The sequence below is a fragment of the Phyllobates terribilis genome, unplaced genomic scaffold, assembly GCF_046119375.1.
Source record: "Phyllobates terribilis strain yellow unplaced genomic scaffold, ASM4611937v1 Scaffold_11__3_contigs__length_659146591, whole genome shotgun sequence".
In the NCBI taxonomy this organism is placed as follows: domain Eukaryota; kingdom Metazoa; phylum Chordata; class Amphibia; order Anura; family Dendrobatidae; genus Phyllobates; species Phyllobates terribilis.
In genome coordinates this window covers 647,203,983-647,348,161 of record NW_027362771.1, presented here as the reverse complement: position 1 = coordinate 647,348,161, position 144,179 = coordinate 647,203,983, and the positions used below count along the sequence as shown (strand labels likewise).

At 47.9% G+C, this 144,179-nt stretch overlaps 1 protein-coding gene across 2 annotated transcripts; it reads left to right on the top strand.

Moving 5' to 3' along the window:
* Positions 1-39,898: 39,898 nt before the first annotated feature.
* Positions 39,899-121,117, top strand: LOC141165472 (erythropoietin-like). Of its 2 annotated transcripts, none has more exons than XM_073651073.1 (5): positions 39,899-40,228; positions 98,471-98,592; positions 108,568-108,642; positions 114,521-114,685; positions 120,898-121,117. In XM_073651073.1, the coding sequence occupies exons 1-5, from the start codon at positions 40,216-40,218 to the stop codon at positions 121,039-121,041; spliced, it is 519 nt and encodes a 172-aa protein (XP_073507174.1). In that variant the 5' UTR covers positions 39,899-40,215; the 3' UTR covers positions 121,042-121,117. The 2 variants fall into 2 exon arrangements, with proteins under 2 accessions (XP_073507174.1, XP_073507175.1); XM_073651074.1 differs by lacking the exon at positions 39,899-40,228 and adding an exon at positions 82,709-82,814.
* The last annotated feature ends 23,062 nt before the right edge of the window (positions 121,118-144,179 follow it).

Below are 144,179 nucleotides of genomic sequence, written 5' to 3'. Positions count from 1 at the left end.
CCACAACACATACCAGCCCTCACCACCTTCAAAACACAAACCAGCCCTCATCACCTCCACAACACATACCAGCCCTCATCACCTCCACAACACATACCAGCCCTCACCACCTCCACAACACATACCAGCCCTCACCAGCTTCACAACACATACCAACCCTCACCACCTTCACAACACATACCAGCCCTCACCACCTTCACATCACAGCCCTCACCACCTTCACAACACATATCAGCCCTCACCACCTCCACAACACATACCAGCCCTCACCACCTTCACAACACATACCAGCCCTCACCACCTTCACATCACATACCAGCCCTCACCACCTTCACAACACATACCAGCCCTCACCACCTTCACAACACATACCAGCCCTCACCACCTTCACAACACATATCAGCCCTCACCACCTCCACAACACAGACCATCCTCACCACCTTCACAACACATACCAGCCCTCACCACCTTCACAACACATACAAGCCCTCACAACCTTCACAACACATACCAGCCCTCACAACCTTCACAACACATACCAGCCCTCACCACCTTCACATCACATAACAGCCCTCACCACCTTCACAACACATACCAGCCCTCACCACCTCCACAACACATACCAGCCCTCATCACCTGCACAACACATACCAGTCCTCACCACCTCCACAACACATACCAGTCCTCACAAGCTTCACAACACATACCAGTCCTCACCACCTCCACAACACATACCAGTCCTCACCACCTCCACAACACATACCAGCCCTCACCACCTCCACAACACATACCAGCCCTCGGCACCTTCACAACACATACCAGCCCTCATCACCTCCACAACACATACCAGCCCTCATCACCTCCACAACACATACCAGCCCTCATCACCTCCACAACACAGACCATCCTTACCACCTTCACATCACATACCAGCCCTCACCACCTCCACAACACATACCAGCCCTCACCAGCTTCACAACACATACCAACCCTTACCAACTTTACAACACAGACCATCCTTACCACCTTCACATCACATACCAGCCCTCACCACCTCCACAACACACAGCCCTCACCACCTTCAAAACACCAGCCCTCACCACTCCACAACACATACCAGCCCTCATCACCTCCACAACACAAACCAGCCCTCATCACCTTCACAACACATTCCAGTCCTCACCACCTTCACAACACATACCAGCCCTCACCACCTCCACAACACATTCCAGTCCTCACCACCTTCACAACACATTCCAGTCCTCACCACCTTCACAACACAGACCAGCCCTCACCACCTCCACAACACTTACCAGCCCTCACCCCCTCCACAACACTTACCAGCCCTCACCACCTCCACAACACTTACCAGCCCTCACCACCTCCACACCACTTACCAGCCCTCATCACTTCCACATCACATACCAGCCCTCACAACACATACCAGCCCTCAACACTTTCACAACACATTCCAGTCCTCACCACCTCCACACCACTTACCAGCCCTCACCACCTCCAGAACACTTACCAGCCCTCATCACCTTCACAACACATACCAGCCCTCATCACCTTCACAACACATACCATCCTCACCACCTTCAAAACACAAACCAGCCCTCACCACCTTCAAAACACAAACCAGCCCTCACCACCTTCACAACACATACCAGCCCTCATCACCTTCACAACACATACCATCCTCACCACCTTCAGAACCCATACCAGCCCTCACCACCTTCACAACACATACCATCCTCACTACCTTCAGAACCCATACCAGCCCTCACCACCTCCACAACACAAACCAGCCCTCACCACCTTCACAACACAGACCATCCTCACCACCTCCACAACACATACCAGCCCTCACCACCTTCACAACACATACCAGCCCTCACCAGTTTCACAACACATACCAGCCCTCACCACCTCCACACCACTTACCAGCCCTCATCAACTTCACAACACATACCAGCCCTCACGACCTTCACAACACATACCAGCCTTCATCACCTTCACACTACTTACCAGCCCTCATCAACTTCACAACACAGACCATCCTCACCACCTTCAAAACACATACCAGCCCTCATCACCTTCACAACACAGACCAGCCCTCACCACCTTCAGAACCCATACCAGCCCTCACCACCTTCACAACACATACCATCCTCACCACCTTCAGAACCCATACCAGCCCTCACCACCTCCACAACACAAACCAGCCCTCACCACCTTCACAACACAGACCATCCTCACCACCTCCACAACACATACCAGCCCTCATCAACTTCACAACACAGACCATCCTCACCACCTTCAGAACCCATACCAGCCCTCACCACCTTCACAACACTTACCAGCCCTCACCACCTTCACAACACATACCAGCCCTCACCACCTCCACAACACATACCAGCCCTCACCACCTTCACAACACTTACCAGCCCTCACCACCTTCACAACACATACCAGCCCTCACCACCTCCACACCACTTACCAGCCCTCATCAACTTCTCAACACAGACCATCCTCACCACCTTCACAACACATACCAGCCCTCATCACTTTCACACCACTTACCAGCCCTCATCAACTTCACAACACAGACCATCCTCACCACCTTCACAACACTTACCAGCCCTCACCACCTCCACAACACTTACCAGACCTCACCACCTCCACACCACTTACCAGCCCTCATCACTTCCACATCACATACCAGCCCTCACAACACATACCAGCCCTCACCACCTCCACACCACTTACCAGCCCTCATCACTTCCACATCACATACCAGACCTCACAACACATACCAGCCCTCAACACATTAACAACACATTCCAGCCTTCATCACCTCCACACCACTTACCAGCCCTCACCACCTCCACAACACTTACCAGCCCTCATCACCTTCACAACACATACCAGCCCTCATCACCTTCACAACACATACCATCCTCACCACCTTCAAAACACAAACCAGCCCTCACCACCTTCAAAACACAAACCAGCCCTCACCACCTTCACAACACATACCAGCCCTCATCACCTTCACAACACATACCATCCTCACCACCTTCAGAACCCATACCAGCCCTCACCACCTTCACAACACATACCATCCTCACCACCTTCAGAACCCATACCAGCCCTCACCACCTCCACAACACAAACCAGCCCTCACCACCTTCACAACACAGACCATCCTCACCACCTACAAAACACATACCAGCCCTCATCAACTTCACAACACAGACCATCCTCACCACCATCAGAACCCATACCAGCCCTCACCACCTTCACAACACTTACCAGCCCTCACCACCTTCACAACACATACCAGCCCTGACCACCTCCACAACACTTACCAGCCCTCACCACCTTCACAACACATACCAGCCCTCACCACCTTCACAACACTTACCAGCCCTCACCACCTTCACAACACATACCAGCCCTCACCAGCTCCCCACCGCTTACCAGCCCTCATCACCTGCACAACACATACCAGCCCTCACCACCTTCACAACACATACCAGCCCTCACAACCTTCACAACACATACCAGTCCTCATCACCTTCACAACACATACCATCCTCACCACCTTCAAAACACAAACCAGCCCTCACCACCTTCAAAACACAAACCAGCCCTCACCACCTTCACAACACATACCAGCCCTCATCACCTTCACAACACATACCATCCTCACCACCTTCAGAACCCATACCAGCCCTCACCACCTTCACAACACATACCATCCTCACCACCTTCAGAACCCATACCAGCCCTCACCACCTCCACAACACAAACCAGCCCTCACCACCTTCACAACACAGACCATCCTCATCACCTCCAAAACACATACCAGCCCTCATCAACTTCACAACACAGACCATCCTCACCACCTTCAGAACCCATACCAGCCCTCACCACCTTCACAACACTTACCAGCCCTCACCACCTTCACAACACATACCAGCCCTCACCACCTCCACAACACATTCCAGTCCTCACCACCTTCACAACACATTCCAGTCCTCACCACCTTCACAACACAGACCAGCCCTCACCACCTCCACAACACTTACCAGCCCTCACCCCCTCCACAACCCTTACCAGCCCTCACCCCCTCCACAACCCTTACCAGCCCTCACCACCTCCACAACACTTACCAGCCCTCACCACCTCCACACCACTTACCAGCCCTCATCACTTCCACATCACATACCAGCCCTCACAACACATACTAGCCCTCACCACTTCCACACCACGTACCAGCTCTCATCACTTCCACATCACACACCAGCCCTCACAACACATACCAGCCCTCAACACTTTCACAACACATACCAGCCCTCATCGCCTCCACAACACAAACCAGCCCTCATCACCTTCACAACACATTCCAGTCCTCACCACCTTCACAACACATACCAGCCCTCACCACCTCCACAACACATTCCAGTCCTCACCACCTTCACAACACATTCCAGTCCTCACCACCTTCACAACACAGACCAGCCCTCACCATCTCCACAACACTTACCAGCCCTCACCACCTCCACAACACTTACCAGCCCTCACCACCTCCACACCACTTACCAGCCCTCATCACTTCCACATCACATACCAGCCCTCACAACACATACCAGCCCTCAACACTTTCACAACACATTCCAGCCCTCATCACCTTCACAACATTTACCAGCCCTCACCACCTTCACTACACATACCAGCCCTCATCACATTCACAACACATACCAGCCCTCACCACCTTCACAACACATACCAGCCCTCACCACCTCCACACCACTTACCAGCCCTCATCAACTTCACAACACATACCAGCCCTCACCACCTTCACAACACATACCAGCCCTCATCACCTTCACACCACTTACCAGCCCTCATCAACTTCACAACACAGACCATCCTCACCACCTTCACAACACATACCAGCCCTCATCACCTTCACAACACAGACCAGCCCTCACCACCTTCAGAACCCATACCAGCCCTCACCACCTTCACAACACATACCATCCTCACCACCTTCAGAACCCATACCAGTCCTCACCACCTCCACAACACAAACCAGCCCTCACCACCTTCACAACACAGACCATCCTCACCACCTCCACAACACATACCAGCCCTCATCAACTTCACAACACAGACCATCCCCACCACCTTCAGAACCCATACGAGCCCTCACCACCTTCACAACACTTACCAGCCCTCACCACCTTCACAACACATACCAGCCCTCACCACCTCCACAACACTTACCAGCCCTCACCACCTTCACAACACATACCAGCCCTCACCACCTTCACAACACATACCAGCCCTCACCACCTTCACAACACTTACCAGCCCTCACCACTCCACAACACATACCAGCCCTCATCACCTCCACAACACAAACCAGCCCTCACCACCTTCACAACATATTCCAGTCCTCACCACCTTCACAACACATACCAGCCCTCACCACCTCCACAACACATTCCAGTCCTCACCACCTTCACAACACATTCCAGTCCTCACCACCTTCACAACACAGACCAACCCTCACCACCTCCACAACACTTACCAGCCCTCACCACCTCCACAACACTTACCAGCCCTCACCACCTCCACAACACTTACCAGCCCTCACCACCTCCACAACACTTACCAGCCCTCACCACCTCCACACCACTTACCAGCCCTCATCACTTCCACATCACATACCAGCCCTCACAACACATACCAGCCCTCACCACCTCCACACCACTTACCAGCCCTCATCACTTCCACATCACATACCAGCCCTCACAACACATACCAGCCCTCAACACTTTCACAACACATTCCAGTCCTCACCACCTCCACACCACTTACCAGCCCTCACCACCACCAGAACACTTACCAGCCCTCATCACCTTCACAACACATACCAGCCCTCATCACCTTCACAACACATACCATCCTCACCACCTTCAAAACACAAACCAGCCCTCACCACCTTCAAAACACAAACCAGCCCTCACCACCTTCACAACACATACCAGCCCTCATCACCTTCACAACACATACCATCCTCACCACCTTCAGAACCCATACCAGCCCTCACCACCTTCACAACACATACCATCCTCACCACCTTCAGAACCCATACCAGCCCTCACCACCTCCACAACACAAACCAGCCCTCACCACCTTCACAACACTTACCAGCCCTCACCACCTTCACAACACATACCAGCCCTCACCACCTCCACACCACTTACCAGCCCTCATCAACTTCTCAACACAGACCATCCTCACCACCTTCACAACACATACCAGCCCTCATCACCTTCACACCACTTACCAGCCCTCATCAACTTCACAACACAGACCATCCTCACCACCTTCACAACACTTACCAGCCCTCACCACCTTCACAACACATATCAGCCCTCACCATCTCCACAACACATACCTGCCCTCACCACCTCCACAACACATACCAGCCCTCACCACCTTCACAACACATACCAGCCCTCACCACCTTCACATCACATACCAGCCCTCACCACCTTCACAAAACATACCAGTCCTCACCACCTCCACAACACATACCAGCCCTCACCACCTTCACAACACATACCAGCCCTCACCACCTCCACAACACATACCAGCCCTTATCACCTCCACAACACATACCAGCCCTCACCAGCTTCACAACACATACCAGCCCTTACCAACTTTACAACACAGACCATCCTTACCACCTTCACATCACACACCAGCCCTCACCAACTCCACAACACTTACCAGCCCTCACCACCTTCACATCACATACCAGCCCTCATCACGTCCACAACACATACCAGCCCTCACCAGCTTCACAACACATACCAACCCTTACCAACTTTACAACACAGACCATCCTTACCACCTTCACATCACATACCAGCCCTCACCACTCCACAACACATACCAGCCCTCATCACCTCCACAACACAAACCAGCCCTCATCACCTTCACAACACATTCCAGTCCTCACCACCTTCACAACACATACCAGCCCTCACCACCTCCACAACACATTCCAGTCCTCACCACCTTCACAACACATTCCAGTCCTCACCACCTTCACAACACAGACCAGCCCTCACCACCTCCACAACACATACCAGCCCTCACCACCTTCACAACACATACCAGCCCTCACAACCTTCACAACACATACCAGCCCTCACCACCTTCACAAAACATACCAGCCCTCACCACCTTCACAACACATACCAGCCCTCACAACCTTCACAACACATACCAGCCCTCACCACCTTCACAAAACATACCAGTCCTCACCACCTCCACAACACATACCAGCCCTCACCACCTTCACAACACATACCAGCCCTCACCACCTTCACATCACATAACAGCCCTCACCACCTTCACAACACATACCAGCCCTCATCACCTGCACAACACATACCAGCCCTCATCACCTCCACAACACATACCAGTCCTCACCACCTCCACAACACATACCAGTCCTCACAAGCTTCACAACACATACCAGTCCTCACCACCTCCACAACACATACCAGTCCTCACCACCTCCACAACACATACCAGCCCTCACCACCTCCACAACACATACCAGCCCTCACCACCTTCAAAACACAAACCAGCCCTCACCACCTCCACAACACATACCAGCCTTCAGCACCTTCACAACACATACCAGCCCTCACCACCTTCACAACACATACCAGTCCTCATCACCTTCACAACACATACCAGCCCTCACCACCTTCACAACACATACCAGCCCTCATCACCTTCACAACACATACCAGACCTCACCACCTTCCAGCCCTCACCACCTTCACATCGCATAACAGTCCTCACCACTTTAACAACATTTACCAGCCCTCACCACCTTCACAACACATACCAGCCCTCACCACCTTCACAACACATACCAGCCCTCACCACCTCCACAACACATACCAGCCCTCACCACCTCCACAACACATACCAGCCCCCATCACCTCCACAACACATACCAGCCCTCACCAGCTTCACAACACATACCAGCCCTTACCAACTTTACAACACAGACCATCCTTACCACCTTCACATCACATACCAGCCCTCACCACCTCCACAACACTTACCAGCCCTCACCACCTTCACATCACATACCAGCCCTCATCACGTCCCCAACACATACCAGCCCTCACCAGCTTCACAACACATACCAACCCTTACCAACTTTACAACACAGACCATCCTTACCACCTTCACATCACATACCAGCCCTCACCACCTTCACAACACACAGCCCTCACCACCTTCAAAACACCAGCCCTCACCACTCCACAACACATACCAGCCCTCATCACCTCCACAACACAAACCAGCCCTCATCACCTTCACAACACATTCCAGTCCTCACCACCTTCACAACACATACCAGCCCTCACCACCTCCACAACACATTCCAGTCCTCACCACCTTCACAACACATTCCAGTCCTCACCACCTTCACAACACAGACCAACCCTCACCACCTCCACAACACTTACCAGCCCTCACCACCTCCACAACACTTACCAGCCCTCACCACCTCCACAACACTTACGAGCCCTCACCACCTGCACAACACTTACCAGCCCTCACCACCTCCACACCACTTACCAGCCCTCATCACTTCCACATCACATACCAGCCCTCACAACACATACCAGCCCTCACCACCTCCACACCACTTACCAGCCCTCATCACTTCCACATCACATACCAGCCCTCACAACACATACCAGCCCTCAACACTTTCACAACACATTCCAGTCCTCACCACCTCCACACCACTTACCAGCCCTCACCACCTCCAGAACACTTACCAGCCCTCATCACCTTCACAACACATACCAGCCCTCATCACCTTCACAACACATACCATCCTCACCACCTTGAAAACACAAACCAGCCCTCACCACCTTCAAAACACAAACCAGCCCTCACCACCTTCACAACACATACCAGCCCTCATCACCTTCACAACACATACCATCCTCACCACCTTCAGAACCCATACCAGCCCTCACCACCTTCACAACACATACCATCCTCACCACCTTCAGAACCCATACCAGCCCTCACCACCTCCACAACACAAACCAGCCCTCACCACCTTCACAACACAGGCCATCCTCACCACCTCCACAACACATACCAGCCCTCACCACCTTCACAACACATACCAGCCCTCACCAGTTTCACAACACATACCAGCCCTCACCACCTCCACACCACTTACCAGCCCTCATCAACTTCACAACACATACCAGCCCTCACCACCTTCACAACACATACCAGCCCTCATCACCTTCACACCACTTACCAGCCCTCATCAACTTCACAACACAGACCATCCTCACCACCTTCACAACACATACCAGCCCTCATCACCTTCACAACACAGACCAGCCCTCACCACCGTCAGAACCCATACCAGCCCTCACCACCTTCACAACACATACCATCCTCACCACCTTCAGAACCCATACCAGCCCTCACCACCTCCACAACACAAACCAGCCCTCACCACCTTCACAACACAGACCATCCTCACCACCTCCACAACACATACCAGCCCTCATCAACTTCACAACACAGACCATCCTCACCACCTTCAGAACCCATACCAGCCCTCACCACCTTCACAACACTTACCAGCCCTCACCACCTTCACAACACATACCAGCCCTCACCACCTCCACAACACTTACCAGCCCTCACCACCTTCACAACACTTACCAGCCCTCACCACCTTCACAACACTTACCAGCCCTCACCACCTTCACAACACATACCAGCCCTCACCACCTCCACAACACATACCAGCCCTCACCACCTTCACATCACATAACAGCCCTCACCACCTTCACAACACTTACCAGCCCTCACCACCTTCACAACACATACCAGCCCTCACCACCTTCACAACACATATCAGCCCTCACCACCTCCACAACACAGACCATCCTCACCACCTTCACAACACATACCAGCCCTCACCACCTTCACAACACATACCAGCCCTCACAACCTTCACAACACATACCAGCCCTCACCACCTTCACATCACATAACAGCCCTCACCACCTTCACAACACATACCAGTCCTCACCACCTCCACAACACATACCAGTCCTCACCACCTCCACAACACATACCAGCCCTCACCACCTCCACAACACATACCAGCCCTCATCACCTGCACAACACATACCAGTCCTCACCACCTCCACAACACATACCAGTCCTCACAAGCTTCACAACACATACCAGTCCTCACCACCTCCACAACACATACCAGCCCTCACCACCTCCACAACACAGACCATCCTCACCACCTTCACAACACATATCAGCCCTCACCACCTCCACAACACAGACCATCCTCACCACCTTCACAACACATACCAGCCCTCACCACCTCCACAACACATACCAGCCCTCATCACCTCCACAACACAGACCATCCTTACCACCTTCACATCACATACCAGCCCTCACCACCTCCACAACACATACCAGCCCTCACCACCTTCACAACACATACCATCCCTCACCACCTTCACAACACATAACAGCCCTCACCACCTTCACAACACATACCAGCCCTCACCACCTTCACAACACATACCAGCCCTCACCACCTTCACAACACATATCAGCCCTCACCACCTCCACAACACAGACCATCCTCACCACCTTCACAACACATACTAGCCCTCACCACCTTCACAACACATACCAGCCCTCACAACCTTCACAACACATACCAGCCCTCACAACCTTCACAACACATACCAGCCCTCACCACCTTCACATCACATAACAGCCCTCACCACCTTCACAACACATACCAGCCCTCACCACCTCCACAACACATACCAGCCCACATCACCTGCACAACACATACCAGTCCTCACCACCTCCACAACACATACCAGTCCTCACAAGCTTCACAACACATACCAGTCCTCACCACCTCCACAACACATACCAGTCCTCACCACCTCCACAACACATACCAGCCCTCATCACCTCCACAACACATACCAGCCCTCGGCACTTTCACAACACATACCAGCCCTCACCACCTTCAAAACACATACCAGCCCTCACCAGCTTCACAACACGTACCAACCCTTACCAACTTTACAACACAGACCATCCTTACCACCTTCACATCACATACCAGCCCTCACCACCTCCACAACACACAGCCCTCACCACCTTCAAAACACCAGCCCTCACCACTCCACAACACATACCAGCCCTCATCACCTCCACAACACAAACCAGCCCTCATCACCTTCACAACACATTCCAGTCCTCACCACCTTCACAACACATACCAGCCCTCACCACCTCCACAACACATTCCAGTCCTCACCACCTTCACAACACATTCCAGTCCTCACCACCTTCACAACACAGACCAGCCCTCACCACCTCCACAACACTTACCAGCCCTCACCACCTTCACAACACTTACCAGTCCTCACCACCTCCACAACACTTACCAGCCCTCACCACCTCCACACCACTTACCAGCCCTCACCACCTCCACAACACTTACCAGCCCTCATCACTTCCACATCACATACCAGCCCTCACAACACATACCAGCCCTCACCACTTCCACACCACTTACCAGCCCTCATCACTTCCACATCACATACCAGCCCTCACAACACATATCAGCCCTCAACACTTTCACAACACATTCCAGCCCTCATCACCTTCACAACATTTACCAGCCCTCACCACCTTCACTACACATACCAGCCCTCATCACCTTGACAACACAGACCAGCCCTCACCACCTTCACAACATATACCAGCCCTCATCACCTTCACAACACATACCAGCTCTCACCACCTCCACAACACATACCAGACCTCACCACCTTCACATCGTATAACAGTCCTCACCACTTTAACAACATTTACCAGCCCTCATCACCTTCACATCACATACCGATGCGCCCACTGGGCCGTGGGGTACCCGGTGCCGTGCCGGTGGATGCTGGGGGATGTCACAGTGGCGGTGACCCAGGGCGGTCAATAAAAGGGGGTTATGGATAGGGGATTTATAGTGTTTTTATAGAGTTTGTGATGCCACCTGTGGAATGCGGCTAAAGGGAGCCGCCGCTGAGGAGCAGTCCTCTGAGCTGATGTTACTGCAGCAGGGATGGTGTGGCTCTCCACAGGAAGAGCTTAGCTCCAGGGCAGTGTGGATATTGCAGGTTGTGCTGGGCGTTGTAGTGCAGGGGTTGATGGCGCAGCAAGAAACACAGAGACAAGGAAGTGCAGTCCCAGGGTCTTTACTCACAGTTGTTGCAGTCCAGATTACAGGGATCCATGTAACTGCCCTCGTCGTCCTGTGTTTACTCAGGGAGGGGTTCGGTCTACCCCCAGGTAACTCCGGAGTACTTAGCAAGACCCACTTCTGTATGTCCTCGCTCTCTGGCCTTCTTCCTGCACCTCACACCTAGTATCTCCAATCCGATACCTGCGGGCCTTGGCGGGCGACGTCTGTTCCGTCCCCTGGGTCCTATATGGCTACCTTCTCGGTGAGACTGGCGTGGACTTGTGGCTACAGGACATAAAGTACTGCAGCCTCCGGTTTCTAGTTGGGCATAAAGTCCTCCGCTAGTTGAGGGACCGGTTCCCTTTAGATGGCCTGACCCCTCCACCGCCTGGCAGATGCTGGCGTATGGGTGGCCTTCTGCACGGCCAGTACCCCTGGGGTCCTTTCCTGATTCCTGGAGCCTTTCTCCTGCTCCCTCTCCTCTCTTCTCTCCTTCTCTTCAGACTTGGGCCTCACTGGCTAGGCCCGCCTCTGGAGCAGAGTTGCTGCAGAGCCTCTGCTCCCCTCACTTTCCTCCTGTGACTGAACTGTCTTACTAAGATGGGTTCCCAATTTATACCTCCCTTTCTTGTGCTCCCCTAAGCTACTTCCTCCACCCACACCCACTACATAGTTCCTGCCCCCCCAGCTAGGGACCCGGGACTGTGCTCTCCCTTAGGAGCAATCTCGCCCTACCCCCACTGCGGGTATGTGTTGGATGCAGGTGTTAGGGTCCTGAGCTGTACTCCTTCCTTACCTGAGAGTGAGATGCCACATCTCTGGCTGAGATGCAGCACCTCTGTGGCGACCGAATCCTCAAGGGCGCCACAATACCAGCCCTCACCACTTTCACAACACATACCAGCCCTCACCATCTTCACAACACTTACCAGCCCTCACCATCTTCACAACACTTACCAGCCCTCACCAACTTCACAACACAGACCATCCTCACCACCTTCACAACCCATACCAGCTCTCATCACTTTCACAACACATACCAACCCTCAACACCTGAACAACATATACCAGCAGTCACCTCCTCCACAACACTTACCAGCCCTCACCACCTTTACAACACAGACCAGCCCTCACCAGCTTCACAACACATACCAGCCCTCACAACCTCCACATCACATACCAGCCCTCACCACCTCCACATCACATACCAGCCCTCACCACCTCCACAACACATACCAGCCCTCACCACCTCCACAACACATACCAGCCCTCATCACCTCCACAACACATACCAGCCCTCACCACCTCCACAACACAGACCATCCTCCCCACCTTCACAAAACATACCAGCCCTCACCACCTTCACAAAACATACCAGCCCTCACCACCTTCACAACACATACCAGCCTTCATCACCTTCACAACACATACCAGCTTTCATCACCTTCACAACACATACCAGCCTTCATCACCTCCACAACACATACCAGCCTTCAGCACCTTCACTATACATACTCAACACCTTCGCAATGCATACCAACCTTCACCACACTTACTAGTTCTCACCACCTTCACAACACATACCAGCCCTCACAACCTCCACAACACATACCAGCCCTCACAACCTCCACAACACATACCAGCCCTCACCACCTTCACAACACATACCAGCCCTCACCACCTTCACAACACATACCAGCCCTCACCACCTTCACAACACAAACCAGCCCTCATCACCTTCACAACACATTCCAGTCCTCACCACCTTCACAAGACATACCAGCCCTCACCACCTCCACAACACATTCCAGTCCTCACCACCTTCACAACACATTCCAGTCCTCACCACCTTCACAACACAGACCAGCCCTCACCACCTCCACAACACTTACCAGCCCTCACCACCTCCACAACACTTACCAGCCCTCACCACCTCCACAACACTTACCAGCCCTCACCACCTCCACACCACTTACCAGCCCTCATCACTTCCACATCACATACCAGCCCTTACAACACATACCAGCCCTCACCACTTCCACACCACTTACCAGCTCTCATCACTTCCACATCACATACCAGCCCTCACAACACATACCAGCCCTCAACACTTTCACAACACATACCAGCCCTCATCACCTCCACAACACAAACCAGCCCTCATCACCTTCACAACACATTCCAGTCCTCACCACCTTCACAACACATACCAGCCCTCACCACCTCCACAACACATTCCAGTCCTCACCACCTTCACAACACATTCCAGTCCTCACCACCTTCACAACACAGACCAGCCCTCACCACCTCCACAACACTTACCAGCCCTCACCACCTCCACAACACTTACCAGCCCTCACCACCTCCACACCACTTACCAGCCCTCATCACTTCCACATCACATACCAGCCCTCACAACACATACCAGCCCTCACCACTTCCACACCACTTACCAGCCCTCATCACTTCCACATCACATACCAGCCCTCACAACACATACCAGCCCTCAACACTTTCACAACACATTCCAGCCCTCATCACCTTCACAACATTTACCAGCCCTCACCACCTTCACTACACATACCAGCCCTCATCACATTCACAACACATACCAGCCCTCACCACCTTCACAACACATACCAGCCCTCACCACCTCCACACCACTTACCAGCCCTCATCAACTTCACAACACATACCAGCCCTCACCACGTTCACAACAAATACCAGCCCTCATCACCTTCACACCACTTACCAGCCCTCATCAACTTCACAACACAGACCATCCTCACCACCTTCACAACACATACCAGCCCTCATCACCTTCACAACACAGACCAGCCCTCACCACCTTCAGAACCCATACCAGCCCTCACCACCTTCACAACACATACCATCCTCACCACCTTCAGAACCCATACCAGCCCTCACCACCTCCACAACACAAACCAGCCCTCACCACCTTCACAACACAGACCATCCTCACCACCTCCACAACACATACCAGCCCTCATCAACTTCACAACACAGACCATCCTCACCACCTTCAGAACCCATACCAGCCCTCACCACCTTCACAACACTTACCAGCCCTCACCACCTTCACAACACATACCAGCCCTCACCACCTATACAACACTTACCAGCCCTCACCACCTTCACAACACATACCAGCGCTCACCACCTTCACAACACTTACCAGCCCTCACCACCTTCACAACACATACCAGCCCTCACCACCTCCACACCACTTACCAGCCCTCATCAACTTCTCAACACAGACCATCCTCACCACCTTCACAACACATACCAGCCCTCATCACCTTCACACCACTTACCAGCCCTCATCAACTTCACAACACAGACCATCCTCACCACCTTCACAACACTTACCAGCCCTCACCACCTTCACAACACATATCAGCCCTCACCATCTCCACAACACATACCAGCCCTCACCACCTCCACAACACATACCAGCCCTCACCACCTTCACATCACATACCAGCCCTCACCACCTTCACAAAACATACCAGTCCTCACCACCTCCACAACACATACCAGCCCTCACCACCTTCACAACACATACCAGCCCTCACCACCTCCACAACACATACCAGCCCTCATCACCTCCACAACACATACCAGCTCTCACCAGCTTCACAACACATACCAGCCCTTACCAACTTTACAACACAGACCATCCTTACCACCTTCACATCACATACCAGCCCTCACCAACTCCACAACACTTACCAGCCCTCACCACCTTCACATCACATACCAGCCCTCATCACGTCCACAACACATACCAGCCCTCACCAGCTTCACAACACATACCAACCCTTACCAACTTTACAACACAGACCATCCTTACCACCTTCACATCACATACCAGCCCTCACCACCTCCACAACACACAGCCCTCACCACCTTCAAAACACCAGCCCTCACTACTCCACAACACATACCAGCCCTCATCACCTCCACAACACAAACCAGCCCTCATCACCTTCACAACACATTCCAGTCCTCACCACCTTCACAACACATACCAGCCCTCACCACCTCCACAACACATTCCAGTCCTCACCACATTCACAACACATTCCAGTCCTCACCACCTTCACAACACAGACCAGCCCTCACCACCTCCACAACACATACCAGCCCTCACCACCTTCACAACACATACCAGCCCTCACAACCTTCACAACACATACCAGCCCTCACCACCTTCACAAAACATACCAGCCCTCACCACCTTCACAACACATACCAGCCCTCACAACCTTCACAACACATACCAGCCCTCACCACCTTCACAAAACATACCAGTCCTCACCACCTCCACAACACATACCAGCCCTCACCACCTTCACAACACATACCAGCCCTCACCACCTTCACATCACATAACAGCCCTCACCACCTTCACAACACATACCAGCCCTCATCACCTCCACAACACATACCAGTCCTCACCACCTCCACAACACATACCAGTCCTCACAAGCTTCACAACACATACCAGTCCTCACCACCTCCACAACACATACCAGTCCTCACCACCTCCACAACACATACCAGCCCTCACCACCTCCACAACACATACCAGCCCTCACCACCTTCAAAACACAAACCAGCCCTCATCACCTACACAACACATACCAGCCCTCATCACCTCCACAACACATACCAGCCCTCACCACCTCCACAACACATACCAGCCTTCAGCACCTTCACAACACATACCAGCCCTCACCACCTTCACAACACATACCAGTCCTCATCACCTTCACAACACATACCAGCCCTCACCACCTTCACAACACATACCAGCCCTCATCACCTTCACAACACATACCAGACCTCACCACCTTCCAGCCCTCACCACCTTCACATCGCATAACAGTCCTCACCACTTTAACAACATTTACCAGCCCTCACCACCTTCACAACACATACCAGCCCTCACCACCTTCACAACACATACCAGCCCTCACCACCTCCACAACACATACCAGCCCTCACCACCTCCACAACACATACCAGCCCTCATCACCTCCACAACACATACCAGCCCTCACCAGCTTCACAACACATACCAGCCCTTACCAACTTTACAACACAGACCATCCTTACCACCTTCACATCACATACCAGCCCTCACCACCTCCACAACACTTACCAGCCCTCACCACCTTCACATCACATACCAGCCCTCATCACGTCCCCAACACATACCAGCCCTCACCAGCTTCACAACACATACCAACCCTTACCAACTTTACAACACAGACCATCCTTACCACCTTCACATCACATACCAGCCCTCACCACCTTCACAACACACAGCCCTCACCACCTTCAAAACACCAGCCCTCACCACTCCACAACACATACCAGCCCGCATCACCTCCACAACACAAACCAGCCCTCATCACCTTCACAACACATTCCAGTCCTCACCACCTTCACAACACATACCAGCCCTCACCACCTCCACAACACATTCCAGTCCTCACCACCTTCACAACACATTCCAGTCCTCACCACCTTCACAACACAGACCAACCCTCACCACCTCCACAACACTTACCAGCCCTCACCACCTCCACAACACTTACCAGCCCTCACCACCTCCACAACACTTACCAGCCCTCACCACCTCCACACCACTTACCAGCCCTCATCACTTCCACATCACATACCAGCCCTCACAACACATACCAGCCCTGACCACCTCCACACCACTTACCAGCCCTCATCACTTCCACATCACATACCAGCCCTCACAACACATACCAGCCCTCAACACTTTCACAACACATTCCAGTCCTCACCACCTCCACACCACTTACCAGCCCTCATCACCTTCACAACACATACCATCCTCACCACCTTCAAAACACAAACCAGCCCTCACCACCTTCAAAACACAAACCAGCCCTCACCACCTTCAAAACACAAACCAGCCCTCATCACCTTCACAACACATACCATCCTCACCACCTTCAGAACCCATACCAGCCCTCACCACCTTCACAACACATACCATCCTCACCACCTTCAGAACCCATACCAGCCCTCACCACCTCCACAACACAAACCAGCCCTCACCACCTTCACAACACAGACCATCCTCACCACCTCCACAACACATACCAGCCCTCACTACCTTCACAACACATACCAGCCCTCACCAGTTTCACAACACATACCAGCCCTCACCACCTCCACACCACTTACCAGCCCTCATCAACTTCACAACACATACCAGCCCTCACCACCTTCACAACACATACCAGCCCTCATCACCTTCACACCACTTACCAGCCCTCATCAACTTCACAACACAGACCATCCTCACCACCTTCACAACACATACCAGCCCTCATCACCTTCACAACACAGACCAGCCCTCACCACCGTCAGAACCCATACCAGCCCTCACCACCTTCATAACACATACCATCCTCACCACCTTCAGAACCCATACCAGCCCTCACCACCTCCACAACACAAACCAGCCCTCACCACCTTCACAACACAGACCATCCTCACCACCTCCACAACACATACCAGCCCTCATCAACTTCACAACACAGACCATCCTCACCACCTTCAGAACCCATACCAGCCCTCACCACCTTCACAACACTTACCAGCCCTCACCACCTTCACAACACATACCAGCCCTCACCACCTCCACAACACTTACCAGCCCTCACCACCTTCACAACACTTACCAGCCCTCACCACCTTCACAACACATACCAGCCCTCACCACCTCCACACCACTTACCAGCCCTCATCAACTTCACAACACAGACCATCCTCACCACCCTCACAACACATACCAGCCCTCACAACCTTCACAACACATATCAGCCCTCACCACCTCCACAACACATAACAGCCCTCACCACCTTCACAACACATACCAGCCCTCACCACCTTCACAACACATACCAGCCCTCACCACCTTCACAACACATACCAGCCCTCACCACTTCCACAACACAGACCATCCTCACCACCTTCACAACACATACCAGCCCTCACCACCTTCACAACACATACCAGCCCTCACAACCTTCACAACACATACCAGCCCTCACCACCTTCACAACACATATCAGCCCTCACCACCTCCACAACACAGACCATCCTCACCACCTTCACAACACATACCAGCCCTCACCACCTTCACAACACATACCAGCCCTCACAACCTTCACAACACATACCAGCCCTCACAACCTTCACAACACATACCAGCCCTCACCACCTTCACATCACATAACAGCCCTCACCACCTTCACAACACATACCAGCCCTCACCACCTCCACAACACATACCAGCCCTCATCACCTGCACAACACATACCAGTCCTCACCACCTCCACAACACATACCAGTCCTCACAAGCTTCACAACACATACCAGTCCTCACCACCTCCACAACACATACCAGTCCTCACCACCTCCACAACACATACCAGCCCTCACCACCTCCACAACACATACCAGCCCTCGGCACCTTCACAACACATACCAGCCCTCACCACCTTCAAAACACAAACCAGCCCTCATCACCTCCACAACACATACCAGCCCTCATCACCTCCACAACACATACCAGCCCTCATCACCTCCACAACACATACCAGCCCTCATCACCTCCACAACACAGACCATCCTTACCACCTTCACATCACATACCAGCCCTCACCACCTCCACAACACATACCAGCCCTCACCAGCTTCACAACACATACCAACCCTTACCAACTTTACAACACAGACCATCCTTACCACCTTCACATCACATACCAGCCCTCACCACCTCCACAACACACAGCCCTCACCACCTTCAAAACACCAGCCCTCACCACTCCACAACACATACCAGCCCTCATCACCTCCACAACACAAACCAGCCCTCATCACCTTCACAACACATTCCAGTCCTCACCACCTTCACAACACATACCAGCCCTCACCACCTCCACAACACATTCCAGTCCTCACCACCTTCACAACACATTCCAGTCCTCACCACCTTCACAACACAGACCAGCCCTCACCACCTCCACAACACTTACCAGCCCTCACCACCTCCACAACACTTACCAGCCCTCACCACCTCCACAACACTTACCAGCCCTCACCACCTCCACACCACTTACCAGCCCTCACCACCTCCACAACACTTACCAGCCCTCATCACTTCCACATCACATACCAGCCCTCACAACACATACCAGCCCTCAACACTTTCACAACACATTCCAGCCCTCATCACCTTCACAACATTTACCAGCCCTCACCACCTTCACAACACATACCAGCCCTCATCACCTTCACAACACATACCAGACCTCACCACCTTCCAGCCCTCACCACCTTCACATCGCATAACAGTCCTCACCACTTTAACAACATTTACCAGCCCTCATCACCTTCACATCACATACCGATGCGCCCACTGGGCCGTGGGGTACCCGGTGCCGTGCCGGTGGATGCTGGGGGATGTCACAGTGGCGGTGACCCAGGGCGGTCAATAAAAGGGGGTTATGGATAGGGGATTTATAGTGTTTTTATAGAGTTTGTGATGCCACCTGTGGAATGCGGCTAAAGGGAGCCGCCGCTGAGGAGCAGTCCTCTGAGCTGATGTTACTGCAGCAGGGATGGTGTGGCTCTCCACAGGAAGAGCTTAGCTCCAGGGCAGTGTGGATATTGCAGGTTATGCTGGGCGTTGTAGTGCAGGGGTTGATGGCGCAGCAAGAAACACAGAGACAAGGAAGTGCAGTCCCAGGGTCTTTACTCACAGTTGTTGCAGTTCAGATTACAGGGATCCATGTAACTGCCCTCGTCGTCCTGTGTTTACTCAGGGAGGGGTTCGGTCTACCCCCAGGTAACTCCGGAGTACTTAGCAAGACCCACTTCTGTATGTCCTCGCTCTCTGGCCTTCTTCCTGCACCTCACACCTAGTATCTCCAATCCGATACCTGCGGGCCTTGGCGGGCGACGTCTGTTCCGTCCCCTGGGTCCTATATGGCTACCTTCTCGGTGAGACTGGCGTGGACTTGTGGCTACAGGACATAAAGTACTGCAGCCTCCGGTTTCTAGTTGGGCATAAAGTCCTCCGCTAGTTGAGGGACCGGTTCCCTTTAGATGGCCTGACCCCTCCACCGCCTGGCAGATGCTGGCGTATGGGTGGCCTTCTGCACGGCCAGTACCCCTGGGGTCCTTTCCTGATTCCTGGAGCCTTTCTCCTGCTCCCTCTCCTCTCTTCTCTCCTTCTCTTCAGACTTGGGCCTCACTGGCTAGGCCCGCCTCTGGAGCAGAGTTGCTGCAGAGCCTCTGCTCCCCTCACTTTCCTCCTGTGACTGAACTGTCTTACTAAGATGGGTTCCCAATTTATACCTCCCTTTCTTGTGCTCCCCTAAGCTACTTCCTCCACCCACACCCACTACATAGTTCCTGCCCCCCCAGCTAGGGACCCGGGACTGTGCTCTCCCTTAGGAGCAATCTCGCCCTACCCCCACTGCGGGTATGTGTTGGATGCAGGTGTTAGGGTCCTGAGCTGTACTCCTTCCTTACCTGAGAGTGAGATGCCACATCTCTGGCTGAGATGCAGCACCTCTGTGGCGACCGAATCCTCAAGGGCGCCACAATACCAGCCCTCACCACTTTCACAACACATACCAGCCCTCACCATCTTCACAACACTTACCAGCCCTCACCATCTTCACAACACTTACCAGCCCTCACCAACTTCACAACACAGACCATCCTCACCACCTTCACAACCCATACCAGCTCTCATCACTTTCACAACACATACCAACCCTCAACACCTGAACAACATATACCAGCCGTCACCTCCTCCACAACACTTACCAGCCCTCACCACCTTTACAACACAGACCAGCCCTCACCAGCTTCACAACACATACCAGCCCTCACCAGCTTCACAACACATACCAGCCCTCACAACCTCCACATTACATACCAGCCCTCACCACCTCCACAACACATACCAGCCCTCACCATCTCCACAACACATACCAGCCCTCACCACCTCCACAACACATACCAGCCCTCATCACCTCCACAACACATACCAGCCCTCACCACCTCCACAACACAGACCATCCTCCCCACCTTCACAAAACATACCAGCCCTCACCACCTTCACAAAACATACCAGCCCTCACCACCTTCACAACACATACCAGCCTTCATCACCTTCACAACACATACCAGCCTTCATCACCTTCACAACACATACCAGCCTTCATCACCTCCACAACACATACCAGCCTTCAGCACCTTCACTATACATACTCAACACCTTCGCAATGCATACCAACCTTCACCACACTTACTAGTTCTCACCACCTTCACAACACATACCAGCCCTCACAACCTCCACAACACATACCAGCCCTCACAACCTCCACAACACATACCAGCCCTCACCACCTTCACAACACATACCAGCCCTCACCACCTTCACAACACAGACCAGCCCTCACCACCTTCACAACACAGACCAGCCCTCACCACCTTCACAACACAGACCAGCCCTCACAACCTTCACAACACATACCAGCCCTCACCACCTTCACAACACATACCAGCCATCACCACCTCCACAACACATACCAGCCGTCACCTCCTTCACAACCCATACCAGCTCTCATTACTTTCACAACACATACCAACCCTCAACACCTTCACAACATATACCAGCCGTCACCTCCTTCACAACACTTACCAGCCCTCACCAGCTTCATAACACAGACCATCCTCACCACCTTCACAGCACATGGCAGTCCTCACCACTTTCACAGCACTTACCAGCGCTCACCACCTCCACAACACTTACCAGCCCTCACAACCTCCACAACACATACCAGCCCTCACCACCTTCACAACACATACCAGCCCTCACCACCTTCACAACACATACCAGCCCTCACCACCTTCACAACACATACCAGCCCTCACCACCTTCACATCACATAACAGCCCTCACCACCTCCACAACACATACCAGCCCTCATCACTTTCACAACACTTACCAGCCCTCATCACCTCCACAACACATACCAGCCCTCACCACCTTCACAGCACATACGAGCCCTCACCACCTCCACAACACATACCAGCCCTCACCACCTCCACAACACATACCTGCCCTCACCACCTCCACGTCACATAATAGCCGCCACCACTTTCACATCACTTACCAGCCCTCACCACCTTCACAACACTTACCAGCCCTCATCACCTCCACAACACATATCAGCCCTCACCACCTCCACAACACATACCAGCCCTCACTACCTCCACGTCACATAATAGCCGCCACCACTTTCACATCACTTACCAGCCCTCACCACCTTCACAACACTTACCAGCCCTCACCACCTTCACAACACTTACCAGCCCTCATCACCTCCACAACACATATCAGCCCTCACCACCTCCACAACACATACCAGCCCTCACTACCTCCACGTCACATAATAGCCGCCACCACTTTCACATCACTTACCAGCCCTCACCACCTTCACAACACTTACCAGCCCTCACCACCTTCACAACACTTACCAGCCCTCATCACCTCCACAACACATATCAGCCCTCACCACCTTCACAACACTTACCAGCCCTCATCACCTCCACAACACATACCAGCCATCATCACCTCCACAACACTTACCAGCCCTCACCACCTTCACAAAACATACCAGCCCTCACCACCTTCACAACACGTACCAGCCCTCACCACCTTCACGTCACATAATAGCCGCCACCACTTTCACAACACTTACCAGCCCTCACCACCTTCACAAAACATACCAGCCCTCACCACCTCCACAACACATACCAGCCCTCACCACCTTCACAACACATACCAGCCCTCACCACCTTCACAACACATACCAGCCCTCACCACCTTCACAACACATACCAGCCCTCACCACCTTCACAACACATACCAACCCTCACCACCTTCACAACACATACCAACCCTCACCACCTCCACACCACATACCAGCCCTCACCACCTCCACAACACATATCAGCCCTCACCACCTTCACAACACTTACCAGCCCTCATCACCTCCACAACACATACCAGCCCTCATCACCTCCACAACACATACCAGCCCTCACCACCTTCACAACACATACCAGCCCTCACCACCTCCACAACACATACCAGCCCTCACCACCTTCACAACACATACCAGCCCTCACCACCTTCACAACACATACCAGCCCTCACCACCTTCACAACACATACCAGCCCTCACCACCTTCACAACACATACCAGCCCTCACCACCTTCACGTCACATAATAGCCGCCACCACTTTCACAACACATACCAGCCCTCACCACCTTCACAACACATACCAGCCCTCACCACCTTCACAACACATAACAGCCCTCACCACCTTCACGTCACATAATAGCCGCCACCACTTTCACAACACAGACCAGCCCTCACCACCTTCACAACACTTACCAGCCCTCATCACCTCCACAACACTTACCAGCCCTCACCACCTTTACAACACAGACCAGCCCTCACCAGCTTCACAACACATACCAGCCCTCACCAGCTTCACAACACATACCAGCCCTCACAACCTCCACATTACATACCAGCCCTCACCACCTCCACAACACATACCAGCCCTCACCATCTCCACAACACATACCAGCCCTCACCACCTCCACAACACATACCAGCCCTCATCACCTCCACAACACATACCAGCCCTCACCACCTCCACAACACAGACCATCCTCCCCACCTTCACAAAACATACCAGCCCTCACCACCTTCACAAAACATACCAGCCCTCACCACCTTCACAACACATACCAGCCTTCATCACCTTCACAACACATACCAGCCTTCATCACCTTCACAACACATACCAGCCTTCATCACCTCCACAACACATACCAGCCTTCAGCACCTTCACTATACATACTCAACACCTTCGCAATGCATACCAACCTTCACCACACTTACTAGTTCTCACCACCTTCACAACACATACCAGCCCTCACAACCTCCACAACACATACCAGCCCTCACAACCTCCACAACACATACCAGCCCTCACCACCTTCACAACACATACCAGCCCTCACCACCTTCACAACACATACCAGCCCTCACCACCTTCACAACACATACCAGCCCTCACCACCTTCACGTCACATAATAGCCGCCACCACTTTCACAACACATACCAGCCCTCACCACCTTCACAACACATACCAGCCCTCACCACCTTCACAACACATAACAGCCCTCACCACCTTCACGTCACATAATAGCCGCCACCACTTTCACAACACAGACCAGCCCTCACCACCTTCACAACACTTACCAGCCCTCATCACCTCCACAACACTTACCAGCCCTCACCACCTTTACAACACAGACCAGCCCTCACCAGCTTCACAACACATACCAGCCCTCACCAGCTTCACAACACATACCAGCCCTCACAACCTCCACATTACATACCAGCCCTCACCACCTCCACAACACATACCAGCCCTCACCATCTCCACAACACATACCAGCCCTCACCACCTCCACAACACATACCAGCCCTCATCACCTCCACAACACATACCAGCCCTCACCACCTCCACAACACAGACCATCCTCCCCACCTTCACAAAACATACCAGCCCTCACCACCTTCACAAAACATACCAGCCCTCACCACCTTCACAACACATACCAGCCTTCATCACCTTCACAACACATACCAGCCTTCATCACCTTCACAACACATACCAGCCTTCATCACCTCCACAACACATACCAGCCTTCAGCACCTTCACTATACATACTCAACACCTTCGCAATGCATACCAACCTTCACCACACTTACTAGTTCTCACCACCTTCACAACACATACCAGCCCTCACAACCTCCACAACACATACCAGCCCTCACAACCTCCACAACACATACCAGCCCTCACCACCTTCACAACACATACCAGCCCTCACCACCTTCACAACACAGACCAGCCCTCACCACCTTCACAACACAGACCAGCCCTCACCACCTTCACAACACAGACCAGCCCTCACAACCTTCACAACACATACCAGCCCTCACCACCTTCACAACACATACCAGCCCTCACCACCTCCACAACACATACCAGCCGTCACCTCCTTCACAACCCATACCAGCTCTCATTACTTTCACAACACATACCAACCCTCAACACCTTCACAACATATACCAGCCGTCACCTCCTTCACAACACTTACCAGCCCTCACCAGCTTCATAACACAGACCATCCTCACCACCTTCACAGCACATGGCAGTCCTCACCACTTTCACAGCACTTACCAGCGCTCACCACCTCCACAACACTTACCAGCCCTCACAACCTCCACAACACATACCAGCCCTCACCACCTTCACAACACATACCAGCCCTCACCACCTTCACAACACATACCAGCCCTCACCACCTTCACAACACATACCAGCCCTCACCACCTTCACATCACATAACAGCCCTCACCACCTCCACAACACATACCAGCCCTCATCACTTTCACAACACTTACCAGCCCTCATCACCTCCACAACACATACCAGCCCTCACCACCTTCACAGCACATACGAGCCCTCACCACCTCCACAACACATACCAGCCCTCACCACCTCCACAACACATACCTGCCCTCACCACCTCCACGTCACATAATAGCCGCCACCACTTTCACATCACTTACCAGCCCTCACCACCTTCACAACACTTACCAGCCCTCATCACCTCCACAACACATATCAGCCCTCACCACCTCCACAACACATACCAGCCCTCACTACCTCCACGTCACATAATAGCCGCCACCACTTTCACATCACTTACCAGCCCTCACCACCTTCACAACACTTACCAGCCCTCACCACCTTCACAACACTTACCAGCCCTCATCACCTCCACAACACATATCAGCCCTCACCACCTCCACAACACATACCAGCCCTCACTACCTCCACGTCACATAATAGCCGCCACCACTTTCACATCACTTACCAGCCCTCACCACCTTCACAACACTTACCAGCCCTCACCACCTTCACAACACTTACCAGCCCTCATCACCTCCACAACACATATCAGCCCTCACCACCTTCACAACACTTACCAGCCCTCATCACCTCCACAACACATACCAGCCATCATCACCTCCACAACACTTACCAGCCCTCACCACCTTCACAAAACATACCAGCCCTCACCACCTTCACAACACGTACCAGCCCTCACCACCTTCACGTCACATAATAGCCGCCACCACTTTCACAACACTTACCAGCCCTCACCACCTTCACAAAACATACCAGCCCTCACCACCTCCACAACACATACCAGCCCTCACCACCTTCACAACACATACCAGCCCTCACCACCTTCACAACACATACCAGCCCTCACCACCTTCACAACACATACCAGCCCTCACCACCTTCACAACACATACCAACCCTCACCACCTTCACAACACATACCAACCCTCACCACCTCCACACCACATACCAGCCCTCACCACCTCCACAACACATATCAGCCCTCACCACCTTCACAACACTTACCAGCCCTCATCACCTCCACAACACATACCAGCCCTCATCACCTCCACAACACATACCAGCCCTCACCACCTTCACAACACATACCAGCCCTCACCACCTCCACAACACATACCAGCCTTCACCACCTTCACAACACATACCAGCCCTCACCACCTTCACAACACATACCAGCCCTCACCACCTTCACAACACATACCAGCCCTCACCACCTTCACGTCACATAATAGCCGCCACCACTTTCACAACACATACCAGCCCTCACCACCTTCACAACACATACCAGCCCTCACCACCTTCACAACACATAACAGCCCTCACCACCTTCACGTCACATAATAGCCGCCACCACTTTCACAACACAGACCAGCCCTCACCACCTTCACAACACTTACCAGCCCTCATCACCTCCACAACACATACCAGCCGTCATCACCTCCACAACACTTACCAGCCCTCACCACTTTCACAACACATACCAGCCCTCACCACCTCCACAACACATACCAGCCCTCACCACCTTCACAACACATACCAGCCCTCACCACCTTCACAAAACATACCAGCCCTCACCACCTTCACAACACATACCAGCCCTCACCACCTTCACGTCACATAGTAGCCGCCACCACTTTCACAACACTTACCAGCCCTCACCACCTTCACAAAACATACCAGCTCTCACCACCTCCACAACACATACCAGCCCTCACCACCTTCACAACACATACCAGCCCTCACCACCTTCACAACACATACCAGCCCTCACCACCTTCACAACACATACCAGCCCTCACCACCTTCACAACACATACCAACCCTCACCACCTTCACAACACATACCAACCCTCACCACCTCCACACCACATACCAGCCCTCACCACCTCCACAACACATATCAGCCCTCACCACCTTCACAACACTTACCAGCCCTCATCACCTCCACAACACATACCAGCCCTCATCACCTCCACAACACATACCAGCCCTCACCACCTCCACAACACATACCAGCCCTCATCACCTCCACAACACATACCAGCCCTCACCACCTTCACAACACATACCAGCCCTCACCACCTTCACAACACATACCAGCCCTCACCACCTTCACAACACATACCAGCCCTCACCACCTTCACGTCACATAATAGCCGCCACCACTTTCACAACACAGACCAGCCCTCACCACCTTCACAACATATACCAGCCCTCACCACCTTCACAACACATACCAGCCCTCACCACCTCCACAACACATACCAGCCCTCATCACCTCCACAACACATACCAGCCCTCACCACCTTCAGAACACATACCAGCCCTCACCACCTTCACATCACATAACAGCCCTCACCACCTCCACAACACATACCAGCCCTCATCACTTTCACAACACTTACCAGCCCTCATCACCTCCACAACACATACCAGCCCTCACCACCTTCACAGCACATACGAGCCCTCACCACCTCCACAACACATACCAGCCCTCACCACCTCCACAACACATACCTGCCCTCACCACCTCCACGTCACATAATAGCCGCCACCACTTTCACATCACTTACCAGCCCTCACCACCTTCACAACACTTACCAGCCCTCATCACCTCCACAACACATATCAGCCCTCACCACCTCCACAACACATACCAGCCCTCACTACCTCCACGTCACATAATAGCCGCCACCACTTTCACATCACTTACCAGCCCTCACCACCTTCACAACACTTACCAGCCCTCACCACCTTCACAACACTTACCAGCCCTCATCACCTCCACAACACATATCAGCCCTCACCACCTCCACAACACATACCAGCCCTCACTACCTCCACGTCACATAATAGCCGCCACCACTTTCACATCACTTACCAGCCCTCACCACCTTCACAACACTTACCAGCCCTCACCACCTTCACAACACTTACCAGCCCTCATCACCTCCACAACACATATCAGCCCTCACCACCTTCACAACACTTACCAGCCCTCATCACCTCCACAACACATACCAGCCATCATCACCTCCACAACACTTACCAGCCCTCACCACCTTCACAAAACATACCAGCCCTCACCACCTTCACAACACATACCAGCCCTCACCACCTTCACGTCACATAATAGCCGCCACCACTTTCACAACACTTACCAGCCCTCACCACCTTCACAAAACATACCAGCCCTCACCACCTCCACAACACATACCAGCCCTCACCACCTTCACAACACATACCAGCCCTCACCACCTTCACAACACATACCAGCCCTCACCACCTTCACAACACATACCAGCCCTCACCACCTTCACAACACATACCAACCCTCACCACCTTCACAACACATACCAACCCTCACCACCTCCACACCACATACCAGCCCTCACCACCTCCACAACACATATCAGCCCTCACCACCTTCACAACACTTACCAGCCCTCATCACCTCCACAACACATACCAGCCCTCATCACCTCCACAACACATACCAGCCCTCACCACCTTCACAACACATACCAGCCCTCACCACCTCCACAACACATACCAGCCCTCACCACCTTCACAACACATACCAGCCCTCACCACCTTCACAACATATACCAGCCCTCACCACCTTCACAACACATACCAGCCCTCACCACCTCCACAACACATACCAGCCCTCATCACCTCCACAACACATACCAGCCCTCACCACCTTCACAACACATACCAGCCCTCACCACCTTCACATCACATAACAGCCCTCACCACCTCCACAACACATACCAGCCCTCATCACTTTCACAACACTTACCAGCCCTCATCACCTCCACAACACATACCAGCCCTCACCACCTTCACAGCACATACGAGCCCTCACCACCTCCACAACACATACCAGCCCTCACCACCACCACAACACATACCTGCCCTCACCACCTCCACGTCACATAATAGCCGCCACCACTTTCACATCACTTACCAGCCCTCACCACCTTCACAACACTTACCAGCCCTCATCACCTCCACAACACATATCAGCCCTCACCACCTCCACAACACATACCAGCCCTCACTACCTCCACGTCACATAATAGCCGCCACCACTTTCACATCACTTACCAGCCCTCACCACCTTCACAACACTTACCAGCCCTCACCACCTTCACAACACTTACCAGCCCTCATCACCTCCACAACACATATCAGCCCTCACCACCTCCACAACACATACCAGCCCTCACTACCTCCACGTCACATAATAGCCGCCACCACTTTCACATCACTTACCAGCCCTCACCACCTTCACAACACTTACCAGCCCTCACCACCTTCACAACACTTACCAGCCCTCATCACCTCCACAACACATATCAGCCCTCACCACCTTCACAACACTTACCAGCCCTCATCACCTCCACAACACATACCAGCCATCATCACCTCCACAACACTTACCAGCCCTCACCACCTTCACAAAACATACCAGCCCTCACCACCTTCACAACACATACCAGCCCTCACCACCTTCACGTCACATAATAGCCGCCACCACTTTCACAACACTTACCAGCCCTCACCACCTTCACAAAACATACCAGCCCTCACCACCTCCACAACACATACCAGCCCTCACCACCTTCACAACACATACCAGCCCTCACCACCTTCACAACACATACCAGCCCTCACCACCTTCACAACACATACCAGCCCTCACCACCTTCACAACACATACCAACCCTCACCACCTTCACAACACATACCAACCCTCACCACCTCCACACCACATACCAGCCCTCACCACCTCCACAACACATATCAGCCCTCACCACCTTCACAACACTTACCAGCCCTCATCACCTCCACAACACATACCAGCCCTCATCACCTCCACAACATATACCAGCCCTCACCACCTTCACAACACATACCAGCCCTCACCACCTCCACAACACATACCAGCCCTCACCACCTTCACAACACATACCAGCCCTCACCACCTTCACAACACATACCAGCCCTCACCACCTTCACAACACATACCAGCCCTCACCACCTTCACAACACATACCAGCCCTCACCACCTTCACGTCACATAATAGCCGCCACCACTTTCACAACACATACCAGCCCTCACCACCTTCACAACACATACCAGCCCTCACCACCTTCACAACACATAACAGCCCTCACCACCTTCACGTCACATAATAGCCGCCACCACTTTCACAACACATACCAGCCCTCATCACCTCCACAACACATACCAGCCGTCATCACCTCCACAACACTTACCAGCCCTCACCACTTTCACAACACATACCAGCCCTCACCACCTCCACAACACATACCAGCCCTCACCACCTTCACAACACATACCAGCCCTCACCACCTTCACGTCACATAATAGCCGCCACCACTTTCACAACACTTACCAGCCCTCACCACCTTCACAAAACATACCAGCTCTCACCACCTCCACAACACATACTAGCCCTCACCACCTTCACAACACATACCAGCCCTCACCACCTTCACAACACATACCAGCCCTCACCACCTTCACAACACATACCAGCCCTCACCACCTTCACAACACATACCAACCCTCACCACCTTCACAACACATACCAACCCTCACCACCTCCACACCACATACCAGCCCTCACCACCTCCACAACACATATCAGCCCTCACCACCTTCACAACACTTACCAGCCCTCATCACCTCCACAACACTTACCAGCCCTCATCACCTCCACAACACATACCAGCCCTCATCACCTCCACAACACATACCAGCCCTCACCACCTCCACAACACATACCAGCCCTCATCACCTCCACAACACATACCAGCCCTCACCACCTTCACAACACATACCAGCCCTCACCACCTTCACAACACATACCAGCCCTCACCACCTTCACGTCACATAATAGCCGCCACCACTTTCACAACACAGACCAGCCCTCACCACCTTCACAACATATACCAGCCCTCACCACCTTCACAACACATACCAGCCCTCACCACCTCCACAACACATACCAGCCCTCATCACCTCCACAACACATACCAGCCCTCACCACCTTCACAACACATACCAGCCCTCACCACCTTCACAACACATACCAGCCCTCACCACCTTCACAACACATACCAGCCCTCACCACCTTCACGTCACATAATAGCCGCCACCACTTTCACAACACATATCAGCCCTCACCACCTTCACAACACATACCAGCCCTCACCACCTTCACAACACATACCAGCCCTCACCACCTTCACGTCACATAATAGCCGCCACCACTTTCACAACACATACCAGCCCTCACCACCTCCACAACACATACCAGCCCTCACCATCTTCACAAAACATACCAGTCCTCACCACCTCCACAACACATACCAGCCCTCACCACCTTCACAACACATACCAGCCCTCACCACCTTCACATCACATAACAGCCCTCACCACCTTCACAACACATACCAGCCCTCACCACCTTCACAACACATACCAGCCCTCACCACCTTCACATCACATACCAGCCCTCACCACCTTCACATCACATACCAGCCCTCACCACCTTCACAACACATACCAACCCTCACCACCTTCACAACACATACCAACCCTCACCACCTCCACACCACATACCAGCCCTCACCACCTTCACAACACATACCAGCCCTCACCACCTTCACAACACATACCAGCCCTCACCACCTTCACACCACTTACCAGCCCTCACCACCTTCACAACACATACCAACCCTCACCACCTCCACACCACATACCAACCCTCACCACCTTCACAACACATACCAGCCCTCACCACCTTCACAACACATACCAGCCCTCACCACCTTCACAACACATACCAACCCTCACCACCTTCACAACATATACCAGCCCTCACCACCTTCACAACACATACCAACCCTCACCACCTCCACACCACATACCAACCCTCACCACCTTCACAACACATACCAGCCCTCACCACCTTCACAACACATACCAGCCCTCACCACCTTCACAACACATACCAACCCTCACCACCTTCACAACACATACCAGCCCTCACCACCTTCACAACACATACCAGCCCTCACCACCTTCACAACACATACCAGCCCTCACCACCTTCACAACACATACCAGCCCTCACCACCTCCACAACACATACCAGCCCTCACCACCTTCACAACACATACCAGCCCTCACAACCTTCACAACACATACCAGCCCTCACCACTTTCACAACACAGACCAGCCCTCACCACCTTCACAACATATACCAGCCCTCACCACCTCCACAACACATACCAGCCCTCACCACCTTCACAACACATACCAGCCCTCACCACCTTCACAACACATACCAGCCCTCACCACCTTCACAACACATACCAGCCCTCACCACCTCCACAACACAGACCAGCCCTCACCACCTTCACAACACATACCAGCCCTCACCACCTTCACAACACATACCAGCCCTCACCACCTTCACAACACATACCAGCCCTCACCACCTTCACAACACATACCAGCCCTCACCACCTTCACAACACATACCAGCCCTCACCACCTTCACAACACATACCAGCCCTCACCACCTCCACAACACAGACCAGCCCTCACCACCTTCACAACACATACCAGCCCTCACCACCTTCACAACACAGACCAGCCCTCACCACCTTCACAACACATACCAGCCCTCACCACTTTCACAACACAGACCAGCCCTCACCACCTTCACAACATATACCAGCCCTCACCACCTCCACAACACATACCAGCCCTCACCACCTTCACAACACATACCAGCCCTCACCACCTTCACAACACATACCAGCCCTCACCACCTTCACAACACATACCAGCCCTCACCACCTCCACAACACAGACCAGCCCTCACCACCTTCACAACACATACCAGCCCTCACCACCTCCACAACACATACCAGCTCTCACGATCACAACACATACCAGTCCTCATCTTCCAGGACCAAAAAGAATATTTCCCACATTTGCCATAAATTAACACACTCATAATTTATTGACTATCACCTAAGACTTCTGTTCCAACCTCCTCTATGGCCAATCCTGAAACAGATTTGCACCTCTCCAATGCATCTTCAGTTCTGACTTCTAAATAACATCTCGTCTACCATCTCTCTCTGCACTGACAGTTCCTCCACTCCACCACCCAGCAGATTCAATGTGATGCTCAACCTGGACCCCCATACCGGTCTTTAGTCATATTCACCCAACACATAACCCCCTTTTCTCACTTTAGCTGCTCCTGACGTACCTTCCTGAGGACTTATCCTATGACTCGCCTGTTTTCTTGAAATCAACACCTCAAGATATTAAGCTTCTCCTACCCTGTAAAAACTAAAATCCAACTCTTCTGACAAGCTTGCAACCAACGATAACCTGCTTCCCCCTGTGAATCCTACCTCAAACTTGTGACTCTTTCTATCCTTTCTTGCTAGTGCATTGGTAATTAATCTGACCTGGTGTTAATAACACTGTTTCTTTTTAGGTGATTATTTTCTATCCTTTCTAGTACAACATTGTTGATTGTAAACTCTTCTGTATCATCCTCCTCTTTTTCATACACTTCTTGTCTACTGTGCATTATGTTAGGTTCATTATGATCAGAATAACTGTTTTGCTCCATGGGAAGAATAATAGTTAACCTAAACTTTTGTTCCTTACATGACAATTTGATCTGTTAAAGTTCAGCAGATCAATACTTTGGCTTTACCCTGTGCATGACTGCAGTAACTTATAATTTGCTTTTACACAATTGTACAATCTTACAGCATCTGCAAGTAAACATCGCTATCTGCTGATCAAAAGCTATAAAGAAAGTGAAAGCAAAAAGGATCACAGTAGTAGGAACCCTAGAGTGGAAGACCTGCTCCCCCAGGGAAGAGATTAAAGATGACACCAGGTCAGGTGACAGTTGTATTGCAGTTATTAAATATAAAAGGCCTGACCAGGCAGAGAAGGGGGCAGTTGGCGCCAGAGCCTATACCAGGCAGGTCGTGTGGTCGCGAAGTGGGCTTACAGCCACCATTGCCACCGAAGGGTCTGAGAGTGATCAGATCCTGGAGAAGGCCTGAGAAAGAGGAAGATTGGTGACCTGAGCTAAGAGGAAGCCCATTACCCGCACCAGTAGAAGACTGTGACTAGAACCGAAAAAGGCTCGAGAAACAATCCAGCTGTAGCGGAGGACCGTTCCTGTGGTCCATTCCTTCCAGTGTAGCAGTATGGTACAGGGTGTGGACCGGGGTAGTGCTTCAGGGAACGGAGACGGCCAGTGTGACAAGCACATTGTATACCCGGTGACTCACGTATCTAGGACTTGGACCTAGTGGGAAATACCGGTGGCCCCTGTTAGTGTCAGTGCAACGATAAAAGTCGCTTAAAGAGAATAAGATGGTGACGGGCCTAGTAGTGAGAGTGACGCCTGTTAAGCCGAGACATAAAGGCTAAGCATTATTCATCAACCGTCATATAATTGATAATGAGGACAATGTATACAATAGAAGTTTGAATAGATATCGTATTTAGCCTCATCATTGTATTCTGGTAGTGTCCTAACATACTGTATTAACCTTGCTACTGTTACCCACAATATAGTTCTGACTTGAATATATATATATATATATATATATATATATATATACAGTACAGACCAAAAGTTTGGACACACCTTCTCATTTAAAGATTTTTCTGTATTTTCATGACTATGAAAATTATACATTCACACTGAAGGCATCAAAACTATGAATTACCACATGTGGAATTATATACTTAACAAAAAAGTGTGAAACAACTGAAAATATGTCTTATATTCTAGGTTCTTCAGAGTAGCCACCTTTTGCTTTGATGACTGCTTTACACACTCTTGGCATTCTCTTGACGAGCTTCAAGAGGTAGTCACCGGAAAAGGTCTTCCAACAATCTTGAAGGAGTTCCCAGAGATGCTTAGCACTTGTTGGCCCTTTTGCCTTCACTCTGCGGTCCACTCACCTCAAACCATCTCGATTGGGTTCAGGTCTGGTGACTGTGGAGGCCAGGTCATCTGGCGTAGCACCCCATCACTCTCCTTCTTGGTCAAATAGCCCTTACACAGCCTGGAGGTGTGTTTGGGGTCACTGTCCTGTTGAAAAATAAATGATGGTCCAACTAAACGCAAACCAGATGGAATAGCATGCCGCTGCAAGATGCTGTGGTAGCCATGCTGGTCCAGTATGCCTTCAATTTTGAATAAATCCCCAACAGTGTCACCAGCAAAGCACCCCCACACCATCACACCTCCTCCTCCATGCTTCACGGTGGGAACCAGGCATGTAGAGTCCATCCGTTCACCTTTTCTGCGTCGCACAAAGACACGGTGGTTGGAACCAAAGATCTCAAATTTGGATTCATCAGACCAAAGCACAGATTTCCACTGGTCTAATGTCCATTCCTTGTGTTCTTTAGCCCAAACAAGTCTCTTCTGCTTCTTGCCTGTCCTTAGCAGTGGTTTCCTAGCAGCTATTTTACCATGAAGGCCTGCTGCACAAAGTCTCCTCTTAACAGTTGTTGAAGAGATGTGTCTACTGCTAGAACTCTGTGTGGCATTGACCTGGTCTCTAATCTGAGCTGCTGTTAACCTGCGATTTCTGAGGCTGGTGACTCGGATAAACTTATCCTCAGAAGCAGAGGTGACTCTTGGTCTTCCTTTCCTGGGGCGGTCCTCATGTGAGCCAGTTTCTTTGTAGCGCTTGATGGTTTTTGCAACTGCACTTGGAGACACTTTCAAAGTTTGCCCAATTTTTCGGACTGACTAACCTTCATTTCTTAAAGTAATGATGGCCACTCATTTTTCTTTACTTTGAATTTGTATTATGGCAAGAAAAAAGCAGCTAACAGTCTATTCAGTAGGACTATCAGCTGTGTATCCACCAGACGTCTGCACTACACAACTGATGGTCCCAACCCCATTTATAAGGCAAGAAATCCCACTTATTAAACCTGACAGGGCACACCTGTGAAGTGAAAACCATTTCCGGTGACTACCTCTTGAAGCTCATCAAGAGAATGCCAAGAGTGTGCAAAGCAGTCATCAAAGCAAAAGGTGGCTACTTTGAAGACCCTAGAATATAAGACATATTTTCAATTGTCTCACACTTTTTTGTTAAGTATATAATTCCACATGTGTTAATTCATAGTTTTTATGCCTTCAGTGTGAATGTACAATTTTCATAGTCATGAAAATACAGAAAAATCTTTAAATGAGAAGGTGTGTCCAAACTTTTGGTCTGTACTGTGTGTGTGTATATATATATACATATACACAGTGACGCGCAAAAGGGTAACAATGACTTTTGACTTTCAGGCTCCATATCTCACCATCCACTGCTGCTTTGAACGTGAGACGACCATCATTTTATAGACAATCATCTTGGCTTCTCATACATAAATCTGACTTGTTACTATTTTGCATATGATTAGTTATGTAGATTCTTGTCATGTCGCTGCATTATTACTGTTTTGCTCCTAAAAATCTAAATTGTTATTTTTATTATTTTGTTAGTATTTTGTAAATCCAACGTTGGCTTTCAACAATGTATGAATCCTTCTGGGCATGCTCTCGATCAGATTCAAACATGTCTCCACTGAAATCTGATCTCAGATCTCTTCTACATGTTCCCAAAGTTGGTGCATACTGGTCGCCTCACTTGGGTCATGTTCCCAAAGTTGGTGCATACTGGTCGCCTCACTTGGGTCATGTTCCCAAAGTTGGTGCATACTGGTCGCCTCACTTGGGTCATGTTCCCAAAGTTGGTGCATACTGGTCGCCTCACTTGGGTCATGTTCCCAAAGTTGGTGCATACTGGTCGCCTCACTTGGGTCATGTTCCCAAAGTTGGCTGAAGGACTTCATTTCATATTCTTCCAGCTGTCATGGCGCTCACATGATGCAGTTTGGCAATTTTCTTGGCCGAGACAACGCTATCGATGAACTGGATATGTTGTTTCTCTTTTCTTGGCAAATCTTCTTCATTGCTTCTCCTACCTAATAACACACTGAGCTATTAGGGAATGTGAGAACAGGTTGTATTTTTGTTATATATACTAAGAAAAATATTTTTCCACCATCAGGAGCAAAACAGTAACAATGCCGAGACATGACGAGAATCTGCAGAACTAATCATATGATAAATAGTAACAAGTCAGGTTTATGTATGAGATAGCCAAGATGATTGTCTACGAAATGATGGTTACCAGCAGCAGTGGACGGTGAGATATGGAGCCTGAAAGTCAAAAGTTCTAAACATTGTTACTCTGTTACTTTCATCCGTCATATATATATATATATATATATATATATATATACATACATATACTGATAGTTTTTATTTCAGTGTTAGTCAAATAAACAGTGTTGGTTTCTTACCACGGTCTCCTCATTGTCTGCGCTGTTGCATCTAAGTGACCCGCTCACATAATTAGTATAAGACACGGGACCACAGACTTTTGTTAGTAATGTTTCTGCTAAAAAAAAAAAAGGTAAATTTCTCTATAAAATGCACTTTATAATGAGCTCAGATTTGTAACATGTGAACTAGTTAAGGTTTGATCTTGCAATGTGTCTGCCTGTAGGTACAATCCTATAATGCCTGCATATGTGCGTGTATATATAGAGCAATAAGTCTCACGGGGGAGCTGACGTGATGACTTCTGCATTGCCTACTTCCTTCTGGATAGTGAGTTTTTTTTCTTCGTTCAGGAAATCCTCCCTTACAGACACATATATGAATTGGGGAAGGATCACATCCCCTCAGCACCTTTCTCCCAGTTCCAACTGCTGGTGAAATATTAACCGCGACTGTCCGTCCTGCAGATACATTTCCCCCTTCAAAGCCAGAAACTTCCAACTTCAGAAGAAAACTCTTCAAGCAAAATCACAACCCATTTACTGGAATTAAAAAAATTCTTGTATCTCAAGATTTGGCGGCGTCAGGATACTCGCCCGCTGTGGATTTAAATCATAAGGATCGGCTTGACTTCTTTTTTTTGTCTTGAAAGTTAATCACCATCTATTGAGATGGAAAATGCGGGCATTGTGAAGATTTGGATATGGGTGTGACTGGTAGGTAATTATTACAATGTGATTGTGCAAAGCTTTGGCATTGGTATCGAAACAGCCTGCGTGAACGATCCAAACACTGGAGGACGTGATTGACAGCAGGGGTCTGGCTGCAGCCATACTATGCACAGCAGGCAATGAAATGGGAAAGATGACGAGATGAGAGTGTATTCTCCCCGAACATAGAATATGAGCCCTGATAATGCATACTATCCCTATTATATATATAGTCTCTACTAGAAGTGTATATAGCGTTATTGGAGTCGCAGTGTGGATTATTAGACTTGTGCCATTATGTTCACTGTTATTAACCACAGTCGTGGCATCGCTATCGAGTGATAATAGTTGTGCGGCTCAGGACTAATGAGATTCAAATACATTCTTATGTGAAAAGTACAACGATTACTAAAGTCCCTTTCTCAGCCCAGATGTCACCAGATGAGTCTCCAGAACACCTGAATGACTCTTCCACAGAGACTGGAAGGTCGCTGTCAGGTGATGGTCGCACTCAGGTGATGGTCGCACTCAGGTGATGGTCGCACTCAGGTGATGGTCGCACTCAGGTGATGGTCGCACTCAGGTGATGGTCGCACTCAGGTGATGGTTGCAGTCAGGTGACGGTTGCAATCAGGTGATGGTCGCAGTTAGGTGATGGTCGCAGTCAGGAGATGGTCGCAGTCAGGTGATGGTCGCAGTCAGGTGATGGTCGCAGTCAGGAGATGGTCGCAGTCAGGTGACGGTCGCAGTCAGGTGACGGTCGCAGTCAGGTGACGGTTGCAATCAGGTGATGGACTCATGAGGGTTTCTGCAGTAGTGTACAGCTACGACAACCAAGAGAAATGGAAAGTGCATGGTCCATCTGCGGATCTGTGTGGAGTGTGATCCTCTAACCCAGTGATCCCCCAGCAGATCCTGTTTTCTGGATGTCCTCGGTATCGCACAGGTGAGAACCTGATGACTGATACTAATTCCATCCTGAATACAGGATCTGTTGGGGCCGTGAGGACTGGAGTTTGGGAAAAGTTGCTCTAAACTAAGTGACCAGAGGGAAAAAAACTAAACTTCACCCATCGTTATTAAATGCTGGTATGGAAGAAGTGTTTCTAAAGTGAAGCCGCCGTTGAGCAATATGCTGAGGAGCTGTATACTGCAGGTATACTGGCAGTACAGAGCAGCGTCTGATATTACCAGTGATATCCTCATCGTGTGTGATACTCGTTGTAGTGGATGCCACCCGGCTGCGCAGAGGAGATGTAGGTCCCTGGTTACAAGTCTGCGTCGCTCAGTGGTTATAGGTGTAGCGCAGAACATTATGTCATCATTACACCTAAATAATTAGGAAGTATGCAAACCCTCTGATAGAAGGGAGAATACATGAGATCCTATATAATAAATCCGTATACAGTACATCCCGTGTAATAAGGCACAACAGAGCTCGTTTAATAAAGCCGCACACATCACTGACATGTAAACAGGCAGTATATATAGACACTCATTAAGAGTATACAATGTATGCATGCAATCCTACATAATAAGGCATCATATACTAGATCCTATATGATAAAGCAGTATATACTGGGTCCCATGTAATAAAGACAGTACACAATAAATCCCGTATATACTAGATCCCATATAATATGGCAGTATATAATAGATCTCATATAATAAAGCAGTATATACTGGATCCCATGTAATAAGACAGTATTAAATTTCATATAATAGGACAGTATATACTATATCCATAAGGCAGCACATAGTGGATCCCATGTAATAAGGCAGTTCACGTAAAATCACATATAATAGGGCAGTATATACTGGATCCCATATAATAAAGCAGTATATACTAGATACCATATAATAAGGCAGTATATACTGGATCTCATGTAATAAGGTGGTATACATTAGATCCCATATAATAAAGCATTATATACTACATCCCATACAATAAGGCAGTATTCATTAGATCCCATATAAGGCAGTATATAATAATAATAATAATAATAATAATAATCTTTATTTATATAGCGTCAACATATTCCGCAGCGCTTAACAATTCACAGGTTCATATACAACAGTCATAAGTAACATAGCTAAAGATAATACAATAATTACAGCAAAAATAATGACACCCCTGCTCGTAAGAGCTTACAATCTACAATGAGGTGGGGGTGACACAAAGGACAGGGGCTTATTTACAAGGATGGTCCGGCCATCTTGAGGGGATGAGGGATAGATAATATATAGTATATAGTAGATCCCATATAATAAGGCAGTATTCATTAGATCCCATATAAGGCAGTATATAGTAGATCCCATATAATAAGGCAGTATTCATTAGATCCCATATAATAAGGCAGTGGCATCTATGTTTGACTTTGAAACATCACTCAGGTGTCAATCAATCTGAACTGGGCAGAGAAAATCCATCAAGGACCTCCAGGATGATTCCTTCCCACTATGAAAAAGTTGACAAGTTCCATGTAATGACACAGACAACCATAGGCCGTAATGTTTTCCAGACGTCAGGATGAGGGATCGCGTTGGTAGTTTGGTAGAGAATCCGATGTCAGAGAAACGTTATTGAGGAAGACATTATGTAGACATCTAGTTCCATGGGTGAAGAGATCAGCCGTGAGGCGGTCCGGCAGCAGATAGACATGTGTCCAGTGCTAATGACTTCACACCACTGGTGACCTGGAGGTGTCCACATGGCGTCTCTACTTCATAAACCACAGAAGCAGTATGGCACATTCACACAGGCCAGCTCTGGGTGCTCTTTGCTGCAGGATGGAGAACTCTATATTAGTGGAGAAGCATCATAGTTTCCTCAAGGCAACTTTCACAAAAGTTCAGGAGACCCCTGGAAACTGCCGATTTGACTGTGTTAAAGTCATGGAAAGACTAGAAGCAATGGGATGAAACTGAATGGGAGGAGACACAGATTAGATATTAGAAGACACTCTATGACAGTGAGGAGATCAATGAGTGGAACAGGCTGCCACGAGAGGTGGTGAGTTCCCCTTCAATGGACATCTTCAAACAGAGGCTGGACAGACATCTGTCTGAGATGATTTAGTGAATCCTGCATTGAGCCGGGGGTTGGACACGATGACCCTGTAGGTCCCCTCCCAACTCTACCATTCTATGATTCTGTGTCTGAGCAGGAAAAAAAAAGATTTATCACATGGTGGTGATTCAGATGTATAATTGTCCACCCAATACATGGATGCTTCGAGTCTGCCAGATCGCTCTTACAAAGTGGCCCTCAATCAATGGCCATGAAGGGTGATCCTGAGCGCGGCCCCCGACAACCATAAAATAAGTGATATGGCTGACAGAGATCAATCCTTTAACCCCACCGATAGTGGTGTCCACATGAATTCGTTTTCCGGTCTTGGTAGAACGACCTATCCTCCGTTATTCTGTGAGTTTCACAGCCTTTGTCTTCCATCACAGATATTGCTTCATAGTAACAAGACGTGCCGAATAAACCAACGCTGGGCATATTCTTCTAAGAGCGGTCAGCATTATATGCCCACGTGCTCGTGGTACTGGGAATGTGACTGAGCATTTCTTGTAGGGGAAGACAATGCTTCCTCGTCATTTTTCAGATTGAATGTAAGGAAGTTGCGAGACTTAAAGGAAACCTGACCACTGATGCATGCTGTCCGATCCACAGGGAGCATGTACCAGGCTTGTAGCAAAGGTAACGCTGCAGGGAAAAACAGTGCGAGAGCTGGGACCGCCTGTCCGACCAGTCTCTTCTGCGGCTCAGTCCTCCAGGGGGTTCTTCCCGCTCGCTGCCCGTGGATAGGTGACAACAGGTTTTGATGGACAACCCACGTAAGGTCCTTTTACACACGATCATAAATTTACAGCTCTATTATCTCTGCGATAATTTAGGCGTGGTGCTCGAGTATCATTATGGCATAGTGGATGGTTGTCACTGTATGACAGTGTAATTTATGAACACTACGATACTTCTAAGGGCTGACGTTTTATCAGATAATAATAATAATAATAATCAGATAGCACTCAGACCAGTTTTATACTTTGGGCCAGTGCAGATCTGTATTTTTTTTTCCATACCGATTTGACATGAGAATAATATAGCAGCATGCTGTGATTTACAGTGCAAATCGGATGGCGCACACCCATTCAAGTCTGTATGTGTGGAAATCATCGGACAGCACTCGATGACGGCTGAGTACAGTCTGATTTCCGCGGACTCACACAATGGAAGATGGAGAAATTTTGATTTCCATCTCTCCGCACCTGTGATAGGATTCTCTCTTCTATAAGAGTTGGATCACAATAAACGTGCACTCGGAGTTTGATAAGATTGTACCATAATCAATAGGATTCTGTCTTCTGTAAGAGTTGGATCACACTAAGCGTGCACTCGGAGTTTGATCAGATTGTACCATAATCAATAGGATTCTGTCTTCGGTAAGAGTTGGATCACACTAAGCGTGCACTTGGACTTTGATAAGATTGTACCATAATCAATAGGATTCTCTCTCCTGTAAGAGTTGGATCACACTAAGCGTGCACTTGGAGTGTAATAAGATTGTACCATAATCAATAGGATTCTGTCTTCTGTAAGAGTTGGATCACACTAAGTGTGCACTTGGAGTTTGATAAGATTGTACCATAATCAATAGGATTCTCTCTTCTGTAAGAGTTGGATCACACCAAGCGTGCACTTGGAGTTTGATAAGATTGTACCATAATCAATAGGATTCTCTCTTCTGTAAGAGTTGGATCACACCAAGTGTGCACTTGGAGTTTGATAAGATTGTACCATAATCAATAGGATTCTCTCTTCTGTAAGAGTTGGATCACACCAAGCGTGCACTTGGAGTTTGATAAGATTGTACCATAATCAATAGGATTCTGTCTTCTGTAAGAGTTGGATCACACTAAGCGTGCACTTGGAGTTTGATAAGATTGTACCATAATCAATAGGATTCTGTCTTCTGTAAGAGTTGGATCACACTAAGCGTGCACTTGGAGTTTGATAAGATTGTACCATAATCAATAGGATTCTCTCTTCTGTAAGAGTTGGATCACACCAAGTGTGCACTTGGAGTTTGATCAGATTGTACCATAATCAATAGGATTCTGTCTTCTGTAAGAGTTGGATCACACTAAGCGTGCACTCGGAGTGTAATAAGATTGTACCATAATCAATAGGATTCTCTCTTCTGTAAGAGTTGGATCACAATAAGCGTGCACTTGGAGTTTGATAAGATTGTACCATAATCAATAGGATTCTGTCTTCTGTAAGAGTTGGATGACACTAAGTGTGCACTTGGAGTTTGATAAGATTGTACCATAATCAATAGGATTCTGTCTTCTGTAAGAGTTGGATCACACTAAGCGTGCACTTGGAGTTTGATAAGATTGTACCATAATCAATAGGATTCTCTCTTCTGTAAGAGTTGGATCACACCAAGTGTGCACTTGGAGTTTGATCAGATTGTACCATAATCAATAGGATTCTCTCTTCTGTAAGAGTTGGATCACAATAAGCGTGCACTTGGAGTTTGATAAGATTGTACCATAATCAATAGGATTCTGTCTTCGGTAAGAGTTGGATCACACTAAGCGTGCACTTGGAGTTTGATAAGATTGTACCATAATCAATAGGATTCTCTCTTCTGTAAGAGTTGGATGACACTAAGCGCGCACTTGGAGTTTGATAAGATTGTACCATAATCAACAGGATTCTCTCTTCTGTAAGAGTTGGATCACACTAAGCGTGCACTTGGAGTTTGATAAGATTGTACCATAATCAATAGGATTCTCTCTTCTGTAAGAGTTGGATCACAATAAGCGTGCACTCGGAGTTTGATCAGATTGTACCATAATCAATAGGATTCTCTCTTCTGTAAGAGTTAGATGACACTAAGCGTGCACTTGGAGTTTGATAAGATTGTACCATAATCAATAGTATTCTGTCTTCTGTAAGAGTTGGATCACACTAAGCGTGCACTTGGAGTTTGATAAGATTGTACCATAATCAATAGGATTCTCTCTTCTGTAAGAGTTGGATCACACTAAGCGTGCACTTGGAGTTTGATAAGATTGTACCATAATCAATAGGATTCTGTCTTCGGTAAGAGTTGGATCACACTAAGCGTGCACTTGGAGTTTGATCAGATTGTACCATAATCAATAGGATTCTGTCTTCTGTAAGAGTTGGATCACACTAAGCGTGCACTCGGAGTGTAATAAGATTGTACCATAATCAATAGGATTCTCTCTTCTGTAAGAGTTGGATCACAATAAGCGTGCACTTGGAGTTTGATAAGATTGTACCATAATAAATAGGATTCTGTCTTCTGTAAGAGTTGGATCACACTAAGCGTGCACTTGGAGTTTGATAAGATTGTACCATAATCAATAGGATTCTCTCTCCTGTAAGAGTTGGATCACACTAAGCGTGCACTTGGAGTTTGATAAGATTGTACCATAATCAATAGGATTCTGTCTTCTGTAAGAGTTGGATGACACTAAGTGTGCACTTGGAGTTTGATAAGATTGTACCATAATCAATAGGATTCTGTCTTCTGTAAGAGTTGGATCACACTAAGCGTGCACTTGGAGTTTGATAAGATTGTACCATAATCAATAGGATTCTCTCTTCTGTAAGAGTTGGATCACACCAAGTGTGCACTTGGAGTTTGATCAGATTGTACCATAATCAATAGGATTCTCTCTTCTGTAAGAGTTGGATCACAATAAGCGTGCACTTGGAGTTTGATAAGATTGTACCATAATCAATAGGATTCTGTCTTCGGTAAGAGTTGGATCACACTAAGCGTGCACTTGGAGTTTGATAAGATTGTACCATAATCAATAGGATTCTCTCTTCTGTAAGAGTTGGATGACACTAAGCGCGCACTTGGAGTTTGATAAGATTGTACCATAATCAACAGGATTCTCTCTTCTGTAAGAGTTGGATCACACTAAGCGTGCACTTGGAGTTTGATAAGATTGTACCATAATCAATAGGATTCTCTCTTCTGTAAGAGTTGGATCACAATAAGCGTGCACTCGGAGTTTGATCAGATTGTACCATAATCAATAGGATTCTCTCTTCTGTAAGAGTTAGATGACACTAAGCGTGCACTTGGAGTTTGATAAGATTGTACCATAATCAATAGTATTCTGTCTTCTGTAAGAGTTGGATCACACTAAGCGTGCACTTGGAGTTTGATAAGATTGTACCATAATCAATAGGATTCTCTCTTCTGTAAGAGTTGGATCACACTAAGCGTGCACTTGGAGTTTGATAAGATTGTACCATAATCAATAGGATTCTCTCTTCTGTAAGAGTTGGATCACACTAAGCGTGCACTTGGAGTTTGATAAGATTGTACCATAATCAATAGGATTCTGTCTTCGGTAAGAGTTGGATCACACTAAGCGTGCACTTGGAGTTTGATAAGATTGTACCATAATCAATAGGATTCAGTCTTCTGTAAGAGTTGGATCACACTAAGCGTGCACTTGGAGTTTGATAAGATTGTACCATAATCAATAGGATTCTCTCTTCTGTAAGAGTTGGATCACACTAAGCGCGCAGTCGGAGTTTGATCAGATTGTACCATAATCAATAGGATTCTGTCTTCTGTAAGAGTTGGATCACACTAAGCGTGCACTTGGAGTGTGATAAGATTGTACCATAATCAACAGGATTCTCTCTTCTGTAAGAGTTGGATCACACTAAGCGCGCAGTCGGAGTTTGATAAGATTGTACCATAATCAATAGGATTCTGTCTTCTGTAAGAGTTGGATCACACTAAGCGTGCACTTGGAGTTTGATAAGATTGTACCATAATCAATAGGATTCTGTCTTCTGTAAGAGTTGGATCACACTAAGCGTGCACTCGGAGTTTGATAAGATTGTACCATAATCAATAGGATTCTCTCTTCTGTAAGAGTTGGATCACACTAAGCGTGCACTTGGAGTTTGATAAGATTGTTCCTTAAAGAATAGAATTCTGTCTTCTGTAAGAGTTGGATCACACTAAGCGTGCACTTGGAGTTTGATAAGATTGTACCATAATCAACAGGATTCTCTCTTCTGTAAGAGTTGGATCACACTAAGCGCGCAGTCGGAGTTTGATCAGATTGTACCATAATCGATAGGATTCTGTCTTCTGTAAGAGTTGGATCACACTAAGCGTGAACTCGGAGTTTGATCAAATTGTACCATAATCGATAGGATTCTCTCTTCTGTAAGAGTTGGATCACACTAAGCGTGCACTTGGAGTTTGATAAGATTGTACCATAATCAATAGGATTCTCTCTTCTGTAAGAGTTGGATCACACTAAGCGTGCACTTGGAGTTTGATAAGATTGTACCATAATCAATAGGATTCTGTCTTCTGTAAGAGTTGGATCACACTAAGCGTGCACTTGGAGTTTGATAAGATTGTACCATAATAAATAGGATTCTGTCTTCTGTAAGAGTTGGATCACACTAAGCGTGCACTTGGAGTTTGATAAGATTGTACCATAATCAATAGGATTCTCTCTCCTGTAAGAGTTGGATCACACTAAGCGTGCACTTGGAGTTTGATAAGATTGTACCATAATCAATAGGATTCTGTCTTCTGTAAGAGTTGGATGACACTAAGTGTGCACTTGGAGTTTGATAAGATTGTACCATAATCAATAGGATTCTGTCTTCTGTAAGAGTTGGATCACACTAAGCGTGCACTTGGAGTTTGATAAGATTGTACCATAATCAATAGGATTCTCTCTTCTGTAAGAGTTGGATCACACCAAGTGTGCACTTGGAGTTTGATCAGATTGTACCATAATCAATAGGATTCTCTCTTCTGTAAGAGTTGGATCACAATAAGCGTGCACTTGGAGTTTGATAAGATTGTACCATAATCAATAGGATTCTGTCTTCGGTAAGAGTTGGATCACACTAAGCGTGCACTTGGAGTTTGATAAGATTGTACCATAATCAATAGGATTCTCTCTTCTGTAAGAGTTGGATGACACTAAGCGCGCACTTGGAGTTTGATAAGATTGTACCATAATCAACAGGATTCTCTCTTCTGTAAGAGTTGGATCACACTAAGCGTGCACTTGGAGTTTGATAAGATTGTACCATAATCAATAGGATTCTCTCTTCTGTAAGAGTTGGATCACAATAAGCGTGCACTCGGAGTTTGATCAGATTGTACCATAATCAATAGGATTCTCTCTTCTGTAAGAGTTAGATGACACTAAGCGTGCACTTGGAGTTTGATAAGATTGTACCATAATCAATAGTATTCTGTCTTCTGTAAGAGTTGGATCACACTAAGCGTGCACTTGGAGTTTGATAAGATTGTACCATAATCAATAGGATTCTCTCTTCTGTAAGAGTTGGATCACACTAAGCGTGCACTTGGAGTTTGATAAGATTGTACCATAATCAATAGGATTCTCTCTTCTGTAAGAGTTGGATCACACTAAGCGTGCACTTGGAGTTTGATAAGATTGTACCATAATCAATAGGATTCTGTCTTCGGTAAGAGTTGGATCACACTAAGCGTGCACTTGGAGTTTGATAAGATTGTACCATAATCAATAGGATTCAGTCTTCTGTAAGAGTTGGATCACACTAAGCGTGCACTTGGAGTTTGATAAGATTGTACCATAATCAATAGGATTCTCTCTTCTGTAAGAGTTGGATCACACTAAGCGCGCAGTCGGAGTTTGATCAGATTGTACCATAATCAATAGGATTCTGTCTTCTGTAAGAGTTGGATCACACTAAGCGTGCACTTGGAGTGTGATAAGATTGTACCATAATCAACAGGATTCTCTCTTCTGTAAGAGTTGGATCACACTAAGCGCGCAGTCGGAGTTTGATAAGATTGTACCATAATCAATAGGATTCTGTCTTCTGTAAGAGTTGGATCACACTAAGCGTGCACTTGGAGTTTGATAAGATTGTACCATAATCAATAGGATTCTGTCTTCTGTAAGAGTTGGATCACACTAAGCGTGCACTCGGAGTTTGATAAGATTGTACCATAATCAATAGGATTCTCTCTTCTGTAAGAGTTGGATCACACTAAGCGTGCACTTGGAGTTTGATAAGATTGTTCCTTAAAGAATAGAATTCTGTCTTCTGTAAGAGTTGGATCACACTAAGCGTGCACTTGGAGTTTGATAAGATTGTACCATAATCAACAGGATTCTCTCTTCTGTAAGAGTTGGATCACACTAAGCGCGCAGTCGGAGTTTGATCAGATTGTACCATAATCGATAGGATTCTGTCTTCTGTAAGAGTTGGATCACACTAAGCGTGAACTCGGAGTTTGATCAAATTGTACCATAATCGATAGGATTCTCTCTTCTGTAAGAGTTGGATCACACTAAGCGTGCACTTGGAGTTTGATAAGATTGTACCATAATCAATAGGATTCTCTCTTCTGTAAGAGTTGGATCACACTAAGCGTGCACTTGGAGTTTGATAAGATTGTACCATAATCAATAGGATTCTGTCTTCTGTAAGAGTTGGATGACACTAAGCGCGCACTCGGAGTTTGATCAGATTGTACCATAATCAATAGGATTCTGTCTTCTGTAAGAGTTGGATCACACTAAGCGTGCACTTGGAGTGTGATAAGATTGTACCATAATCAACAGGATTCTCTCTTCTGTAAGAGTTGGATCACACTAAGCGCGCAGTCGGAGTTTGATCAGATTGTACCATAATCAATAGGATTCTGTCTTCTGTAAGAGTTGGATCACACTAAGCGTGCACTCGGAGTTTGATAAGATTGTACCATAATCAATAGGATTCTCTCTTCTGTAAGAGTTGGATGACACTAAGCGCGCACTCGGAGTTTGATCAGATTGTACCATAATCAATAGGATTCTCTCTTCTGTAAGAGTTGGATCACAATAAGCGTGCACTCGGAGTTTGATCAGATTGTACCATAATCAATAGGATTCTCTCTTCTGTAAGAGTTGGATCACACTAAGCGTGCACTTGGAGTTTGATAAGATTGTACCATAATAAATAGGATTCTGTCTTCTGTAAGAGTTGGATCACACTAAGCGTGCACTTGGAGTTTGATAAGACTGTACCATAATCAACAGGATTCTCTCTTCTGTAAGAGTTGGATCACACTAAGCGTGCACTTGGAGTTTGATAAGATTGTACCATAATCAATAGGATTCTCTCTTCTGTAAGAGTTGGATCACACTAAGCGTGCACTTGGAGTTTGATAAGATTGTACCATAATCAATAGGATTCTGTCTTCTGTAAGAGTTGGATCACAATATGCGTGCACTTGGAGTTTGATAAGATTGTACCATAATCAATAGGATTCTCTCTTCTGTAAGAGTTGGATCACACTAAGCGCGCACTCGGAGTTTGATCAGATTGTACCATAATCAATAGGATTCTCTCTTCTGTAAGAGTTGGATCACAATAAGCGTGCACTCGGAGTTTGATCACATTGTACCATAATCAATAGGATTCTCTCTTCTGTAAGAGTTAGATGACACTAAGCGTGCACTTGGAGTTTGATAAGATTGTACCATAATCAATAGGATTCTGTCTTCTGTAAGAGTTAGATCACACTAAGCGTGCACTTGAAGTTTGATAAGATTGTACCATAATCAATAGGATTCTGTCTTCTGTAAGAGTTGGATCACACTAAGCGTGCACTTGGAGTTTGATCAGATTGTACCATAATCAATAGGATTCTGTCTTCTGTAAGAGTTGGATCACATTAAGCGTGCACTTTGAGTTTGATAAGATTGTTCCTTAAAGAATAGGATTCTGTCTTCGGTAAGAGTTGGATCACACTAAGCGTGCACTTGGAGTTTGATAAGATTGTACCATAATCAATAGGATTCTCTCTTCTGTAAGAGTTGGATGACACTAAGCGCGCACTTGGAGTTTGATAAGATTGTACCATAATCAATAGGATTCTCTCTTCTGTAAGAGTTGGATGACACTAAGCGCGCACTCGGAGTTTGATCAGATTGTACCATAATCAATAGGATTCTCTCTTCTGTAAGAGTTGGATCACAATAAGCGTGCACTCGGAGTTTGATCAGATTGTACCATAATCAATAGGATTCTCTCTTCTGTAAGAGTTAGATGACACTAAGCGTGCACTTGGAGTTTGATAAGATTGTACCATAATCAATAGTATTCTGTCTTCTGTAAGAGTTGGATCACACTAAGCGTGCACTTGGAGTTTGATAAGATTGTACCATAATCAATAGGATTCTGTCTTCTGTAAGAGTTGGATCACACTAAGCGTGCACTTGGAGTTTGATAAGATTGTACCATAATCAATAGGATTCTGTCTTCTGTAAGAGTTGGATCACACTAAGCGTGCACTTGGAGTTTGATAAGATTGTTCCTTAAAGAATAGGATTCTGTCTTCGGTAAGAGTTGGATCACACTAAGCGTGCACTTGGAGATTGATAAGATTGTACCATAATCAATAGGATTCAGTCTTCTGTAAGAGTTGGATCACACTAAGCGTGCACTTGGAGTTTGATAAGATTGTACCATAATCAATAGGATTCTCTCTTCTGTAAGAGTTGGATCACACTAAGCGCGCAGTCGGAGTTTGATCAGATTGTACCATAATCAATAGGATTCTGTCTTCTGTAAGAGTTGGATCACACTAAGCGTGCACTCGGAGTTTGATAAGATTGTACCATAATCAATAGGATTCTGTCTTCTGTAAGAGTTGGATCACACTAAGCGTGCACTTGGAGTTTGATAAGATTGTACCATAATCAATAGGATTCTGTCTTCTGTAAGAGTTGGATCACACTAAGCGTGCACTTGGAGTTTGATAAGATTGTTCCTTAAAGAATAGGATTCTGTCTTCTGTAAGAGTTGGATCACACTAAGCGTGCACTTGGAGTTTGATAAGATTGTACCATAATCAATAGGATTCTCTCTTCTGTAAGAGTTGGATGACACTAAGCACGCACTCGGAGTTTGATCAGATTGTACCATAATCAATAGGATTGTCTCTTCTGTAAGAGTTGGATCACACTAAGCGTGCACTTGGAGTTTGATAAGATTGTACCATAATCAATAGTATTCTGTCTTCTGTAAGAGTTGGATCACACTAAGCGTGCACTTGGAGTTTGATAAGATTGTACCATAATCAATAGGATTCTCTCTTCTGTAAGAGTTGGATCACACTAAGCGCGCACTCGGAGTTTGATCAGATTGTACCATAATCAATAGGATTCTCTCTTCTGTAAGAGTTAGATGACACTAAGCGTGCACTTGGAGTTTGATCAGATTGTACCATAATCAATAGGATTCTGTCTTCTGTAAGAGTTGGATCACACTAAGCGTGCACTTGGAGTTTGATAAGATTGTACCATAATCAATAGTATTCTGTCTTCTGTAAGAGTTGGATCACACTAAGCGTGCACTTGGAGTTTGATAAGATTGTACCATAATCAATAGGATTCTCTCTTCTGTAAGAGTTGGATCACACTAAGCGCGCACTTGGAGTTTGATCAGATTGTACCATAATCAATAGGATTCTCTCTTCTGTAAGAGTTGGATCACAATAAGCGTGCACTCGGAGTTTGATCAGATTGTACCATAATCGATAGGATTCTCTCTTCTGTAAGAGTTGGATCACACTAAGCGTGCACTTGGAGTTTGATAAGATTGTACCATAATCAATAGGATTCTGTCTTCTGTAAGAGTTGGATCACACTAAGCGTGCACTTGGAGTTTGATAAGATTGTTCCTTAAAGAATAGGATTCTGTCTTCGGTAAGAGTTGGATCACACTAAGCGTGCACTTGGAGTTTGATAAGATTGTACCATAATCAATAGGATTCTCTCTTCTGTAAGAATTGGATGACACTAAGCGCGCACTTGGAGTTTGATAAGATTGTACCATAATCAATAGGATTCTCTCTTCTGTAAGAGTTGGATGACACTAAGCGCGCACTCGGAGTTTGATAAGATTGTATCATAATCAATAGGATTCTGTCTTCTGTAAGAGTTGGATCACACTAAGCGTGCACTTGGAGTTTGATAAGATTGTACCATAATCAATAGGATTCTGTCTTCTGTAAGAGTTGGATCACACTAAGCGTGCACTTGGAGTTTGATAAGATTGTACCATAATCAATAGGATTCTCTCTTCTGTAAGAGTTGGATCACACTAAGCGTGCACTTGGAGTTTGATAAGATTGTACCATAATCAATAGGATTCTGTCTTCTGTAAGAGTTGGATCACACTAAGCGTGCACTTGGAGTTTGATAAGATTGTTCCTTAAAGAATAGGATTCTGTCTTCGGTAAGAGTTGGATCACACTAAGCGTGCACTTGGAGTTTGATAAGATTGTACCATAATCAATAGGATTCAGTCTTCTGTAAGAGTTGGATCACACTAAGCGTGCACTTGGAGTTTGATAAGATTGTACCATAATCAATAGGATTCTCTCTTCTGTAAGAGTTGGATCACACTAAGCGCGCAGTCGGAGTTTGATCAGATTGTACCATAATCAATAGGATTCTGTCTTCTGTAAGAGTTGGATCACACTAAGCGTGCACTTGGAGTGTGATAAGATTGTACCATAATCAACAGGATTCTCTCTTCTGTAAGAGTTGGATCACACTAAGCGCGCAGTCGGAGTTTGATCAGATTGTACCATAATCAATAGGATTCTGTCTTCTGTAAGAGTTGGATCACACTAAGCGTGCACTCGGAGTTTGATAAGATTGTACCATAATCAATAGGATTCTGTCTTCTGTAAGAGTTGGATCACACTAAGCGTGCACTTGGAGTTTGATAAGATTGTACCATAATCAATAGGATTCTGTCTTCTGTAAGAGTTGGATCACACTAAGCGTGCACTTGGAGTTTGATAAGATTGTTCCTTAAAGAATAGGATTCTGTCTTCTGTAAGAGTTGGATCACACTAAGCGTGCACTTGGAGTTTGATAAGATTGTTCCTTAAAGAATAGGATTCTGTCTTCGGTAAGAGTTGGATCACACTAAGCGTGCACTTGGAGTTTGATAAGATTGTACCATAATCAATAGGATTCTCTCTTCTGTAAGAGTTGGATGACACTAAGCGCGCACTTGGAGTTTGATAAGATTGTACCATAATCAATAGGATTCTCTCTTCTGTAAGAGTTGGATGACACTAAGCGCGCACTCGGAGTTTGATAAGATTGTATCATAATCAATAGGATTCTGTCTTCTGTAAGAGTTGGATCACACTAAGCGTGCACTCGGAGTTTGATAAGATTGTACCATAATCAATAGGATTCTGTCTTCTGTAAGAGTTGGATCACACTAAGCGTGCACTTGGAGTTTGATAAGATTGTACCATAATCAATAGGATTCTCTCTTCTGTAAGAGTTGGATCACACTAAGCGTGCACTTGGAGTTTGATAAGATTGTACCATAATCAATAGGATTCTCTCTTCTGTAAGAGTTGGATCACACTAAGCGTGCACTTGGAGTTTGATAAGATTGTACCATAATCAATAGGATTCTGTCTTCTGTAAGAGTTGGATCACAATATGCGTGCACTTGGAGTTTGATAAGATTGTACCATAATCAATAGGATTCTCTCTTCTGTAAGAGTTGGATCACACTAAGCGCGCACTCGGAGTTTGATCAGATTGTACCATAATCAATAGGATTCTCTCTTCTGTAAGAGTTGGATCACAATAAGCGTGCACTCGGAGTTTGATCACATTGTACCATAATCAATAGGATTCTCTCTTCTGTAAGAGTTAGATGACACTAAGCGTGCACTTGGAGTTTGATAAGATTGTACCATAATCAATAGGATTCTGTCTTCTGTAAGAGTTAGATCACACTAAGCGTGCACTTGAAGTTTGATAAGATTGTACCATAATCAATAGGATTCTGTCTTCTGTAAGAGTTGGATCACACTAAGCGTGCACTTGGAGTTTGATCAGATTGTACCATAATCAATAGGATTCTGTCTTCTGTAAGAGTTGGATCACATTAAGCGTGCACTTTGAGTTTGATAAGATTGTTCCTTAAAGAATAGGATTCTGTCTTCGGTAAGAGTTGGATCACACTAAGCGTGCACTTGGAGTTTGATAAGATTGTACCATAATCAATAGGATTCTCTCTTCTGTAAGAGTTGGATGACACTAAGCGCGCACTTGGAGTTTGATAAGATTGTACCATAATCAATAGGATTCTCTCTTCTGTAAGAGTTGGATGACACTAAGCGCGCACTCGGAGTTTGATCAGATTGTACCATAATCAATAGGATTCTCTCTTCTGTAAGAGTTGGATCACAATAAGCGTGCACTCGGAGTTTGATCAGATTGTACCATAATCAATAGGATTCTCTCTTCTGTAAGAGTTAGATGACACTAAGCGTGCACTTGGAGTTTGATAAGATTGTACCATAATCGATAGTATTCTGTCTTCTGTAAGAGTTGGATCACACTAAGCGTGCACTTGGAGTTTGATAAGATTGTACCATAATCAATAGGATTCTGTCTTCTGTAAGAGTTGGATCACACTAAGCGTGCACTTGGAGTTTGATAAGATTGTACCATAATCAATAGGATTCTGTCTTCTGTAAGAGTTGGATCACACTAAGCGTGCACTTGGAGTTTGATAAGATTGTTCCTTAAAGAATAGGATTCTGTCTTCGGTAAGAGTTGGATCACACTAAGCGTGCACTTGGAGATTGATTAGATTGTACCATAATCAATAGGATTCAGTCTTCTGTAAGAGTTGGATCACACTAAGCGTGCACTTGGAGTTTGATAAGATTGTACCATAATCAATAGGATTCTCTCTTCTGTAAGAGTTGGATCACACTAAGCGCGCAGTCGGAGTTTGATCAGATTGTACCATAATCAATAGGATTCTGTCTTCTGTAAGAGTTGGATCACACTAAGCGTGCACTCGGAGTTTGATAAGATTGTACCATAATCAATAGGATTCTGTCTTCTGTAAGAGTTGGATCACACTAAGCGTGCACTTGGAGTTTGATAAGATTGTACCATAATCAATAGGATTCTGTCTTCTGTAAGAGTTGGATCACACTAAGCGTGCACTTGGAGTTTGATAAGATTGTTCCTTAAAGAATAGGATTCTGTCTTCTGTAAGAGTTGGATCACACTAAGCGTGCACTTGGAGTTTGATAAGATTGTACCATAATCAATAGGATTCTCTCTTCTGTAAGAGTTGGATGACACTAAGCACGCACTCGGAGTTTGATCAGATTGTACCATAATCAATAGGATTGTCTCTTCTGTAAGAGTTGGATCACACTAAGCGTGCACTTGGAGTTTGATAAGATTGTACCATAATCAATAGTATTCTGTCTTCTGTAAGAGTTGGATCACACTAAGCGTGCACTTGGAGTTTGATAAGATTGTACCATAATCAATAGGATTCTCTCTTCTGTAAGAGTTGGATCACACTAAGCGCGCACTCCGAGTTTGATCAGATTGTACCATAATCAATAGGATTCTCTCTTCTGTAAGAGTTAGATGACACTAAGCGTGCACTTGGAGTTTGATCAGATTGTACCATAATCAATAGGATTCTGTCTTCTGTAAGAGTTGGATCACACTAAGCGTGCACTTGGAGTTTGATAAGATTGTACCATAATCAATAGTATTCTGTCTTCTGTAAGAGTTGGATCACACTAAGCGTGCACTTGGAGTTTGATAAGATTGTACCATAATCAATAGGATTCTCTCTTCTGTAAGAGTTGGATCACACTAAGCGCGCACTCGGAGTTTGATCAGATTGTACCATAATCAATAGGATTCTCTCTTCTGTAAGAGTTGGATCACAATAAGCGTGCACTCGGAGTTTGATCAGATTGTACCATAATCGATAGGATTCTCTCTTCTGTAAGAGTTGGATCACACTAAGCGTGCACTTGGAGTTTGATAAGATTGTACCATAATCAATAGGATTCTGTCTTCTGTAAGAGTTGGATCACACTAAGCGTGCACTTGGAGTTTGATAAGATTGTTCCTTAAAGAATAGGATTCTGTCTTCGGTAAGAGTTGGATCACACTAAGCGTGCACTTGGAGTTTGATAAGATTGTACCATAATCAATAGGATTCTCTCTTCTGTAAGAATTGGATGACACTAAGCGCGCACTTGGAGTTTGATAAGATTGTACCATAATCAATAGGATTCTCTCTTCTGTAAGAGTTGGATGACACTAAGCGCGCACTCGGAGTTTGATAAGATTGTATCATAATCAATAGGATTCTGTCTTCTGTAAGAGTTGGATCACACTAAGCGTGCACTTGGAGTTTGATAAGATTGTACCATAATCAATAGGATTCTGTCTTCTGTAAGAGTTGGATCACACTAAGCGTGCACTTGGAGTTTGATAAGATTGTTCCTTAAAGAATAGGATTCTCTCTTCTGTAAGAGTTGGATCACACTAAGCGCGCAGTCGGAATTTGATCAGATTGTACCATAATCAATAGGATTCTGTCTTCTGTAAGAGTTGGATCACACTAAGCGTGCACTTGGAGTGTGATAAGATTGTACCATAATCAACAGGATTCTCTCTTCTGTAAGAGTTGGATCACACTAAGCGCGCAGTCGGAGTTTGATCAGATTGTACCATAATCAATAGGATTCTGTCTTCTGTAAGAGTTGGATCACACTAAGCGTGCACTCGGAGTTTGATAAGATTGTACCATAATCAATAGGATTCTGTCTTCTGTAAGAGTTGGATCACACTAAGCGTGCACTTGGAGTTTGATAAGATTGTACCATAATCAATAGGATTCTGTCTTCTGTAAGAGTTGGATCACACTAAGCGTGCACTTGGAGTTTGATAAGATTGTTCCTTAAAGAATAGGATTCTGTCTTCGGTAAGAGTTGGATCACACTAAGCGTGCACTTGGAGTTTGATAAGATTGTACCATAATCAATAGGATTCTCTCTTCTGTAAGAGTTGGATGACACTAAGCGCGCACTTGGAGTTTGATAAGATTGTACCATAATCAATAGGATTCTCTCTTCTGTAAGAGTTGGATGACACTAAGCGCGCACTCGGAGTTTGATAAGATTGTATCATAATCAATAGGATTCTGTCTTCTGTAAGAGTTGGATCACACTAAGCGTGCACTTGGAGTTTGATAAGATTGTACCATAATCAATAGGATTCTGTCTTCTGTAAGAGTTGGATCACACTAAGCGTGCACTTGGAGTTTGATAAGATTGTACCATAATCAATAGGATTCTCTCTTCTGTAAGAGTTGGATCACACTAAGCGTGCACTTGGAGTTTGATAAGATTGTACCATAATCAATAGGATTCTGTCTTCTGTAAGAGTTGGATCACACTAAGCGTGCACTTGGAGTTTGATAAGATTGTTCCTTAAAGAATAGGATTCTGTCTTCGGTAAGAGTTGGATCACACTAAGCGTGCACTTGGAGTTTGATAAGATTGTACCATAATCAATAGGATTCAGTCTTCTGTAAGAGTTGGATCACACTAAGCGTGCACTTGGAGTTTGATAAGATTGTACCATAATCAATAGGATTCTCTCTTCTGTAAGAGTTGGATCACACTAAGCGCGCAGTCGGAGTTTGATCAGATTGTACCATAATCAATAGGATTTTGTCTTCTGTAAGAGTTGGATCACACTAAGCGTGCACTTGGAGTGTGATAAGATTGTACCATAATCAATAGGATTCTGTCTTCTGTAAGAGTTGGATCACACTAAGCGTGCACTTGGAGTTTGATAAGATTGTACCATAATCAATAGGATTCTGTCTTCTGTAAGAGTTGGATCACACTAAGCGTGCACTTGGAGTTTGATAAGATTGTTCCTTAAAGAATAGGATTCTGTCTTCTGTAAGAGTTGGATCACACTAAGCGTGCACTTGGAGTTTGATAAGATTGTACCATAATCAATAGGATTCTCTCTTCTGTAAGAGTTGGATGACACTAAGCGCGCACTCGGAGTTTGATCAGATTGTACCATAATCAATAGGATTGTCTCTTCTGTAAGAGTTAGATGACACTAAGCGTGCACTTGGAGTTTGATCAGATTGTACCATAATCAATAGGATTCTGTCTTCTGTAAGAGTTGGATCACGCTAAGCGTGCACTTGGAGTTTGATAAGATTGTACCATAATCAATAGTATTCTGATTTCTGTAAGAGTTGGATCACACTAAGCGTGCACTTGGAGTTTGATAAGATTGTACCATAATCAATAGGATTCTCTCTTCTGTAAGAGTTGGATGACACTAAGCGCGCACTCGGAGTTTGATCAGATTGTACCATAATCAATAGGATTGTCTCTTCTGTAAGAGTTAGATGACACTAAGCGTGCACTTGGAGTTTGATCAGATTGTACCATAATCAATAGGATTCTGTCTTCTGTAAGAGTTGGATCACACTAAGCGTGCACTTGGAGTTTGATAAGATTGTACCATAATCAATAGTATTCTGTCTTCTGTAAGAGTTGGATCACACTAAGCGTGCACTCGGAGTTTGATCAGATTGTACCATAATCAATAGGATTCTCTCTTCTGTAAGAGTTGGATCACAATAAGCGTGCACTCGGAGTTTGATCAGATTGTACCATAATCGATAGGATTCTCTCTTCTGTAAGAGTTGGATCACACTAAGCGTGCACTTGGAGTTTGATAAGATTGTACCATAATCAATAGGATTCTGTCTTCTGTAAGAGTTGGATCACACTAAGCGTGCACTTGGAGTTTGATAAGATTGTACCATAATCAATAGGATTCTGTCTTCTGTAAGAGTTGGATCACACTAAGCGTGCACTTGGAGTTTGATAAGATTGTTCCTTAAAGAATAGGATTCTCTCTTCTGTAAGAGTTGGATCACACTAAGCGTGCACTTGGAGTTTGATAAGATTGTACCATAATCAACAGGATTCTCTCTTCTGTAAGAGTTGGATCACACTAAGCGCGCAGTCGGAGTTTGATCAGATTGTACCATAATCGATGGGATTCTGTCTTCTGTAAGAGTTGGATCACACTAAGCGCGCACTCGGAGTTTGATCAGATTGTACCATAATCAATAGGATTCTCTCTTCTGTAAGAGTTGGATCACAATAAGCGTGCACTCGGAGTTTGATAAGATTGTACCATAATCAACAGGATTCTCTCTTCTGTAAGAGTTGGATCACACTAAGCGCGCAGTCGGAGTTTGATCAGATTGTACCATAATCGATGGGATTCTGTCTTCTGTAAGAGTTGGATCACACTAAGCGCGCACTCGGAGTTTGATAAGATTGTACCATAATCAATAGTATTCTGTCTTCTGTAAGAGTTGGATCACAATAAGCGTGCACTCGGAGTTTGATCAGATTGTACCATAATCAATAGGATTCTCTCTTCTGTAAGAGTTGGATCACAATAAGCGTGCACTCGGAGTTTGATCAGATTGTACCATAATCGATAGGATTCTCTCTTCTGTAAGAGTTGGATCACACTAAGCGTGCACTTGGAGTTTGATAAGATTGTACCATAATCAATAGGATTCTGTCTTCTGTAAGAGTTGGATCACACTAAGCGTGCACTTGGAGTTTGATAAGATTGTACCATAATCGATGGGATTCTGTCTTCTGTAAGAGTTGGATCACACTAAGCGCGCACTCGGAGTTTGATCAGATTGTACCATAATCAATAGGATTCTCTCTTCTGTAAGGGCCCCGTCACACTAAGCGATGCAGCAGCGATCCCGACAACGATACGACCTGTCAGGGATCGTTGCTGCATCGCTAATACATCGCTGGTGAGCTGTCAAACAGGCAGGATCACCAGCGATCAGGGGAGCAGCGATATCGTGGAAAGAATCGTTCCACGATGTCCTGCTCCCGTTACCAGCCTGCTGCAAGCAGGAGCAGGCTGGTAACTATGGTAAACATCGGGTTACTAAGTGCGCGTGTGCCCCTAGTAACCCGCTGTTTACCATGGATACCACTCTGCTACGGTGCGCGGGAGCCTCCGCGCACCGTAGCAGAGTGGTATCCATGGTAAACAGCGGGTTACTAAGTGCGCGCGTGCCCCTAGTAACCCGATGTTTACCATAGTTACCAGCCAGATCGTTGGTCCCGCTGGTCACACACAGCGATGTGTGCTGGCCAGCGGGAGGCCAACGACCAAAAAATGGTCCAGGACACTTTGCAACGATCAGCGACCTCACAGCAGGGGCCTGATCATTGCAAAGTGTCACACACAGCGACGTCGCTGGTGAGGTCGCTGTTGCGTCACCAAAACCGTGACTCAGCAGCGATATCGCTATGTGAGACGGGGGCTTAAGAGTTGGATCACACTAAGCGTGCACTCGGAGTTTGATCAGATTGTACCATAATCGATTGGATTCTGTCTTCTGTAAGAGTTGGATCACACTAAGCGTGCACTTGGAGTTTGATCAGATTGTACCATAATGGATAGGATTCTCTCGGAGGACAGAATGTACATTCTTGTTACACTCCCCTAAGTAACAGTATGTCTGTCAGGGAAAACACTTGGTCATACCTTGCAGCCCTCTGGCGCCCCCTTATCCTGCTGGTCAAACACGGTATTGACCGAGGATAAGCACGGGCGCAGCTGCTCTAATTTTTGTCGACTATTGCGGCACGTGATGTTACAGGACGTATATATACCACCAGTTCCTTTCAGGAACGTATATATACACCTCCGACCAGCCACCCTCAAACCACAATATCACATAAATACTGGTATACTGCCACCACCGATCGCTTAATAGGTGGATCGGATACCCGTTAGGTACCGTGAATTAGCGGGTGAGGAACGTGTTTGCTCGATATAGGACAAGAAGAACGAAGCTGGTAAATAATAATGATTTACTCCAGATAGTGGGCAGTGTTTACAAAAGATATAATAAAAGAGACAATGTACATATATGCATAAAACAGTTATTAAAATAAAAGAGGTAAATAATAGCAAAACCTGCGCCACGAGGTGATGGTCTCAGATTCTGTGGGGGGTGACGGCTCCCCGGAAATTAGATGTGATTCTTCCACGCAGCGAGTAGTGCATGCGTCTGACGTCCCGGGTTAAGAATGAATTAAAATGGCCGTTCTGGTTTTTAGTAAGGGGCCAAAACATAAGGAGACACCCATGTTGTTTACCTCACATGGGGGCTCGGTTTTGTGAACCCACCCAGCTGCATAAGACATAAAAATCCTTCAGATTTCATATCTTGGTATGGGGGGGTCCCACATCCAAGATGGAGACATCATGTTTGCCGTCACCACTATTCATGAAGATGGATATCAAATATGATATCTCTATGACGCTCAGAAGTCCAGAATCCATTTCCCAGGTTCCTGGTGGTCTCCCAGCCATGAAAACCACACCATCACAATTGGAAAAAGGTGAACATCTCAAAAATGTGGTCCCTGTGTTTGTAACAGTCATGTGCATTATTAAAATAGACATTAAAAGTTTGTACAGTTAGACAATAGGATCTTGGAGGGAATTTCCCGTTTAGACCAGAATGCTTGCTCTGGGCTGAGGCTTTATGGCGGTCATAAAAATTCCTGGTTTGGGGAAAGCAGAGAAGTTCTATGTAGCCTCTTCCAAATGAGCAGGAGGTGGAGATTTAAGACATCTCTCATTTTTAAAACTAGGACAAAAATACATTTTGCCTGACAATGGCAATAGTAAGGCAGATACAGCGTGGCAGGGCTGCAGTATGTCTCTAATATGTGGTGCTATTATGTATGCAGGGTATGACGGCATTATTTATGCATAACATGGTGGTGATTTCACACACAGTATGAGGCCAGCCTTCTGGGATAGAGGGGCACTGTAGAGCACCAGCTGATATTCTGGTGCTTTATGCCATTGATTCCAGTGATGTAGGCACTGTTAAGAGTTATATGGTAGAATTGTTGGCCATAAGATAGCGACATTATAAATTCTATCACAGCTGGAATCAGGTGATATTTATAAGAAGCTTATGAATTGAGCTTTTCTGTATTGCCTTTTCTCCATTGTTATCTATGTGGGTTTTGTAGAAGACATTTGGAGCACAGGATAAGCATTAAGGACAATTCTGGCGATATAAGGGCCGCGTTCTTCATACTGGTTGTTCCCACATTTGGTCTCACGTGCTGGATGTACTTCATGCTGATTCACGCTGATGCTTCTCGAAGTTCTGAGTGACGGGAAACTTCTCTAAATGATTTCTAAATGAAGTTCAGTCGCATTGACCTCTGGCAATTGTCCAAACCACGGAGACAAAGGGTTTTCCCACCACAAATGTCCATATATGCTATAAATGTTTGACTGGTGGGAATCCAACCACGAGGACCCCCTGGCAAACGAGGCAATACTCCATTATGTCTTGTGATTGATATGGATCCTCTCTGATCACATCCTATTAATGTGGCAGAAGGTTTTTGGTGGGAAAATCTCTGCTGTCCTTAGGACTTCACCCCCCTGACGTCCTTCTCCGTGTCCTGTGCTTCTGCCCTTCCACCTTGTTAAGTAGATCTCCAGATGCTTTTCCCAGTTCCTCAGACAAGAATGCAGCGATCTTACACATCCAAGGGCGACACGTGGGGATCTTTCCTTATTGCTGAGTAATTGTTTCTGAACATGTTCATTTCACTTCCTCACTTTGACCCTTTCACCCTGTTCCGGATCACAGCCGATGAACGTTTCCACAGATCCTACAGCCATGTACAAACGCCACACAAAACACTAATAATCAGCCACAAAACCACAGAAGGTACTGCACACCCTCCCTGCGCTGATCACCTCCGAGATCTATATGGACAGAACATAATACTTCACATTCACATCCTGATAGAGGAAAGTCAAGACTATGCGATATATATATATATAATGCTCCGTACATGACTGAACGATCTATCGAAAGTCAATGACCTAATGTAGAACACGGTCCCAGACGAGGACAAGCATTGCACAGGGGAGCATGATCACTGGGGTCCCCAACTATGCCTACAACCCACCCACAACCAGCAAATCACTGGAGTGAGTGCAGCTCTGGGGTATAATACAGGATGTAACTCAGGATCAGTAATGTAATGTATGTACACAGTGACTGCACCAGCAGAATAGTGAGTGCAGCTCTGGAGTATAATACAGGATATAACTCAGGATCAGTAATGTAATGTATGTACACAGTGACTGCACCAGCAGAATAGTGAGTGCAGCTCTGGAGTATAATACAGGATGTAACTCAGGATCAGTAATGTAATGTATGTACACAGTGACAGCACCAGCAGAATAGTGAGTGCAGCTCTGGAGGATAATACAGGAGGCAACTCAGGATCAGTAATGTAATGTATGTACACAGTGACTGCACCAGGAGAATAGTGAGTGCAGCTCTGGAGTATAATACAGGAGGTAACTCAGGATCAGTAATGTAATGTATGTATACAGTGACTGCACCAGCAGAATAGTGAGCGCAGCTCTGGCGTATAATACAGGATGTAACTCAGTATCAGTAATGTAATGTAAGTACACAGTGACTCCACCAGCAGAATAGTGAGTGCAGCTCTGGAGTATAATACAGGATGTAACTCAGGATCAGTAATGTAATGTATGTACACAGTGAGTGCACCAGCAGAATAGTGAGCGCAGCTCTGGCGTATAATACAGGATGTAACTCAGGATCAGTAATGTAATGTATGTACACAGTGAGTGCACCAGCAGAATAGTGAGTGCAGCTCTGGGGTATAATACAGGGTGTAACTCAGGATCAGTAATGTAATGTATGTACACAGTGACTGCTCCAGCAGAATAGTGAGCGCAGCTCTGGAGTATAATACAGGAGGTAACTCAGGATCAGTAATGTAATGTATGTACACAGTGACTGCACCAGCAGAATAGTGAGTGCAGCTCTGGAGTATAATACAGGATGTAACTCAGGATCAGTAATGTAATGTATGTACACAGTGAGTGCACCAGCAGAATAGTGAGTGCAGCTCTGGAGTATAATACAGGATGTAACTCAGGGTCAGTAATGTAATGTATGTACACAGTGACTGCACCAGCAGAATAGTGAGTGCAGCTCTGGAGTATAATACAGGATGTTACTCAGGATCAGTAATATAATGTATGTACACAGTGACTGCACCAGCAGAATAGTGAGTGCAGCTCTGGAGGATAATACAGGATGTAACTCAGGATCAGTAATGTAATGTATGTACACAGTGACTGCACCAGCAGAATAGTGAGTGCAGCTCTGGAGTATAATACAGGATGTATCTCAGGATCAGTAATGTAATGTATGTACACAGTGACTGCACCAGCAGAATAGTGAGTGCAGCTCTGGAGTATAATACAGGATGTTACTCAGGATCAGTAATATAATGTATGTACACAGTGACTGCACCAGCAGAATAGTGAGTGCAGCTCTGGAGGATAATACAGGATGTAACTCAGGATCAGTAATGTAATGTATGTACACAGTGACTGCACCAGCAGAATAGTGAGTGCAGCTCTGGAGTATAATACAGGATGTAACTCAGGATCAGTAATGTAATGTACACAGTGACTGTACCATCAGAATAGTGAGTGCAGCTCTGGGTTATAGTACAGGATGTAACTCAGGATCAGTAATGTAATGTATGTACACAGTGACTGCACCAGCAGAATAGTGAGTGCAGCTCTGGAGTATAATACAGGATGTAACTCAGGATCAGTAATGTAAGGTAATGTACACAGTGACTGCACCAGCAGAATAGTGAGTGCTGCTCTGGAGTATAATACAGGAGGTAACTCAGGATCAGTAATGTAATGTATGTACACAGTGACTGCACCAGCAGAATAGTGAGCGCAGCTCTGGAGTATAATACAGGAAGTAACTCAGGATCAGTAATGTAATGTATGTACACAGTGACTCCACCAGCAGAATAGTGAGTGCAGCTCTGCAGTATAATACAGGAGGTAACTCAGGATCAGTAATGTAATGTATGTACACAGTGACTGCACCAGCAGAATAGTGAGTGCAGCTCTGGAGTATAATACAGGATGTAACTCAGGATCAGTAATGTAATGTAAGTATACAGTGACTGCACCAGCAGAATAGTGAGTGCAGCTCTGGAGTATAATACAGGAGGTAACTCAGGATCAGTAATGTAATGTATGTACACAGTGACTGCACCAGCAGAATAGTGACTGCAGCTCTGGAGTATAATACAGGAGGTAACTCAGGATCAGTAATGTAATGTATGTACACAATGACTGCACCAGCAGAACAGTGAGTGCAGCTCTGGAGTATAATACAGGATGTAACTCAGGATCAGTAATGTAATGTATGTACACAGAGTCTGCACCAGCAGAATAGTGAGCGCAGCTCTGGAGTATAATACAGGAGGTAACTCAGGATCAGTAATGTAATGTATGTACACAATGACTGCACCAGCAGAACAGTGAGTGCAGCTCTGGAGTATAATACAGGATGTAACTCAGGATCAGTAATGTAATGTATGTACACAGAGTCTGCACCAGCAGAATAGTGAGTGCAGCTCTGGAGTATAATACAAGAGGTAACTCAGGATCAATAATGTAATGTATGTACACAGTGACTGCACCAGCAGAATAGTGAGTGCAGCTCTGGAGTATAATACAGGATGTAACTCAGGATCAGTAAATGTAATGTATGTACACAGTGACTGCAAAAGCAGAATGGTGAGTGCAGCTCTGGGGTATAATGCAGGATGTAACTCAGGATCAGTAATGTAATGTATGTATACAGTGACTGCACCAGCAGAATAGTGAGTGCAGCTCTGGAGTATAATACAGGAGGTAACTCAGGATTAGTAATGTAATGTATATACAGTGACTGCACCAGCAGAATAGTGAGTGCAGCTCTGGAGGATAATACAGGAGGTAACTCAGGATCAGTAATGTAATGTATGCACACAGTGACTGCACCAGCAGAATAGTGAGTGCAGCTCTGATCAGCTGCTGCTCAGTGTGCTGATTACGGGTGTGGTGGCTGCAGATCCTGCTGTGAGCTCCTGAGAACCAACACCTTTCCACCTGGGGATCTGCTCACTCTCCTACCCAGGGAGGGAGTGGGTTTCCTGGGATGAGTGATGGAGCCAAGTCCCAGGCTTTTGCTTCCCGAACCAGGCCATCGGGGGGGGCAGAAGAAACCAGCAACCAGCCTGCACATCGGAGGACTCGGGGGTGAGACGCTCCACCAGGAGTCGCAGCAATGTGGCTCCTACTCCCCCCGGGACTGTGGAGACTCCCACAAGCCGCAAGGCTTCCAGCATGGAGGAAAAGCCTGACAGCGGCGTGCACGATGGCGCTCCTTCCGGAGGAAAGCTGAGTGCTCACAGAGGTGAGGCCGACCTCACTGAGGGGGGTTGGGGGCTGCAGGGACCCCGGGAGTCTGTGTCCACCTATGCCTCCCGGGTCATGATCCACCTCCGTGAGTATGAAGATGCAAGTAAGCTGGTCAGGAGGCTTCGGGAGGAGCTGCTCTGCACAAGCGCCAAAGCTGTGGGGGCCTCGAAACAGAGGAAGGCTAAACTCCAGGCCGAGGTAAAGAGGCTAACATCTGAAATTAATGTGCTGGAACTTAGGAAAGCCACCATCAGGGAGCAGAGTGGTCCTTTTAAGGAAAAACTAATTAATGAAGACCGCTTCAGAGAAATGGCTGATAACAGAGAGCAGAGGCAGATGGGGCTGCAGCCTTAGAGCCAGGTGGATGATGAGAGTGATGATGACCAGCAGGAAGCCCCACCTGGCAGCCTGCAAGGTCAACCGCAGGCCACGTGCAGCGAGCTCCCTGCAGGACAGGCGACAATGACATCCGGTTGCAGTTCTGCCGACTCTGGGGAGGACAGTGACAGCAGCGGCCAGGGAGGGGCGCTAATGGCGGAAATAAGGCTCCTGGAGTCCCCAGTGTGCCTCCAAAACTTCCATCTTGGTGATGATTTACCAGAAGAGGACATGGGGGCCACAAAAAGGCTAAGAAGACCAAGCCAGAGCTGCAGGAAGCGGTAAGATACGTATATGCCCCCCTCCCTGTACCCCCTGAGTCGGCGGCAGGCTCAGCTCACTGTATAAGCCCCGTTGCCCAGCCCAGCCCGGGTTCTGCTGTGGATCCGGTGTAAAGGCGCGGGGAGATTGCACAGCGCGGTAGTGAGGCACAGAGCTCCGTCTCTGCTTGTAGTAGCGGGGACGCAGCAGGAAGTGCATCAGCCGAGAGGCTGGACAGTGAGGGCGGCCCGGCGGCGGGCGTTCCGTCAGGCCACGATGCTGTGGTGCGGTCCTCAGTCGGAGGGGGGAGCGGCCCGATGTCGGGGGCAGGTCCGGTAGCCTAGGCGCCTCTGAATGCTGTTGACGCTGATCACTTAGTTGAGGAGTGGCAGCAGTGTGAGGGGGCTGTTGGGGCTGAGCGTTCCAGTCCTCCCACCAAAGTGCTATTCTGTGTTGGCGTCGCTGGTCAGGAAGATCCTGATGCTAGAGATCAGCGGCGCCTCACAGCAGCTAAAGATCTGCGGCGCATTATACCGAATGCCAAACAGAAATTACCGACTGATGATGTGGAGGGCACGCACAAGCCCAGGGGTGAGGTCGCCTCCAGTTCTATGGAGGTGACTGAGCCCCTTGTGCCTGATGCGGAGGTCAAAAGGTCATCCACCATTGTCACTGGTCCAGCAGGAATGAATGTGGTGGTGGATGTGAATGAGGCCAATTCATTGTCTAGTGGTGTTGTTGCTGGTTTGGTGGAGGGTGAGATGGAGGTGGGTAATAGTGATGCTGTTGGGGCTGATGTAGTCACTGGTCCGGTTGCCCCCCTGGGGGTGGCAACGCCTGTCCAGAGTTATGCCAGTGTCACCTCCGGGGCAAATAGGGCATCCTCCTCGTCTCCGGGCTTTGGGGACGGCATGTTGCAACGGCGCCTTCTGGAGGCTCTAAAGAAGGGGGAGAGATCACTAAAGGTAGAGGGTCGAGAGGTTGATCTATCCTTCTGGATAGAGAGGCATGGCCTCGGGGCCTTCCGAGAGCAAAAAGGGGGGGATACAGTGTGGTCCCTCCCAACAGCCGGGCCAGGCAGTGTGCGTAGGAATGTGGTCCGTCTTTGGTGGAGGGGCAATGATGCATGTCCTCCAAGGTCTAAAGTTGTGGAGCTCCTGCTGAGGATGGGCTTCAAGGCGATTGACATCTACGCCTTGATACATCCCTATTCCACGCCTGAGTTTGATATCAGCTTTGTTCGGCCGGAGGGGCTTGAGCTCTTCTGGGCGAATTATGAGCTGGCAAAAAATGAGCCCGGCTGGCGAGACTTTGCCATTCAGGCAGTGTCTCGCCAAAACCAGATCAAGAAAGTGACCGTGATGACTCGTAACGAGTCGCTTTCTTGCTATGACATCATGACGTGGCTTGGTCGGTATGGAGAGGTGGTGGAGATGCCAAAGAAAAACCACGAGTTTGGTATCTATTCAGGAGCCTGGACGTATATGGTAAAACATAAACATTCAGGTGGTACGGTTGCCCACATTCCATCATCTGCCTTCCTGGGTAGGGATCGTATCCTGGTCTTCTACCAGGGGCAACCGAAGCTCTGTCACTGTGCGGCGACCCCACACCCTTCAGTGCAAACTGCACTGTGCAGAAATGTGCGTTGTGTGGGGGTGTCGGCCATTTTGCTGCCTCTTGTGTGGAGATTAGGTGCCACCTGTGTGGTGAGTTAGGTCACCCATTCAGCCGTTGTCCTCGCTCTTTCGCTAATGCAGTCGAGACCCCGGTGGGAGAAAGCCGTGAGGCCGATTCTGCTGGGGAGGGGACTAGCACGGGTGGGGGAGCTGAGGGGCCAGGGAAGAAAAGCAATAAAAAGACGCCGGCCCAGCTGAGGCGTCTAGACAAACGCAGACAGGAGAGGGAGCGGGGCGAGCCACTGGATACTGGGGTGGCCTCTGTCCTGGATGCCAGTGTTGCTGCTGAGGCGCCGAGGGATGATGAGTTGGATGAGGAGGTCAGGAGGATCCACAGGGAGGAAACCGCCTCTGCCTCAGAATCCTCCCATTATGAAAGCATGGATGAGGATAATAAGCGGTGGCTAGAGAACAAGCGTAAGCTCGGCACCAAAAAGAAGAGAAAGAAGGGAGATAAAACATCTTCTCCCGCTCTGACCAAGGTACCTAAGTAAGGTAAAACTGACTCCCCTCTAGTTGGTCTTTCTAACCGGTTCCAAGCCCTTGATAACATCTCTTCCTCAGAAGAGGAGGCTGAGGGTGAGGTTCCGGCTTCGACGGAGCTTACAGGGGGCGCCGAGTCTTCTTCTCCTGCGGATGCAATGTCCTTGGGGGGAGGGACTGGCCCAGAGTCCGGAGACGAGGACGAAAAAAGAAGGAAAAATGTGGGAATGGACACCTCTGTGTCATTAAAGAGGGGGGAGGATTCCTCCTCTGAGGCAGAGGATAAGGGGAGTGGGAAGAAGAAAGCCATCTAACTCAATCACCAATGATGGCGGTACCCACTCCATTGACGCTGGCGTCCATTACTGTCGCCAGCATTAAGTCAAATATGGCTAGATTTGTGGCCTTTGATTTTCTCAGCCGGGTTGAAGCTGACATTTTCTTTTTGCAAGAGACCAGGCTGCCAAATATGGCAGAGGTGTTTATAGCTAAGAGGGAGTGGAGACTCGGGCCCTCCTATTGGTCTCTTGCGGCCGAGCCGTATAGCGGAGTGGCGGTCCTTTTTACCGCACCGGTAGAATGCCGACGGGTTATTGAGTTAGAAATGGGGAGGTGCCTGATATTAGATGTCCTCATGAAGGGACAGGAGCTTCGGCTCATTAACATCTATGGTCCCCAATCTAAGTGGGACCGGAAGTGTCTCTTTATGAGTATCAAGCCCTACCTTTTTACGAGTCGGCAGGTCGTTTTTGGAGGGGACTTCAACACTGTCACGAGGCCCCGGGATAGAGGAGGTTCCAGAGACAAGCTGACTTATGATAGCGTCGCCCTTAATAGTATAGCTAGTGAGGCTCGCCTGGTGGATGTCCACATCCGGCACACCCCAGGCCACTAGGGGTTCACCTATCATAGAGGTAACTGTAGGTCCAGGATAGACAGGTTTTATTTAAAGGAGGAAGCCGTCTCTTCAGCAGTATCTGTTGTTGAGGTGGAGTTCTCCTATCACTGTATGATTTTGTTTTCCCTGAATTACAGAGACCCCCCGGATGGGAAGAGGCTTTTGGAGGCTCAATTCGTCTCTCTTGGAAGAAGCGGAGATAAGACAGTCCTTTGAGGATTTTCTTCAGAGCCAGGTACCCTTACTGGATCTTTGTAGTAGTAAGTCAGAGTGGTGGGAGATGTTTAAGAAAAGGGTAGCGAGATTCTTCCGCCAGCTCTCGAGCCTCAGGAGCCTGGACAGGTATTGCCTGTATCAGGGCCTGAGGAGGAAACTCGAGCATCTTGTCTCAACTGGAGGTAGCCGCGAGGAGATCTCCAGAGTGAAATCTTTGCTAATGAGGTGTCAGTATGATAGACACGCATCTTTGGTTTTTGAGAGGGATTACGGGAAGTACAGCTCGCCCAACCCTTACAGAAACTGCAAGATGTCAGTGAATAGTAAAGTTGTTACAGGACTGGTTGACACTGCGGGGTCCCTGAAAAGATCCTGGAGGTCGTCAGATCCTTCTACTCGCACCTCTTGGGGAAGAGGGATCTGGATTGGGATGAGATGTCGGCTTTTCTGGCTGAAGCCGTCGCCGAACCAGGGGTCAACCCCTCTCTTCTCGTTTTGACAGAGATGATCAGGGAAGAGGAAGTTAAGTTGGCGGTTGAAGGGCTTGCCCTAAAGAAATCTCCTGGCCCAGATGGCTTAACATCTGAATTCTATAAGACCTTTAAGGACGCCTTGGTTCCCCTCTTGACTGAGGTATTCAATGAGTGTCTTTCCTCGGGCACTCTGCCAAAGTCAATGAGGAGGTCTGCCCTGATCATCTTGTCAAAGGGTAAGGACCAATCTTGCATTGAGAATTGGCGTCCCATAGCGCTTCTCAATGCAGACAGGAAGGTTTTGGCAAAGGTGCTGTTTAATCGGCTGGTGAAATTTGCACCCCAGCTCCTTTCGGGGGCCCAGCATTGCTCTGTTCCAGTCCACAGTGCAATTAGTGCTGTACTCTGTGTCCGAGAGGCGGTGGAGCAGGGTAGGGCTGGCCACTGGAAGGGGTACACGCTGTCATTGGACCAGGCAAAAGTTTTTGATCGGGTTAATCATAAGTACCTCTGGTCTGTCCTTCTGAGGTATGGCCTGCTGGGGCGGCGTTCGTTGATTAGCTTAAGACCTTGTACGCTGGGGCAGAGAGTTTCCCGCTTGTGAACGGTTGAATTGGCAGCTCTTTTGAGGTTGGGTGTGGTGTTCGCCAGGGTTGCCCCTTGAGCCCGCTACTGTACGTGTTTGCGATTGACCCACTTCTTAGGAGGGTGGAGCGTGGACCGTTGGCTGGGATCGGGATGGACCAGGCAGCACCGGAAGCCACTCAGAGTGGTGGCGTATGCCGATGACGTCACCGTTTTTGTTTCCTCTGATGGGGAGGCAGAATGGCTGATGTCAGAGGTAAATCGCTACTCGGAGGCATCCGGGTCTAAGATCAGCCGGGATAAGTGTGAGAGTCTCTGGCTGGGAGTTGGAGATCCTTGTTTTGATCTCCCGGACACCCTTCCAGAACCCAAAGTCTCTGCAAAAGTTCTTGGCATCGAATTTGGCCAGGGGGATTACCCCAAACAAAATTGGGACAGCAGGCTAGAGATCGCCACTCAGAAGGTGAACCAATGGAAGGGTTGGTCCTTGACCCTAAGGGAAAGGGTAAACCTGATCAAAACTTACCTGCTCCCTTTGCTGATCTATCTGGGCAGTGTGTGCATCTTGCCAGAGCCTCTCTGGACTCGGGTCTACAGTTTGTTCTTCCAACTGTTATGGGGGAATAGACTGAACCTGGTCAAGAGGGAGGTTACTTACCGTACGAGGAGACTAGGAGGGTTGGGTATGGTCAACCCTGTGGTATTCCTTGTGAATACCTTCATTAAGATCAATATTGCAAACCTCTGGAAAGAGAGGGCTCCTCCGTGGGTATTCTCCTGTAAGGGATGGTTTCAGCCTTTCTTCCAGGAATGGGAGACAGGAGGGCAAGTGAAGGATCTCCGCACACCGCATGGACATCTCCCGGCTTACGCTACCGTGGTTCTGAAGGTAATTCGCCGGTGGGGTCTGGGAATGTGGGAGGTGAGGACTCTGCCAAGGAAGCTCCTTGACAAAAGGGTTCTGTTGACCCATTTTCAGAGGCCTCTGGCGCTCAGGGATTGCCCAAGTCGGGATCTTGGGGTGGGGCTGCATCTTTTGAATTCTATCAGGATCCCCTCGAAGGTTTGGGACTTGGCTTGGCGTTGCTTCCATGGGAAACTGTGTGTGAGGGACAATCTGAAGTGTAGGAGCTCTGAGGACAGGAACTGTCCTCGGGAGCATTGTGGCACCATGCTTGAAAGCATGGACCACTTCCTGCTTCGTTGTCCCTTTAACACAGAGGTGTACAACAGGGTGGGCGCCTCCATTGGCTGGCCCCGGCTGGCTGGTCTCTCTTATGCGGAATGGGCCTATGGAGCATTCGGGGACCTGGGTGGTCGGGACCGCTGTACCTTATTTCTAGTTAGCGCAGTGGTTAGGTAACACACGTGGAACGAACGGTGCTTAGTATCGACGCAACGGAAAATCCTCCCAGTGGATGATGTGTTTAGGACCATACTCGGTGACCTGGTGAAGGTGCGTTCTCTGGAGTATGAGAGACTGGGTACACGGAGGGCCGCTCTCCTCTGGAGGGGATTTTCTTTTAGTGTGCCCTAGTCTGGTCGTCTCCTCTCCTGGTGGGGGGCTGCTGCTGACACCATAGATTTTTGTTTTTGATCAGTAGACAGTGATGTAGGGCTGCAGGCGCCGAACTTGGGCTTTGTCAGTTGTGGTTATTGTATTGTGTGTTTCTGTATATATTGTATATATGGGTTTGGGTGGAGGTGTTAGGTTGGGTGGAGGGAAAAGGGGGGAGGTGGGTTCATCTTGTGGGACACTGGTTATTTGGGCGAATAACTGGCACTTCCTGATCTGTCCTATGGACGTTGGACTGAGGCATGAGGCGCGGGACCAGCTCTCAGGTCACTGCCGGGGAGGGACTGGTGGGCTCGAGTGTGGGGGGTTTTGTTTTGTCTTGTATATATTTGTATAGTTAGTATTTATTTTATTTATATAAAAAATAAAAAAAAGAATGTATATATTAGTTTGTATATAATTTGTCGGTTATTGTTTATTATATTGTTATTATTTTCTTTGGTAAACGGACCAGATGTCATGGTGTAGGGGGAGGGGGAGCGGCTGGACCAGCAGAATAGTGAGTGCAGCTCTGGAGTATAATACAGGATGTAACTCAGGATCAGTAATGTAATGTATGTACACAGTGACTGCACCAGCAGAATAGTGAGTGCAGCTCTGGAGTATAATACAGAATGTAACTCAGAATCAGTAATGTAATGTATGTACACAGTGACTGCACCAGCAGAATAGTGAGTGCAGCTCTGGAGTATAATACAGGAGGTAACTCAGGATCAGTAATGTAATGTATGTACAGAGTGACTGCACCAGCAGAATAGTGAGTGCAGCTCTGGAGTATAATACAGGAGGTAACTCAGGATCAGTAATGTAATGTATGTACAGAGTGACTGCACCAGCAGAATAGTGAGTGCAGCTCTGGGGTATAATACAGGATGTACCTCAGTACAAGATCAGTGTATTGTATGTAGAGGCTGTAGCTGTCACCTCTGTGGGCGTCTTGGTTTCTCCCCTATGATGGGGCAGTGTTTTGATTGGTCAGTGTCAAGCAGGAGAAAAGCCATCGCCCTCAGTGTTCTGTGATATACACTGGTTGGTTGACTCAATTTTACATATTATTTCGGCCTCTATTAATGGGGGACAAAATTTTGGTATGAAGGGGCACAAAAAAAAAAATGTCTGAAAACTAAGAAATCCTCCCTCAGATACGAACACAAAAATTCCTGCATTTTTATGAGTAAAAAGATGCTGCATTTTTCAAGTCAACTCCATAGAAGATGCAGCAGAGGGTCTTCCTATCTCATTGCCAAATGTACTAGATTGTTTTTCACTTTAAAGCAGGATCAGCAGAGGAGTCCTAAGGCTCGATGCCAGAGGATGTAAAGTGCCTGCAGAGTAAGAATAGTAAACTATTTATCACCCGCACTTATTAAGAGCCCTGGATGGATGCCACCTGGCTCCTGTCCAGCGTGTGACCAATAAAACACAACCATAGCATATTATACATTGAAGGAATATACACCTTTTTAGAAATATAATTATATGTATCAGTATTATTAGCTTTCATGGTTCAGCATTCTCGGGGATACATTCACTCGTCTTTGCAGATCATTATTTTATGTGCGGAGCAGGAATCATTTCGCTTAAGTTTCTGGTGATCACATATGCACAAGAGCATGGAGTTTTTTAGGGGGGCTGCATCCTTTCTTTCAGTCATGTATTTGACCTGAACTGTTTAACCTTGGACTTGTTTGTGACGACCTTGTATCTTCTGCGCTCCTTCATGGCTGCTATCACAGCAGTTGCCCTGGCTGCGTGTTTCGGGTCATTGTCATGCTGGACGACCCAGTCACGAACCATCTTCAATGCTCTTACTGAGAGAAGTAGGTTGTTCTCCGAAATCTTGCGATACATGACCCCATCCATCCTCATTTCAATAAGGTGCAGTTAGTTGTACTGTCCCCTTTCCAGAAAAGCACCGCCAAAGCGTGATGGTTCCCCCACCATGCTTCACGGTTGGGACGGTGTTCTTGGCGTTGTACTCATCCTTCTTCTTCCTCCAAACACGGCGAGTGGAGTTGATACCAAAAAATTCTATTTTGGTCTCATCTGACCACATGACCTTCTCCCATGCAATCTCTGGATCATCCAGATGGTCAATGGTGAACTTCAAACGGGCCTGGATATGTGCTGGTGTGACCAGAGGAACCTTGCGTGCCCTGCAGGATTTTAATCCATGATGACGTAGTGTGCTACTAACGGCAATGTTTGAGACTGTGGTTCCAGCTCTATTCAGGTCATTGACCAGATCCTCCCATGTAGTTCTGGGCTGATTCCTGACTATTTTCATCCTTACCCCACGAGGCAAGATCTTGCATTGAGCCCCAGATCAAGGAAGATTGACAGTCATCTTGTGTTTCTTCCATTTTCTAATTATTGCGCCAACAGTTGTTGCCTTCTCACCAAGCTGCTTGCTTATTGTCCTGTAGCCCATCCCAGCCTTGTGCAGGTCTACAATTTTGTCCTTGTTGTCCTCAGACAGCTCTTTGGTCTTGGCCATGGTGGAGAGGTTGGAGTGTAAGTGATTGTGTGTGTGGACAGGTGTTTTTTATACAGGTAACGAGTTCAAACAGGTGCAATTAATACAGGTAATGAGTGCAGAGTAGGAGGGCTTCTTAAAGAAAAACTAACAGGTCTGTGAGAGCCGGAATTCCTGCTGGTTGGACGGTGATCAAATACTTATTTTATGCAATAAAATGCAATTTAATTATTTAAAAATCATACAATGTGATTTTCTGGATTTTTTTCAGATTCTGTCTTTCAGAGGTGAAGTGACTTACAATAAAAATATTACAGACCTCTCGATTCTTTGTAGATGGGAAAACTTGCAAAATCGGCAGAGTATCAAATACTTATTTTCCTTACTGTAGGTGCAGAAAATCTGCACTATCAAAAACTCACCAAAAGCTCATCATGGGAACGTAGCCTAAGAAAAGTTTAGTCTGGTCATTTGAGCATCATGTGGAAAGTTAACTAGGTTTTCCAGTTAATATATATATTTTGTTTAAGAAAACAGCCTTATCAATGCCTAGATGATGGAGTTTGCTTTATGGTCCATCACTGATCTCTGCTGCAGCCATTCTAGATGTAACTGTTACATGTATATCACAGGATTTCATTACTGGATTTTTAAGTTGTTTCACAGGAGAACTTGGTTCACTTGCTTTAGGCAATGATACTGTAGTTTGATTGTGGTCTTTGTTCATGTTCAGAAGTCTTCTGCAGACCTCCAGTGAGCTTAGTGCAGAGCTCCAGTGACCTCCAGTGAGCGCAGCTCTGGAGTATAATACAGGATGTAACTCAGGATCAGAGCTCTGCACTATTACACTGCTCAAAAAAATATCGGGACCCCTGAAATCCCCCCTCCTAGATCTGAGTGAATGGAATCTTCTCATTGAAGACTTTGTTCTGTAGAAAGCTGAATGTGCTGACACCAAAATCACACAAAAATCATCAATGGAAATCACATTTATTACCCAATGGAGGCCTGGATGTGGAGTCACCCCCAAAATTACAGTGGAAAAACCCACTACAGGCCGATCCAACTGTGATGTAATGTCCTTAATACAAGTCACAATGAGGCTGAGTATTGTGTGTGGCCTCCACGTGCCTGTATGACCTCCCTACAACGCCTGGGCATGCTCCTGATGAGGCTGAGTATTGTGTGTGGTCTCCACGTGCCTGTATGACCTCCCTACAACGCCTGGGCATGCTCCTGATGAGGCTGAGTATTGTGTGTGACCTCCACGTGCCTGTATGACCTCCCTACAACGCCTGGGCATGCTCTTGATGAGGCTGAGTATTGTGTGTGACCTCCACGTGCCTGTATGACCTCCCTACAACGCCTGGGCATGCTCTTGATGAGGCTGAGTATTGTGTGTGGCCTCCACGTGCCTGTATGACCTCCCTACAACGCCTGGGCATGCTCCTGATGAGGCTGAGTATTGTGTGTGACCTCCACGTGCCTGTATGACCTCCCTACAACGCCTGGGCATGCTCTTGATGAGGCTGAGTATTGTGTGTGGCCTCCACGTGCCTGTATGATCTCCCTACAACGCCTGGGCATGCTCCTGATGAGATTGCGGATGGTCTCCTGTGGAATCTCCTCCCAGACCTGGACTAAAGCATCCGCCAACTCCTGGACAGTCTGTTGTGCAACGTGACGTTGGTGGATGGAGCGAGACATGATGTCCCAGATGTGCTCAATCAGATTCAGGTCTGGGGAACGGGCGAGCCAGTCCATAGCTTCAATGCCTTCATCTTGCAGGAACTGCTGACACACTCCAGCCACATGAGGTCTGGCATTGTCCTGCATTAGGAGGAACCCAGGGCCAACCACACCAGCATATGGTCTCACAAGGGTCTGAGGATCTCATCTCGGTACCTAATGGCAGTCAGGCTACCTCTGGCGAGCACATGGAGGGCTGTGCGGCCCTCCAAAGAAATGCCACCCCACACCATTACTGACCCACTGCCAAACCGGTCATGCTGAAGGATGTTGCAGGCAGCAGATGTCTGTTTGGAAACTATTATGGTCAATGACCGACCACTGTTATCCGGTCTCAAATATAAATAATTTCAGCAACTTTTATTTCACTCCTGTCAAATCCATCACCCGATCTACATTGTAGGGATCCCCTCTCTCAGGTAGGCATTAAGTAGCGTTCACACAGGCAATGCGGTTTGGTCCAAACAGGTGCAGTTTTATTCCTTTCATAAAACTCCAAGGAATTCAAAACCAAAAACAGCCTCTACTGGGCAAAAAGGTATCACCGCAAATAAACAGTTAACTCAGCAGCACATATATGTCAGTGTGGCTCACCTCAACAGAGTACAGTTTATTCTCTCAGAGGATACTTCATACACAGAAGAGGCCGATCCCTCCAGTCTCGGTATTCCCCTAAGCCCGAGCTCCAGAACCTTCCAGTGCCAAACAGAATGTTCAACTCCGGGCACAGTTCAGACTGAACAGGCTGCAGCTTCCACACCTTACTCTGCAGTTCCAACACACAGACTGCACAGCTTTCCTAGCTGACCCGTGCAGTCTTTATTCAGAGAGAGACCCTAGCTTGTCTCTCTGAGCTACAGCTCACATTTTGGCTGGTCACTCTCCAGCAGCACACACCTAGTGACCACAAACACTGGTTCTAGTAAAAAGCTAAGCAGGTGTATCTAATCAAACCTGCAGAGCTAGGACTTAACCCTGTCCTATCCGGCTCTGCTACAACATTTTGGCACATGTTCGAAAATACCTGGTGTTTTGCTTTAGCATAGAGGTGAAGCCAAGACAAAGCATGCACATATCAGGCCAAGCAGCATCCATGTTCACAATTGATAAGGCTCTAATCTAAACAGATAAGACTGGAGAGTAAGGGCAGTCTGGTCTGTACACAGATGCTTTTGGCAAATGGGGAGTATAAGGGTATATTCAGGTAGAATTTTTTACCAATGCTCAATTCATCTAGCTGCCAGAGCAACCACATTCAGAGGAATATTTTTAGCCGCAGAATTTTTTTTGCAACAAATCTGCGGCATGTGAATTCATTTCAAAGGTCATATGGAATAACAATGATTCACAGTACTAGGCAGCTGTAAGAAGCATCTATGTGAGATTGCAATAAGTTAATGTTATTTTTTTTTTGGACTAGGGCAACTAATTATCCGTAAAGTTCCTGAGAAGAAAATAAATGCAGCTGGGTTTGTCCTTTAGAGAATCCGGCTGCTGGATATTCATACCCTCTCCTCACATCACAATGTGAATATGTACAAGGGCAATGTCGCATAAATCACATGGCTAATGTCAAATGATAGGCGCCAAACCTATTGTGTGTGCGTCATCAGGAGGGACACATCCAGCTATACAGTTTCCATTTCTCCTGGTAGGATGAAGAGATAAGTAGGTAAAACTTTTTTTTTTATCCATTGACCTTACTTCATCAAAATTCTATTCATTTCATACTTGCATGCTACGTAGAAGTCTTTTTTTTTCACCTAGACGCTCCACCAATATAGTATGTAAGTAGTGAGATCTACAGAAAGGCCTGTGTAGATTTGTGTAGATTTTCTCACCTTACAGACACAGAGCCGACAAAGGTTTGTTATCTTATTTCCGTCAGGAGAGCTGAACTTGAACCATAGTTACTAACAGAATTACCAGAACTGGGTTACTAATAGTAGGGGTTAAAAATACTTCGGAATTTCACAGAAACTTTTCCTCACTTGTATGATTCACTAAGGGTACGTGCTCACGATCAGGAATAGCATCTCAACTGAACTGCGTCCAAAACGTTGCGTCCTACGATGCAAGCATAGTGGATGGATATATAGAAATCTCACGCACACTGTGCTTCTATTTAGACGCTGCGTAAACTCTCGTGGGTTTACCAGTCGTAGCATGTAACTTTCTGTTGCTAGTCTCTGCAACAGAAATTTTTGCAATAGAATGTATAGAGTCCCGTAACTCCTCATGGTTCAATAAACACATGCAGATTTACCTGCGTCATTAGGACGCAGCGTTTTGGAAGCGACGAAAATAAATTGCTTCCAAAACGCTGCTATATCCTGATCATGGGCACATAGCCTTAGAAGTGAGCACAAGTTCTGAGAAATGTTTCCATTCATGTTCACGATCACTTCTGACGGGTTCAGATCGTACAGGTTTTTATAAAAGTCTTGGTGCCTAACCCAGGGCTGGGGAGTTGGTAAGCTAAAACCTCCGGCTCCACAGCTAAAATAAAATCTGCATCCGAATTTCTGTTCATTCTAAAACCTAAGCTCATTCGCCATCATATTAACGATGAATCTGTTTCCAGTCTTTGGCTGATACATCTGTGGATTTATGTGTGGATACATCTGTGATTTGGGCAGACGATGGTTTAGTGAATCCTGCATTGTTCTGGATTCCATCTGTAACATTCTATCATTCTAAGGTGTGAATGGGCCTTTAAACCAGAACTGATCGCCTTGTATGTAGTGCATTGGTGATAAATATGGATCTTAACATTAATACAAAAAAAAAAAAGAATTACGAAACCGTATTATAATCACACTTACATTATGAAAACCCAAAATTGAGCATCTCCTTGCCTAAGTGGGATCCCTGCTCTCTCAATGATTTTTAAAGGGATTGAAAAAATCGACATCTTCTGCTTAACTCCTTCTAAGCCAGGAATCCAAGAGGTGCAGACTACGAACAGCAAGTTAGGATAGAAATACAAAGCAAAAAGTAGGAGCTCACCACCCCTGCTTAGGGTAGAATTACACTTTTCCATTCCAAAGTGAGATCGGACATTAGAACCCAACATGGTCAACCCATCTTAGCTCTGACATTATCCACCAGTGGAGAGTCGGGACGTACAGACATGATATAGTGGCCGGTACCAACAAAATTTGTGAGTTTGGTGTTTTGTTAACTTTGCTCAGTGTGTGGGACATTTCAGAACCGGTCCCGTCTGCAGTGCAGGGAGCATTAGTGATCAGCTATACACCACAATAATGATGTGGCTTGGCGGCCCCCATTACGTCAGCATGGAGCTATAATAATGGTGGTTTGCTGACAGGAGCTGTGTATGTCCTGCAGGCCAAGTCAGTGTTCCCTGGACATGCGGCTGAAGGACTGTCTGCTGGATTTATTGCTGCTGGGTGCCGGAGGGACTGTTACAGACAAGCTCCAGATCTCTTGTCGGTGAGTTCATCCTGCCCCAGATGTTCTGCACATATTCCTACATCTTACATATGTTGAAGAGACCACACAATGTGAACAACTTTACCTTTGTTTGCCATAAAAATTCAATAAGATTTCCTTTCTGCACAGCAAAGATCCGGCCATCATAAGCGTTCACCAAGGTGTTTGCAAATGTACCGTATTAAATTTCTTAATGAATTTTTTACATATTATTTGATCCTATGATTGTTTCATCACTTGTAGTATATATACTACAAATACATTAATACTGCAGTATACAGAGAAAATAACAACCTCCTATGAAGCCTTGCCGCAGTCTGGGCTTCATGGGTGCATCCACTGTGCCACGGACCGGACTTACTCTGGAGAGGCGTGACTAAACAGCTACCTTGGTGTTCGATGGAGCCTCTAGTGGTGAGGTCAGGCTTGTGCGTCAAGTAGCTGCCAGGTACCACTCCAGGGCACGTCCGGCAGTAGCAGCTGACCCCAAAGAGCAGAGACATTGCTATGGAGCAGAACGGCCACTTGGGACAAGTTCAGACAGGACGGCCACTTGGGACAGGGACAGACTGTGTAGACAGGAAGGCCACTGGGACAGAGTTCAGACTCACTGGTCTCAGGTAACTGGCAGGTACCACTGATGAGGCCACAGGGTACAGGAACGCAGATGTGGTTTGAGATTCCAGGTTCTGGCCTGGGTACTCAGCCCCAAGGGAGGTAGACAGTTGCCGCGGATTCGGGCAACTAGACTGGACTAAGGGACCCAGGATACCTTGTAACAGGCAACATACAGTGGCTCACACTAACCACCTACAAAACTATAGTGGTTGCTCAGGCACCTCCCAATTGGGGAGGGAGCCTTTTATACAAGATGCCTCCCAGCTATTGGCTGTCTCCAAGCTATCGGCTGGGAGACACCTTGCAGGTGCACATATATTTGACTAAATGCCTCTCAGCAGTTGCTGGGAACATTTACCATGTGTGCGCGCTGCCCCTTTATAACAGAGAAGCGCGCGCATGCACGCCCTAGCAGTGCCCAAGACAGAGTGTGGGGTGCACTGGAAAGAAAGGAGGCAGGAGCACACCGGGTGCTGCGTCGTGGGCCGGTGCAGTGAGTAAACCGGCTTCCCTGCATGCAGTGAGAAGGGGACAGCGTTCAGGGGGCGCAACCCCCCTTTACGCTCCCTCTTCTTCAAGCTCTCGATGACTCCTTGCAGAGAAGATGCATCTCATCAGGACCACGTTCTCTCCGAGCTACTGGGAAGAAATTCACATCTCCGACCTTCTTGACCAGAATGACTCTCACGGGCTGGGCATCATCGGGGAATAACTGTCCCCTTGGAAGACACAAAGATGGACTGGAACTCCTCTTCCTGGCTGGTGGACAGTAGAGTCTCGGAGCATGTCTCCGCCTTGATGTTGTCATCCTGCAGCCACCAGGAACTAAAAGATACCTTCACAGGGTCGATCTTCACATTGGTCTCACCCAGAATACGACTCTCAAGCGGTAGGTCTTTAAGGAACCGGCTATTGGAATCATTGCCTGCCGGAGAGAATGGCAACACATGCGATCCAGCTGGAAGCACAGAAACCAGGCAATTCTCGTGGCACGACTTTCCCCATTGAAGTATCTAACCGGACTTCCAGTCTAGCACAGGCTCATGAGCTCTCAGCCATGGAAGACCTAAGAGAAAAGGGAGAAAAATGTCATTAATCACAAAGAAGGCAATCTTCTCAGAAGATGTGTGGATGTGTTTGAAAGAACAATTGTAAGTATTTAAGGGACGTATGACTCTGTGTAACAGAGGAGAATGGAAAGAGAGAATCAAAGATCAGTCAGACTCTTCAGGGCAAAAAACACAAAATTTGATCTTAGTTTAAGTTGTTATACATGCAGCACATAAATGCATGTTTCACAATGGCCATGAATCAGAAAAACCTACAAGAAGCAAAATAAGCATAAACCCTGCTGTAAATCAATACAAAGCAAGTGCATGCATTTAAATAAAATAGGGTTCTTAGTAACACTGTTTTTGATCAAAAATAGTATAAAAGCTATCCCACCAGCGACAAGGTGAACCCATTTGGGAAAGTCCTACACTGTCTAATATTAAAAACCTTACCATGTGTTAAAACTGTTTTTTAATATTAGACAGTGTAGGACTTTCCCAAACGGGTTCACCTTGTCGCTGGTGATTCCGGCCTAAGGGTATATGGCCCTGACTGGAAGGATACGAATCTCCACTGACCATCAGAGAACCCATGGATACATTTGTGGAGACCAGGTTGGGACGATGAAGTCACCTGGCCCCATGGATTTGTTGTTTGGGGTTGTCAGGTGGGACCCTCCGGTCACGTGGATCCCATGGAAACATTCGGAGAAGCCAGATTGGGACCGGCCGGTCATCTGGCCCCATTGAAACTCTCGGAGAGGCCAGGGTGAGACCCTCGGGTCTCCTGGCCATGTATGTCGATGGACAGTCAGCTTCCTAGGCTTGCTGCTGCCTTCTCACTGTGGGGCCCAAAGTCGCAGCTGTTCTAGCCCAGGCGGGCGGAGATGAAGGGTGAGACTGTGTAATATTGTACCATCTTGAGTATTTGCTGGGACTGTTCTGTGTTTATTGTCCGCCTTGTGGTTCAATAAAGTATTGCCGCACTGTTTTACCCTCACCCTGTGCTGTCTGAGTAGTATTACGCCCATGGAAGACCCCGAGTCTTCATATTTTGGTGGCAACAGTGGGATACTACTCAGCACAGCGGATCTGGGGGAGCTGCAGGAGACTGGTGTTAGCACACACCGTCCAAAGGGCTCCACAACCAGGGAGGCATATAGACAGACCCAGCAGCCCATAGGTGAGGCATACACAGCGGGTTTCGGATGCTACCATGTCCAACCCTACCAGCCCGGCCTTGGGAGGAGGACCCGAGAGGATATACAGCAGCAACAAGAAACAGCAACTACAGGAGCTGTACCAGCTTCAACGGATTGAATACTAGGCCACCGACACTCAACAGATTGAACACCAGGCCACCGACACTCATCGGATTTAATTCAGGAACCACAGGATGTTGAGGACGGCATGTGTGGACGCAATGGATAAGAGTCAGTTGTCGTCAATTACGTGTGGAGTTTATTCGCAAGGAAGAGATGGAATATGCTTTGAGGAATCTGGATGCAAACTTTTGTTCTCATGAAGGTGAGACCTCTTATATTCGTGACTGTACTTAAAGACATGCTGATGGACTGTGTCCAATAAGTAGAGAAGGATGATTGGGATCCTATCATGTCTGGCTGATTAAGATTGGGGGAGCAATATGACGATACAGCTTCTAATCTTAATCAGGGAGATGTTTAGATTTTTTAAGCCAAGAGAAATACACTATTGTGTTTGTGTTGAGTTGTGAATGTATGTGTGTTTCTATGGCTGGTCAAGAAATATAGACCAGTATTTGTGTAACCCTGTTGTCTTTTCTTGGTTGTGAAACAATGATGTTTGTTACTACGCTAATTGCATATTATACTAAAGCCAGCTGAATGTTGATTTAAAGAGCCCCCTGCTATACCAACTATGTAAATTGATTAGATCAAACAATGAGACCTTAGTGAGCCCTGCACCTTTACCTCCTGTGACTGATGACCTTAGCCACATATGTAAATATAAAAAAAGGGTTTTTCTATCCGGCTGCAAAGAGAATTGACAGAGACTTTACAAGGAGAAGTGTAGCGCCCCGAGGGTTCGGTTGCTACAGGGGCATTGCACCTCAACCAGAGGTGTGATATTCCACTCCCAGGTAAGGATGGAGTATGGACCAGGGCTCAGTTAGCTGCATACATACACTACACACTCACCCCATTTCCGGGGGACAGCTCGACGGTGCTCCCATTTATTGAAGGCACAACTGACCATGTCCCTGGCTGGAGTGGGGAGGGGGGAGAGAACCCAGTGAAGTAGGAGCAGAAGGGGACGGTTTCTGGAGCATAGGAAGGAGCTCATTGGGTGCTGGTCACCTAGGCTCACACAGAGAAGCAGATAAAAGGTGGGAGCCATCTTTAGTCGGTGGTCAGTGAAGTCGAGTTCAGAGAGAGAAGTAGTTCAGCCAGAGAGGGCTGACAGGGAGTTGTGGCTCAGCCTGAGCTCAGCTCCACGAGGCAGGCCTAGGGTGAAGGCCGGAGCCAGAGAGAAGAGAGAGAAGGAAGGAAGGAGAAGAGACAGAGGAGTAGAAAGGCTCCAGAGACAAAAAGGAAGAAGGGACCCTAAGAGAGAGCAGAACGGACAGTAACCGTTGCAAACCCGCGTGATATCGGGTGAAGGGTCAGGTCGTGGAAGGGTATCAGATTCCCAAGTTGGTGGAGGTAAATTATCCCTCAGTCAAGAACCGGAGGTCGTGATCATCTATTGGTGCGACCCCCCGCCAAACCTGCTAGGAAGGCACCATATAGGATAGCGGGAAACGGGGGCCAACGTTTGCCCGCAAAGATCCGCGGCAGCTGGACAGAAGTTTGGTCACTGGTGGGGCACGAGAGGCCAGAGAAAGGACAGAAGGGGGTCCTGTGCCATACTCCTGAATTGCCTGGGGGTTGACCGAGCCCCTCACCTGGTGGACGCAGCACGGCTTGGGCAGTGACATGGATAACAACTGTGAGTAAAAACCCTGGACTGCATCATTGGACTCTGTGTTATTTATGCTGCGCCTGCACCATCACCCCCAGCATCCATTTACACTGCCCTGAGGCTATACTCTTCCCGTGGGAGTTGTCCTACCCCTCTGCTGCACACCAACATCAGCCTCAGTGGTCTGCCTTGCAGCGGCGGTCATCCCTGACCGCAATCCACGGGTGGCGTAGTCGGACATTCAAAACACTGATAAATAGACTGCCACAATTTGGTCTGACCACCCTGAGCCAAGGGATCGGGTTGCCACTACTACCCCCTGCATCGCACAGAAGCTCGGTCCCGGGTGCCCCACGGCCCAGGGGGCGAGTCAGAAGCAAAGATCAGACTCTCTCAGACCATCAGCTTGGTAGCATGGCTTTACCCAAAGAGACACAGATTTGATTCCAGCCTAAGGGTATATGACCCTGACTGGAAAGATACGTATCTGCTCCATTGACCATCAGAGAACCCATAGATACATTTGGGGAGACCAGGTTGGGACGATGAAGTCACCTGGCCCCATGGATATGTTGTTTGGGGTTTGCCAGGTGGGACCCTCCGGTTGCCTGGAACCCATGGAAACATCCGGAGATGCCAGATTGGAACCAGCTGGTCATTTGGCCCCATGGAAACTCCCGTAGAGGCCAGATTTGGACCCTCGGGTCTCCTGGTCTTGTACCTCGATGGACTGCTAGCTTCCTAAGCTTGCTGCTACCTTTTCTCTGTGGGTGCCCGCCAGAAGCGGGGGACCACTAGTTGAGTTAGTTGGCCCTGGAAGTCCCAAAGTCGCAGCTGTTCTATCCCAGGCGGGCCAGAGGAAGGGTGAGACTGTGTAATGTTGCACCATCTTGGGTATTTGCTGGGACTGTTCCATCTGTTTATTGCCTGTTTTGTGGTTCAATAAAGTGTTGCCACGCTGTGTTACCCTTACCCTGTTGTCTGAGTAGTATTACGCGCACGGAAGACCTTCACATATTCTAATATCTAATGCACACATCACACAAACACTGATAATTTTGCACAAACAGCTCACATGTCACACAACCGGGTCGACCTACGTAGTACATTTGTTGTCACTGTCTTACCCTGGTCCCTATTGTCTACCCTTGGTGTGGTGGGTTCACTATCCTCAACATTTCTCTTGGACCTACTCCGTACTGGTATACCGGACTGCCTTCTTCGGACTCCTAAACCCACCATGGGACTGACAGGTTCACTACTAGCAGAGGGTAGATTCTCCTGATCTGCTGGTGATGAAGCATCTGTCTCTGGGGTCGGCTGGTCTTCCAGATGTTCTGGAGCCTCTGCAGTTTCCGGTGAGGCCGCTTGGAGAAAGGTCAGGACAGGTACCACAATCGCTTTGTTCACCTGCGTCCAAGACCGGGGAAATTCTCCGAGGACTGTCTGAACCGTTTTCTCCACATTTTCTGTGGGCCGAGGGCTGTCTTGATCTTCTTCTGTGTGTTTCAACTGTTCAGGACATATCTTCAAGTGGTCTCTTGAGACTGCCGCTGAAGTTTCTCCTCCATCTTTGCTGATGAGGCACACTTTGGTGTTGTCGTAATTTGAGGGTAGGACGGTGTATGGCTCAATCTCCCACTGGTCATCTAACTTGCGGACTCGTCTTTTCCTCTTAAGTACCTGTTCTCCAGGTGATAAGGGAACGGCAGGTGCGTGCTGATTATAAGTTTTCTCTTGCTTCTGTCTCATCTGGGACAAACTTTTCTCAACACACTCTTGCACCTTGCGGTATTGTTGCTGCCGCTCGGTATCCCGATCCGCATCTGGTGACGTCGTCACTGGTGTTAAGACTCCCAAGTCTAAGTCGATGGGTAGCTTACCAGGTCTTGCTCTCATCAGGTAAGCGGGTGTACAGTTGGTGGAGTTCACCGGGATGTGGTTATATAGGTCCACCAAATCTGGTAAATTCTCTGGCCACAGGCTACGTTCTTCAAGGGGCAACGTCTTCAACAGGTCTATTACCACCTGGTTCATCTTCTCACACAACCCGTTGGTCTGGGGATGATACTGCGTCGTCCTGATTTTCTTGTAGCTGTACGAGTTACAGAATTCCTGGAACACCTCTGCTTCAAAGGCTGGACCTTGGTCAGTAAGCACTCGTTCAGGGTAACCATGCGGGCGACAAAAGTGCTGTTGGAACGCTTTGGCTGCCGTCTGAGCCGTCTGGTCTTTCACTGGCACTACTACCAAGAACCGGGAGTAGTGGTCTACTATGGTGAGAGTGTAGACATAGCCTGACCGGCTTGGGGCTAGCTTCACGTGGTCCAAGGCTACCAGTTCAAGTGGTTGTTTGGTGATGATGGGCCGCAGGGGAGCCCTCTGGCTGTCACGGTCTTTCCTTCTCAGGTTGCATGGACCACATTCTCGACACCATCTCTCGATTGCTTTCCTCATGCCAACCCAGTAGAATCGCTCACGTAGCAGGACTTCTAACTTCTTCCACCCGAAGTGTCCTGCTCCATCGTGGTACGCTTCTAAGATCATTGGCACATCCCACCTCGGGACTACCACCTGCCAGACCAGTTCGTGTGTCCGGGGGTTGACACTTCTTCGACACAGCTTTCCCTCATAGATGAACAGCTTGCCCTTTTCCTTCCACAACTGTTGGGTCTCCTGTGGAGCATCTGGATCAGGGTGCGAGTCAGCTTGTGTCAGCAACTCCTTTACCAGGCGGACAGCCGGGTCGCTATCCTGCGTCTCTGCCCATCCATGGTGTGGGGCAATGGGTTGAACGTGGCCTCTCTGTTGGCGGAGCGCTTGTCCCTCACACAGTGGGAGCACTGGGTCACCCCGTGACGATGAAAAGAGGGTAGCTCTATCTCCTCCAGCTCTTCGGGTCTTCTCCCCCATCTGGCAAATTGGGCATCCTGGACAACGCATCAGCATTTGTGTTTTTATGTCCCGCCCGATACTTGATGGTAAACTCATAGTTAGACAGTCGGGCCATCCATCGTTGCTCTAGGGCACCAAGCTTTGCAGTCTCCAGGTGCGTCAGCGGGTTGTTATCTGTGAAGCCTGTAAATCTGGAGGAGGCAAGGTAGTGTTTGAAGCGCTCTGTTACAGCCCAGACTATGGCGAGAACCTCCAACTTGAAGGACCTGTAATTGTCGGGGCTCCTTTCCATAGGACGGAGCTTCCTGCTGGCGTAGGCAATCACTCTCGCTCTGCCTTGCTGTACCTGGGACAGCACCGCTCCCAATCCCACGTTGCTGGCCTCAGTATGAAGTATAAAGAGTTGGTCATAGTCGGGGTAGGCCAGGACTTTGTCTCCAGTAAGAGCCATTTTCAGTCGAGTGAAAGATTCATCTTCTGGTTTACCCCATTTGAACAGAGGTTTCGGGTTCTTGGCATTCTTGGACTGGCCCACTAAGAGGTCCTGCATGGGTGCTGCTATCTTGGTGAAACCTTTGAAGAATTTCCTGTAGTAGCCCACCAGCCCGAGGAACTGCCGCACTTCCTTAATAGTGGAGGGTCTTGGCCAGTCCTTGATCACGGTGACTTTTTCAGGGTCTGGTGCTACACCTTTGGCGCTTACCACATGACCTAGGTACTGCACCTTGGGCTTCAACAGGTGGCACTTGGACGGCTTTACCTTCAGGCCAAAACCAGAAAGGGCTTCGAACACCTCGGCGAGGTGCTCCAGGTGGTCTTCATATGTCTTTGAGTAGACAATTACATCATCTAGGTACAGCAGGACGGTTTCAAAGTTTTTGTGTCCTAGGCAGCACTCCATCAACCGCTGGAAGGTTCCTGGGACGTTGCAGAGCCCGAATGGCATGCAGTTGAACTCGCTGAGGCCCATTGGTGTTGTAAATGCGGTCTTTTCTTTGTCCGCCTCTGCCACAGGAACCTGCCAGTACCCACTGGTGAGATCCAAAGTGGAGAAATAATTAGCTGATTTCAATGCTGCTAATGATTCCTCAATTCTGGGTAATGGGTAGGCGTCCTTATGTGTAATGCGGTTAATCTGCCTGTAATCAACACACATCCTCATTGTACTATCCTTCTTTGTAACGACAACTAAAGGAGCTGCCCAGGGGCTACAACTATCTCTGATCACCCCAGCCTCCTTCATCTCCCGTAACATTTCTTTGGCACATTGATAGTGAGCTGGGGGTACAGGCTGGTACCTCTCTTTAATTGGCGGATGATCTCCTGTGGGGATGTGATGTTGGACCCCTTTTACCTGTCCAAAGTCTAGTGGGTGTTTGGTGAAGACTCGCTCATATTCTTGGACCACCCGGTATACTTCATGCTTTTGGTGCAAAGGGGTGGAGTCAGTGCCCACTTGTAGCTTCTGACACCAATCCTCCTACTGCTCTTTGGAGCCATTATCCTCCGCCGGTTTGGATGGAGGCAAGGGTTCCACTGCCTTCATTGCGTTGTTACTGACAGTGAATAGCTTAGCAAGGGTGGCATACCGGGGTAAATGGACCTCTTTCTCCCCACAATTCAGGATGCGTATCGGTACTCTCCCCTTGCGGACATCGACTACCCCCTGGCTGTCAAGATGGTGGGCCTACTATCAGAGTACACGGGTTCTACCAGAGCCTGATAATCTTGACCCCTGAGACCGATTGCTGCCCGACACCATATTAACATTTCGCTCCTTAGGGCGCATTGCAATGGGGAATGGGTCACTCATCCTGACACTGCCGACTTCTCCTCCAGACAGCTCTACCTGTTGTCTTTTCATCAGGGCTCTGATCTCCTTCTGCAGAACTCGCTGCTGACTGGAACTGGCGGTCTCTGCAACCTGCTGCAACAAAAGAATAATTTCTCCAAGACAATTTTCTATCACATTGGTGCCTAAGGTTATCATAGGATGACTTTCTCGGCGATCAATATCTACAATAATCATTCCTTGTGATGGCAATTCTACTCGGCCAACCTTTATGGTCACCTTTTTATACCCCACCTGAGGCAAGGGCTGACCATTGTTGACATAGATGTTAAAATGTTCATCTGGACTGCGGGTAATGTCTGAATCAGTCCAGTATCATTTATAAAGGATATGTGGCATCGTTGTCACCAGGGACCCAGTGTCCAGCAAAGCGTTCATCGGGATGCCATCAAGCACGACAAGCAGGACCGGTCGTCCTCCCACGTACTTGTCTCGCCAGCTTTGTGGGCCTGGTCGTCTTACTCCTGGGGGTTGGCCCTCTGCGCCAGGGGTTGCTTGTTTAAATTACAGAACCTTGCCTAGTTCCCCGCCTTTTGACAGCAGCGGCAGATGGGTTGCCCGTCCTGGTCGTAGCGATCGCTGTTCCTCCTTCTGGTCGGTGGAATTCTTCTCTGTCGTCGTCACGGGACGTCATCTGGACTGGAAGCCAGCTGGATCTTTTTCCTTGGGAGACACTTGCATGGCCGGCACGGTTTTGGTTAGCGTAGCCACACTTTTGGTCAGCTCCTGGACCTGAAGGCGTAGGTCTGCAGACGGGTCATTATCTAGGGTCTGCGCGTCAGCCTCCACAGGTGCTGGGGAAAAGGGCGCCACCTCCTGGTGGTATGTGATAGCTGGGTGCTGGAGGGATGCAGTGCCACTTGGGGTTGATTCTCGAGGCACCCGGATTGCTCTGTCTTTTAATTGCGCAAAGTCCAGATCAGGGTTTTGCAGAGCCATAATGCGCAGCTGTGTCCGGTGAGCGCCAAACAGGAGCCCCTCAATAAAATGCTCAGTCAGCAATCTGTCCTCATCATGCACACTGTCAGGGTCTACCTGTTTGATAGACCGTATCGCCTCCTGCAGGTTTAGAGCATAGTCCCATACACTGTCCAGCACTCTTTGTTTGCACCCGTAGAACTTCATCTTAATTTCTGCTGCGGTGCGGGTGTCGAAGGTATCCTTCAGCCGGGCCAGTATTTCCTTGACAGTGCCTTTGTCGCTGCCCGGCCAGGACTTCACCTCCCTCTGGGCTGCACCGATTAGCTGGCCTATGAGGATGCTGACTTTTTGCTCCTCAGACAGGGGGTATACTTTAAACAAACTGCGCAGTCTCTCCTCAAAGTCGTTCAGGGTGTGCGACTCCCCTGACTACTGGGACAAACCATGCTGCCCCCGGTATATATGGCATTGATAACGGCATTACAGTGGCGGCTGCCGCACCCGCGGCTGAATCCTCTCCCATGCTGGGCATCTTCCTCCCACCTAGTGAACCTCAGCCAGGTCCTGGGCGTCTGCTGACGTACCAGTATGCTGCTCTGCAGGCGGAAGGATCTCTTACCTGGCGGTTCCGGATTGGGGCTTTTTGCTTCCCCTCGGCGGGCGGCAAACCACGTGATAACACCGTTTAGCAAAGTCTATGGCACACAGGACCTGGTTATACCGGGGCTTCGTGAATCCTGTTTGTGACGCCAAGTTGACGCGCCCCCTGGGCCGTGGAGTACTCGGTGCCGGGCCGGTCGTTGCTAGGGGAGATGTCACAGTGGCGGTGACCCGGTCTGTGACCCAGGGCGGTCAGTAAAAAGGGAATTTTATAGTTTTTATGTACAAAGTTCGTGATGCCACCTGTGGTATGCGGCTATAGGTAGCCGCCGCTGCGGAGCAGGTCCTCTGGAGCTGATGTTACTGCAGCAGGGATGGTGTGGCTCTTCACAGGTAGAGCTTAGCTCTAGGGCAGTGTAGATGTTATAGGTGATGCTGGGCGTTGTAGTGCAGGGGTTGATGGCGCAGCAATAATCAGTCCACAACTTAATGGTGGGTTCCTCTTATCTTTACTGGCGGTGATTAGGCACACCGGGACACGGGTGCTGGCTAGAAGTGGAAGTCTGGGCGGCCTGGAAGCAAGTAAGGAATCCACCTCGCCAGGTGAAGTTGGAGGCCTTCCCTTTCCACTAATCCCTTTGGCCCTGCTGCTTGTAGCTGTGCGGTGGCCCTCGTCCCTGAGTGCAACGTCTTTGTGCTCACCCGTATGGCAGGCAGCTCGGGCCTTGCTGATGCGTCGCTCCCACGTGGCGGTGCTGGGCCCTGCAGGCGTCTGATGGGGCCATGAGACTTGCAGTCTCCTGCCCTCCGGTTTCTGCTGCTGGGCCTTCAGTGCCCCACAGCCTCGGACTCCGGTGTCCGGTTCTTCTGTGTTGGTTCCTTCTGGGGTGAACTGCCGCGCAGCTCCAATCCCCAGCTCCTCTCTCGTCAACGTCCTCCCTTCAACTCCTCACACTAAGTCTAACTAACCCCGCCTCCAGATTCCAGTTGCCAAGGGGAGGAGCTCTCCTTGCTGGTCTGGAGCCAGGACAGTGTTGCATGCTTAGCAAAACCTAATTAGGGGACCCCTGCTTGCTTCCAGGCATGGCATCACCTCTTGTGAGGGAGGCAAAGCCACTGTGGCAACCGGACCCCTGGGGTGCCACATAAGCATAGCACATGTGGCGCCCCTGAGGGTTCGACCGCCACAGGGATGCTGCACTTCTTTAATGGAGTGTAGTGTTCCTCCTCTGAGGTAAAAACAGTGTGATGGTCAGGACCCAACCTTTACCTCCAACACCACACTTCTCCCACCAGAGGGGGCTTGAATGCACTAGGTGCTGCCCTCCTGGTTGCAGGGAGACTGGGGAACCAAGAGATAGGGCAACCAATTAGTGGGTGAGGGTGGAGGACTCACATTTTAGTGACACTTAATAATTTCATATTTAATACACAGCCATTTTGGCTCATAGGGAGTTGGTCAGTCAGTCTGTCCGGTTCTTGTTCTTTTGACTGTTCTTGTAATGTGATCACCCTCCCTGAGCGTGGATCCTGTGTGGACCTGCAGTGGATGGAGACACTGCCCTCGTACCTTAGCCTTGGGGTCGAGGGGCAGGCTGCAGATAATGAATGTCTCAGCCCGGTCAAGGACCATGATCAAGAAGGTCCGGAGCTTAACAGTGTAGCTCCATAGCAAATGGATCCCAGGGAGGATGCAGACGGAGCGGTGTACACCACCTGTCCTCTCTGTGCTGATCTAGTCAGAGGGATTCCAGCTGCAAAAAGGGGTACCGGCCCCCGACCTTGCTACTCTACGTCCTGTTCAGGAAAGCCCGGTTAGGCCCTGAGGATCCCACCGGGTATCGGAAGGAATGGCGCTGCCACCCGTGCCCTTTTTCTGAGAGGAGTTCAGAGGGAGACCCGGCCTATCTACACACGCACAGACGGGAAAGGGTGAGGTTCTGTAGTTTAGGAACACTCTGTTGGGGGGTCCTGATTGAATGCTGGACTTACTCTGAGGTTGTCAGACCCCCTTTTCATATCTGGTGACCGCAGAACTCCGCGTGGAGCAGGGAGTCGCCTTCCTACTGCCATCTCTATCGTGAGTAAAGCCTTGGAAGTTCACCCCTATGGCCTCTGGACTCTTTATTCTGCACTACACCGCGCTACGCAGCACCAAACCTCCTAGACTACTACCCCCGTCATCCTGCCTCTCTGCCCTGAGGCCTTGCTCCGCCTGTGGGGAGTAGTAATAACGATGGCCGCCAGAACACCATGCCTCAGCGGACTGCAGCGGCGCAGGTGACCTTCACCAGGTGCCACAGGTGGCGTAGTCGGAATCAGCCACTCAACCCGGATAAGCCCACACCATCCTTTTTAAATTGTGATGATCCTGAGCACGGAGCGGGTCCGGGCCACGGCTGCACCCCATCTCTCCATCAGAGGACCCGACTCCGAGTCCCCCATCTCCCAGGGTAAACAAGGGCTTCCGAGAAGAGGCGTCACACACACACGTCACACCAGCACTATGCTAATGTCACACAAGTATAGTACACACGTCACACAAGTATAGTGCACACGTCACACAAGTATAGTGCACACGTCACACCAGATCTATGCTAATGTCACACAAGTATAGCACACACGTCACACCAGATCTATGCTAATGTCACACAAGTATAGCACACACGTCACACCAGATCTATGCTAATGTCACACAAGTATAGCACACACGTCACACCAGATCTATGCTAATGTCACACAAGTATAGCACACACGTCACACCAGATCTATGCTAATGTCACACAAGTATAGCACACACGTCACACCAGATCTATGCTAATGTCACACTCAGAACACATTTGACTTGCAGCTAAGAAATATAGAATGGAAAGCGAGCAAAGGAATGAATCTTAATAGTTGGAGAGTATCTCCCTCATCATCAGAACAGTAAATGTTGTGACACCTCTATGAGCGTCTCTCATTCAACTGCCAGATCTCTAATTGCATCTTTCACTTGTAGATTGAAATAAGATATTCTGGTTCTCTAGGAAAACATTTAAGGGAACCTGTCACCAGTATTGTGACATAGCAGCTAAAAATATCTAATTATTCAGCGTCTGCGCTGCATTCCCTAAATCCTTATATAACTCCCTGTATAACCCCCGAGAAAAAAACATTTTAATGTCACCTGCGCTGTATGGTAACCTTCTCGATCTGGTCGGCGATGCTTTGGGCCTCTCCATCCCTCTCCCCGGCTTCTGCTCGCCGTCCTCCTGCTTTGATTTACATGTGTGACGCCTCATGCATCATCCAAATTGCAGTGTGAAATCCCACACTTGCGCAGAGAAATTGCGCAGAGGTATGTGTGGTATGTGTGGAGTAAAAAGTGCACAGAATTCCAGGAAAAGAACATCTCGCCAACCATTAAGCATGGGGGTGGATCAATCATGCTTTGGGGTTGTGCTGCAGCCAATGGCACGGGGAACATCTCACGGGTAGAGGGAAGAATGGATTCAATCCATCTGTAAAAAAGCTGAAGATGAAAAGAGGATTCTACAAATGGATAATGATCCTAAACATAGGTCACAATCCACAATAGACGATCTCAAAAGGCGCAGGCTGAAGGTTTTACAATGGCCCTCACAGTCCCCGGATCTGAACATCATTGAAAATCTGTGGCGAGACCTCAAAATAGCAGAGCATGCAAGACGCCCCAGATATTTCACAGAACTGGAAGAATTTTCCAAGGAAGAATGGAGGAAAATCCCTCAAACAAGAAGTGAAAAACTCTTGTCTGGCTATAAAAAGTGTTTAAAAGCCGTGATACTTTCAAAAGGGGGCGCTACTAGGTACTAACCATGCAGGGTGCCCAAACTTTTGCAATGGCCCATTTCCCTCTAGGTAAATTTTTAAACTGTAAAATATGAAAATATTTATATATTTTGCCTAAAATATAAAGAAAATGTGTCATCTGTAACTTTAGGCTCTTCAGAGATCATTTCATCTTCAACTTGCTTAACTGTTCACAATAACAGTCATTTTGACCAAGGGTGCCCAAACTTTTACATGTCACTGTATGAGCACAATTTTGCTCTTAAGAATGACAATACTTCAAAATATGAGAAAAATTGTTCCGTCTGGAATACAAAATGTGTGGCTTCTTTGATCTAAATCCTTTATCTCATCTGCTCTTTGATAATATTACGTATCAATCTATTGATAACTTTTGATGCAATTTCTATATAAAATTTTTCACCTTACAATGTTTAATCGGCCAATTTTTGACCACCTTAGTAGCTCTGGATTCTTTTTTCCCTTCTCTCCTTATTCAATTGAATTTTCACCCCAATAAAAATGTATATTCCTTTGTCTTACCTTTATTTTCCTCATGTCTCCCCGGGGTAAAATACTGATAGACATATTTGTAAGATTTGTTTCCTTTGTTAAAACCAATAAAAACTAATGTTAACCCCAGTTCGGTGTAGCAGGAACCATTCTGCTAATATGGTAATGTTTTTCACTGGATGGATCACACTCAGATTTTTTTACAGACAGAATGTGGGTGAGAACCTTGTATGAAATCACTGTGCGTTTGTGACAGAAGAACTCATATGGAGACCCAATGGGAGACTAGGTTAGTATAACTTTGGTGGTGGACACTTTTATTCGTAGGGAAGGCATACACCCCCAGAGTTATACTAACCTAGTTTTCCTGAAGGTCACTAATCAACATATAATGAGTTTGTTATATTCAATCAGAACTTGTCTGAAATGTTTCCTCTCTTGTTTTCCAGGTTTACTTATCCTGCTACAGATGTTACTTATTGATGTGAGACTTGTTACTTGCCTGCCATTCTGCGACAGATCAGTTCTCGATCATTACATCAGAACGGTTATTGATCAAGAAAAAGCAATGGTGAGCCACAGGAATGTGAATACAAAGAGTTATAGATCTGTGAAGATGTCTAGTGCAGATCATACAGCGTAAAAGTAGACTTTATCGCATATGGAGTAGCAATACAATGGAGGGCTATGATATAGGTTATATGAATGCAGCTTCTGGGCTCCTACCATCAGACCATTTCCACATATGCACTTAGAGAGAAAGATCTTTGAGTCAAAGGGACGGGGCAGGAACAAGCCACTAAGGACCTGCCTCGTGGACTAGTCCTCCAAGATGCCATAGTTCCAGGTCAGATTTTCCAAGCATAATACAGGACACCTGTTCATGCAATGGTTTACCTTGTTCATATTGTAGATTTAGATTGAAGGCGGCAAAGAAAAATCATCAATTGCTATAATGAAAGTGGCTTTCAGGTGGATCACCCCACAGAAGGAATACGAAGAATTATCTCTGCTGCAGAGGATAAGTTAATCAGAGTTATCAACTTCAGAAACCACAAATTCTCAGATAATAGCCCTCATAAATGATGCACAGAAATGAAGAAGAGACATTTCAACTGCAGCTTTCCAGAGGAGAAAGAGAGAAGCAAGTTTTAATGGTCAAACAACTACTGTGGACCACGAACAAGAAGTGACTTATTGGGGCCAATGAACACTGGGAGTGGACATTAGGTCACGGGGAAATCTGTACTGTGGTCAGATGAGTTAAAATTTGAGAATTTTAGCACCAATCGCCATAACTTTGTACAATTCAGAAAATGGCTTACAGATGGTTTATTCATGTGTGCCGCCTACCTTTAACCCCTTTTAAAGGCCCGGGTCTATTGGACCAGGAACGTACTATTATGCGCAATCTTAAATGCGGTCCAGCGACCGAAGTCGCGGTAATCGCATTAAACTTCCTGAGCCATTTTACCTTAGGGGATATGGTGTCATCATCCCGGGGGTTTCCTGGGGGTTTCCTGGGGGTCCCTCCCCCCCCCACCCCCCGGGGGTCCCCCCCCCACCCCCCCGCAACCACGATCGTTGTGATTGGTTGTTCAGAATTGAACAGCCAATCACAACACTTCTCACTGTTACAGGCAATCAGATTTCCTGAAACCGTGATGTGCAGCCTAGGATCGGCGCTCCTAACCTGCTCTGATTGGTGCGATCGCCGATTACATCGATAGCACCAATCAGAGCGCAGCCTGTCACTGCCCCATGACCCCCTGTGATGTCTGCACAGGCCCCAGCCGGCTCTGATTGGAGCAATCGATGATAACATCGATCGCACCAATCAGAGTGCCTGACCATAGGTGACCAGCCTGTGACCTGGCTGTCACTACCCTATCACCCCCCTGTGACCACCCTGCAGCTCCTCACAGTTGGTGAGGATTTGTACAGGGTGGTCACACTGCTGAACTTCTCTGTGCTGGGCCTTGTGGTACCACAGAAGCCTCTGTGACACAAGACCTTTCACTTACCTGCTCCGGTCGCTGCTCAGGTCTCCTGCTGCTGCAGTAAGCTGCTCCTGATCCTCCTGAAAGAAGAACAGAAAAGACTTTGGAAAGTCCATCTCAGATCTCCCCTCATCCACCCCAATCCCCCTATTTCCCCTCTTTTTACCCCCCTCCCTCACCTCTTTTTAACACCCTCCCCACCCCCTCTTTCTGCCACCTAGCACTCGCTCGTTTTTTGGCAGTTTTTTTTTTTCATGCGCCCTGTAGCGGCCGAGTCACTGATCAATGTCCGTGCTCGCTGATTTCCAGGACTTTTTTTTTGTCCCTGTTCATTCCCCCCCACACACTTTGCACCAACACCGTGCACGCATCCAGCTGCCGCCGAGAGTTGATCTGTGACGACTGAGACAAATCACCGATCAGCACTCGCGCTCCAAGCACACTGACACACACACGCTCTAAGTACTGACACACACACCACACGCATAAAAGTCCCACTCATCCCAAACATATTCAGCGGAGGAGGCATACGCTTTCCTTGCCTCCGACACTGACAGCGAAGGAGAGGATCCCACCTTTCTTTATTTTTCTGACTTCTCGTCGTCCTCCTCCTCTTCCTCCTCAGGTGCTGCTGAACGGCCACGCAGTCATCCAGGGCCGGCTCCAGGTTTCTCTGGGCCCCGGGCGAAAGAGTCTCAGTGGCCCCTTTAGCACATACCACGATTCATGATGTACAGATACGGCAGAGAAATATATACAGTATATATAGTACAAGGCCGAAGATTTCACTTCTTACATTACATGAGCAATATCTATTGTAAATTCCACAATAGCTCAGAAACCGGTGAATCGCTCCATACAGGATACTGACCCCCATATAACGCTCCATACAGAATACTGGCCCCCATATAACACTCCATACAGGATACTGGCCCCCATATAATGCTCCATACAGGATACTGGCCCCCATATAACGCTCCATACAGAATACTGGCCCCCATATAACGCTCCATACAGGATACTGGCCCCCATATAACGCTCCATACAGGATACTGGCCCCCATATAACGTTCCATACAGGATACTGGCCCCCATACAAAGCTTCATACAGAATACAGTCCCCCATATAACGCTCCATGCAGGCTGTGCCCCCACATAATGCCTCATGCAGGCTGTTCCCCTCACATAATGCCTCATGCAGGCTGTTCCAACATAATGCCCCACACAGGCTGTTCCCCCCACATAATGCCCCACGCAGGCTGTTCCCCCCACATAATGCCCCATGCAGGCTGTTCCCCCCACATAATGCCCCATGCAGGCTGTTCCCCCCATATAATGCCCCATGTAGGATGCCCCCCCCTTATAATGCCCCATGTAGGATGTCACACCCCCCTTATAATGCGCCATGCAGGATGTCACACCCCCTCCCTTATAATGCCCCATGCAGGATGTCACACACCCCCCCTCCCTTATAATGCGCCATGCAGGATGTCACACACCCCTCCCTTATATTCCCCATGCAGGATGTCACACACCCCTACCTTATAATGCCCCATGCAGGATGTCACACCCCCCCTCCCTTATAATGCCCATGCAGGATGTCACACCCCCCTCCCTTATAATGCCCCATGCAGGATGTCACCCCCCCCCTCCCTTATGATGTCCCATGCAGGATGTCACCCCCCCTCCCTTACAATGTCCCATGCAGGATGTCACACCCCCCTCACTTACAATGTCCCATGCAGGATATCACACACCCCCTTCCTTATAATGCCCCATGCAGGATGTCACACCCCCCCTCCCTTATAATGCCACATGCCGGATGTCACACCCCCCTCCCTTATAATGCCCCATGCCTCCATACAATAAAAAAAATCAAATACCTTACTTCTCATCAGTGCCGCTGCTCCGGACTCCTCACGCACGCCGGCGTCTTCCCGCTCTGCACTGTGACGGCTCAGGAGAGAGCGCGGTGGAAAGACGTCCCCGCGCCCTCTGACCTGAGACATCACAGTGCAGCAGCCGCGGAAGAGTCTGGAGCTGTTGCAGAGGCACGGGGAGAGGTAAGCATGGCTCCGGGTGCCGGGGCCCTGAGCAAGCGGGGGGAGCGGGCGGTAGCACCGCTCTCCTCCGCTCACGGGTCCAATAGCGCGGCGGTGTGACCGATGGCGAGTGGGCCCCCCCCGCCTGCTCAGGGCCCCGGCACTTGACCGGGTGCGCCGGGTGCCTGCGCCGGCCCTGCAGTCATCCCAGTAGAGAAGATGAACCAGCGCCCCCCACTACTGACCCCGTATGGACCTCGCCCTCCGAAAATTATGAGCCACTGTTTCCTGATTTCATAGCGGAATCAGGAATCAAGTTTGACACCACCGGTCGTACAAAAATAGACTTTTTCAAAGTCTTTTTCTCTGAGGATTTTGTAAACCTCATGGTGGACCAAACTAATTTGTACACTCATTAATTTTTGGAACAAAACCCCTCTTCATCATTTTATAACTGGTCTCCTGTAGACAAAGTAGACATTATGAAGTTTTTGGGGCCTGGTCCCTCATATGGAAATCCTGAAGAAGCCAGGACTTCGACAATACTGGAGTGTTGACGTTTTGTAGAATGACGCGCCCAGGGGATGGGGACGACTCAGTACCCGGGCCTTTGCCTGGTTTGGGGATGTCGCGGTGGTCGGCTCCTGGGCCCGAACCCTGGGGTCACTCTTGAAAAAGGGGATTGGAACTTGGATAGAAATAAAAATAAATAGTTTGTGACGCCACCTGTGGTACCTGGTAAGGTTTACCAGCGCTGCTGCAGACCTCTGGGGGGTGATGGGATGGCAGCTGGGATGTTTCTGCTCCCCACAGGTGGAGCAGGCCCCCGGGGCAGTGTGGAGTTTGATGGTGGGTGGTGATGCTGGGACTTTTAGTGCAGAGGGAGAGATGGCGCAGCTGAAATAATGGACGGAGGCAGTGCAGTGCAGTCATCCGAGTTTTTACTCACAGTTCTTATGTAAGTTCCACAGGTGCACTGTACGGGTGTCAACCTCCCACGTCGTGCTGCGTTCACCAGACCGGGAGTTCAGCTCTTCCTCAGATGTGTCAGGAGCGCTTGACGGAACCCCGCTTTCCTTATGTTCCTTGCTAGACCGACTTCTCACGCTAGGTCTTCTCCCTCCTGCCCTGCGCTTCCCCACTCACAGTCCCGATCGGGTGCTCTGAAGTCCCTCTGGGCAACCTGGAGTTCCCGGACCTACTTGACCCTCACGGTGACTAAGATGAGGCTGTGGCAACTGCACTATAAAAGCCAGAAGTCTCCGGTTTTTCCAGCCGAGACCTGGAGTAACAAGGCTGGTCCAGGGGCCAGTCCCCTTCTTGCGGCCTGATCCCTCTGACACCTGGCAGATTCGGGGTATACGGGTGCCGTCCTGCACTCGCCATAGCCCCTGGGATCCTTTCTGTAGAAAGGAGCCTTCCTCCTCTGCTCCCCTCCTGGGCCTCTATCACTAGGCCCCACTTGTGGAGCAGAGCTCCTGACGAGACTCTGCTCCCTGACTGAATGTCCTCACTCTCTCCTCTTACTGACTGACCTGCCACCCTAAGATGGCCTCCCTTTATATACCTCCTATGATGGTGCTCCCCTACTTTACTTCCTCCACCCACCCCCACTACTGGTTCGCCCTACCTTTGGGTTCCCCCCACTCCAGTCAGGGTCAGGGCTCAGCAGGAACATACATTGCGTCTTGCCCTTCCAGCTGGCTTGGAGTAGTGTAGGGTTGGATGCAGGTGTTGGGGTTTCGGGCAGCACTCCCTCCTTACCTGAGAGGAGACACCACACCTCTGGGTGAGGTGCAGTACCTCTGTGGCGACTGAACCCTCAGGGGCGCCACAATAACACTCCAGTGTTTCGCATGGCTATGATCCGGACACGTTTTGAGGCCATCCACAAGTTCTTGCATTACACTGATAATGCAAGGTGACCTGCACGCGATGATCTGAACTTTGATCGTCTTTTAAAAGTTCGGCCGGTCATCGAGCACTTCATCAACAAGTTTGCGTGAGTCCCTAATTCATTTTAAGTGGCGGCTTGGATTTCGGCAGTACTTGCCCAGTAAGAGGGCCAGGTATGGGATCAAGCTGTATAAATTGTGTGAAAGAACCTCAGGGTACACTCACAAGTTTAAAGTTTAAGAAGGGAAGGACTCGCGGATTGAACCCCCTGAATGCCCCCCTGTTCTGGGAGTGAGTGGGAAAATTTTGTGGGATTTGGTGCACCCACTGCTGGATAAAGGTTATCACCTTTACTTGGATAACTTTTATACTAGCATCCCGCTCTTCAAGTCAGTCTCTGCGCGACGTACCGCATCCTGCGGTACTGTCCACAGAAATCAGAGAGGCACCCCGAAGACGCCAATTGGGCAGATGCTCAGAAGAGGTGAGAGCAGAGCCCAATGTAGCGACCACCTACTGGTGGTCAAGTGCAAGGACAAGAGGGATGTCCTTCTTTTGACCAACATACATGGTGATGGCAGCACCCACAGCACTATACGAGGTTCCTCTTCACAGGTCATCAAACCAGACTGTGTAGTGGGGTATAACAAGTACATGGGGGGAGTTGGTCTCTCTGATCAAGTCCTCCAGCCGTACAGTGCTTTGAGAAAGGCCGAGCTGTGGTACAAGGAGCTGGCTGTGAGCATCGTTCAGATGGCAATGCACAACGCTTCCTTCAGTCACAATGTGCAGGCCAGACTTCTACGTCGTACCTTCAGTTCCAGGAGGTAGTGATCAAGGTCCTGATATTTGGTAGCGGTGACGGAGTGGGCCCCAGCACTTCCGTAACTGAAGGACCTTGAATTGTACTAGGCCAGCACTTCCCGGGGGAGGTCCCTTGAACTGGAAAAAAAGGTAAGTCACAAAAGAGGTGCCGAGTGTGTTATAAAAGGGGAATACACAAGGACACCAGTTATCAATGCGACACCTGCCCTGACAAACCTGGCCTGTGCATGAAAGACTGCTTCAGAAGGTACCATACTTCCATGCACTACTAAATTCATTTCTGACGTATGACAACCTGACTACATAACTGACGTAGTGTTTGTCAGGTTGTCCTACGTCAGTTGTGTAGTGTTTGTCAGGTTGTGCTACGTCAGTTGTGTAGTGTTTGTCAGGTTGTCCTACGTCAGTTGTGTAGTGTTTGTCAGGTTGTCCTACGTCAGTTGTGCAGTGTTTGTCAGGTTGTGCTACGTCAGTTGTGTAGTGTTTGTCAGGTTGTGCTACGTCAGTTGTGTAGTGTTTGTCAGGTTGTCCTACGTCAGTTATGTAGTGTTCGTCAGGTTGTCCTACACAACTGACGTACAGTACAGCCCAAAAGTTTGGACACACCTTCTCATTTAAAGATTTTTCTGTATTTTCATGACTATCAAAATTGTACATTCACACTGAAGGCATCAAAACTATGAATTAACACACGTGGAATTATATACTTAACAAAAAAGTGTGAAACAACTGAAAATATGTCTTATATTCTAGGTTCTTCAAAGTAGCCACCTTTTGCTTTGATGACTGCTTTGCACAGTCTTGGCATTCTCTTGATGAGCTTCAAGAGGTAGTCACCGGAAATGGTCTTCCAACAATCTTAAAGGAGTTCCCATAGATGCTTAGCACTTGTTGGCCCACCCCAAACCATCTCGATTGGGTTCAGGTCTGGTGACTGTGGAGGCCAGGTCATCTGGCGTAGCCCCCCATCACTCTCCTTCTTGGTCAAATAGCCCTTATACAGCCTGGAGGTGTGTTTGGGGTCATTGTCCTGTTGAAAAATAAATGATGGTCCAACTAAACGCAACCTGGATGGACTAGTATGCCGCTGCAAGATGCTGTGGTAGCCATGCTGGTTCAGTATGCCTTCAATTTTGAATAAATCCCCAACAGTGTCACCAGCAAAGCACCCCCACACCATCACACCTCCTCCTCCTCCATGCTTCACGGTGGGAACCAGGCATGTAGAGTCCATCCGTTCACCTTTTCTGCGTCGCACAAAGACACGGTGGTTGGAACCAAAGATCTCAAATTTGGACTCATCAGACCAAAGCACAGATTTCCACTGGTCTAATGTCCATTCCTTGTGTTCTTTAGCCCAAACAAGTCTCTTCTGCTTGTTGCCTGTCCTTAGCAGTGGTTTCCTAGCAGCTATTTTACCATGAAGGCCTGCTGCACAAAGTCTCCTCTTAACAGTTGTAGAGATGTGTCTGCTGCTAGAACTCTGTGTGGCATTGACCTGGTCTCTAATCTGAGCTGCTGTTAACCTGCGATTTCTGAGGCTGGTGACTCGAATAAACTTATCCTCAGAAGCAGAGGTGACTCTTGGTCTTCCTTTCCTGGGGCGGTCCTCATGTGAGCCAGTTTCTTTGTAGCACTTGATGGTTTTTGCAACTGCACTTGGGGACACTTTAAACGTTTGCCCAATTTTTCGCACTGACTGACCTTCATTTCTTAAAGTAATGATGGCCACTCATTTTTAAGTATATAATTCCATATGTGTTAATTCATAGTTTTGATGCCTTCAGTGTGAAAGTACAATTTTCATAGTCATGAAAATACAGAAAAATCTTTAAATGAGAAGGTGTGTCCAAACTTTTGGTCTGTACTGTATGGCACTACATTATAAAATTCACAAATCAGGTATCAGTTCCAAAAAGGGGTCACTTGTTGGGCATTTCCACTGTTTAGGCTCATCAGGGGCTCTGAAAATGTGACATGACGCCTACAGACCATTCCATCAAAGTCTGCATTCAAAAGCATCACTACTTCCCTTCCGAGCCCTGACATGCGCCCAAACAGTAGTTTTCTCCAACATATGGGGTATCAGCGTACTCAAGAGAAATTGCACAACAGACTTTGAGGTCCACTTTCTCCTGTTACCCTTGTGAAAATATATATTTTTAAACATTTTTGTGGAAAAAAATGTGTTTATTTTTTTATTTTCACAAGTTGAAGTTATAATTTTCTGTGAAGCACCTGGGGGTCCAAGGTGCTCACAACACATCTAGATAAATTCATTGGGGGGGGGGAAGTCTAGTTTCCAAAAAGGGGGCACTTGTTGGGCATTTCCACTGTTTAGGCACATCAGGGGCTCTGAAAACAGGACATGACGCCTGCAGCCAATTCCATCAAAGTCTGCATTTCAAAGCGTCACTCCTTCCCTTCCAAGCCCTGACGTGTGCCCAAACAATGGCTTTCCCCCACATATGGGGTATCAGCGTACTCAGGAGAAATTGCACAACAACTTTTGGGGTCCAATTTCTCCGGTTATCGTTGTGAAAATAAAAAAAAATTGGGGTCTAAAGTAAAATTTTTGTGAAAAAAAGTTAAATGTTCATTTTTTCCTTTCACGTTCAATGAATTGCTGTGAAGCACCTGAAGGGTTAATAAACTTCTTGAATGTGGTTTTGAGCACCTTGAGGGGTGCAGTTTTTAGAATGGTGTCACTTTTGGGTATTTTCTGTCACATAGGCCCCTCAAAGTCACTTCAAATGTGATGTGGTCCCTAAAAAAAAATGGCTTTGTAAATTTTGTTGTAAAAATGAGAAATCGCCGGTCAACTTTTAACCCTTATAACTTCCTAACAAAAAAAATTTTTGGTTCCAAAATTGTGCTGATGTAAAATAGACATGTGGGAAATGTTATTTATTAACTATTTTGTGTGACATATCTCTATGATTAAAGGGCATGAAAATTAAAATTTTGAAAATTTTCAAATTTTCAAATTTTTTGCCAAATTTTTGTTTTTTTCAAGTCCTATTTCCATGTGTTTTCTCTGTTTGCTGCCTACAGTCTGACTCTACAATGTGCACATTCCAATATGCAGTAGGAGAATAACTGTATGAAAAATTTGTGTCCAAACTTTGACCTATATTGCTGTTTTCTCTGAAATGTGGCACATGGCTGCAATAATTCAAGCAGTGTCTGATTTATGCATCAGCCAGCAACAGTCTCCTGGCAGGTTTCCCGTACATTGATTGACACCACAAGCTGATGGACACAAGGCGAATGACAATTTTTCAAGGCATGATTGTTCATATACAAAAATCACTGGCACCAACAAAATATCTTTCCTCCAACTATTGGATGAAAGTTTTAACCATGGACAACTTTCTTCCCGATGATGATGTTCTGCTGGAGAAATGGACACGAAGTTCAGAATGTTTAATGATAAAAACAGGGTGCTCTTTAGTCTCCCATAACACCCATCATACCACCAAAAAGGTGTCAGCAAGTGCTGTCATAGATTTCAGACAAAAATACGTATTGAGTGCACACTGAGTGTACAAATAACTACATCATTTTCCCCAAATTGTGGGTTTTTCTAATAGCATAAACTATAGTAAGATGAGTTATCAACTGTATGTGTATTTAAAGCTGCACTGTCTGCAGATTTCACAATACTTGCATACTTTATTAGCCTTGACCACATACTGATAGTGGGGCCGTGGCCTTATTGTGACTTTACAGAGATATAGATTTCAATTCCCTGTTATAAGTTCGTCCTTCTTCTCCTCCATAGAACGTTCCCTGTCAGTTCTCAGAGAACGTCACCCTTCCACAATCAAGCATGACGGCAGAGTGGAGTCGGCTGCCGGTAAGAGATCAATACACTTTATATACTGTATTACATATATCAGTGTATTTACGTGTAGCTATCTATGTAATAAATGATGCTTAGTGGCAAAAGTGGATGTTTGTTCTTAAATACCATTGTACGCTTTAAATATGGAATGTCCTGTAGATCTAAGTCTACACATCCCTGGTAAAATCCCAGGATTTGTCAAGTGAAAAAATCCTAGTAAGAAGAATCATTTTCCTACTTTAGTGTCACCTATAATCTGTACAGATCAATTGAGAAACAAACTGAAATCATTTTTTTGGGGGGAAATAAAAATAATAAAGCTAAAATAATGTGGTTGCATAAGTGTGAGCACCCTCTTATAATTGGGGCTGTAGTTGTGTTCAGAATCGGCCGATCACATCTCCCCTCATGTTACATAGTAGTCAGTGCTCGGCCGCCGTCATTTACAGCGATTTCTGATTAACCCCAGAGAAAGTGTCGCAGCCCTAGGAGGATTTTCCTGACATTTTCTGGTCTGTAAACAGCTGACAACACAGCAAAGGATCTCATTGTATAGAGTAGTCAGTCAGGAGAAGGTAGAAAAACATTTCCCAGGCATGAGACACTTTAAGGACGTTATCAAGAAGGGGCTTAAATTTGGCACAACAGTGACATTACATAGAAGTGGTCAATCCTTAAAAATTGATGAAAAGACAAATGGAAAATTGGTGTTAGAGGAAGCCAAAAGGCGACTGGATTTTCTTGCCAGTCCTGGTTGTGTACTGCATGTGACAACAATCTCCTGCATTCTTCATATGTCCAGCCTGTGGATTAAGGGTCATGGAAACCTTTTCTTAAAAAGAAAAACATCCAATTGCAGCTATGTTTTGTCAAAACCTCCATCAAAAAAGCCTGTGGGGAAAGTATTATGTCTGATGAAACCAAGGTGAAACTTTTTGGTTAAAATTTCAAAAGATGCAAAGGCAACACTGCACATCACCAGAAGATCACCATCCACACAGAGAAGCATGGTGGAGTCAGCTTTGTGCACTGGGGCTGTTTTTGGCAGCTGGAACTGGGGCTTTAGTCAAGATGGAGGGAATTATGGACAGTTGCAAATATCAGTTAATTTTGCAAAAAAATAAACCTTCAGGCCTATGCTAAAAACGAAGAGGAATTTCACCTTTCTGCACGACAACGACAAATCACCCAAAAAATAAACTATTTCAGATTTAACAGATTCTGGTAAGAAGCACTGGTATATATTCCAGTGTTCAATCTCTCAGGGGACTTTTGAGTATTTATTGGCAGAATATTCACTTTGTGACATGATTGTACGTATAATTTTAGAAGGCTTTTTTTTCTTCTTTCTTTTTCACATAAGTTTTGATATGTTTATTTTTACGCATTAAATTATTTTTATTTTTGAAAAAAGAATTGGCTATATTTTTAGCCAGTATAATGTTTTTAAAGGTATACCAACCTATACCATCCCAACAGTATCGCTATACTGTTCATCTCTGAATATGCTAGAAATCAATACATTAGGAGGAAGTGTAGTTAAAGAGAACCTGTCGTCAGGATTTTATACCCAAACTAAATAGCAGGTATGTAAAGGAGCTTTAATGCTGAATAAATCCTCATCTTTCTGTGTAGAAATCCGTTCAGCTGTTTTAGAGAAATCCATAGCTGAAAATCTCTGTTAATGAGGCAGTGCACTTACAGCTCCGCTGCTTCTCTGCCTTTTCCACGCCCGCTGCTGAGACAGGAGTGACCTGTCAGTCAGAGAGAAGAGGCGGGAGCAGTAAGTGCAGGGTGCCACCCACAGCAGCTACAACTCATTAGCATATCATTTCAATAATGGATTTCTCTAAAACAGTAAAACGGATTCCTGCGCAAAAAGGGAAAGATTTAATCAGCATTATCGTGTCTTTACATACAGTGCGTAAAATAAGTATTTGATCCATTGCCCAATTTTGCAAGTTTTCCCACCTACAAAGAATGGAGAGGTCTGTAATTTTTATCGTAGGTCACTTCATCTGTGAGAGACAAAATCTGAAAATAAAATCCAGAGAAAATCATATTGTAGGATTGTTACATAATTAATTTGCATTTTATTGCATTAAATAAGTATTTGATACAATAGAAAAACAGAACTTAATATTTGGTACATAAACCTTTGTTACAATTACAGAGGTCAGACGTTTCCTGTAGTTCTTGACCAGGTTTGCACACACTGCAGCAGGGATTTTGGCCCACTCCTTCATATAGATCTTCTCCAGATCTTTCAGGTTTTGGGGCTGTCACTGGGCAACATTGAGTTTCAGCTCCCTCCAAAAATTTTCTATTGGGTTCAGGTCTGGAGACTGGCTAGAACACTCCAGGACCTTGAAATGCTTCTTACGAAGCCACTCCTTGGTTGCCCTGGCTGTGTATTTCGGGTTATTGCCAGCCACTGTAAGGGGGAAGACCCGGGTGTAAGTACTTTCGAAGCAAGGGATCCGGAACTGCCGGGGCCGTGCCTCTGGTTGCAGGGGGAAGACAGACTGTGAGCTCAGGAGTCAAGTGACTGGGAAGTTGGGGGCGTGTTCAGACTGAGAGTTGGGAGGTCAGGTGACCGAGAGACTGGTGGCGTGGGTAGAGAGAGGAAGAGACGAGGACGTTTGCATGGGAAAGCGGAGCTGGGTCCTGCTCAGCAGAGCAGTGTGAGAGGGTCCAGGCTCCTGGCTCCATTACTGGGAGCAAGAGCTGAGTGCAGTGGACTGGAGGAGTCAAGCCGACTAGAGAATAGATGCAGGGTCGGTGGAGCCGGGCACGTGAGGTACCGTGTTATGGACTAGGGGCTCAGCGGGTGAAACCGGAGACCGCCCGCTGCCGGAGGAAGGCGGAGCATTGTTTGGGCGGGGAAGCCTGAAGAAATCAACACCGGCCTCGGCTGGCAACTGCCTTGTGGAGGAAAAAAGTCAGCTAAGTGTAAAAAACTGTCGTTTACAACCGGTTCAACTCTGCTATATCTAGTTAAACTGTGAATTGTCAGTTAAAGACTTTTACCTGCTATTTTCCCCCATATTTTCCCCTGTTACTCCCTGCGTGGAGATTTACCCTGTCATTATAAACTTCCCGTTTATTAACCCTGTATTGGCTGCTCTGTGTTTCTGTGTCGCTGCATCTAAAGTACCCGTGTTACACCACAACCCATCTTCAATACTTTTACTAAGGAAAGGAGGTTGTTGGCCAAAATCTCGCGATACATGACCCCTTCCATCCTCTCTTTAATATAATGCAGTCGTTCTGTCCTCTTAGCAGAAAAGCACCCCCAAAGTATGATGTTTCCTCCATCATGCTTTACGGTTGATAAAGTGTTCTTGGCGTTGTACTCATTCTTCTTCTTCCTCCAAACACGGCGAGTGGAGTTTATACCAAAAAGTTCTATTTTGGTCTCATCTGACCACATATAGTAGTTAATCATTGCACTACCTATACACGGTGCGCGGGCAGGGTCCAACGCCAGTAATATTTATAGAGCAAAAGCCCGGCACTCAAGGTGAAGTTTCAAACAATTTAATGAGCCAGCAAACAGAGAGTGTTATACAGCAGACGTTTCAGTTAAAAAACCTTCATCAGTACACTCTATAAAAAGGAAACCAAAGGAAAAATATGATCTCATGGTGCGTTCCGGGAGAGCGGAAGAGTGCGTTCCACACATAGGAAATGAAAGTAAGAGGCGGAACAGAGTGGGAGAGGGTAAATGGGACGATCCAGGATGGGACCAACAGGGATACAATATGATGATCCACAGGGGAAAACAGTGGGATATTAGCGCTGGGTCTACAAAAGAAGAAAACATATCAATATCCCTTAGATCAATACAATTTGGGCTGATACAGCATAATCTGATGCAGCAATAAAGAAAACATAATATTACATTCAAATAAAGGACAGTAGATCATATTCCCTATTCAAGCCCTTTGGTTCCAGAGACGGCAATTCATGAATCCAAAAGGTTTCAGATCTTTAAAAAGAGGATAAATCAATTATTATAAAAACCCGCCGATAAAGGTGGGGCCATAGTGGTGATGGATCGGTGTGACTATGAGAAGGAGGTTATGAGACAACCTGGGGACACAGCAGTATATACGAGGCTTGCACATGATTCTACAAGTGAATTTGGCTCCCAGATCTCGGACATTTTGGAGAGATACACTAGGGATGGTACGATTGATCAGAAAACGAAAGATTTTCTCACTAATAAACATCCCATGATTCCGCAGTTTTATATCTTGCCTAAGATTCAAGTCGTTATTCAATCCTCCGGGCCGACCAATTGTGGCATCTACGGAATATAGTATAGCACTCTCTGTTTTCTGGCTCATCTGACCACATGACCTTCTCCCACGCCTCCTCTAGATCATCCAGATGGTCACTGGTGAACTTCTAACGGGCCTGGACATGTGCTGGCATGAGCAGGGGGACGGTGTAGTGTATAGTGTGTTACTAATGGTACTGGTTTGAGACTGTGGTCCCAGATCTCTTCAGGTCATTGACCAGATCCTCCCGTGTAGTTCTGGGCTGATTCCTGACCTTTCTCAGAATCATCCTTACCCCCACGAGGCGAGATCCTGCAGGGAGCCCCAGATCAAGGAAGACTTATAAAATTAACAAGTCCGTGAGAGACAGAATGGAGGAGGGGGCCAAAATCCCTGCTGAGGTGTGTGCAAACCGGGTCAAGAACTACAGGAAACTTCTGACCTCTAATGGAAAACAAAGGTTTATGTACCAAATATTAAGTTCTGTTTTTCTATTATATCAAATACTTATTTCATGCAATAAAATGCAAATTAATTATGTAACAATCATACAATGTGATTTTCTGGTTTTTATTTTTAGATTCTGTGTCTCACAGGTTTAGTATACCTACGATAAAAAAATACAGATCTCTCCATTCTTTGCAAGTGGGAAAACTTGCAAAATCGTCAGTGTATCAAACACTTATTTTCTCCTCTGTATATGCAATTCGGTTTATTTAAATTTTCAGTAGTAAAAAAAAAATTGTTTTGTTTGGCCAAACACATTGTTTGAGACCTGTAAGGTTTTTATGTACCTGTGGATGGAGGGCTTGTTTTTTGCGTGTGGAGTGACAGTTTTATTGATACCTTTTTGGGGTGCATGCATCGTTTTGCTCGTTTTGTGTTGTATTTTGTAGGGAATTGTGTGATGGAAAAAATACAAATTGTGACATGGAGTTTTTTTTTCTCTGTACGATGTTTAATTCATGCTATATTTTAATGGAGCAGATTTTCATACTTGTGGTGATAAATTTATTTTTTAGTCCTTTTTAGTGTACTTGAGCCTACGATCGTCTGATTGCTTATACTATATACTGCAATACTTAGTCTCCTATAAAGCTCAGCCTGGGGCTTGACAGGAGTACCAAGATGGCTTTGATGGGGGCTTCTTGCCAAGGTAAACCAGTGGTGCCCAGAAACCATGCTGCGCGGGCAAATGGCAGATGAAATTACATGCGATATTACAAGATAACTGGAAAAAAAGAAATTACTCAGGAAAGAAACAAAAGTTGATGGCCATGGCATGAGGTTTATTGTCACAATCCAGCCACTTCCTTTGGTGACAGGATCATGGTGACAGGAAGGGCTTTGACGTAACCATTAGAGCCAAGACTGGCACAAAGTACATCCATTACGTCTATTCATAGTGCAGATATTTGGAGAGGAATCAATCCAGAAACCATATTTTTTGTATGACTCCTATGGGACTGATCTACCCCCACAACACTGAATTATTCTCCAATTTCTGATCTAATTCTGCATTAACTATGAAAGCTATGATAAAATCTGTACAATGCACATTACATAAGCAATGGAATTACAAAGATGGTTTTGTTTCCTAACAGACGTCTCAGCAAGAAGCGGAGATTCAGCATGGATTTACACTACTCCTGGATTCTGTTCCCAAAGTGACAACGTTCATCTCACAATGCAAGATAAATGTGTCATTACAGCGGTTCTCCAGCAACGTAAGAACGATGGCCAACATCCAGCAAAGAGCCAGCAAGAAGGTGAGGCCACTGGCTTTGCTTCTCTCTAATGTGGATGTCAGGGACGTCAGAGATGACACCGGGGAGATCACACATTATCTCACCGCTGCCGTCATTCTGTCAGGATTGAGCAGAGATTCGCAAGCACACGATCCCAATTACTCGCTACGTAGCTATCGGCAAGCGAGCCGAAAGTGTATGGCGTACACACATCCGGATTCCATCGCATGGAATATATGTATACGCCCCCATATGGTTACTGCCAGCTCCACGATAGCCCAATTATTGTTATTCGCTGCCACCACCAACCGAGTTTGAAATATAATACAGACCTGGTCGGACGCCTGCGTTCTGGTAGCGTATATGGCTTCGGGGGAGGGAACGATTACAGAGCAAAAGAAACAGGACTATTAAATTTTATATTTAATCCAAAAGGGAGGAAGTGTTTATGAAAAATATAAAAGATTTTACAAAGGGAGACAATACAATATATATGCAGTTGCACAAAATAATAAGGTTTAAAGAAGAACTTACTATAAGATCGCAGAGATGATTCAGTATAGCTGGAGGGGGGGGGGGACACCCCACTTTGATTTGGACATTATTGAATGTGATCCTTTGCTTATAGTCTCTATATCCCCTCGGCAATGAATACTGACCTATCCTCAGTGGGGTCTTTTATGCCGAAGGGGGAGACCTGCCCACACACCCCCTGGGATGACATCATGTGGGCTGGACTCCAGCCTTCACATTTTTATTAAAATAGCTGGCTTCTGTGATAACTTATCGCTGGTTGATCACAGAAGCTTGCAAGTGACACCATATTTTCAGTTATGAATTTACCTTTCTTTAGAGACCACACATGACATAGTTCCAGTCTGTTATTTTGTTACTTTTGCTTTACCGCTCCGCAGAGGGGCTCACAGCTATGGAAAAATAAGCATATTTTTCCTTGGCTGACCCTGCCACTAAAAATATAGGTCCCTTTATTATCGGATGTATGGAACTTGAGATATTCCATATTAAGTATCAACGCCAGCTGCATATTGCAGCTGGGAATTGTTTTGGTGTGTTTGAAGCCTAAACGAGCTTTCCTCCTCACCCAGGTATAAATTATCGTAGCCCTGCATCAGTGGAAATTACCCTAGCATTTTAATTGGGTTGGTAGCACCCTTTGTGCTAGCATTTGCTTACAAGGTACTTCTCATATGTGTATTAATTTGCATACAGACAGATGGTGGTTTATCAGCTCTTCTCCTCTGACCAATACTATAGGGGAGGGAGGATGAACAGGGGTTTCAGGGGGAGGAAGAATATTTTCAAGATTTATATGGTTTTCAACACAAACACACAAATAAGCATCTAAAAACCTCAGAGAACATCTACAAAGCAATACAGGCTGCTTAGCAGGCAAAATCTCAAGCCAGGCACACAGGAATAAAAAAAAATGTAAAAATGGCAAAAAAAAAAAAAAAAAAAAGATCACCATAAAACTCAAATCGTTTATTTTTCTCGGCTATGAAATCAAATTTATTAAAAAAACAAACAAACATCAGCATACTGTACGTGGTATTACCGCATCTGCAACGGTCTGACTGTGAAATCTAGAATCATTTATCCCAGCGCAGCACATGCCTTGCAATCCAGGCACCGATGGCGGAATATTTTTTTTTTTCACCAACCCACATAGAATTTATTCCCGTTTTTTTTCAGTACATTATATTTGGCGTCATTCACAACTACAAATAGTCCTGTAAAAAACAAGTTCTCATAGCAATGTCAGTAGGAAAGTTATGGCTCCTGGAAGGAGACAAAAGAGCAAAAAGAAAAATTGGCAGAAAGTTTTTACAACCTTTAACCGTAACTAAGTGCTGGATTATTTAACTGCTTCTGGACTGACTGCACAAAACTTTAAATGCCCGGGTGGTCCGCACTTTGCGCTGTAGTGACTTTTCCAAAATATTACACTGTATAGCAGCTAAACTACACACGATCATTGCAGCTGCAGGGATCCAGCTGTCCGAGACAAGCAGACTTCCCTTAAAGAACGCAGAGACAGTTTATTACCGGTTCTGCCTTTACTGTGAATACAGTGTGATAATGCTAATGGCGCTGCCTCCTCCTCCAGACCCAGTGGTTATGTGGCTGCTAGGTGTAGGCAGAAAACAAGAGATGCTGGCTCATAGGAGACACAATCAGCTCTGCTATGCAGACAGGAGCCTGCCCTTCTACTGTAACCGGGGCTAATATACCAGGCCAAGTTAAAGGGATAATCAGATTAACAAAAGTACTGCAATGTTAAAGGCCACACAAGGGTCTTTTATTACTTTGTGGGGGGGGGGGGGGTTAACACAATGTGTAAAATAAATGGAAAAAAAAAAAAGAAATTAAAAAGCAGATGAAAAAATCAAGCCACTGTCTATCCAAATCACTTACTACCTCCACCTTCATGGGAACAAAACAAACAAAATGTGTCTGATATATAAACAGAATTGCTACAGAAAAAGGGATATGTTTTTAATCTATTTTATTTTTGGGACTTTGTGGTCATAAAAAAAAAGCTAAAAAAAAGGGAAAAACTGACATTTTGCCAGATATCACCCGATATCAGAAAAAAAGAGAGTATGTCACTGGCATAAGAATAAAGCACTATGTATCACAACAAAAAGATGTAAAATCATTTTGTATAACAAATTTGACAGCACTTTAAACCCCATGGATGAAAAAAAAAAATGTGGCTGGTCAGGAACAGGGGTAAATGGCCCTCGCATTAAAAGAGGAGTTCAGAGTGCCGAGAATGCTGTTAGATTTGGTCTGATTATGGGGTCTTCTTCAGACTTCAGCGTGTTCTTCACTTGAAGTATTGCTGTACAGGACAGAACATCCTTTGTACAGTCCTATTTATAGTATGAAGTATAGGACAACATGATCTGTGACTGGCTCGGAGACGAGTTCCCAGCTGGACCCCCTGCAGAACAGGGAATATGAAGAGCTACTTACCTGGTTGTCTGTCACGTATAATGGAGAGTTGAGGGAGGGCAATGGCCCCTCACGGTTGACCAAGTGAGTGTCAAATTATTATGTTGATTGCAATCCACAGAAAACCAGATGGAGGCAATGCTCTGTATGGGAGGATTCAGAGAATCTCTAATACCGTTTATTTCTACTTAGCATTTTATATTGTTTTGAGTATATCGATAACCTATCATCTACAGCCATACTACAGGCTTAGGCCAATGTTTGCGCAATTATTACGGAAACACACACATGGTCATATATCATCGTTAGTTCGGTGCATGGTGGAAATTTACAAGGTTATCCATCCCGGCTCAGACCAGTTAGATAACGGGTGCAGGGTGTCTCACAGAATGTTCTTGTGAGAAAAGGTTAGTGTGAGAAAGTTGCATGAGAAAAGAAGGAAAGAATGTATGTTATGCAAGGAGTGATAATAACATGATTTTAAAGCAAGCAGACAAAATGGAGTTGCTCTAGCATGAGTATCAATATGTCCTTTACACTTGGATTGCACGAATATTAATATGTCCTTTACAGGAGGAGCAGCAGAACATCCCTCCAGAGCTGCCATCCTCCTCCCGGTTAGGCTTAGACAACAGGTATTGTTGCCATCAATGCCTATGAATGGTTAGCATTGTTGCCTTGCATGGACATCTGCATGGAGTTTATGTTCTTCCTGGGTTTCAGTGGGTTTACTGTCCACAGTATCTGGCATGGTTAGGACTAACAATGAGAGGATCAATTCATGGGTGTCTGGTCCAGCTCAGTGGTATCAGGCAGCTGGACGAGAGGCCCACGAATTGCTTACCTTCCGATGTCCCTGGCAGCTTTTGGTCACCCAGGGCTGGCCCAACGTCATCTGTGCGTCCTCTAGTTGAGACCTGTGGATTATTTTTTGTTCCTTCATTCACAGTCGGAGCCGCCAGATCTTTCTTATCTACAGTTGAAACCAGAAGTTTCCATCCACTATATACAAAGACACATCTGCAGGTTTTCCTCAATATCCGACATGAAATCAGAATAAACCTTTCCCGTTTTAGGTCAATTAGGATTACCATAATGTTTAATATTTCTGTATTAAAAAAGCATTAAAAATGCGGCTTCACATCTGCACCAAAAACGCATCAAATAAGGAGGAGAACGCATAAAAGAAATGCAGCAAACACCCAATTATCAGAGAAGATTGTTATTGCGTCGTCTGGTGCGGACACCTGCAGAAAATATGCACAAAAAAGCTGTAGAAAAAATACAGCATTTATGCTACATGTGAACACGGCATCAGTGTTACATTTTTGACATTTTTTATGGGTTTAATAGAGAGAAAAATCAATCACGCCATATTTTTACACCTTTTATCGATCTTTGTAAATAATGTGATCGCTGTGTTGTGCGGGTTGTGAGAATTACAGGGACACCAAATATATCCATGTTATTTGCCAATTTGTGATATTTATTATTTTTTAAAAAGAGCATTAAAAATGACTTTATTGTAATTGTTTTTTTTTATTATTTTTTAGTAATTTTATGGGAAGAAAACAATAATCTCTCTTTTACTCTCCCTCTAGAATACAGTGATATAGAAATACACTGCTATGTACAGATGCATCTCTATGTACTGTATCAGTATAATCTGCCTGTGGGGTCAGGCGCTGCAATACAGCTTAATACACAAAATTTTCCCTGTGACATAAGTAGAGCCTCTGGCTCAAAGCTCTCTTGCCTCCATTGTTGAAGGTTTTGGGTTCAATCGGGGAGACTTGCATAAAAAGAGAAAATTACCTTTTATAACTGTTATTTATTATGTTTACTTGTTTTATAGCATACATGTCCAACTCTGGCCAGTGGGCCAAATCTGGCCCGCAGGTGATTACATTTGGCCCACAACACCAGAACCATCACCCCTATGTGAGGCCATTATTCTGTATGGAGAACTATGTGGGGCCCATAATACTATAAGGAGGACTATGTGGGGCCCATTATACTGTATGGAAAGCTATGAGGCCATTATTCTGTTTGGAGGACTATGTGGGGCCCATTATTCTGTATGGAGGACTGTGTGGGGCCCATTATACTGTATGGAACGCTATGCGGCCATTATTCTGTTTGGAGGACTATGTGGGGCCTATTATTATGTATGGAGGACTGTGTGGGGCCCATTATACTGTATACTGGTTGGCCCATGACTTTGTCCAAGTTTTTAATTTTGGTCCTCTGCGTATGAGTTTGATATCCCCGTTTTATAGGAACAAAAAAAATATGATTTTTTGTTCACTTCTAGAAAACAGGGACATAGAAATACACTGTTACATACAATGTATCTCTATGCACCTGTATCATCTGCTTCTGGGTTTACTGCCTGCAAAACAGCTCAAGATTACCAAATTCTCCAATCTTCATCAACGTGGGCTGTGGCTCATAGCTAGAGCTATGCGAACATTGAGGTCGCGAGTTTGATTCTCGTCGGGGGACTAGAGAAGAATAGTTGCTTAAGTTATGTATATGCAGATATATGCCGGCCCCGCCTCTGTGTTAGAGGAGCTGGCAAAGAGAGTTAGAAGAAGTCGGGTCAAAATCCCTGACAGCTGGGACATTTGGACTAAGCCCTTTAATTGGGACAGTCCTGCTGAATCTGGGACGGTTGGGAGAGATGCTATAAGGGCCTTATTCAGTATAGCAGCTACATTTCTATGTGCCATGTTACTGCTGCAATTCCCGGCATTATTAGGACTTTTGACAAGACCTATCAGCATCATATTTATCTAAGAAACTGTCATGTCTGGAATTGAGGCCAAATACAGACTGTAAAATATGGTCACTCAATAGTTGTGTGAAGAAGCCTATAATCACATTCAGCAAACTCCCAGTTTGTCTGAAATCTCCCTTTCTAGAGTGCAAATTGCCTCTTCAGAGAAAAAGAGGACTTGTACTCTATAGCGCCACCTATTGGAAGCGGCGATCCTACAAGTCACAATCGACCCTTTAACGAGTCGTGCAATATGACTTAGGATAAAAGCCAAATCAGGATCTCAATTTGCAGACACGGTGTTTCGGACTGTTGCCCCTCATCAGTGCAAAGTATGAGAAGTGATTTGGCTAGGTGAGAGGCTCTGGACTGAGGTCTAAGGGGTAACGTTTCTCCTTGCGGAGAGTGACTAGAGTAAAATTCGATTCTGTACGTATCTTCAGTGACTAATAAGTCTCCTTTTATTTTCCTTTAGAGTGAAACTCACAATTCAGAGCTCGGAGTCCGGACTCTCAACGTATCGACTTTAAAACAATTCTACACTGTTTACAAAAACTTTTTAGTAGGAAAATACAAATCTCTAATGGTATCTCTGTGCAAAAGCCTTCAACACAGATGAAGTGTGCCTTGGACGGGTCACCTTCTCTCCACTCCACAAACCAGGGACTACTAATGGATGCAAGTGATTGACATGACGGACGACTTATGTGTTTTTGTAGCATTTGTTTATTCTACAGTGGAAAAAAGGTCAATGGTATGAAGATAGTTTATATTTGATACTAAGTTAAATTGTAAATAGACGGATATATTTATCTTTGGCTTAAATAAATATATTTTATTGTGCTGTGGTGGTTTTATTGATGTTGGTGCCTGGCAGGACACTAGTCGCAGAGATAACGGCAGATACATTCCCTTTGTGCTTTGTAATTCATCTTAGATGTAGTTTAAAAGCAAAATATCAAGGAAACTGAGAAACAGACAATATGTCGCGGTTGTAGAGAATTCCCAGCCATTCTCTGGCTCCAAAGAGGACCAGAGCGATGACGCCACACTTAGACAAGCCACTTCCCTCTGTGACAGATCTTTCCTGTCGTAAGAAGTCTTATCACTGGCATACTACTAAGTAAGCGGAGAGAAAACGTGGAATAACCGGCAGGACTCCTAATTACATAATTACAACCACAAAGGCTAAACAGCAACTGCTAAAAATGGATATTGTGCTTCAACGTCTCCAGAAGTTCAGGCAGCATGTCGCCCTATCATCCTGATCCATGACGCATTCTGCTCGAGAATCCACAGAACAAAGCGTCCGGCTCAGAAGACTGAATCAAAGGTCTCCGTGTCCTAACATTATCTACGGCTCTCATCCTAATGACTGATCGGAAAAGGCTTGAAGAAGAGGAGAGGCACTCCGAATAGCGTAGCTAATCTTTATTCAGGCAATCCAAAGAGTGAGTCAATGACGATTCGGCCCTATGACGTGGGCCTTCATCAGATACAGATTGCATCAAGAGCAAAAAGGTGCTATGGAATGGCCTGGCGAGAGCACCCAGCCCCGGGCAACTCAGCGAGAGCACCCAGCCCCAGGCAATTCAGCGAGAGCACCCAGCCCCAGGCAATGCAGCGAGAGCACCCAGCCCCAGGCAACTCAGCGAGAGCACCCAGCCCCAGGCAATGCAGCGAGAGCACCCAGCCCCAGGCAACGCAGCGAGAGCACCCAGCCCCAGGCAACTCAGCGAGAGCACCCAGCCCCAGACAACGCAGCGAGAGCACCCAGCCCCAGGCAACTCAGCGAGAGCACCCAGCCCCAGGCAACTCAGCGAGAGCACCCAGCCCCAGGCAACTCAGCGAGAGCACCCAGCCCCAGGCAACTCAGCGAGAGCACCCAGCCCCAGGCAACTCAGCGAGAGCACCCAGCCCCAGGCAACTCAGCGAGAGCACCCAGCCCCAGGCAACTCAGCGAGAGCACCCAGCCCCAGGCAACTCAGCGAGAGCACCCAGCCCCAGGCAATTCAGCGAGAGCACCCAGCCCCAGTCAATGCAGCGAGAGCACCCAGCCCCAGGCAATTCAGCGAGAGCACCCAGCCCGAGGCAATTCAGCGAGAGCACCCAGCCCGAGGCAATTCAGCGAGAGCACCCAGGCAATTCAGCGAGAGCACCCAGCCCCGGGCAACTCTGCGAGAGCACCCAGCCCCGGGCAACTCAGCGAGAGCACCCAGCCCCGGGCAACTCAGCGAGAGCACCCAGCCCCGGGCAATTCAGCGAGAGCACCCAGCCCCAGGCAGTTCAGCGAGAGCACCCAGCCCCAAGCAATTCAGCGAGAGCACCCAGCCCCAGGCAATTCAGCGAGAGCACCCAGCCCCAGGCAATTCAGCGAGAGCACCCAGCCCCGGGCAATTCAGCGAGAGCACCCAGCCCCGGGCAATTCAGCGAGAGCACCCAGCCCCGGGCAATTCAGCGAGAGCACCCAGCCCCGGGCAGTTCACCGAGAGCACCCAGCCCCAAGCAATTCAGCGAGAGCACCCAGCCCCAGGCAATTCAGCGAGAGCACCCAGCCCCAGGCAATTCAGCGAGAGCACCCAGCCCCGGGCAACTCAGCGAGAGCACCCAGCCCCAGGCAATTCAGCGAGAGCACCCAGCCCCAGGCAATGCAGCGAGAGGACCCAGCCCCAGGCAATGCAGCGAGAGGACCCAGCCCCGGGCAATGCAGCGAGAGCACCCAGCCCCGGGCAACTCAGCGAGAGCACCCAGCCCCGGGCAATTCAGCGAGAGCACCCAGCCCCAGGCAATTCAGCGAGAGCACCCAGCCCCAGGCAATGCAGCGAGAGCACCCAGCCCCAGGCAACGCAACGAGAGCACCCAGCCCCAGGCAACGCAGCGAGAGCACCCAGCCCCAGGCAACGCAGCGAGAGCACCCAGCCCCAGGCAATTCAGCGAGAGCACCCAGCCCCAGACAACGCAGCGAGAGCACCCAGCCCCAGGCAATTCAGCGAGAGCACCCAGCCCCAGGCAATTCAGCGAGAGCACCCAGCCCCGGGCAATTCAGCGAGAGCACCCAGCCCCGGGCAGTTCACCGAGAGCACCCAGCCCCGGGCAGTTCACCGAGAGCACCCAGCCCCGGGCAATTCAGCGAGAGAACCCAGCCCCGGGCAATTCAGCGAGAGCACCCAGCCCCAGGCAATGCAGCGAGAGCACCCAGCCCCAGGCAACTCAGCGAGAGCACCCAGCCCCAGGCAACTCAGCGAGAGCACCCAGCCCCAGGCAACTCAGCGAGAGCACCCAGCCCCAGGCAATTCAGCGAGAGCACCCAGCCCCAGGCAACTCAGCGAGAGCACCCAGCCCCAGGCAATTCAGCGAGAGCACCCAGCCCCAGGCAATGCAGCGAGAGCACCCAGCCCCAGGCAACTCAGCGAGAGCACCCAGCCCCAGGCAACTCAGCGAGAGCACCCAGCCCCAGGCAACGCAGCGAGAGCACCCAGCCCCAGGCAATTCAGCGAGAGCACCCAGCCCCAGGCAATTCAGCGAGAGCACCCAGCCCCAGACAACGCAGCGAGAGCACCCAGCCCCAGGCAATTCAGCGAGAGCACCCAGCCCCAGGCAATTCAGCGAGAGCACCCAGCCCCGGGCAATTCAGCGAGAGCACCCAGCCCCGGGCAGTTCACCGAGAGCACCCAGCCCCGGGCAGTTCACCGAGAGCACCCAGCCCCGGGCAATTCAGCGAGAGAACCCAGCCCCGGGCAATTCAGCGAGAGCACCCAGCCCCAGGCAATGCAGCGAGAGCACCCAGCCCCAGGCAACTCAGCGAGAGCACCCAGCCCCAGGCAACTCAGCGAGAGCACCCAGCCCCAGGCAACTCAGCGAGAGCACCCAGCCCCAGGCAATTCAGCGAGAGCACCCAGCCCCAGGCAACTCAGCGAGAGCACCCAGCCCCAGGCAATTCAGCGAGAGCACCCAGCCCCAGGCAATGCAGCGAGAGCACCCAGCCCCAGGCAACTCAGCGAGAGCACCCAGCCCCAGGCAACTCAGCGAGAGCACCCAGCCCCAGGCAACGCAGCGAGAGCACCCAGCCCCAGGCAATTCAGCGAGAGCACCCAGCCCCAGGCAATTCAGCGAGAGCACCCAGCCCCAGGCAATGCAGCGAGAGCACCCAGCCCCAGGCAACTCAGCGAGAGCACCCAGCCCCAGGCAATTCAGCGAGAGCACCCAGCCCCAGGCAATGCAGCGAGAGCACCCAGCCCCAGGCAACTCAGCGAGAGCACCCAGCCCCAGGCAATTCAGCGAGAGCACCCAGCCCCAGGCAATTCAGCGAGAGCACCCAGCCCCAGGCAATTCAGCGAGAGCACCCAGCCCCGGGCAACTCAGCGAGAGCACCCAGCCCCGGGCAACTCAGCGAGAGCACCCAGCCCCAGGCAATTCAGCGAGAGCACCCAGCCCCAGGCAATGCAGCGAGAGCACCCAGCCCCAGGCAACTCAGCGAGAGCACCCAGCCCCAGGCAATTCAGCGAGAGCACCCAGCCCCAGGCAACGCAGCGAGAGCACCCAGCCCCAGGCAATTCAGCGAGAGCACCCAGCCCCAGACAACGCAGCGAGAGCACCCAGCCCCAGGCAATTCAGCGAGAGCACCCAGCCCCAGGCAACGCAGCGAGAGCACCCAGCCCCAGGCAACTCAGCGAGAGCACCCAGCCCCAGGCAACTCAGCGAGAGCACCCAGCCCCAGGCAACTCAGCGAGAGCACCCAGCCCCAGGCAACTCAGCGAGAGCACCCAGCCCCAGGCAACTCAGCGAGAGCACCCAGCCCCAGGCAACTCAGCGAGAGCACCCAGCCCCAGGTAATTCAGCGAGAGCACCCAGCCCCAGGCAATGCAGCGAGAGCACCCAGCCCCAGGCAATTCAGCGAGAGCACCCAGCCCGAGGCAATTCAGCGAGAGCACTCAGCCCGAGGCAATTCAGCGAGAGCACCCAGGCAATTCAGCGAGAGCACCCAGCCCCGGGCAACTCAGCGAGAGCACCCAGCCCCGGGCAACTCAGCGAGAGCACCCAGCCCCGGGCAACTCAGCGAGAGCACCCAGCCCCAGGCAGTTCAGCGAGAGCACCCAGCCCCAAGCAATTCAGCGAGAGCACCCAGCCCCAGGCAATTCAGCGAGAGCACCCAGCCCCAGGCAATTCAGCGAGAGCACCCAGCCCCGGGCAATTCAGCGAGAGCACCCAGCCCCGGGCAATTCAGCGAGAGCACCCAGCCCCGGGCAATTCAGCGAGAGCACCCAGCCCCGGGCAGTTCACCGAGAGCACCCAGCCCCGGGCAATTCAGCGAGAGAACCCAGCCCCGGGCAATTCAGCGAGAGCACCCAGCCCCAGGCAATGCAGCGAGAGCACCCAGCCCCAGGCAACTCAGCGAGAGCACCCAGCCCCAGGCAACTCAGCGAGAGCACCCAGCCCCAGGCAACTCAGCGAGAGCACCCAGCCCCAGGCAATTCAGCGAGAGCACCCAGCCCCAGGCAATTCAGCGAGAGCACCCAGCCCCAGGCAGTTCAGCGAGAGCACCCAGCCCCAGGCAGTTCAGCGAGAGCACCCAGCCCCAGGCAGTTCAGCGAGAGCACCCAGCCCCAGGCAATTCCAAGAGAGCACCCAGCCCCAGGCAATTCCAAGAGAGCACCCAGCCCCAGGCAATTCAGTGAGAGCACTCAGGCAATTCAGCTCGCTATCCCATAGCACGGATAACTTACCCTATACCTCCTGTTGCTCTCATTGCAATCTGTGTCTGATGAAGGCCCATTTCAAAGGGCCAAAATGTCACTGACTCACTCTTTGGATTCTACATGTGCATTGGATGGAGCCCTTCTTGAGTACTCAATCCTTTTCTTCAAGAGTGCCATATACCTATCTCTATACTGTATGGAAAAGGCAGCAATGTTTCCAGTGTCATCGAAAAAAAAAATAAAGGAAATCTGTCTAGTCTTCGACTGTTCCCAGCTGCTTTGGTAAGTTGGGATTTCTTCAATCTGGTCATATCTTTTGCATTGCATACTAAAGCCTCTCATACACATTAGACTGACATCAGCCGACCCCACTAATATTGACAGTTTTGGTTGACGATCTAATGTGAATGGGGCCCCTGACAGATTATTGCCAGGTGAGATAAGAGTCCAGCATGTCCAGTTTTGGGCTGCCGATCATTTTGCTCTTCCTGAAAAAATCCAGAGCTGTTTGGCAGCGGCTCTCTCATAGAAAACACAGGAGTGTTTGGCCGTTCGAGCCCTCGCCCTACATTCACTAGACATCAAAGCTGATGTCCACCTTTACATACAACTTGAATGATCACTTCTTAAGTAAAACTACATTGATCCAAAAAGCTCTATATATTTTATATATTTTTTGTCTTAAAGTCACATAATCTGCTAAAATGACACTAAATTTGTGCCTAAATATGTAGTATAATTAAACTCATTCCAAGGTGGGGGCCTTGGAATACATTTGCACTAAACTTTTGGGACTTTTTAAGTCAAAAACATCAAGATACCACAATGGCAAACATCAAATAAAAGCAGGAAAACACATAGAATAAAAAAGGGAGCAAATTAAAATAATTAGGCACAAATGAAAAAAAAACAGGCTAAAAAAAAAACACCAAAAAGTAGACAATAAGGTACAAATGCGATAATGAAACAAACCCGTTGTGTAAAAGAGTCTGAAGGAATCTATGGTCTGCAAACGACATTTTCTCTAGAAAAATAACAGGCACCAAATAACATCTGGTGGGTGCAGACGCCTCCTAATTGCTGCCAAATATTGATTTGATGCATTAGTTTTGATGCAATCACTGCTTCAGTCGAAGTCCTTCCCCTCAGGGCTCATTCAGAAGTCGGTGATTTTCTTGTATACGAAAAATCAATCCGAGTTTCCTCCCTGTTTTTTTTTTATCATAGTTTCATCAGTGTTAGGTCAGTTTTTACCATCAAAGTTTAATCAGATTTTCATTTTGTTACACAGTTTTTTTCCATGTTTATACAGGAATTTGGGGTGTCTGTTCTTATGCGGTGCACTTATGTAGTGGAGGCTAAGCACCATAATTGGCGCATCTGATGGATGTTTCATTTCTGGGGAGCCTGAGGACTGATATTCTTAGTCTGGGAGGGGGCCAATATCCATGGCCCCTTCCTAGGCTATTAATATCAGTCTGCAGCTGTCTACCTAGCCTTTTCTGGTTATTAAATTTAGGGGGACCCCTACACTATTTTTTTGCAGGATCACCCCTTGTTAATAACTAGTAAAGGCTAAGTAGACAGCTGTGAGCTGATATTAATAGCCTAGGAATCTCCTTCTTTATTACCCCCTTCCCAGACAATAAACATCAGCCCCCAGCTGTCCACTTTCTCTCAGCTGGTTAAGACTAATATGGGGGAGCCCACATTTTTTTGCGGGATCACCCCTTGTTAATAACTAGTAAAGGCTAAGTAGACAGCTGTGAGCTGATATTAATAGCCTAGGAATCTCCTTCTTTATTACCCCCTTCCCAGACAATAAACATCAGCCCCCAGCTGTCCACTTTCTCTCAGCTGGTTAAGAATAATATGGGGGAGCCCACACAATTTTTTTGCGGGATCACCCCTTGTTAATAACTAGTAAAGGCTACGTAGACAGCTGTGAGCTGATATTAATAGCCTAGGAATCTCCTTCTTTATTACCCCCTTCCCAGACAATAAACATCAGCCCCCAGCTGTCCACTTTCTCTCAGCTGGTTAAGAATAATATGGGGGAGCCCACACCACTTTTTTGCAGGATCACCCCTTGTTAATAACTAGTAAAGGCTAAGTAGACAGCTGTGAGCTGATATTAATAGCCTAGGAATCTCCTTCTTTATTACCCCCTTCCCAGACAATAAACATCAGCCCCCAGCTGTCCACTTTCTCTCAGCTGGTTAAGAATAATATGGGGGAGCCCACACTATTTTTTTGCGGGATCACCCCTTGTTAATAACTAGTAAAGGCTACGTAGACAGCTGTGAGCTGATATTAATAGCCTAGGAATCTCCTTCTTTATTACCCCCTTCCCAGACAATAAACATCAGCCCCCAGCTGTCCACTTTCTCTCAGCTGGTTAAGACTAATATGGGGGAGCCCACATTTTTTTGCGGGATCACCCCTTGTTAATAACTAGTAAAGGCTAAGTAGACAGCTGTGAGCTGATATTAATAGCCTAGGAATCTCCTTCTTTATTACCCCCTTCCCAGACCATAAACATCAGCCCCCAGCTGTCCACTTTCTCTCAGCTGGTTAAGAATAATATGGGGGACCTCACACCATTTTTTTCTTTAATTTATTCAGAAATACAAGTACAGAAAACTAGACATGAAAAGAACTGATTCTATATATCTCACTGACATATTTCTTTACTATCATCTATCTATCTACATTTGTATATAAGACTGGTTTATTAGTTAGAAAACTAGCTTGAAACTACATAGAGAATTCTGCATTTTTGACCCACTCCTGGTTTTGGCTTACAAATACTGAGGAGAAATACTGACCAAATACTAATAGTGGGACCGTAGCCTAAATGTCATTATCATGCCCTAGAATAAACAGGCTGCCAAGCACACGATGAAAGATCAAAATGTCTGTTCATTGGGTGAAATGATCTTCATTTCATCGACCCATGTAAATAGCACTCTAGCTGCCGAGAAAAATGTCCGAGTATGGACACTGATTTATTACAGCTCATTCAGTGGCCATCAGTAACCCCGACCTGCCTGTCTGCACTGGATATTAAATAAATCGATCATCAGTGGTTTAATGCCATTACCCATCGGTTAATGTAAGCCCACCTTAAGTCTGTATGAGACCACTGACTATTGAAGATTTTTGAAGCCATATTTAAAGCCTTAACGACCGCTGATATGCAGAAAAATGGCGGCCGCTAAAGGGCCTTATTCCCTCATCGCCGTTTTAAAATGGGAACAAGAGAATAGCGCACCCCAGAGTCAAAAAATCTCCGAAGTTTCAGCTACCGAGGGTAGGGGAGACCACGGAGAACACTATCATGGCCTTTTCTTTTGGTCCTCAATCATGTGATCACCGTTATTCAACAAATAATGGCAATCACTAGTGTTGAGCGAGTATGTTCTGTTAACCCTTTCGCCGAGTATGCTCGGGCCGAGCTCCGAGTATTTACAGCTGCTCGGTGATATGGTTGAATCGCTCCCGTGTGTCTATTTCTTACACATTCCTCACATGTAATAAAGCTGTCAAACAGTTGCAAATCATCACCCGGAGCGATTCAACCATATCACCGAGCAGCTGTAAATACTCGGAGCTCGGCCCGAGCATACTCGGACAGAACATACTCGCTCAACCCTAGCAATCACATGAAAAATAGTGAGATCCAGTGTAAAAATAATTTCTCTCTGCTGACATGAATGGTGTCCCCAGGCCCCCCACAGAACCTTGGTACCAGTAACGCCATCTCCCGGACCCCCTCCTGCTCTTCATGAAGTAAAATAGCGGATGCATACATTATGTGCCCGGCGAGATCTCCCTGCCGGCACCTGGCAACGTCATTGGATCCTATTACAATGATCAAAATCCCCAAATATTTGCAGAACAGGACGGCATTTGGTCTGTACCTGTCTCTTCTCCCCTTGTAGATGTTCTGGGAGAGAAGAGAAAAACACTATGCTCAAATGCCGTCCTGTCAGTGAAGAATATAATTCATATATCAATTCCAATAAATCCTTCCGTAATCTCCTGATCACCCCCTTGATTATCCCCCCCCACAGTCATCCCCTTAGTCAGATTAAATTTTTTTTATTTTAGAAATGTTATTTCTTTCATTCTTTGCCGTTAGAGATAGAACTAGGGCTAGGATTTTTCAAAAGTTATAAAAAAGTATATATTAAAATATAATAAAAAATACTAGTGTTAGATTAGGTTTAGGTTTTTTTTTAGTTAGTCAAGCATAAAATAAAGCCGCAGAATGTTCCCAGCGGAGCAGGCGTTCACCTTGCTTTGCTCCGGCAGTTCCGGGAGTGATTTCCAGCTAGTGACGACTCCTCTTCCTCCATGGAATCCCACAGCCCGATGGTAGTGAAGTCAGTGGTCACTGCTGAAACCTCAGAGGCAGGGCCAAGTTCTGCAGTCCCCCCTTCACTGTGGAATCACGACAATTCCTTTTTCTTGCAAATCCCCCCCCCCCCCTTTTTTTTTTATCTGGTATAAAAGTTGATGTAACTAATTTTACCCCCTTTGATTTTTTCTAAATTTCATCCATCCCTAGCCTTAGCCATATGCCAAGGAAAGACAGGGCGAGGCATGGCACCCCTCATCCTGGTATGCTTGGCACCCCTCATCCTGGTATGCTTGGAACCCTCTGATCCCCATCACGCTGCACACAAAATAATAAACAATTATACTCACCTCCTCTCTGCTCCAGCGCTGCATCCTGCTCTGCTGCCGACACTGATCTCACTGTGTGAGCCGCGCAAGGTGTCACTGCCATGCGCAGCTCACACACTGACATGCTGTGCCAGAATAGTCACTGCTTCCCACGCCGAGACTGTGCGCGTGGGGAGCAGTGACCATTCACTCTCCTTAATAGCGCGCACACTGTAGCCACAGCACGGTCTGTGTGCCCGCTATTATAGACCATGAATATTCACTACAACCCATGGGAGTGGATTGCAGTGAATATCCATGGTCTTTAATAGTGGGTACACATGACCACCGAGCACAGCAGGAGTCGTGCTGCGGCTACAGTGTGGGTGCTATTAAGGAAAATGAATCTTTACACCCATGGGCGTGGGGAGCAGTGAATATTCATTTTCTTTAGTAGCGGGCAGAGTGTAGGCTGCAGCAGGTGGCTGCTGCCTCCTGTGCCCCACTCATCCCCTGCTGCTGCTCCCTCCACATCCCCACCACCCACAGCCATAGTATATAGTATATATTCGGACTATAAGACACCCCCCCACTTTCCGCCAAAATTTTGGAGGAAAAAAGTGAGTCTTATAGTCTGAAAAATACGGTATATATTTTCTGTTTAATGGCCCCAGTAGAATTTTTATTGGAGAAATAGTTAAAAGAATATTTTTATCAGCAAAATACATTAATTCTAGTCCACATGCCCACATCTGTATACTTCAGAATGTGGACCCCTACGTCTGTATACTCCAGAATGTGGACCCCTACGTCTGTATACTCCAGAATGTGGACCCCTACGTCTGTACACTCCAGAATGTGGACCCCTACGTCTGTACACTCCAGAATGTGGACCCCTACGTCTGTACACTCCAGAATGTGGACCCCTACGTCTGTACACTCCAGAATGTGGACCCCTACGTCTGTACACTCCAGAATGTGGACCCCTACGTCTGTACACTCCAGAATGTGGACCCCTACGTCTGTACACTCCAGAATGTGGACCCCTACGTCTGTATACTCCAGAATGTGGACCCCTACGTCTGTATACTCCAGAGTGTGGACCCCTACGTTTGTATACTCCAGAATGTGGACCCCTACGTCTGTATACTCCAGAATGTGGACCCCTACGTCTGTACACTCCAGAGTGTGGACCCCTACGTCTGTACACTCCAGAGTGTGGACCCCTACGTCTGTATACTCCAGAATGTTGACCCCTACGTCTGTACACTCCAGAGTGTGGACCCCTACGTCTGTACACTCCAGAGTGTGGACCCCTACGTCTGTATACTCCAGAATGTTGACCCCTACGTCTGTATACTCCAGAGTGTGGACACCTACGTCTGTACACTCCAGAGTGTGGACCCCTACGTCTGTACACTCCAGAATGTGGACCCCTACGTCTGTACACTCCAGAGTGTGGACCCCTACGTCTGTACACTCCAGAATGTGGACCCCTACGTCTGTACACTCCAGAATGTTGACCCCTACGTCTGTATACTCCAGAATGTGGACCCCTACGTCTGTACACTCCAGAGTGTGGGCCCCTACGTCTGTACACTCCAGAGTGTGGACCCCTACGTCTGTACACTCCAGAGTGTGGACCCCTACGTCTGTACACTCCAGAATGTGGACCCCTACGTCTGTACACTCCAGAATGTGGACCCCTACGTCTGTATACTCCAGAATGTTGACCCCTACGTCTGTATACTCCAGAATGTGGACCCCTACATCTGTATACTCCAGAGTGTGGACCCCTACGTCTGTACACTCCAGAATGTGGACCCCTACGTCTGTACACTCCAGAATGTGGACCCCTACGTCTGTACACTCCAGAATGTGGACCCCTACGTCTGTACACTCCAGAATGTGGACCCCTACGTCTGTACACTCCAGAATGTGGACCCCTACGTCTGTACACTCCAGAATGTGGACCCCTACGTCTGTACACTCCAGAATGTGGACCCCTACGTCTGTACACTCCAGAATGTGGACCCCTACGTCTGTACACTCCAGAATGTGGACCCCTACGTCTGTACACTCCAGAATGTGGACCCCTACGTCTGTACACTCCAGAATGTGGACCCCTACGTCTGTACACTCCAGAATGTTGACCCCTACGTCTGTACACTCCAGAATGTGGACCCCTACGTCTGTATACTCCAGAGTGTGGACCCCTACGTCTGTACACTCCAGAATGTGGACCCCTACGTCTGTACACTCCAGAATGTGGACCCCTACGTCTGTACACTCCAGAATGTGGACCCCTACGTCTGTACACTCCAGAATGTGGACCCCTACGTCTGTACACTCCAGAGTGTGGGCCCCTACGTCTGTACACTCCAGAGTGTGGACCCCTACGTCTGTACACTCCAGAGTGTGGACCCCTACGTCTGTACACTCCAGAATGTGGACCCCTACGTCTGTACACTCCAGAATGTGGACCCCTACGTCTGTATACTCCAGAATGTTGACCCCTACGTCTGTATACTCCAGAATGTGGACCCCTACGTCTGTACACTCCAGAGTGTGGACCCCTACGTCTGTACACTCCAGAATGTGGACCCCTACGTCTGTACACTCCAGAATGTGGACCCCTACGTCTGTACACTCCAGAATGTGGACCCCTACGTCTGTACACTCCAGAATGTGGACCCCTACGTCTGTACACTCCAGAATGTGGACCCCTACGTCTGTACACTCCAGAATGTGGACCCCTACGTCTGTACACTCCAGAATGTGGACCCCTACGTCTGTACACTCCAGAATGTGGACCCCTACGTCTGTACACTCCAGAATGTTGACCCCTACGTCTGTATACTCCAGAATGTGGACCCCTACGTCTGTATACTCCAGAGTGTGGACCCCTACGTCTGTACACTCCAGAATGTGGACCCCTACGTCTGTACACTCCAGAATGTGGACCCCTACGTCTGTACACTCCAGAATGTGGACCCCTACGTCTGTACACTCCAGAATGTGGACCCCTACGTCTGTACACTCCAGAATGTGGACCCCTACGTCTGTACACTCCAGAATGTGGACCCCTACGTCTGTACACTCCAGAGTGTGGACCCCTACGTCTGTACACTCCAGAATGTGGACCCCTACGTCTGTATACTCCAGAGTGTGGACCCCTACGTCTGTACACTCCAGAATGTGGACCCCTACGTCTGTATACTCCAGAATGTGGACCCCTACGTCTGTATACTCCAGAGTGTGGACCCCTACGTCTGTACACTCCAGAGTGTGGAACCCTACGTCTGTACACTCCAGAATGTGGACCCCTACGTCTGTATACTCCAGAGTGTGGACCCCTACGTCTGTACACTCCAGAATGTGGACCCCTACGTCTGTACACTCCAGAATGTGGACCCCTACGTCTGTACACTCCAGAATGTGGACCCCTACGTCTGTACACTCCAGAATGTTGACCCCTACGTCTGTATACTCCAGAATGTGGACCCCTACGTCTGTACACTCCAGAGTGTGGACCCCTACGTCTGTACACTCCAGAATGTGGACCCCTACGTCTGTACACTCCAGAATGTGGACCCCTACGTCTGTACACTCCAGAATGTGGACCCCTACGTCTGTACACTCCAGAATGTGGACCCCTACGTCTGTATACTCCAGAATGTGGACCCCTACGTCTGTATACTCCAGAATGTGGACCCCTACGTCTGTACACTCCAGAATGTGGACCCCTACGTCTGTACACTCCAGAATGTGGACCCCTACGTCTGTATACTCCAGAATGTGGACCCCTACGTCTGTATACTCCAGAGTGTGGACCCCTACGTCTGTACACTCCAGAGTGTGGACCCCTACGTCTGTACACTCCAGAATGTGGACCCCTACGTCTGTATACTCCAGAGTGTGGACCCCTACGTCTGTACACTCCAGAATGTGGACCCCTACGTCTGTATACTCCAGAATGTTGACCCCTACGTCTGTATACTCCAGAATGTGGACCCCTACGTCTGTACACTCCAGAGTGTGGACCCCTACGTCTGTACACTCCAGAATGTGGACCCCTACGTCTGTACACTCCAGAATGTGGACCCCTACGTCTGTACACTCCAGAATGTGGACCCCTACGTCTGTATACTCCAGAATGTGGACCCCTACGTCTGTATACTCCAGAGTGTGGACCCCTACGTCTGTACACTCCAGAGTGTGGACCCCTACGTCTGTACACTCCAGAATGTGGACCCCTACGTCTGTATACTCCAGAGTGTGGACCCCTACGTCTGTACACTCCAGAATGTGGACCCCTACGTCTGTACACTCCAGAATGTGGACCCCTACGTCTGTACACTCCAGAATGTGGACCCCTACATCTGTACACTCCAGAATGTTGACCCCTACGTCTGTATACTCCAGAATGTGGACCCCTACGTCTGTATACTCCAGAGTGTGGACCCCTACGTCTGTACACTCCAGAATGTGGACCCCTACGTCTGTACACTCCAGAATGTGGACCCCTACGTCTGTACACTCCAGAATGTGGACCCCTACGTCTGTACACTCCAGAATGTGGACCCCTACGTCTGTATACTCCAGAATGTGGACCCCTACGTCTGTACACTCCAGAATGTGGACCCCTACGTCTGTACACTCCAGAATGTGGACCCCTACGTCTGTACACTCCAGAATGTGGACCCCTACGTCTGTACACTCCAGAGTGTGGGCCCCTACGTCTGTACACTCCAGAGTGTGGACCCCTACGTCTGTACACTCCAGAGTGTGGACCCCTACGTCTGTACACTCCAGAATGTGGACCCCTACGTCTGTACACTCCAGAATGTGGACCCCTACGTCTGTATACTCCAGAATGTTGACCCCTACGTCTGTATACTCCAGAATGTGGACCCCTACGTCTGTATACTCCAGAGTGTGGACCCCTACGTCTGTACACTCCAGAATGTGGACCCCTACGTCTGTACACTCCAGAATGTGGACCCCTACGTCTGTACACTCCAGAATGTGGACCCCTACGTCTGTACACTCCAGAATGTGGACCCCTACGTCTGTACACTCCAGAATGTGGACCCCTACGTCTGTACACTCCAGAATGTGGACCCCTACGTCTGTATACTCCAGAATGTGGACCCCTACGTCTGTACACTCCAGAATGTGGACCCCTACGTCTGTACACTCCAGAATGTGGACCCCTACGTCTGTACACTCCAGAATGTGGACCCCTACGTCTGTATACTCCAGAATGTTGACCCCTACGTCTGTATACTCCAGAATGTGGACCCCTACGTCTGTATACTCCAGAGTGTGGACCCCTACGTCTGTACACTCCAGAATGTGGACCCCTACGTCTGTACACTCCAGAATGTGGACCCCTACGTCTGTACACTCCAGAATGTGGACCCCTACGTCTGTACACTCCAGAATGTGGACCCCTACGTCTGTACACTCCAGAGTGTGGACCCCTACGTCTGTACACTCCAGAATGTGGACCCCTACGTCTGTATACTCCAGAGTGTGGACCCCTACGTCTGTACACTCCAGAATGTGGACCCCTACGTCTGTACACTCCAGAATGTGGACCCCTACGTCTGTACACTCCAGAATGTGGACCCCTACGTCTGTACACTCCAGAATGTGGACCCCTACGTCTGTACACTCCAGAATGTGGACCCCTACGTCTGTACACTCCAGAATGTGGACCCCTACGTCTGTACACTCCAGAATGTGAACCCCTACGTCTGTACACTCCAGAATGTGGACCCCTACGTCTGTACACTCCAGAATGTGGACCCCTACGTCTGTACACTCCAGAATGTTGACCCCTACGTCTGTATACTCCAGAATGTGGACCCCTACGTCTGTATACTCCAGAGTGTGGACCCCTACGTCTGTACACTCCAGAATGTGGACCCCTACGTCTGTACACTCCAGAGTGTGGACCCCTACGTCTGTACACTCCAGAGTGTGGACCCCTACGTCTGTACACTCCAGAATGTGGACCCCTACGTCTGTATACTCCAGAATGTGGACCCCTACGTCTGTACACTCCAGAATGTGGACCCCTACGTCTGTATACTCCAGAATGTGGACCCCTACGTCTGTATACTCCAGAGTGTGGACCCCTACGTCTGTACACTCCAGAGTGTGGACCCCTACATCTGTACACTCCAGAGTGTGAAGCACACAAATGTTCCTGAGAAGTCAGGTCATCTGACAATTAATTCCAGGACTTGATTACTCACATAAACATAACATTTCTTGCTATATTGGTGATACGGGGATGTTTGTTTTATTGCAGGATCTCTAACAATGAGGCTGTTCCGTATTTATACACTACGGGCTTTACTGCACGGTTCTTGCCGAACCTCCTGTACCAGACAATACTTTCAGGATTCTGCAGGTGATTGGTTGTTTTGTGCATATAGCGGTTCCTACCTTGGCGAGTGGGAGCCTGCTATGGTGTACCATGTCTATTGGCACATTTCCTTCCACATTTTGCCCTTCATTCCAGTACAGTTTATTCTTCCTGCTACAATATATGGAATTGCAGGACAACTGTTTTGTTAGCAAGACCAAGTTTTATAATCAGCAAATGTGATTTTGGGACATGCCTCTCTCGGTGGGTAATAATTCCTTGAATTATTCATAGGATTTTCTTGTTCAGTCGTTCAATGTCTCTGTAAAGCTTTGAATGGGTCCTGGAATTCCATCAATTTTACCCTAAAGACCAAATGACGCCCCTTGTATTATTATAGGCACAGCCGTGTGTCCAGTACTCACATTGGTGACATATTGGATGTATGCCTGAAAGCTGGAAAACGAGTGCAATAACATGTGAGATGTGTTCCTCAGACTGTTCTCTACTCACTGGGGAGTGATCTGAGGTATCGCAGGACCAGCCAGAAAAGATGGAAATAAATAGTTTTGTTATTTATAGTGATTCAAAATTATGCTCCATTCAACAGATGCCAAACTTTTATTTTTTGAATTCTGCTCTCTGGCGCCCCCTGGCGTTATTCCATTACGTCCTGGTGATGGGTAAGCAGAGTATCCCCCTGCGCTCACAGCTCACCTCCGGGTGAGAACGTCTGCTTCACAGACTAAGCGCGGGAAGCGTCTCTCTGCTTACAAATCTCGGAGGTGAGCTGTGAGCGCAGGGGGATACTCTGCTTACCCACTACCAGGACGTAATGGAATAACGCCAGGGGGCGCCAGAGAGCAGAATTCAAAAAATAAAAGTTTGGCATCTGTTGAATGGAGCATAATTTTGAATCACTATAAATAACAAAACTATTTATTTCCATCTTTTCTGCTTCGTTAACTGTATTCTTTATGGTGGCACAACCCCTTTAAGCTCCCAGTAACCATTTGTATTGACCATAAAAATCTGAAATATCTTCAGTCAGACCAGTGTGCATCCTCGTCAAGCTCAATGGTCACTCTTCTCAAAGTTTCTCGCCTCACCTACCATCCTGCAGGGAAAAATGCTGGGCTGACGCCCTATCCAGATCAGTATAAAGAAGCGCCCTCAGATGCATCAATAATCTAGGTAGCACCTCTGTGTTGCATTGCAAGTAACCACGGCCCGGCTGGTAGATATGAGATTGTATTTCTGAATGTCACGCAAAGTGAGGGAAGGAATAAGTGTACAACCACGGGAAGAGGGGGAAGGGAGCCCAACAACTAGGGAAAGGGGGATTGGAGACCCCTAAGCAGATCTAATATCACCCTGACTACCCTATCCCTATATAGGTTCCGCACCTATCGCCGAGCAGGAAACTTAATCCCTGAATGTGCCTAGAGCTAGGCCCTAGGTAGCGAGGGGACGGGTTGAACACTAGTCAGGCCCCCCTATAACTAAAGACAACAAGGTAAACAAAGAAAGGAGATACACTTAGCTTGAGAAGACACCAGAGAGATAATGCCAGCTGTCCTCCAAGGGAAGTCCAAGAAGAAACTAGCCGAACACTAGTACTCCAGGCATGGACAGATGAACATAGAACTATCACCGGCGACTCTCTGAAGACATTGAAAGTTTTTGAGTACCAAGCAAGGGTGTGTCAATTAGCAGCAGGAGGTGTAGTTCACTGCTGGGTCCTAAAGGGAGCAGGATATCACTACACTACAGAGATGAGAGGATCAAGAAGGTGTCTGCAATGCCAAGCGCAGTGACCTTCTACAGCCGGATCCAGAACAACTGTCTGTCACACTTGATACACCCATGACACTGTGATTAACTATTTCCCTGCCAGAAGACACTAGTTTTCTATACTGCTACTGTCCCTCTTTGCATCCTCAAACCTGGCTCTGCTTCATCTGTGCTAAGTGCTCAGTTTGTCTGCAGTCCTACATACTCGATGTCCTGGTCCTCGCTGATTAATGGGTCTTCCGACATGACCTGCTCTGTTGCACTGTTGCTTCTACTCCAAACTGCTTACTCATATATGCAGTTTAGAGAATCCACTTAACTAAGTGAGTCAAGCACTTCAATAATCTGATGGTAGTCATTCTTTATATACATCCCATCAATGAATCTTGTACTGCTTCTGTCTTACAGTGAGCTGCTCTCACTATCCTGCTGGTGCAGTCACTGTGTACATACATTACATTACTGATCCTGAGTTACATACTGTATTATACTCCAGAGCTGCACTCACTATTGTGCTGGTGCAGTCACTGTGTACATACATTACTGATCCTGAGTTACATCCTGTATTATACTCCAGAGCTGCTCTCACTATCCTGCTGGTGCAGTCACTGTGTACATACATTACTGATCCTGAGTTACATCCTGCATTATACTCCAGAGCTGCTCTCACTATCCTGCTGGTGCAGTCACTGTGTACATACATTACATTACTGATCCTGAGTCACATCCTGTATTATACTCCAGAGCTGCACTCACTATTCTGCTGGTGCAGTCACTGTGTACATTCATTACATTACTGATCCTGAGTTACATCCTGTATTATACTCCAGAGCTGCACTCACTATTCTGCTGGTGCAGTCACTGTGTACATACATTACTGATCCTGAGTTACATCCTGTATTATACTCCAGAGCTGCACTCACTATTCTGCTGGTGCAGTCACTGTGTACATACATTACATTACTGATCCTGAGTTACATCCTGTATTATACTCCAGAGCTGCACTCACTATTCTGCTGGTGCAGTCACTGTGTACATACATTACATTACTGATCCGGAGTTACATTCTGTATTATCCTCCAGAGCTGCACTCACTATTCTGCTGGTGCAGTCACTGTGTACATACATTACATTACTGATGCTGAGTTACCTCCTGTATTATACTCCAGAGCTGTACTCACTATTCTGCTGGTGCAGTCACTGTGTACATACATTACATTACTGATCCTGCGTTACATCCTGTATTATCCTCCAGAGCTGCACTCACTATTCTGCTGGTGCAGTCGCTGTGTACAGACATTAATTATCCTGTACTGATCCTGTGTTTAGTCCTGTATTATATTTCTGGAAACAGTCAGCAATGTTGAACACATATATAAAATGTCAAAGGTCCAAGGAGGGAGGAATTGTCATACAGCCCAAGAGACCATAAAAACCTCTCAATAGAGCTAAAATGTAAATGAATGGAGGTACAGAAACACAAAGATATGGATTTCACTTTAGTCATTTGTTGTCTCCTGGGCTCTCCCATCTATAATACAATACTTATTGTAACTCATCTCCTCTCACTAATGTAATATTCTGTATTTGTGGCACCCTGCTGTTCACAGGTACCACAGGACCCAAAAGGGTGCATGGACGGACTTCTCCACAAGAGGCCCTCACTACACACAAACACCTCCACCCTTCCACCTCATACCACCGTTAGGGATATATAGAAATATATATATATATATATATATATATATATATATATATATATATATATATACTGGAGGGTGGAGTTAGGTAGTCAGATCAGTCTGCTAGATCAGTTAAGAGTGTGCTCAGTGAAGTAGCAGCACGCTGGCTGCTGTGCTGAAGAAAGTTGAGGCCTGCAGCACATGCTGAAGCTTGAGTTGAGGGCCCCGAGTGTGGCCGGAGGCAAGCAGAGGAGAGAAGTGATAAGGGGGCAGAGGAGCATCATAGGCTCACCCCAGAATACCAGCCAGACACCGGGTCCGCGCCTACGGGGGATCACCGGCATACCAGGAGGACTATAAGTCCCCGGTTGACCTGAAGCTAAACGCATCGACAGGACTAAGAACCACGAAGGCCCCAGCGTCCAGGGAGAGTGGTTGCCAGAGCAAAGTCCTACTACAAAGCCAGCAGGTGAAAGAGAGAGGGAGAAACAGCATAGAAGCCAGGTCTAGCTCAAGGCAGGTCAGAAGCTTAGAAAGAGGAAGCAACGGACCAGGAGGCCTTATACCCGCTCACTGAGTCCAGAAGTGCACCCTTCCTACAGAGTACCCTGGACCGTACTAGTTATCCACACCAGTAAAGGTACTGAAGCGAACCCCTGTGTACGTGTCCCTCATTCCCCCTGATCCGACCTGGCCACCTTTCGCCTGCATCCCCATCCATCTTACACTGCCCTGGGGCCCGCTCCACCTGTGGGGAGCCGTTCCAACCAAGCTGCCCCATCAACTGCCCCAGAGGTCTGCAGCAGCGCCGATACCGATTACCGGAAACCACAGGTGGAGTCACGAGGCAGAACTACTTTTCACCCCATCAAGTGACAAGCCCCTTTTACAAGAGAGACCCCAGAGTACGGGCCCGGGTACCGAGTCCCCCATATCCCCTGGGCGAATCATCTCTTCCTAGCGTCACGAACAGGATTTCGTGCCCGTTGCTACCGGGTACTGTGTGCCGTAATTGAACCGTGTTTACACTGTGGTGAACATCGCCGCCATTACCGCGTCGCCGCGCAGGAAGAAGAGGGGCGTAACCGCGGGAACCAGAGAGGCGTGACTGTTGGTAGCGCGCGAAGCCCAGGCCCCGCCTCGACGCCGAACCAGGAAGCGTCAGGTCCTGGGAGGAGACCGTCATCTGCGGAGCTGCGCCTACCAGATAGGAAGAAAAGAAGGTATGCTACGGTTCACTAGGAGGGCGCAACGATGGCCAGCGACCAGCAAAACGCCGGAGCTCCGGTTAACGCTCCCGATGCTCAACTCGCGCTCGGCGCTGCTCAGGCGGAAGCAGCCGCCCCACCAGCAGGGCCCGTGATTCCAGTCATACCCATGGCCCTGCCGTACATCCCTGGAGCGAAATGGCTTCCCCAGTATGATGGTAAACCAGACACCCTGTCTGGGTTCAAAAGGAGAATATGCGGTGTGTTGGACATATACTCAATGACTGGTAAACAGAGAGCCGCTGTCGTGCTGGGACAATTGACTGGTGCTGCAGAGCGGGAAGTTGAAACTTGGCCAGCCGCAGACCAGGAGTCAGTTTCCATTATATTTAAGAAACTGCAAACTGTTTTTGAAAACCGCACTGAGACAGATCTTCGGATGAGATTCTATCACTGTACCCAGAAATCTGAGGACAGTGTCCGGGACTACGCCAGGCGCTTACAGGAGGCCCCGCGGGCCCTGAAACAGGTTAGTCCAGCCAGCATACACGATGAGAACAAAATGCTGACAGAACAATTCGTCCGGGGGTTGAGGTCCCAGTAGGAGAGCAGAACTGTAAGGTGGTGGGCCCTAGATCATCCAGATGCCACCTTTGACGCCCTGAAGGACATGGCTATTAAGGGTCTGCAACCCCTGGAAACATCAGATACCGCTATCCAACGTTACCAGGGTGGGGCCACCCCAGTGCCCGCAGCACCCACTACTCCTTCCTTAACGGCTGAGGCAAAAGTGCAACCAGCGCCCCCTAGCGAGCTGGACAGTTTGCACCCTGTAGTGCGTCAGCTAAGTAAAACCCTGACCACTGTCCTGAGCACCCTGCAGCTACAGACAGAGCCCGAGCCGGATGGAAGGATCCTACTCGCCGACAGTCCTGAGGATGGATGAGGAGAAGAAGGAGGACTACGCCACCCCGTGGGAGGACCAACGACCAACGTCGCCCTCCAAGAGAATTCGTCTGCTACCGTTGCCACAAGGCAGGCCACAGCGCACGGACCTGTTCTTTAAACGGGCAAACCCTGGGGCCGAGGGCCGACACCCAGGAGTAAACCAACAAGGCCCATCAAGCTGGTACAACCGGTTCGTAGGAGGAAGGCCTTTCCTGTCCATCATGCTGGACGGCATCGCAACACCTGCCCTACTGGACACCGGATCACAGGTAACCATCATACCTGATGTCCTCTACAAAAGGTACTGGTCCATAGATTAACTCAATCCGCCAGCCCCAAACCTCTCTGTGTATGCCTCCAATGGCCTTCCTCTTAACCTAGTCGGGGTTAAGGATGTGACGGTGAAGGTGGGAAGAGCGGAACTAAAGGACCAAGGACTGATTGTAGTAGAGACCAACCCCGGTGATACAGACTTATATATGATACTTGGTACAAATGTTGTTGGTAACTGTTTGGGAGAAGTGTTGTTCTTGCTCCAACAGATGGCCGACACTGCCAGACCAGGGCAGAGGAGGGTGCTCCAGAAAGAAATTCGAGCCCTCCTGTACCAGCAACAGATAAAACTATCAGGTGATGAAATTGGTAATGTACGGGTGACAGACCCGATACCCATTGTGATTCCCCCATTAAGTGAAATGCTGATTTGGTGTAGGGCAGCAATAGGTCTCAGAGGACAGAACTACCAGGCAGTAGTAGAGCCCATTAATTCAGAGCATCGACCTACACTCCTAACTGCTAGAGGGGTAGTTGATGTGCGCAATGGGAGGGTGCCCGTACGTCTCCTAACTATGGGGAGGAGGAAGTTAAATTGCCACGATACGCCACTGTTGCCAGATTGTATACTGTGGATAATAATGCCAAACACACAGTGGAGTCCTTGACCCCACCAGATACAGGGAAGGACAATGACTCAGAAGCTCAGGTGAAGGATTGGTGTCAAGAGCTCCATGTTGGGACTGAAGCCATCACAAACACGATGTCACCAGGGTGGTTCAGGAATAAGAACAGGTGTTTGGTAAACACCCGCTTGATTTTGGAAGGGTCAAAGGAGTACAACACCACATACCCACAGGTGACCATCCACCCATCAAGAAGCGTTACAGACCCATACCACCAGCACAGTACCAGAAAGCGAAGGAAATGCTGCATGACATGAAAAGGGCGGGGGTAATTAGGGATAGCTGTAGTCCCTGGGCAGCTCCACTGGTCCTGGTCAGAAAGAACGACGGTAGCATGAGAATGTGTATAGATTATAGACAGATTAATCGAATAACACATAAAGATGCATACCCTCTACCCCATATAGAGGAATCCCTGGC

Bases quoted from the DNA above. Each gene is read 5' to 3' on its own strand.
- LOC141165472 (XM_073651073.1), top strand. The intron at 98,593-108,567 runs GTGAGCCACAGG...TCTCCTCCATAG, and splicing joins TTGATCAAGAAAAAGCAATG to AACGTTCCCTGTCAGTTCTC. The intron at 114,686-120,897 runs GTGAGGCCACTG...ATTTTCCTTTAG, and splicing joins AGCAAAGAGCCAGCAAGAAG to AGTGAAACTCACAATTCAGA.